This window comes from Miscanthus floridulus, chromosome 17, assembly GCF_019320115.1.
Source record: "Miscanthus floridulus cultivar M001 chromosome 17, ASM1932011v1, whole genome shotgun sequence".
Lineage (NCBI taxonomy): Eukaryota > Viridiplantae > Streptophyta > Magnoliopsida > Poales > Poaceae > Miscanthus > Miscanthus floridulus.
Genome location: NC_089596.1, coordinates 29,964,831 through 30,109,009, shown reverse-complemented (window position 1 = coordinate 30,109,009; position 144,179 = coordinate 29,964,831). Strand labels below are relative to the sequence as shown.

Below are 144,179 nucleotides of genomic sequence, written 5' to 3'. Positions count from 1 at the left end.
TTGGTCGTCCTTTGATCCGATCACGCTTTAAATCTTATAATTGATGGCTTAATTCCGCTAGATCGGCTGTTTTATCTCCATTTCAATCAAACATAGTATGCATCCAAAGACATGTTTTAATCTTGAATAAACTCACTAGTTAATGAGATCTAATCTAATGACCCTACCATAGCTGCATCGATCTGGTCGAACCTCACTAGTAAGACTTTAGATTAGAATTTATTGATTAGTGGTCTTGTTCATGACGTGGATTGATGATGTGGTGATTCCTTGCCCCCTACCCCACCTGTAGGCCGCTCGGTCCCATATGCCCACCTGTCAAACCCTCCTTCGAATGTCGGTTCTCCACCGCCACCTAGGTTGCATCTACGCCGTCCTTTAAGTCGGTTTGATCAAGGGCTCATGATGGACTCTTCGGCCTATATAAACAGCCCTGTACCCCCCTAATTCATATTCTCCTTGTCACGATCAGAGCCAGCTATCAAGAGAAGATTAATCCTCCATACGATCTAGTCTTATAAATAGAAATAGTGAGATAGAGAGTGAGGGAAGAGGTTGGAGGAGGTACTAGCCTATTGATGCTCTCTCTACGATGTATACCTTGGCAGATCCAAGTTCTATCTGAGCTTACCTCTGAGATTTCTCTAGTAATCAACTTCAGATTCAAGTACGCATCTTGTTTATATTGTTCATCAGGTTTGCGACTCTTTTGAGTGCTTTATTCTCTACATAAGGGGAGTAAAGTATTAATCATAAGTGTAAGCGTGATGCTTAGACTTAGGTTAATTGTGGATGCACCCTGCATTTCGGATCGGTGGTAGCTCGCGAGGGTGACTCTTATAGCCTCGTTGAATCCTTTGTAGTCCACCTCTCGTCTGTAGAATAAGTAGGACCTAGTTGCAAAGGAAAGCATCCTCTGCTGGTGTCTTTCCCTAGTAATGTCCCCAATTGAATAGTAGAAGACATAGCTTACCCAAGTTAGAATTAGAGAACCTTAGTTATCCTCTCTATGCTCCTATTCATCCTAACCTTGTTGCTACCATTAGTTAAGTTAGACCATAGTTAATCTCACACATTTTCCTGTGGATACGATACTTGGAATACTTCTGGGTGAAAGCTACAACGGTATCTATGTGCTTGCGGATTTATCTGTGTGGGTTAATTTGTACCAACACTAACACACTTGAAGAAGGGAATAGCATAAAGGAAAAGCTCTTTTTCTCGAGCGGGAAGCAAAGGATATAGGAATGCGCATAGCTCTCCGGACCCAGGGCGGGTCTTATATAGGCAATGCGGCATGCGCCCCTAGGAACTGACGCGACGGTTCGCTCAACCTTCGTGGCGGTTCATTTTTGGAGAAACAGTAGGCGAGGCACGGGAACCATAATAACGGAAAAGGCCTAAAAATAAGAATTAACATAGCAATAAATACAAAAGTCGATCAGCACAGGCACATCGCACGCCTAAGACCTCCACCGTTTGCCCGGGACAGCGTATGAGCCCCACGATGTGTTACCAGCAAAACAAAATGAGGCATCCACGAGAAGACTAGGGAGCCCTTCGCGGGATGCCGAGGGGCTAATGTTGGGGGCAAGCCCCACTTATGGGCACCCCGTGGGGTTCATTTCACTGATCCAGACGCGTAGGGCAAGTGTGAAAGGGATCTCACGGAGGCGAAACAAGGGACGCTAAAGTCTGGCAGTGCCGGCCCGCCATCGCGCCCGTCTTTTCACTTGAGGGAAATGTTAGGAACGGCGAGGCAGGAAGAGAAGGGGATCGTGTCTTCACTGACCATTTCGATGAGGCAAAATGAAGGGGGCGCCAGCCGCGGTCCGGTTAGCACCTTTTCGCTATTGCGAGGAGGGGCGCGCTAGGCCGACCTGGCGAGGCCAGGGGCGCATAGCTGGGAATAAACTATTTGTTTAGGCGAATAGGTGGTAATGTTTCATCAGTTCTTTGTTTCAGGTTCCGTCTCCGGCGAGCCAGTCATCTTCATGCGGCCGACAGCTCCTGCCTGCCTGGGACCCGCATGGTCGGTTGGGAGGGCGACAAGAGGCGAAGTTGGTCGACGCCCCTCAGGTCGGCAGTACCTGGGGAAGGCAGGGACTCCGGATGGCGAACCAGCCCACGGCAGTAGGAAATATTCCCCAAATACGGGGTGGTTGTAAGGGCATTCTCGTCCAGTGAAAAGCTTCCGAGCGTGTATAAATAGCCCGTCCGTAGAGGGTGTAAATGAAGGGAACAAGTTCAATAGAATCTCGATTCGTGTTTTCGCACGAGTCTTGTTTCCGCCACCTTTCGTGTTTGATTTCGCTTGAGCGGCAACCGGTGTCCGAAGGCTTAGTCCTGGAACAAACACATGTAATCCTCACGAGTGATCTTACAGTTAATCGTGCATGGAGCACCTCCCTTGTCTCCTGATGATGCTCCGAGCACAAACAAATATTGAACCATAAATAATTGACATATTTTAGTGTAGTATCTTAAAAAATTGGCTTGTACTCCCTCCATCTTAAAATAAATACACACATAAATTTTCTTAAGTTTAACTATAAAAATAGAAAATATTATTAACATTTATATCTCTAAATAAATTTATCAGAAAAACATATTCCTTACTTAATCTAATGATACTTATTATATATCATAAATAATAGCAAATTTTTTTATACGTTTGGTCAAACGTCGAATATTTTGACTTATCAAAAAACAAGATGATAGAGGGAGTAAGTTGATTTTTTGCAAATTTTTCTCATATATATATTGGTTGACTTTATCCGAACTTCTAGATGAACATCTAATGGCTTACAACGATTACCAAAGAAAAAGCTACTCTTTTTTATCGATTGATCGAAAATCTAGAGCGTTCTCCAGCACAGCTAAGAATCGAAAGTCGAAAACCTAAATAATAGCACATGGGTGTATATTCCAAAGAAAGCAATGAAGTTAACGAAGCTCGGAAGTTATAAAGACGGAATCAGCAGGGAACTAGAAGTCTGGTACTTTGGTGCGTGGTTTCCCGTGATTATGCATGTGCCAGTACATAGACTAAACAGCACGTAAACATAGGTTCAGTGGAATTAGCGGGTACATCAAAATTTATACTAGGTTACAAGTCCACATTGTCAAAAGCCAGCCATAGTGTTTTCATTTATTACGTGCTGCATTCCCATATCACAAAACGAAGCCACAAAATCAAAGCATGGCCTAGGTTCCTAAGTAGTAGCAACTACTAGCATTTTACGCAAGCTTACAAATTAAATAAAAAGCACTTCCTGCAAGCAAAAGGCTGCAGCTCTTTACATGTTTACTTGAAATGAAAACCCTTTACAATATTCCGATTGGGCATCAAATCTTGATAGATAGATGTTACACGCTCGGTACCAGAGAATAATTAGCTGGCAGATTTGATGGAGGACGTCCTGCAAATGAGCACACTAGAATAGTTAGTCTGATTTATGCCAAATTTTTCAAGGTTAAAAGAGAAATTGTACGCACGGCACAAGGATCTTCAAACCTGTTTATCTTATCAGAGTTAATCAGCATCTTTCAACAGCATGTCGATGGTGTCCTTGCCACAATTCCCAGATTCTATTGCCAGTTGCAATCCCTGAAATGTAAATTAGCATCCATTGTAACAACTTGCAGGCTAGTTAAACGGCATCTTTGTTGTTAACTTTCATCAATGTAAATAACTAAATATAAGATGGAGAGGTTCCAAAGATATTTGAAGCAAGCATTTTCAATGCCACCAATATTTGAAGCATGCTTTGCTACTTATAGGAAGGAGTGCAAATCAATCTAAAGGCTGCTGCTCCATAAAATAGGTTTTAACTAACCTGTATGAACCTTTGATCTGCAAAACGCTTTGTAGTCACTTTGTGGCCTTCCTGTACAGTTCAAAAAATAAAGTTAAGTGAAATGAACAGACAACCAACAAATCTGCAGGAAAAAAAACGCAAAACAGCAGCTTAGAGCCGTAGATGACCAAGAAAAAATAAAAGAACAGAGTAAGAAAGTGGGCTGGCCCAGCACAACAGGCAGCCCGTCCCTCCCCACTTCCCTCGATCACTGCTCTGCACCCTCAGATCCACAGCCGCCCACAACCCATCCAGATCGAGCGATTGGTGAGCAGGAGATGGCAGAAATAAAGCCAGTAGAAGCAAAATTCTAACAGGAGACGGAAGAGTTGGCCAGCAGCAGAATCGAGGGAGAGATGGCGGATCAACAATATTTAGGCATGATTAAGTACGAAACTCTAAAAAAGATATGCAGATGGGGGGGGGGGGGGGGGGGGGGATTTTTTTTTAACCTTTTTTAAAAACAAATTCCAAATCTAACACCGTTGCTTTTTTATTTTCAAATCAAACACTTTTGGCCGCGCGCAAAGTCTGTGACGCGGCCAAAACATACTGCCGCGCCGCATGCATCGGCGCGGCACGATCTGCCATGTCGGACAAGAATTTTTTTTATTTTTAACACTTTTTGTAAACTAATTTTAAATCTAACGGTGTTTAAATTTTTTTCCCAAAACTAACACTTTTGGCCACGCCTATTTCCCTGGTGCGGCGAAATGCCTGTGTCGCGCCATGCATGGTGGCGCGGCGAGAGGGATGACGTGGCGACGACCGGAGCGCTGACGTGGCAGGGTCTGCTACGCCACCGATCTTGGCGCGGCAGGAGAGGCCAGGAGAAGTCGACACCTAGGAGGCCAGAAGAGGACGACGCAACGTCTACACTCCAGAGACTGCACACGCTCCTCATGAGTGCCCCATGGCTGGGTCCACGTGTCAGATCCCGTGTACGTGTCGCCATAAAGAAAGACACAGCGTTCGGTCAGATTCCCTAGTGACCATAAATAAGGGGGTGTTTGGTTCCACGGACTAAATTTTAGTCCCTGTCACATCGGATGTTTGACACTAATTTAGAGTATTAAATATATACTAATTACAAAACTAACTGCACAGATTAAGACTAATTTCCGAGACGAATCTATTAAACCTAATTAGTCCATGATTTGACAATATGATGCTACAGTAAATATATGCTAATGATGGATTAATTAGGCTTAATAGATTCATCTTGTAAATTAGTCTCCATCTATATAATTAGTTTTATAATTAACTCATGTTTAGTCCTAATTAACATCTGATGTGACAGGGACTAAACTTTAGTCTTTGGAACCAAACACCCCCTCAAATAACATAGACCACGACGCCTGCTCAACCATGTGGCCATAGCTGCTAGCGCTTGTTGTAGCTCTGACGAGACGACGCCTCCCTCGTGAATCGTGATGGTGGTCATCCGTGTACACACAGAGACGCTCGCTCGTGATGCACATGACCTAACCATCTATGTCCATCTCGTATGTGAGCACGAACGATCACTACTCATATATAGTTGCTCCTCCTGTGATCCTGTCCTCAACTGTTCATAATATAATATAATATGTCCACTGCTCCTCCAACGAGGGCTCATCAGTGCTTGTGTATTGTTATATTATTGAGCTTCCTAGGGCAGAGTTGAGTCTAGTTCACCACCTGAAAGTTCGATAAGATATACAACTTTATAGTTTGATTTTTCTATTTGAGGTCATTAAGATGCTAAACAATCATATAAAGTTTTAGCAGTATATTAATTATGTACTTGAGCCTAACTCCTCATAAAAATCTTTTCTGATGCGTGTCACACATGCTTGACCATTAGTTAAAGAGAAAAGTACCCTTTTTTAGGTACAAGAAAATATGATAGAGAGAATACGGTTACACTAAGCGATAAAAGGAATATGTTAAGGTCATAGTTTAATTTCTAAATTTATTAGATCTCGCCAATTTTACAATTAACGATGTCTATTGTTGCGTAACTTTTTTTCATCATCTTTGCATAAAACTTTTATGTGAAGCGATGACGAAAGTGTACTGAGATAGTAATAGTGTGTGACTAAACTATCTACCATCAGCCTAACAAATCAATCATCTTCATCCGTTTTTTTGGTAGTACTTGAATTCCCGAGTCAACTTTCGATTAGTAATCAGTCACATCGCGCGCCGCGCGCCGAAGATAATGACCTCAAATGCAAAACTCAAAACTATAAATTTGTAGACCCCGTCGAGGGCTATAACTTTCATATAGAAAGTATCTCAATTTGACGTCAAATAAGAAAGATATGATTTTTCCAAGACAACAAACGCTTTACGCGATTAATACGATGCTAAAACTTTATAATATTATTTTTTAAGCATCTTAATGATCTCAAATACAAAAACCAAAAAACTATAAATTTGTACATCCCACCGAGAGCTATAATTTTCATATAGAAAATATCTCCATTTGACACCATATAAGAAAAATATGATTTTTCCAAGACGACAAGTGCATTTACGCGATTAATTTGATGCTGAAACTTTATATTATTTTTCTTGAGCATCTTAATGATCTCAAATGCAAAAACTCAAAACTACAAATTTGTAGATCCCATCTAGGGCTACAACTTTCATAGAGAAAGTATCTCCATTTGACACCATGTAAGAACGATATGATTTTTCCAAGACGACAAGTGCTTGTACGCGATTAATATACTACTGAAATTTTATTTAATTTTTTTGAGCATCTTAACGACCTCAAATGGAAAAAAAAAACTCAAAACTAGAAAGTTGTAGATCTCATCGAGAGCTATAAATTTCATATAAAGATCATCTTCATCCAAGATCGTATAAAAAAGATACAATTTTTCTAAGGATGCGCCTTGCCGCGCCAGTCTGGATGGCCTGGCGCTACAGTGCTGCCGCGCCAACGGCAGTGGTGCAGCAATGATTTCCACGTGGAAATCGTTATCCGACGTGGCAGATCACGCCACACCGATGCATGTGGCGCAACAGCGTGTTTTGGCCACGCACACGGACTTTGTCGTGGCCAAAAGTGTTAGATTTTAAAAATAAAAAGCAATGTGTTAGATTTAGAATTTGTTTTAGAAAAATGTTAAAAAACGGGGGGGGAGGGGGGGGGGTCATGGCCCTTTCGGCCAGAACTAAGCTCTGTGGACCCTATACCTCTCCGACACTGAAGCGACACTTTAATAATCATGCCATAGATGTACAAAGGAAATACTACCTAGCTACATGATAACACACTGCAATTACCATTGCACAGAAAATATCTCAGAATATCAACTCAAGTGCAAAAGTGAAGGACTACAAAAGTCATAAGTGGAAATGCTCATACCAGGCGATCCGGAAGCTTTCCACCATTTTGCTCAATGAATTGGCAAAGGTACATCACACCAGCACATGAAAAGTCCTGTTGATAACAAGTATTCAGCCAAAATAAGAAAGATCACTAAGGAACCATATATAAAATGATGAGGATGCATCTTGTGCACTACGTGACCCACTGTAATGGCTTATGAAAGCATGCATGGACGATGGACCATTTGGAAACTTCCCAATAGAAAAGCATGGACCATGTGCATGTATTACAGTAATATATTTACACATGTTAAATCATAGCATCAATCCGCTTACCCTCAAAACACATGTTTTTTTTAATGTAATATACTTATAGTAATATATTTACACATGCTAGATCTTAGCATCAATCTGCCTAACACATTATGTTTTTTTTAGAATGACATTTTGTTAACTTCACTTCATTTCAGCAAAACCTATCTTTTCTAAGTGAACGCTCACCTGTTTAGCTTCCATCGAATCAATTTTCCCATCCTGCAGGAGTATTAAGGGAATTGTGTAAATAACTTGGTGACAACAATTATATACAGTGACCTGCAAATAAAGTACACTTACCAGACCACAAACCAATTCTTTGATGTTCTTAATTTCTGAACCAATATTCTCAAGCTTCAGACGTGCATCAGTAACCTGAACAGGTAAGTAGATATTTCAAAACCATATGAACAATGCACTTTTCAATTGATGCCAATAGGTCGCCTCAGTATTACACAGCTAGAAGTAAACAGAACTGTCTCAAATGGTGTGTTTATGAAGAATGTAGAATAACACCGCACACCCTAATCAGGGGGGTGGCCTTCATTATATAGCCTAATAGGCTAGGGTTACAATGTACATAGGCCAATGGGCCATACGCCCAATATGGGCTGTTATAATTACATTCTAACACCCCCCCTCAGTCTAAGCGGGAGTGTCACGAACACAAAGACTGGACCTAAAGTCAGTGAACAACTGTACAGGTAACCCTTTGGTCATAATGTCCGCAAACTGATGAGATGATGGAACATGGAGCACCCAAACCTGTCCCAAAGCAACCTTCTCACGAACGAAGTGAATATCTATCTCAATATGCTTCGTGCGACGATGATGAACTGGATTGGCGGTCATGTAGACAGCACTAACATTGTCGCAGTAGACGATCGTCGCCGAAGAGATGGGTGTGTGGAGCTCCTGAAGTAACTGACGAAGCCAACAAGTCTCAGCCACAGCGTGTGCAACAGCATGATACTCAGCCTCCGCACTCGAACGAGAGACCGTAGTCTGTCGTTTAGAGGACCAAGAGACTAAATTGTCGCCGAGGAAGACACAGTACCCTGAAGTGGAGCGCCGAGAGTCGGGACAGCCAGCCCAATCAGCATCGGAGTAGGCAGTCAAGCTTGTGATGCTGCCTGTGCCGATGTGAAGCCCGGTGGACAGGGTGCCTTTGACATACCGCAGGACACGCTTGAGCATCGCAAGATGAGGCTCTCGCGGGTCATGCATGAAGAGGCAAACCTGCTGAACTGCATAGGCAAGGTCCGGACGAGTCAGCGTGAGGTACTGTAGAGCACCGGCGAGGCTGCGGTACTGAGTGACATCCGCCACCGGAGCGCCGTCCATAGCTGAGAGCTTGGCCTGAGTGTCAACAGGAGTCGCCGTAGAGTGACACTCAGCCATGCCGGCGTGCTGGAGCAGGTCCACAGCGTACTGGCGCTGAGACAGGAAGAGGCCATCAGCAGAACGCGTCACAGAGATCCCGAGGAAGTGATGAAGATCCCCGAGATCTGTCATGGCGAACTCGGAGTGAAGAAGCTCGGTGAGGCATCGAAGAAGCGAGGTCGACGAGGCTGTCAGGACGATGTCGTCGACGTAAAGTAGCAAGTAGGCGATGTCAGATCCCACTGTGTAAACAAAGAGGGACGTATCGGAGGCCGAAGCTGTGAAGCCGGACTGCCGGATGAAGCCGGAGAACCGCTGGTGCCACGCCCTGGGCGCCTGCTTGAGTCCGTACAAGGACTTTTGCAGGAGGCAAACATGGTCGGGAGCTGCCGGGTCGACAAAGCCGGGCGGCTGCTGACAGTAGACCGTCTCGTTCAAATGGCCGTGGAGGAAGGCGTTCTTCACGTCCAGCTGATGGATCGGCCAGGAACGAGAGGCAGCGATGCTGAGGACGACCCGGATGGTGGCCGGTTTAACAACTGGACTGAACGTCTCATCGTAGTCGATGCCGTACTGCTGCGAGAACCCACGAACGACCCATCTGGCTTTATGACGAGCCAGAGAGCCATCAGCATGATACTTGTGCTTGAAGACCCACTTGCCGGTGATGACGTTGGCTCGAGGCGGTCGAGGAACGAGACGCCAGGTGCCATTGTCCATGAGCGCCTTGTATTCTTCAGCCATCGCCGCACGCCAATTCGCATCGGCGAGCGCGGCGTGAGAGTTGCCTGGCAATGGAGAAGCCAGACTGGAGGCCGCTGCGGTGAAGCCGTACCGCTGCATGGGCGGCGGCAGGGAACCCGTCTGGGAACGAGTCGCCCGCGCAGGAGGCTCCTGCGGTGCTAGAGCCTGGGGCAGCACTGCCTGCTGCAGTGGGGCCGAAGGTGCCGCTGGCGGCGGATGTGGAGCCGGTGGCGGAGGCTGTGGAGCCGGCGGCGGAGCTGAACGACGACTGTAGTGGATGCCGAACCGCTGCCGGGCAGGGGCAGGGGCGACAACACCTGCTGGCGGAGGAGGTGCTGGAGCCGCGGCCTGCCGAGGAGCCGAGGACAGCCGGTGAGCAGCGCCATGCCACAGGATGGCAGGGTCGAGTCCGACGGGATCGCCGGCATCGCCAGCGTCATCTGAGCCAGACGAGGCAGGCGCCACCGAGGTCCGCGATCCGGAAGCTTTCCACCATTTTGCTCAATGAATTGGCAAAGGTACATCACACCAGCACATGAAAAGTCCTGTTGATAACAAGTATTCAGCCAAATAAGAAAGATCACTAAGGAACCATATATAAAATGATGAGGATGCATCTTGTGCACTACGTGACCCACTGTAATGGCTTATGAAAGCATGCATGGACGATGGACCATTTGGAAACTTCCCAATAGAAAAGCATGGACCATGTGCATGTATTACAGTAATATATTTACACATGTTAAATCATAGCATCAATCCGCTTACCCTCAAAACACATGTTTTTTTTAATGTAATATACTTATAGTAATATATTTACACATGCTAGATCTTAGCATCAATCTGCCTAACACATTATGTTTTTTTTAGAATGACATTTTGTTAACTTCACTTCATTTCAGCAAAACCTATCTTTTCTAAGTGAACGCTCACCTGTTTAGCTTCCATCGAATCAATTTTCCCATCCTGCAGGAGTATTAAGGGAATTGTGTAAATAACTTGGTGACAACAATTATATACAGTGACCTGCAAATAAAGTACACTTACCAGACCACAAACCAATTCTTTGATGTTCTTAATTTCTGAACCAATATTCTCAAGCTTCAGACGTGCATCAGTAACCTGAACAGGTAAGTAGATATTTCAAAACCATATGAACAATGCACTTTTCAATTGATGCCAATAGGTCGCCTCAGTATTACACAGCTAGAAGTAAACAGAACTGTCTCAAATGGTGTGTTTATGAAGAATGTAGAATAACACCGCACACCCTAATCAGGGGGGTGGCCTTCATTATATAGCCTAATAGGCTAGGGTTACAATGTACACAGGCCAATGGGCCATACGCCCAATATGGGCTGTTATAATTACATTCTAACACCCTCCCTCAGTCTAAGCGGGAGTGTCACGAACACAAAGACTAGACCTAAAGTCAGTGAACAACTGTACAGGTAACCCTTTGGTCATAATGTCCGCGAACTGATGAGATGATGGAACATGGAGCACCCGAACCTGTCCCAAAGCAACCTTCTCACGGACGAAGTGAATATCTATCTCAATATGCTTCGTGCGACGATGATGAACTGGATTGGCGGTCATGTAGACAGCACTAACATTGTCGCAGTAGACGATCGTCGCCGAAGAGATGGGTGCGTGGAGCTCCTGAAGTAACTGACGAAGCCAACAAGTCTCAGCCACAGCGTGTGCAACAGCACGATACTCAGCCTCCGCACTCGAACGAGAGACCGTAGTCTGTCGTTTAGAGGACCAAGAGACTAAATTGTCGCCGAGGAAGACACAGTACCCTGAAGTGGAGCGCCGAGAGTCGGGACAGCCAGCCCAATCAGCATCGGAGTAGGCAGTCAAGCTTGTGATGCTGCCTGTGCCGATGTGAAGCCCGGTGGACAGGGTGCCTTTGACATACCGCAGGACACGCTTGAGCATCGCAAGATGAGGCTCTCGCGGGTCGTGCATGAAGAGGCAAACCTGCTGAACTGCATAGGCAAGGTCCGGACGAGTCAGCGTGAGGTACTGTAGAGCACCAGCGAGGCTGCGGTACTGAGTGACATCCGCCACCGGAGCGCCGTCCATAGCTGAGAGCTTGGCCTGAGTGTCAACAGGAGTCGCCGTAGAGTGACACTCAGCCATGCCGGCGTGCTGGAGCAGGTCCACAGCGTACTGGCGCTGAGACTAGGAAGAGGCCATCAGCAGAACGCGTGACAGAGATCCCGAGGAAGTGATGAAGATCCCGAGATCTGTCATGGCGAACTCGGAGTGAAGAAGCTCGGTGAGGCGTCGAAGAAGCGAGGTCGACGAGGCTGTCAGGACGATGTCGTCGACGTAAAGTAGCAAGTAGGCGATGTCAGATCCCACTGTGTAAACAAAGAGGGACGTATCGGAGGCCGAAGCTGTGAAGCCAGGACCGCCGGATGAAGCCGGAGAACCGCTAGGTGCCACGCCCTGGGCGCCTGCTTGAGTCCGTACTAAGGACTTTTGCAGGAGGCAAACATGGTCGGGAGCTGTCGGGTCGACGAAGCCGGGCAGGCTGCTGACAGTAGACCGTCTCGTTCAAATGGCCGTGGAGGAAGGCGTTCTTCACTGTCCAGCTGATGGATCGGCCAGGAACGAGAGGCGGCGATGCTGAGGACGACCCGGATGGTGGCCGGTTTGACAACCGGACTGAACGTCTCGTCGTAGTCGATGCCGTACTGCTGCGAGAACCCACGAACGACCCATCTGGCTTTATGACGAGCCAGAGAGCCATCAGCATGATACTTGTGCTTGAAGACCCACTTGCCGGTGATGACGTTGGCTCGAGGCGGTCGAGGAACGAGACGCCAGGTGCCATTGTCCATGAGCGCCTTGTATTCTTCAGCCATCGCCGCACGCCAATTCGCATCGGCGAGCGCGGCGCGAGAGTTGCCTGGCAACGGAGAAGCCAGACTGGAGGCCGCTGCGGTGAAGCCGTACCGCTGCATGGGCGGCGGTAGGGAACCCGTCTGGGAACGAGTCGCCCAGCGCAGGAGGCTCCTGCGGTGCTGGAGCCTGGGGCAGCACTGCCTGCTGCAGTGGGGCCGAAGGTGCCGCCGGCGGCGGATGTGGAGCCGGTGGCGGAGGCTGTGGAGCCGGCGGCGGAGCTGAACGACGACTGTAGTGGATGCCGAACCGCTGCCGGGCAGGGGCAGGGGCGACAACACCTGCTGGCGGAGGAGGTGCTGGAGCCGCGGCCTGCCGAGGAGCCGAGGGCAGCCGGTGAGCAGCGCCATGCCACAGGATGGCAGGGTCGAGTCCGACGGGATCGCCGGCATCGCCAGCGTCGTCTGAGCCAGACGAGGCAGGCGCCACCGAGGTCCGCGAGTGCCGAACGTCTGAGGTAGACGGGGCAGGCGCGGGAAGTAAGTCCTGTAACAAAAAATCAAGAGAATCCGGTCGAGGCTTGGAGGCCGCAAACGGAAAGTGAGTCTCATCAAAAACGACGTGTCGCGAGATGATGATCTTGCGAGTGGAGAGGTCGAAGACACCGGTAACCCTTCTGTGATGGAGGGTAACCGAGGAAGACACATGCCGTGGAGCGAGGAGACAATTTGTGGCGAGTCGTGGCACTAAGGTTGGGGTAGCATAGGCAGCCAAAAACCCTGAGGATGGAGTAGTCTGGCATCTTGTGGTGGAGGAGATGATATGGTATACCGTTATTTTTGGACGAGGATGGCCGCCGGTTCGTGAGGAACACAGCGGTGGAGAGAGCTTCGATCCAATAGGATGGAGGCATGGCGGCATGAATCAGAAGCGTGCGAACACCATTGTTCAGAGTCCGGAGCATGCGCTCAGCCTTGCCATTCTGAGCGGATGTGTAGGGGCACGAGGTGCGAAGGAGAATGCCGCGGCCAGCCAAGAAGGTGGCGGTGGCATTGTTGAGGAACTCGGTGCCATTATCTGCCTGAAAACAGCGGACAGCAAAACTGAACTGTGTGTGAGCGTAAGCAACAAATTGAACAATGTGTTCATGAACTTCAGATTTATGACGAAGAGGGAACGCCCAGCAATAATGTGTATAAGCATCAACTAACACAAGATAAAATTTATAACCAGAAATACTCGCAACTGGAGAGGTCCAAACATCACAATGAACAAGTTCAAAAGGTGTTGATGTACTAGAGACCGAACTAGCAAAAGGCAGCCTAGCATGTTTACCGAGCTGGCAAGCATGACAAATGCGGCGAGCTGCTTTATTACACTGGATAGCTGATAGCTTATTTAGAGTAGCGACGACGACAGGGGCAGGATGACCAAGGCGGGAGTGCCACAGCTCCGGGGAGACGACAGCGACGTGACAGCGAGGTGGCATGCGATGTGGAATGGTGTAGAGGTCCCCATGGCTATTGCACCGAAGGAGGACTGTCTTGGTCTTGAGATCCTTAACAGAAAAACCAGAGGCGTCAAACTCAATTGAACAATTATTGTCGCGAGTAAGCTGTCGAACAGATAACAGGTTACGGGTGAGTTGCGGAGCGACAAGAACATTATCAAGATGAAAGGAACGATCAGCTATTTGTAAGGAAGATGTGCCACGACTAAAGACAGGAATAGATTGCCCGTTACCAACCGTAATGGAGGACGGTAGTGACGGGAGACGGGAAAGAAGTATACCGTCGTTGGAGGACATGTGGGATGTCGCTCCGCTGTCCATGACCCAGGGGGAAGACCCCTGAACCGCCATCTGATTGAGGGAGGCAATCAGGCTAGTCGCGTCCCAGGAGCCGTACCCGTACCCTGGCGACGCGGTGGAGTACTGGGCCGGCGCGAAGGCAGTGTGCGCCTGCGGAGGGGGCGGCGGCGGTGGAGGAGGCGCGGATGGCGCGCCCCACTGCTGCTGCTGAGGAGGCCACTGCTGGACGGCCCAAGGGTTATAGCAGACCCAAGGACCGGCCGGCTGAGGAGCCTGACGTCCGCCTGGAGCGCCCTGGTGGGCGCCATGCTGCTGGTTGCGCCCGCCACCTCCGTTGTTGCCGTTGCCGCCACGCCCTCCTTTGCCCTTGCCCTCCTTTCCCTTGCCACCACCACCACGGTTGGATGGCGCGGGAGTGGGCCGGCAGGATGGCGAAGTGCAAGAGGAGGTGGAGGCGATGAGTGCTGATGCCGAAGCCTCCTTGCCCTCGGAGCTGAGGCGAAGCTCCTTGACGCGGAGCATGTTGGTGGCAGCCTTGAAGTCCGGGAGCAACGACGTGTTGGCGATGATGTCGGCGGTGGTGGCGAAGCGAGGATTGATGCCGCGCAGGAGGTTGAGCACAAGCTGCGCGGGAGAGATGGTGTGACCAACCTCCCGCAGGGCGTCAGCAGTATGCTTCATCTGCTGGGCGTAGGCATCGACCGAGAGATCACCCTGTAGCATGCTGTGGAACTCCTGCCCGAGGACAACAGCGTGAGGCTCCTTGTTCGCCTAGAACAGGGCCTCGATGGAGACGTACAGGGCACGCGCGTCTTGATCAAGCTCCATGGCGAGGTCGAGGACGGTGTCGTCGCAGGAGCCGTACATCCAGCCACGGATGCAAGCGTCGGGCTGAGACCACGTGGGGTCAGCCGGGCGCGCAGCCTCCGTGCCATCGATGTGGCCGAGCAGCCCGTACTTGGCGCAGAGGGCGGTGAAGAACGCCTTCCACTTGGAGTAATTGGGGCGCTCGAGGCTGAGGGCGATCGAGACGTGCTGCTTGACGTTGACGGCAGCATAGGCGGCGTAGAAGGCAGGGGCGATGCCGTCCCCCATGGCGCCGGAGGTTCCGGAGCCGAGAACACCGGAGGTAGCAGAGGAAGTCGTCGAGGACGTCATGACGAAGTCGACGCGCGCGGCCTGTTCGCTAGAAGCAGGGGCGCGGGTGGGCAGCGGCCTATGCGGCGGCAGAGGTGGCGGCCTGTAGGTGCGTCGCGCGGCTGAAGGCAGCAGCGAGCGGCGCGGCCTGAGCGACGCGATGAATCGCGCGCGGAGGCGGCAGCGGCTGGAGCGGGCTAGCGCGGCAGCGGCTGGAGGGGCGCGCGGGGCAGAGGCGGCGGCAGCCCTGTGGTGCGGTGGCGCGTGCCCTCGAGGAAGGGCACACGGGCAGCGGAAAAGGAAAGGGGAAAGCCCGGGATCAGGCCCCCAGAACTCGTGATACCATGTAGAATAACACCGCACACCCTAATCAAGGGGGGTGGCCTTCATTATATAGCCTAATAGGCTAGGGTTACAATGTACACAGGCCAATGGGCCATACGCCCAATATGGGCTGTTATAATTACATTCTAACAAAGAAGCTAGTACAGATTAAAACTATTGAATTCATGAACTTTCAAGAAGTGAAAGCATGTTGATGCAACATGCAGATCCATATGAAGGTGTGTCATATTAAGGGAAAAGGTACATCATCTCTTATTTGTCCAGATAGAGCCTTTTGCTGATCCAATTTATCATCCAACTTTTCAATGCGCTGTGTCAAATGCCTTTTAGCAGCCTGTATAAACAAGAGCAATGATTAAGTATTTGAGAGCACATAGGTTGTATAACAAACTAATAAAGAGAAACAACATGGCATTCAGACCATATGGCAGAAATACACAATGAACAACTTCCAAGATAAATTCAAGAACATAGATTTCAATGATGTGATCAAATATCAGTTCAAACACATGGTAACAGATTTCCGGTGCAAATGGCCAAAGAAAAAAGAAAGACTAGCCAGGGCAAAGTTTACACAATTCTTACTCTTCTAATAACAAATACTTAAATAAAGTACATTCACCTGTTGTCTTCAACAGCTTACCTTCTGTTATAATACCTAATCAGTTAGATTAACTAAGCATAAGAATTTTATGCTAGAGACATGAGTACTGGCCTATTACAATCATTTAAAAGAATAGTTATTAAACTCAAAATTCTACCATAGTAGTATCAAATCAGAGAACGACAAACTAGCAGTCATAGTGGACACAGTATGGAGTTGAAAGCATAGTTCCTGTGATAAACTAGAAAAGAATAAGTACTTACAGCAAGAGAACTTTGGACTTGCTCCAAATGTTTAGTCATGCTTGAAACAGCATTTGCCATGTTGCGCTTGGTGACATACATTAGGTCGGCAAACGAGATCCCCTTGGCATGAACAGTAAAAATGAATTGTTTATTAAGAAATTTTATGCGCTTCTGGATATTAGATGATAGAAGACCAACTCAAGAATAACAAGTACAAGTTAATGCCTTTGATAATAAAACCTAAAAAATCACTAAATAATATCTGCCTTTTCAGAATAGTAAGAACCATACTTAAATTAGATTAAGTTCTTTGTAAAAATAATAGGTTATACAACAAAATGATCAGAATGTAGGAGAAAGCAGTCAGATCCTACAATTTCGGCAGTTAAACTGTCAAAGAAATTGCTAACAACCAAGAAAACATAGAAGCATTGATAAAAGGGAGAAAACATACTTTCCACCACATATAACCATAACCCAGTGCTCCTACAGTCGCTGCAGGTACTATCAGGCCTGATACTCCTGAAAAGAGATTAAATCAATGTTATGGTGTACATGGTGCATCACCAAGCATATAGGCTAATATGCTTCAACAACAACAACATAGCCTTTCAGTCCCAAGCAAGTTGGGGTAGGTTAGAGTTGAAACCCACCAAGAGCCCCAAGTCACGGTTCAGGCACTTCAATAGCTGCTTTCCAAGTACTCCTATTCAAACATAGATCTCTAGGTATATCCCAAGCTTTCAAATCTCTTTTTATTGCCTCCTCTACTTCTCATCATATTATTAGCTTGGCTTAGGACTCCACAATGCACTGGTGCCTCTGGAGGTCTCCTTTGGACATGGCCAAACCACCTCAACCGATGTTGGACAAGCTTTTCTTCAATTGGTGCTACCTCTAGGCGATCACGTATATAGGCTAATATGCTTAAAACAAAAATAATGATAGCATCAATCTATTCTTAGTCAAAATAAGAATACTCTGGAATTGTCATTTTCACTCCCATATTTCCAAATTCAAGGCAAGCAAGACAAACCTGATTGTCCAGAACCTCCATTGAGAACAGTTATTGGACGTGAAGAAGCAAGTTGCCTGACCTCCATGGTTAGGCGACGCACCTAAAGGGAATGCAGTTTCCATTTGACATGAGAAAACTGAATGAAGATGACGACTAAAGACAATGAACGATGACAAAGGAAATAAAAAAAGAAAACGACAATTGTAGTTGTTCAAGGAGTATATTTATAGTTAGATATATAATAACAATTGAACAGCACATGTAGAATACTGAAACAGCATATAATTGTAAGGAGTTGATCAACCTCATTAATCAGTATCATATACTGGTATCTTAGTGGATTATAGCCACATCATGTCAGGGCCTGTCATGCACTGCAACTGAGGCTTGTGAACAGTATCCGCATGGCGATAGGAGTGGGTCAACACCAAGGATTGAGTATGGTTCATCAATATCAAGCAAGTAGTCTATTTCTCTCAAGTCATCAACGGTCGTTTCTTTTTCCCCAGGGATCAGGCCAATGCTTAGATATTTGAGATCATATCAATCAGAAAGTTTAGTTACTTACTTAAGACTGATATTATATATACTAGGGATTTTAGGCCCCAGACATCAAGCAAGAAAATAGTATAACCAAGTCAACCCAGTCTACAGTCTAATCCCTCTTCTAGACTACTACCTCCTTATTAGGTCTCTGCCCAGCCCTATGTTGTGTAGTGTATACCCCTACTTCACAATGATCAGAGAATCAATGCAGAACTAATGCACACTTCCAGAGGTGATAAGGATTCTTATAATTACAAGTGTTTGCACTGCATCAGAACATGAAAACTAAACAACAATATTAATATCAGAAAAGCTATGAGCTAAGTTCCAACTATAACAAAACAGGCAAAATATGTACCTTTCAAATGTTATTTTGAATTGATCTTACTTCAGGATATTATACCTCCAGTAAAATACAACAAAGCCTTTTAGTTCTTGGCAAGCTGGGTTAGGCAACAATTCTGAACAGAATGCTGGGCTATAACTAACCACACCCTTCCTCCCACCTTCTAGAGTCAAAAAAAAATTTGCAGACGAGAGAGTTCACTGAATTTACGAAATGTGGAAGTAACAATCCCAATATTATAGCAGCACTGTACACTACTGGGACCCTCGATGAGTACAGATATAAGGATTTGTTTCTATGGTCATGGTACTTGTTCGAGACAAGCATGTACTTGCAAAAGAACAATATTAGAAGAGAAGTACACAAGTGCAGTGGTAGATTGATATAGAACTGTGGGGTCTCTTTTGATATTAGACAATAAATTAATGAGCACAAAGAACTTGGCAAACATTATATACATGATCAAAAGCCTCAACTTGACACTTTGCAATTGGCACTGCACCAAAATTGGATCAACCACTAGAATAACACAAAACAGTCTCAGCATAGCAAAGTATGTGGCCAGTTTTTTGATCTAGCATATTTGTTCTCCCTGATATTTTGCTCTCCCTTTTTTGTAAAGAAGAGGGTACCTCTAAGGATAACATTGCCATTGGACCATCGGAACACAGCATCAACAGCAAAACAATCAATATGAGCATAACATCCAATCACATACACCAATCCGCATGCATGATGTAATCTACTTTTGAAATTGAGTGTTGAAAGAAGCCAGTGCACTGAACAAATGGAAATACGGGAATATTACTCTATGTCCATGCTGAAACTGAATTATTCTTAGGCAGTAGTAGGCACTAAGGTATTTGCACAGCGAACTAGTCATGTGAAGAGCAGTGCAGGGACATCACACGCACCTGCGAGGTAAGCGCCTCGTTGAGATCGGCTTCCCCGTCTCCCCCTCCTCCGTCCTTCCCCTTGTTCCCCTTGTCTAGTATCTCCTGCAATCCCACACGTCATGGATCATCAGAACCAGAGCATGAGCATCTGGATCTCCACGCTCCCTCACTGGCAAGGAGCCGCGGGATCACAGGCGCAGGAGCGCAGCACGCGGCCAGGATACGCGACGCACCTGGAGCTCGCCGAGGATCTCGGCGAGGCGGCCGTTGCGGAGGACGACGGAGCCGGCGACGCCGGCTCCGACGAGGACCACGACCCGGGTGAGGCCCATGCCCGCCTGCACCAGCGCCATGGCTGCGCGCCGGCCGCGTAAAAGGGAGGTAGCGGCGGAGGAAACCCTAGCTCAAGGCCCGTCGAGGTGCGGCCGTGGAAGGCGTTGAGCTGGTCTGGTGGAGGGCGACGGGAGGAGGTAGAGAGAGAAAGAGAAGGGTAGGGTGGGGCCTAGATGGCGGCGGGACAAAAGTCGGTCGGCACGCCACGCGCGTGACCGCTGCACGCCTGCGCTATGCGAGTCTGCGGAGGGTAAGGAACACGACACCGTGCGTGTTTTGAGATGAGGTGTTGGCCTTCTTTGTCAGTGACAAATTGTCACTATATCAGTCACTCTTTTTAGGTTAAAGCTGGATTTCTTTCGCCCGTTTTTTATCCTAAATCAAATATTTGTATCTTTGTCCATCTATTTTTTAAAAAGTTATAAAATAATGATAAAATATTTATGTTTTTAGATTCACTACGAGAAATATTTTCATAATCTATAATTCATATGTTTGAAACTATAAGAATTTTTTGAAACAGATGGTCAAAGATACAAATGTTTGACTCAGGACAAAGATAATGTGACATCTAATAAAAAACGGAGGGAGTAGCTATTTAGCTCCATAAAAAACTTGAGGACAAAAAATCTTACTATTTGGAGACTACTTGGCCACACCTTGGTCTACAACGTCATAGGCGACGTATTGCTTGAGCGAGGTTGCATCCTACTTGGAGGTCATCACCACGCTCCTGTACCCCAAGGGTCGCATGCGGTTGCCCACCGCCACGTATGCTCCAATGCCATGTTGCAGGGAAGGGGCGCGCCGGAGGTGGCACGAAGGTAGAGTGCGGGGAGGAGACCAGCTGCAGTGCAAAGGAGGAAACTGGCGACGGTGAGCTGAGGAGTGCAAGGTAGTGCAAGGAAGATGAGCACTGTGCGGAGGATCGAGCTCAGCGACATTGTAGAGGAACGCGATGAGGAGGCACGGAGGATTGAGCTCGGCAGCGGCGCAGAGGAGTGGGAGGCAGACCAATGCCACAGAGGAGCTCAGTGTTGAGGAGGAGCACAAAGAGGAAGAATCGACACCATGATGACGAAAAGCTTGAGACGAACCATGATGGACAAAAGTCCCTTATACGTTGCATTCAAGAATCTCCGTGCGGTGATGGCAATCAACTCGAAAGCAGTGTGTTTAGGGACGGAAATTTGCTTTTTCACAAGAAATCAGGCATAGAAGCTACCCCAAACTGGGCCTTCGTATAGTATATGCTTTATTGTAATTAGTTTTTCTATAAGGGCTTCTCCATCGCTTCACCGTAGCGTACTGCCGCATACTTCAGCTTTGAAGTGAACATCCATGTCACAGGCATCAGTAGCCGTGCACGTTGTTAGAGAGGCCTACAGAGGACGCTATAGCTTCGTCTGACAAAAGCGGTAGACATAAAATGGAGAACAAGTTGTAGCGATGAAGCCCCTCCCTCCTTTGGGGCCACATTCATTCCCGTATTATTTCTATGAAGACCCTCATGGAATAATGCATTGATGCATGTTACCCTAAGTTAGACCTAGGAATCCGACGACTTGCAGCCTACGTTGGGAGTTTTGGAAATCCAAGCCCTTCATGCCTATATGGCATGTTGCTTTTGCCTCAAGCATACATTCATATTACCCTGCGTTTGTGAAGCCCTACGTTAAAGTATTGATAAGTTAGCTTTTATAAGAAGAGAAGCCTCTTTCACTATCAACTAAGGGTGCAAAAGGATCGGATACAGTCTAACACATACGAATACGAGTATGGATAGCTAAATTAAACCTTAGATTTAGATTCAGATATAGATATTTTGGATAAGATATGAATGGAGATTGTTGGGGTCATGACCCCAGGGTGTCTCAGGGCATCAATTAGTTCGCGGGCCGCATGGTCCGCAACACAGCAGCTAGCAAAGGCCCAAACGACCAAGGCCTAGCAAAAGCAGAGCGGAGTAGGCCAAGCGCTAAGGCCAAGGGCAATCATGATCCCTTCCTCCAAAATTAGGCCACGTGATGCTCAAATACACGACCTCTTCCCCGTCATGACCCCTGAGAGAGATAGGGAAAGGACGAGCCCCGTGCGACGTGCCCATTCTGATGAAGGCAAGCACACCGCACTGACCCCGCAAAGACTGATATGACAGCAGTCACCTCGGTCCGGTCAGACACCAACCCAGCGCCATACCGCACGAACAAGGCAATACCACATGATGGCGACAACGGGTATGAAACCCACCATCCGAATACGGACCGACAGGACGCGCATACAATCCCACCCACTACAGGATAAGATCTATGACAAGGGTCTTGACCTAGAGACCTCCCTGGCTAACAGAGTGCCCCAACCCCAACGATTGGGGTCGTGGCCCTCAACCCCAAGAAATGACCAGACGAACGACGACCCGAGGCAGCTACCTGCTATGGGTATGACACCCTGAGGAACCTAGAAGTGGCAACAAAGACCATGACGAACACCGCATTACACAGGATGGCTAACGAACCACCAATGTGCCTATAGTGCCCACCACGATCGGCATAGTAGCACCACGTCTCGCTCTGCCGCAATGTGGCCACAAGGCCATGACGATGGCCACACGCCAGATGGACACCAGAAGATGGCGTAGTTTGTAAGTCAAGTTAGTTAGGACCTCCCTCAGGCTCACGACCCTTCGGTCGAGGGAACCTCCTCTTTGTATCAAGCTCTGGCCCCAAACTCTATATAAGGGTAGCCAGGGCACCCACCTCAGGATATCTTCACATTCTTCATCCTCTACCATTCTATCCATAGCAGTAGGGATCCTGGAGCTTCTCTTTCGGGTTGCCCCTCGTCTAGCATAGGTTCTACCACCTCTTTCACCATTCTTGCACCCCCTATTATAAGAACTTCAGAGCATTCAAGCGAGGAACACACACTCGATCTTCTCTAAGACTAGACATAGGGCTCTGGCCTGAACCAATATAATGCCTCGTGTCTATTGGATGCTACCATCGTCTTCCTAGAGCAGCGTGGTAATCGTATAAATTTACTAGTCCGATTTACGAAACACCGATAGTTGGCGCGCTAGGTAGGGGACAGTCGCGCACTCTCGTTTGATTGAGAAAGGAAGCGATGGCTTCTCACACCATCGGTGGACTCGTTGGTGGAATGGCCCGTGGTGGTCACATCCACCGTGAAAACTACGGGTTCATCGGTGTCAAAGGGCCAGCGCACGTGTCCACCTTTAGCCATAGTCTAGACTTCCACCTTGGGAATCTAGGTCCCATGGCTCACGATGGACACACTCCTAGAACTGCCCTTGGGGGCTGCATCCTATAGTTCACCTACCCAGAGGAGCTAGTACCCTCGCTCGTCGCAAGTCATGGCCAAGTTTCCCGTCTGAGAAACCAAAGGACCATGGCTCACGATGAGTTCGCCTAAGGATTGACCTCGACCGACCACATCCTTCTAGAGAACCACGCAGTTAACCACACCAAAGGGCCGACACCCGCGTCCACCCTTGGCCATGGCCCAGACCCCCACCTTGGGAATCTGGGCCCCACGGCCTATGGTAGGTGCACTCTCGGAACTACCCATAGGGGCTGCATCCCAGAGTTCACCTACATAGGGGGCCTTGGGCCCTCTCTCGCCACTAGCCACTGCCAAGCCTTCCACCCTAAAAATCGAACGACCATGGCTCATGGCAATCTCACCCAAGGAATGGCCCATGGTGGCAACATCCTTCTCGGGAACCACGAGATCATCCGAACCAATGGGGCAATGCCGTCTTCTGCTCACACCCTGTCTAGACTCGCCGCATGGCAAAACTAGACCCTACGACGGAATCATGCCCCGGGCAGCATCACTACCAGTGAAATGCAATGAACCAGGGCACACACGAATGACGGAATTACCCACCACCACGCAGGATCGCCATTAGTAGTCAAGCGGTTAACCAGCATCGTGACACAAAAGTCAAGCTCATAACCAGGATTCCACCCCGCAAGATAGATACATTGCCCGTCGCTCCTTAGTAAGCAGTCAACTATCACCTAGAGGCACGTGCATCCAAGGAAGCGAGCTCCCTGAGCGCGCCACGCGCCACGATGAGTGGACCAAACCGCGCTGCGCTCAAAGCCAACTCCCATAGTAATAGGTCACGATAGCCCCCTATTAGGAGCGGCAACCACACATGAAGATGGAAACACGATGACCGTGGCATCGTCACGCTAGGAGGACTCAGGCATCAGTATGCACAAGCCCTCCCTGCTGAAAGCTACAACAAGCTAGACACGAAAAAGCCATCCTCGGGGGCTTGTGGGCCCATCGAGGATATCGAGCTGACAAGGAACAACCCAAGACTGCCCGAGGGGTCGACCCTCGCCAGCTACGACCGCTCAAAGCGGTGGAGAAGTGACCCCATCAGCTCATAGCCCATGGACTACAACAACTCTACCATAAGCAAACACTCAGGGGCTCAGCGCACCTCAAGCTCTGCAACCAAGTCATCGACGGCTTCCAACACATCGGTCAGTAATGTTATCTCTGGCTCTAGCCGCTCTACCCAAACACGTCCACATACACATGTAGGCTCACCCCTAGCTTTAGAAAACCATGACCAACTCGCAGAGCAAACCACAAAACAATGCGCTTGAGGACTCCATCCTACAGTCGCCTAGATCCCCGAGCAACCTGCTTTGGCTCACGCCAGCGACCGAACACGAGCCATCCATGGAGGACGCATGGGAGGACACATATATGTGTCCCACGATGTAGCATTGCTTGTCACCATTCAAGTGACCCCTTTCCTGAGCATCTTTTGATCGCTCCCCACGCCGTGACGAGCCAGTAACCTGCGTCCTGACCTCTCGCTCAGGACGCCCCGGCTAACCCAATGGACTAGCTCCTAGGCAAGGCTAGGCACCCATGCACAAGCCTAAGAGGAAATAGGAAACCTGCTCGCTTAGGACTAGGGGAGTGAAAGGAAGGGGGCTCATGTCGTTCTCTCACTTTCTTCTCGCATTGTTGAAAGCTCTAGTTTGGTTTTAGTGAATTGATGAAACCCTAAGTGCTAACCTAGTTTATCAAAGTAATTATGAGATAGGTAGCACTACTCCAAGTGATGAAGCAATGGTGAAGATCATGATGATGGTGATGGCATGGTGATGATCAAATGATTGGACTTGGAAAAGAAGAAAGAGAAACAAAAAGCTCAAGGTAAAGGTGAAACTTGATAAGAGCTTTTTTATTTTGGTGAACAAGACACTTAGTGAGTGTGATCATATTTAGGATCAATAGTCGTACTAATAAGAGGGGTAAAACTCGTATTGAAATGCAGTTATCAAAGTGCCACTAGATGCTCTAACTCATTGCATATGCATTTAAGATCTAGTGGAGTGCTAACACCCTTGAAAATGTTTGTGAAAATTTTCTAACACACATGCACAAAGTGTTACACTTGGTGGTTGGCACATTTGATAAAAGGGTGGTGAAGTTTGGGGTCAAAAGAAGCTATTTCATATTGATCGGACTCTGCCTTGGGCAATGACCGGACTTTGACCCTGCATCCGGTTAGTGGTACGTAGTGAAGGCTGCCCTCGGTCCGTTGACCGAATGCTAAGAAGAAATAGGACCAGACATGCTGGGGGTGCGTCCGGTCAGGCTATGACATACGCTGATGCAAGCATCAAAACAAGCTAGTGAGGACTGGACCTTGAGCCGCGTCCGGTCACCTATGATTGGACGTGTTCGGTCATGATTTTGCCTCTCTAAAACCTTACTAGAAATGACCGGACTCAGGCGTAGCAGCATCCGGTCATCCTCGTGGTGTGTCCGGTCGCAACTTAACTGTGGTGTGAAGTAGACTAGCCGTTAAGATCGAGCACTCAGCATTTGAGGCTGATGACACATGGCGAGCATCGGGTGACCAGACGCTGGGATCTTGCATCCAGTCAACCTGACCGGCGCGTTCGATCAGCCCATGTTTCACTAGACAGAGGAGCCAACGACTCTATTCATGGGAGCTCTCTATTTAAGCCCCATGGCTAGCTCAAGCTCACTCACTTGGCTATTTGCACTAACATAGCAACCTTGTGAGCTTAGTCAAAGCCCTCCCACTCATCTCTATCATTGATTCTTCATCTTTGTGAGATTGGGAGAGAATCCAAGTGCATTGCTTGAGTGATTGTATCTAGAGGCACTTGGTGTTCGTGTTTTATTGTAGGATTCGCTTGTTACTCTTGGTGGTTGCCACCACCTAGACGGCTTGGAGCAACGAGGATTATCGAGCGGAGGTTGGTGATTGTCTCCGGCTCCGATCGTGGTGATTGTGAGGGGTTCTTGACCTTTCTCGGGTGGAGAGCCAAAAGGTACTCTAGTGGATTGCTCGTGGCTTGTGTGATCCTCATCTTGTGTTGGTTGTGCGGCACCCTATTAAGGGTTTGGAATGTGATGCCAATTAGCGCGTGAACCTCCAAGTGAGTGAATCGCCACAATGAGGACTAGCTTCTAGTTTAAGACTGAGGACAACAAAGCCATCGCCAATGCCTAGAACATCGAACAGCTACGTTGCTTTTACCCTTAGTCTTCTAGTTCCAAAGCTTTCAATATGCTTATCAAACTAAGTGATGTTTCTACAAAAACCAAAAAATGTTACCTCCTATCGGGTTCACTTCCGATCTGATCGGATTGCAGTAATACCCAACCCTGGCAACTACCTGGGGTTAGGTTTCACTCAGGGGCTGATAGGAGTACATATACTCAGAAACATTTTCTCATATGACCCTCCTTTTTTATGACGAGACCTAGAAATAAGAATTGCCAAAAACTAACGATGAGTAAAACTGGTCGGAGTGCAAAAAGCCTACGCCCCAATGGCTACGGCGTCGCTTGCTCACCAGCGTGATCATTACTTAGTCGCTCGCAACCTGAGTTTCTATTGCCTTAACATAAAACAAGGGTCGGATCACAATGAACTTTATATATATAGAGAGGGGGGGCAAACAAAGTTTTCGGCAATAATAAAAGTCTTTACAGAAAGACTGACACCAGACTCGACTATCTAATTAAACATTCTTGGGTAGGATTTCTTCTTTGAACTTCTCCACCAGGTCTTGCACCGAGGGCTCCGCTTCCTGCTCAATTTTATCCAGCTCAACATTAGTGTAGCCAGGCGTGAAGCCCTCACTGATCATCGGCAGGTCGATGTCAATGTAGTGGGAGCAGGCGACGACAAACGCACGATGGATGCCGGTGTGCAGGGCCTCCATTGCGAGCGAGCATGCCCGATCTAGGATCTAGGTAACATGCACTGCGAGCGAGCGAGTCTCCATGGTTAGGGCAACCCCGAGGTCGTCGAAAACCAACCCGATGGCAGCACGTAAGGCATCGTGGTCGTCGCTCTCCGACTGGAGTTGACCCCGCACCTCGAAGAGTTGCCTCTAAAGGGCTACCCTAGCCAAACACCAAAGAGTGTCAGAAAATCAACTTTGAACGACAACCAAAAAGGTAACTAGAGCCTCACCATTCACTTGCTCCTCGACGACCATCTTCTCCCTCTGGAGCGCACCAACATCCCCGGTGAAAGCTCTAGTTTGGTTTTGGTGAATTGATGAAACCCTAAGTGCTAATCTAGTTTATCGAAGTGATTATGAGATAGGTGGCACTACTCCAAGTGATGAAGCAATTGTGAAGATTATGATGATGGTGATGCCATGGTGATGATCAAGCACTTGGACTTGAAAATAAGAAAGAGAAAAATAAAAGGCTCAAGGCAAAGGTATAAATGGTAGGAGCTATTTTATTTTGGTGATCAAGACACTTAGAGAGTGTGATCATATTTAGGTTCGATAGCCGTACTATTAAGAGGGGTGAAACTTGTATCGAAATGCGATTATCAAAGTGCCACTAGATGCTCTAACTCATTGCATATGCATTTAGGATCTAGTGGAGTGCTAACACCCTTAAAAATATTTGTGAAACTATGCTAAAACATGTGCACAAGGTGATACACTTGGTGGTTGGCACATTTGAGCAAGGGTTAGGAACAGTCTGACTATGCCATCGATGCTCTATATAGAAAAGACGGAGGTCACTGTAAGTGACCGGACGCTGGTCTTGGAAGGACCGGTGTGTTTGGTTAGTGGTAGCAGAGAGCATGCGGTTTTGGTCTCATGACCGGACGCTGGCGCAAGAGATGACTGGACGCTTAGGGGTTGAGTCTGGTCAGTATGATGTATGATGACGTTGAGTGACCGGACGCTGGGTGTGTCCGGTCGAGCATGACCGGCCGTGCCCAGTCATGATTTTTCGCTTCTAGATGCTTACTAGAAATGACCGGACGCTAAGGTCCTACGTTTGGTCACTTCAAAGCTGCGCGTCCAGTCACAACTTAAATATACTGATGACCATTGAAGATCGAACGGTCAGCGTTTGAAGTAGGGACATGTGGCACACATCGCGCGATCGGACACTGGGGTCCAGCGTCCGATCGATCTGACCTGCGCGTCCGGTCACCCCGTGTTCAGTGCAGTGAGGAGCCCAACGGCTATATTCATGGGGGCTCCTTATTTAAACCCCATGGCCGGCTCAAGCTCACCCTCTTGGCCATTTGCATTGACATAGCAACCTTGTGAGCTTAGCCAAAGCCCTCCCACTCATCTCCATCATTGATTCAACATCTTTATAAGATTGGGAGTGAATCCAAGTGCATTGCTTGAGTGTTTGCATCTAGAGACACTTGGTGTTCGTGTTTTGCTACAGAATTCGCTTGTTACTCTTGGTGGTTGCCGCCACCTAGATAGCTTGGAGCAGCGAGGATCGTCGAGCAGAGGTTGGTGATTGTCTCCGGCTCCGATCGTGGTGATTGTGAGGGGTTCTTGACATTTCCCCGGTGGAGAGCTAACAGGTACTCTAGTGAATTACTTGTATCTTATGTGATCCTCATCTTGTGTTGATTGTGTGGCACCCTATTGAGGATTTGGCGTGTGATGCCAATTAGCGAGTGAACCTCTAAGTGAGTGAATCACCACAACGAGGACTAGCTTACCGGCAAGCAAGTGAACCTTAGTAAAAAAATCATTGTGTCATCATTTGATTCCGAGATGATTGGTATTCATTGGTATTCATCCTTGTGATTGATTGGTTCACTCCTCGACACGGTAGTATAACTATCTTGCTCTCTCTCTTTATATTACCGCAAACTAGTTGTCAAGCTCTTTAGTGTAGCTAGTTGTGAGAGCTTGTTAGTTTGGTTAATGTGGCTCTTTAGTTAGCTTTTAAGAGCACACTAACTTAGTGTAGTGTCATAGCCATTGTGTGGATAGAAACTATAAAAACTAGAATTATAGTAGGTGGCTTGCATTTTTAGTAGGCTAGCGCAACACTTGCTTCGCCTCATAATTATCTAACCGGTTTGTTAAGTGTTGTTGTAGAAATTTTTAATAGTCTATTCACCCCCCCTCTAGCCATTATGACCTTTCAAGTGGTATCAGAGCCGAGGTCACCGTGATTTGAGGATTAACAACCTTCGGTGTAAAAATGGCTCAAATCAATAACACCAAGAAGCCACCCCAATTCAATGGCTCAAATTATCCCTATTGGAAAGCTAAGATGACAACTTATATCAATTCAATCAATAGGAAGGTTTGGAAGGCGATAGAGACAAAGATTGAGATTGAAGATGAAGAGGCTCCCACCACCGCCGAAGAAATGCTATTCTAAAGTAATGACATTGCTCTTAGTGTCATCCATGATGTTTTGGATTAGAGAACTTTTGAGCAAATCAAGAACATTAAGAGAGCTCATGAGGCATGGAAGAAATTGGAGGAATCATTTGAGGGCACTCAAGCCATAAAGGGTGCAAAGGCATACATTCTCAAAGAGAAGTTTACAAGCTTCAAGATGAAGGAGGATGAGAGTGTGCCGAAGATGTTCCATAGGCTTCAAGTGCTTGTCAATGATCTCAAAGCACTTGGAGAAGAGGTGAAGGACAAGGACTTCTCCCATAAGTTCTTGAGATGTTTGCCTTCAAGATTTGGCACATTAGTCACTATTCTAGTGAGAAGTGGTTTGGACACCATGACACCAAACCAAATATTAGGAGATATAATGACCGATGATACATATAGAGATAATGAGAAGGAAGAAAAGAAGGAAAAGAAAGATGAGAAGAAGGATGAGAAGAAGAAGAGTGTGGCATTTAAGGCCACATCATCCAAGGGTAAGGCAAAGCAAGATACATCAAGTGAAGATGATGGCTCATGGGATGATGATGATGATGAGAAGATGGCTCTCTTTGTCAAGAGATTTGGCAAGTTCATGATGAAGAAAGGCTATCATGCTAGAAGGAAGAAATCTTCATCCAAGAACAAGGAAGAGTCAAGAAGGTGATTCAATTGTGGAAGCAAAGATCATCTTGTTGCTCAATGTCCATACAATAGTGACAAAGATGATGACAAGAAGAACAAGAAGAAGGGCAAGAAAGAAAAGAAAGAGAAGAATGACAAGATGACCTTCAAGAAGAAGAAGGGTGGTTCATATATGGTCACTTGGGATAGTGATGCTTCCTCAAGTGATGATGATGATAGTGATGATGACAACACCACCAAGAAGGCACTTACAAGCATTGCTATCAATGAGAAGCCTTCTCTCTTCGACACTCCATCATGCTTCATGGCTAAGGCCACTAAGGTACAAATTTGTGATGATGGAAGTGTCGGTGTGGGACCCACGGGATACCCCACAAGGAAGGGAGAAGACCTAGTCTAATTAGGATTCTTTCCCTATAATCTTAGTAGCAGTATTACTCTGCAATCCTACTAGGAACTCTCATTATAAACCGACTAGGACTCTAGCCTCCTAACTATATAAAGGAGGGCAGGGATCCTTAGATAGGGAGTTAGAAGAACAATTGTACAAGCTCGACATAATCAATCCAACGCAAAGGCTAACACCGGCTGGACGTAGGGCTATTACTCGATCCACGATCGAGGGCCTGAACCAGGATAAATCGACTATCTCTTGCGTTAACCATCGAGTTCTGCATACGCTGAAGCCCAAACAATACTGCCTCAGGTACCCCCATGGTAGGCTATCGGTGGTCAAACATCGATAGCTAGCGCGCTAGGTAGGGGACTTCGGCGACTTTGCATTCGAGGGCTCAATGAACCTCGACAACATGATCTTCTCGAAGGGATCAATCTTCATCTTCGGTTCATGGATCTACAAGGCAGACAACGATGGCAAGCTCCAAGGCTGTCTCATCGAAGATTCAGATCATCATCAAGACTCTTTTAGTTCAATGACAAGGACAGATCAGCTTGCCGGAAGATTTGCACAGCTCGTAATGTCCAATCCGACTCAATTTTCACAAATTCACGCATCCGATTCAAACTCAAGTTCCACTTCCAAAACGAAGTCTTATCCGAGTTCTTTTGGAAAGCCGAGTTCTTTTCTGACAAAACTCTGGAACCTAACATCAACCTGTCAAGAATACTACTCGAAGTACACCCAGGATACTTCAAAGGAGTTGGGTCCTTTTCTGTTTGGACTCCACAACATGGCAACATCTTATCAAACATGTCACGAAGGATCCACTTATCCCATGCTTAGAATGCCGCTGAAGGGAGCCCAGGAAGGTCTCGTTTTAACCATAACATCTCAAGACTGCATCATTCACTGGCCAGGTACCGTTCCTGAGGATGATGACACCCAACTAGTCAACGACATGACAACAACAATTCTACCCTACCAAGAAGGAGATTCCATCTATGACTTTGAGACCTCTACTAAAGTTATCAACAGCTCTGGCAGTATAAAAATCAACGACGATGACAGAACAACTCACGCTAGAGAAGTACTCATGATTCGCCGTCCTCGATCACTATTGATCCCCCCAGAAGCACCCGGCATAAAGTCTTCAGATGAATCTGAGTCCAACATATCACTATTTATCTAGGGGCACGATGGTGAGACTGAGAGTCAGAGGCAAGCGAGAGAAAGAAAGAACAAATTGAAACAAGGACGACAACGCCGTGTGAAACAACGAAAAGACACTTGGATCAAATATGAATCAGATCTAGCCGAGTACAATAGAAGAAAATTAGAACGAGAGATTGAAGAAGGACGAGCAGCGAATACACCCTACGATAAGATTCGAGAAGCACTAGAAGAACTCAGGGCGACCTTACATCCCGATGAGAAACAAGAACAGCTCCGAGATTTCCTCTGATCAACAGTCCTTAGAACGAACGGTGGAAAGGCAACATCTCATGAACAGGAAGATCAAAATCAAAGGAAGTCTGCTTTCGAAAGACTAGGACCAAGTGGAAGTCACAACGGAGAGAGCCGAAGAAATCACAGTCAAAATAACCGAGTCGAGCAACCAAGAAAGACCAAAAGCAGAGCACCTACTTGGACAGCCACACAAAACTACTCTCACCAAGACGACAGTTGGCAAGAAGGGGGCATAGAATCAGAATATACAGAAGCAAGAACGCACGATAGATTCCCTTGTTTTGCAAATAGACTTGCTTCGATACGACTACCTTACAAGTTCAAGCCGTCTAACCACTCCAAGTATGATGGCAAGACCGAACCAAAGCAATGGCTCAGGATTTACTCATAATCGATTGAATTGGCCAATGGGGATGATGACATCAAAACCTTGTTCTTTCCCATGGCCCTAGAAACCATGCCACTTCAATGGTTCGACAAACTAAATCCAGGATCAATCAGAAATTAGGAAGACTTGCAAAGAGCTTTCTGTGAAAATTTTGCGGGAATTATTACACATCCAATCACCCACGCAGAGTTAAAAGGACTCAAACAGAAAGGAGGTGAAAGTCTCAGAAATTACTATCGAAGATTTGGCGAACTTCGAGCTCAAGTACATGACATCACACAACGAGAAGTAATCAAAGCTTTCTCTCATGGAATCGTGGCTAGGTGGCAATTTCAAGACTTCTGCAAAGAAAACCCAAGAAACAATGAAGAATTCAGAAGAACAGTAGAAAAGATGATTACTGCAAAGGAAAAAACAAGAGAAAGATTCCCAGATAGAAACAACAGAGACAATCTGGACAGGCAAAATCCTCGAAGCAACAGACATCAGGAGAGAAAGCGAGGTCCAGACAACACAGTGGCAATGGCTGACAAATCAAAGAAATTTACTAAGCCCAGAAGATATGATGACATTGAGAACATACGTTGCCCCTTGCACCCCAATGGAAAACACACTATCAGAAATTGCTACACCTTCAATGAAAGATACACTAGAAAAGATAGCAAGGGAACAATAAAGAAGACAATCAGAAAAAAGGAGACAACAATGAAGACAAGGGATTCCAAAAATCTAGAGGAACAGTGGCAGTGATCTTCGCCGGGGTTCTAGACTCCAGAAGCAAACATCAAGAAAAATTAGCATTAAGAACAATCATGGCAGCAGAACCTGTTACACCAAGATATCTCAACTGGTCAGAATATCCAATCCAATTTTTAAGAGAAGACCAATGGACTAGTGTAGGAAACACAGGCCATTACCCACTAGTTCTAGACCCAACCATTGCTGGTATGACCGTTACAAAGGTACTAATCGACGGGGGAGCCAAACTCAACATCATTTTTTCAGAAACTCTAAGGAAGATGGGACTACAACTCACCAAGATGATCACACCAACAAGCACACCTTTTTATGGCAGAGTACCCGGCAAGGCAGCAATGCCACTTGGATAGATCACTCTATCGGTTACCTTTGGAACTCCCTCAAACTACCATACAGAGTTCATCAAGTTTGAAGTTGCAGACTTCGATTCATCATATCACACAATCCTCGGACGCCCGGCACTAGCAAAATTTATGGCAATACTGCATTATCCGTACCTGTTGCTTAAGATGCCAGGGCCTAACGGTGTCCTTTCCCTTTGGAGTTATTTAAAGCGCGCATTTGACTATGACGTACAGGCAATTCAAATTGCAGCAAGAGCACAAGCAAACGAAGGAAGAAAAGAAATAGTCACTATTACCGTAGAAATGAGTCAAGAAGAACTAGAGATACCGGCTAAAAAACCAAGCATCCTAGCACCACCAAAAGAAGCCGATGTCAAGTAAATCAACCTAGGCACCGGTGATCCCTCAAAAACAACAACCATCAGTGCGCACCTATTAGCAAAATAGGAACTCGCGCTCACCAACTTTCTTCGAGACAACAAAGATATCTTCGCTTGGAAGCCGACCGACATGCCAGGGGTCCCAAGAGAGTTGGCTGAGCACAGAATTGATGTCAATGAAGGCTCCAAGCCTGTGAAGCAACGACTATGATGATTCTCTCCTGACAAGAAGACAGCAATAAAAAAGGAAATTACAAAACTAATGGCAGCTAGATTCATCAGGGAAATCCTCCATCCAGATTGGCTAGCAAATCTAGTTCTGGTACAGAAAAAGAACACGGATGAGTAGCGCATGTGTATTGACTACACAGATCTCAACAAACACTATCCAAAGGATCCATTTGGACTGCCATGCATTGATCAGATAGTTGATTCAACAGTAGGATCTGCCTTATTATCCTTTCTTGATTGCTATTCCGGATATCACCAGATCGCATTAAAAGAATAGGACCAGAGCAAGACATCTTTCATCACCCCGTTCGACGCCTACTGCTATAAGACAATGTCTTTTGGACTCAAGAATGCTGGAGCCACTTACCAAAGAACTATCCAACATGCCTTGGTGATTAGATTGGTGAAAACGTAGAAGCAAACGTGGATGATGTTGTTGTAAAAACAGAGAACCCGGATATACTGATTGAAGACTTAAAATAAACCTTTGAGAATCTGAAAAGGTGGAGATGGAAATTGAACCTAAACAAGTGTGTATTCGGAGTTCCTTCAGGACAACTACTCGGATTCTTAGTCAGTCATCACGGAATAGAAGCAAGCGCTAAGCAAATTCGAGCCATAACAAAGATGGGCCCTCCTTGAAGCATCAAAGATGTACAAAAACTAACAGGATGCATGGCGGCACTCAACCATTTCATATCAAGACTCGGCGAAAAAGGGCTGCCTTTCTTTAAACTGCTAAAGAAGACAGACAAGTTCGAATGGACAGAGGAAGCCAATGAAGCTTTCAAGAAACTTAAGACATACCTCACCTCCTCACCAGTCCTCACACCTCCAAAGAAAGACGAAGACATGATGCTATACATTACAGCAACTACTACTGTAGTCAGCACGGCGATAGTAGTGGAAAGGGAAGAAGAAGGGCGCGTGTATAAAGTACAACACCCAGTATACTACATCAGCGAAGTACTGTCAGAATAAAAAATCCGATACCCGCATATACAAAAACTACTCTATGCCCTACTGATCACTTCACGCAAGCTTCGTCACTATTTTGAAAGCCACAAGATTACCGTGGTGACAGATTTCCCACTGGGAGACATCTTACACAACAAAGATGCAACAAGACGCATATCCAAGTGGGCGGTTGAACTCGGTGCTCTCAACATCGATTTTACCCCACGGAAAGTAATTAAATCTCAAGCCCTTGCTGATTTTGTTACCGAATGGACAGAGATTCAACAACCCATGTCAAGCGCCATACTTGATCATTGGAAAATGTACTTTGATGGATCACTCAAGCTAGGCGGAGCCGGTGTAGGCATCCTCCTAATTTCTCTAGACGGAAGACAACTAAAGTATGTCCTTCAGATATTATGGCAAGCCACCAACAATGAAGCAGAATATGAAGCTCTCATACACGGGCTAAGAGTGGCTATTACCCTCGGAATCAAGCGATTACTCGTATACGGCGATTCGACAGTAGTCATCAACCAAGTCAACAAAGATTGTAATTGCACCAAAGAAAACATGAGTGCTTACTGTACTGAAATCCGAAAACTCGAAAAACATTTTCAAGAATTAGAAATTCTACATGTCCTACGAGATTCCAACATTGCAGCAGATGTTCTTGCCAAACTTGGATCTGACAGGGCAAAGGTCCCACCTGGTGTATTCATAGAGGAATTATCAGCTCCTTCTATCAAACAACCCGGTGAGACAACCACAGAACTCACAGCCAAAGGCAACCAGATTCTGGTGATCAACACTTCATGGACATAGGTTTTTATTGACTACATCAAAGAGAATAAGTTGCCAGCAGAAAAACAGGAAGCCACACAAGTCATCCGTAGAAGCAAGAATTACGTCCTAGTAGGAGACAAGCTATATAGAAGAGCCACATCATCAGGAGTACTCCTAAAATGCGTCTCATTTAAAGAAGGCAAACAAATCCTAGACGAAATATACTCAGGTTACTGTGGAAATCACGCCGCTTCAAGAACACTAGTCGGCAAAGCATTTCGCACGGGTTTCTACTGGCCAACCGCTTTGAAAGACATAGAAGAACTCGTCAGAAGATGCAAAAGTTGTCAGATGTTCGCAAGACAGACTCATGTACCAGCCCACAACCTCATCTGCATCCCACCCGCTTGGCCTTTCTCCTGCTGGGGGCTGGATCAAGTAGGACCTCTCAAGAAAGCAAAGGGCTGGTTTCGAGTACATCTTTGTAGCAATTGACAAGTTCACCAAGTGGATCGAATACAAACCACTAGCAAAATACAGCGCAGCCAAAGCAGTCGAGTTCATCCAAGACATCATGCACCGCTTTGGCATGCCCAATCGAATAATCACAGACTTGGGTTCTCCCTTCACAACTGCAGAATTCAAAAGTTAGGCACAGGATTGTGGCTTTATCATAGATTATGCATCAGTCACACATCTAGAAGCCAACGGACAGGTAGAAAGGGCTAATGGACTCATACTAGCTGGATTGAAACCAAGACTATACGAAGAACTAGTAGACTATGGATCAAAATGGATTGAAGAATTACCCAAGGTTGTATGGGGGTTGCAGACTCAAAAAAGCAGAGCCACCGGTTACTCATCCTTCTTCCTAGTGTACGGATCAGAAGCCATACTACCCGTAGACTTGATCTAGACGTCACCAAGGATAGAGCAATATGACGAAGGAGAAGCAGAGGACACCTAAAGATTAGAACTTGACAGTACAGAAGAAATCAGAGTAAACGCTACCCTGCAATCAGCAAGATACCTCCAAGGACTAAGACGCCACTACAACAAGAACACCTAGTCTCGAACATTACAAGTCGGAGACCTAGTACTAAGAAGAATACAAAAAACCAACGGACGCCACAAACAACTCAGTCCATGGGAAGGTCTTTTTATTGTCACAAAAGTCATTGGACCAGGCACATACAAGCTCATGGCTGAAGACGGGAAAGAAGTCAATAATACATGGCACATCAGTCAGCTACGAAGATTCTACGCATAAAAACAACTCAAGGAAAAATATGTATATAAGACACAAGAGATCAATATTCATGATCAACAAAAATAGCGCTATGTATCACTATAACACATCAATATTCATGATCAATAAAGATGATTATCTCTCGACAAGCATTTGTCTCATGGCTTTCTCCAAGTTGTCTCTAAAATGCAAAATGGCTGAAAATATGCCTGAGCATCCCGGCCGAGAGAAAAATAGCTGAAAAGACGCTTGAGCACGCCGATGAGGGTAGCTAACAAGCTAACACCCGAAATAAAACACAAAATGGCTGAAAATATGCCTGAGCGTCCCGGCCGAGAGCAAAATAGCTGAAAAGACGCTTGAGCCTGCCGATGAGGGTAGCTAACAAGCTAACACCCGAAATAAAACGTAAAATGGCTGAAAATATGCCTGAGCATCCCGACCAAGAGCAAAATAGCTGAAAAGATGCTTGAGCCCGCCGATGAGGGTAGCTAACAAGCTAACACCTGAAATAAAACGCAAAATGGCTGAAAATACGCCTAAGCATCCCGGCTGAGAGCAAAATAGCTGAAAAGACGCTTGAGCCCGCCGATGAGGGTAGCCAACAAGCTAAGACCTGAAATAAAATACAAAATAGCTAAAAATACGCCTGAGCATCCTGGCCAAGAGCAAAATAGCTGAAAAGACGCTTGAGCCTACCGATGAGGGTAGCTAAAACCCGAAATAAAAGCAATACGACTGAAACTAAGCATGGGCTTAGACTAGAGAAATTTTAAGACAAGACCCTCCAACTACTTGTTCCAAATAGCAAGAGGCTCGGGGGCTACACTGGAGATACCCAAGAACACAAAAACCTACACATTACGAGTTGTTTACATAGCACAGAAGAAGGCCAGACAAGCACTCGACAGAACAGCAAAGCGTCAGATCAGCAAAGACCTACATACATAACGAATTGTTTATATGAGATAGAAAAGTAATCAACAAATCAAGAAAGTTTGTCAAAATAGCGCGTAGAGTTGTTTACAAGGCTAAGACGAAAGCAAGACAAAGTACTCATCAAGTCATGTAACTTTAGCCAATTAGACAAATAATACAAGGAATAAACAAGGCATCCAGGCAGAGAAGACCCTCAACAAAAATATTCATTCAAAAGAAGCATAAATGTCATATTACAAGGCACGGGCCTAAAGGTCAAATACATCAAGCCTCATCATCAGGAGAAGAGAGGACAATGTTGAGATTATCTACTATTCTACTAGCTAAGTCTTCAACCTCAGGCTCCATCCTCTCAACAGCATCGATGTATTCTTGACTATCAGCTTCCTCTGCTATCTTGGACAAAGGAGCCACTGGAGAAAGAACCCGGACCTGGGCCAGGACATTCTTGGTACACAGTTGAGCGCACATCTTCACAAACTCTTGGAAATGAGTTGGAATTCGATGAATCAACTGAGCCCAAGATTGCCCATCATCCGCTGGAGTTCGAAGAACGTCGGCTACTGAACGAAAGGATTTCCACAAAGCCTTCCAGTTTTCAGTAGCCGTTGCCAACTTGCCAGACAAGTCTTCAATGGTTTTTTGGGCCTGCACAAGATCTCTATCAGCTCCACGCCTAATCAACTTAGCAAGCGCGAGTTCCTCCTCAGCATGAGTAATTACCTCCTTAGCCTTGTTGTGACTTGTACGAACAAGAGTCTTCATTTCTTCAACGCCCTCCGAGAGCTTCTACTTTTCAACCCGGAGAGCTGAACGAGATAGCAAACAACAAGTCAGCAGAAAGGAGAGTTTGAATGCAGAAAGAAACAAAAAGAACCCTCAATACCGTTGCACTCCTTCATGGCCTCCAAGTTCTTCACGGCCTCCGAGTTCTTTCAAGCCTCCTGAAGAGCGGCATCCCTCTGCTTCTTGATCTCAACAGCCCAAGCACGAAGAGATTTTTCTTCACCCTGATGCGTTTGACGCTCAGCCTCCATCTCGGCTCAGAGGAGGTCAAGATCAGCTTTTAGGGCGCTCACTTCTAAAGACAACTTTTTCTCGTTTTCAGACGAGAAAAAGAAGCCGGTATGATCATGCGAGAAGGACTAAGCAAAAAGATACAAAGAAAAACAAAGAATAAGGACCAAAGAAAAGCGAACATCCAAAGAAGGAATGGTGAAAAAACTTACCTGGAGCTTTTCTCCAAAAGAAGTCGCAAGAGACGACAAGCTCCCCCAGGCAGCAGTTAACTCCGATAGCCGATGTGTAGCATCAAACTATTGCACCACATCATCAGCAAAAGGCGGACCACTGGAGGTAAGAGAAGGAGAAGGAGAAGCCGGTCGAGGCAAAGAAGGAATGACCAGAGCAATCTCTCGGGAAGAAGAGGCCAACCCTTCAGAAGGACCCACCGCAATGGCCACGGTCACCTCCGGGGCAACCAAGTGAGCAGCAGCATCACCACCAGAAAGACTTGTCGCCCCCACGACCACTTCACTAGTGGTGTGCTGCAAGTCCTGAGGTTCAGTACTCGGTGGCACAATGGAGGGTTGAGAAGAAGCCGACGGAGGGACGGAAGATGACGAAGGCCTGAAAGTTAATAAAAGAACTCGCCGATGAGAACAAGAGAAAAGAAGAACAGAAGCAAAAAGGTGAAGCCAGAACCCACTCACCCAGCCACCTTCTTCTTTGCAAAATAGAAAGAGGACCTCGGAGGAGGGACCACGGCGACAAAGACGTCCCCACCACTTGGTGGCAGGGGTGGTGTAGCCGATACCGGAGCCCCTGAAGAAGCCAGAACTGGAGCCTCGGAAGAACTCGGCACCAGAGCTGTGGAAGAACCCGGTGCCAAAGCTACCAAAGAACTCAACACTGGAGCTTCAGAAGAAGCCGGCGTAGGAGCCTCAGAAGAACCCATAACCGATGTCCGGTTACTACAAAAAGATCAAGACTAAAAGTCAAGACAAAGAGGAGAAATTCAATGGCAGGGGAATATGAAAACAACTCACCGCCGCATGATAAGGGGTACTTCATCATCCTCTTCCCCCTCGGTCTCAACCAAGGTCACCAGGGCACTCGCTAAAAAGGAACAAAAGTACTCGGTTCAAGATAAAAACAAGAAAACAAAGGGACAGAGAGTATTAAATATGATCACCTAAGAGCATGATAGCTACAACTGGAGTACCTAGACGAGTACTTGGCTTGTGAGATTTCTTAGAAGCAGGCAGACTAGATGAAGACCCATCCATTCGCCCCCTCTTCGAAACACTATGAGGACCTCAAGGGACTAGACAAGGAACATATTCTTCATATACATCAACAAATCCAAAAGAAACCCTAGGAAACACTGTGGAGATTGGAAACTTACTGGTTGTAGAAGCCCCAGCAAGTTTCTCCCCAGTGTTCGCCATGGCAAGAAGAACATCAAGAGGGATCGGGTCAACAAAGTTGCGCCCAAATTCCTACAAAAAAGAATGAAACAATAAAACAAGGAAAAGTTAAGCAAAAAATGGATATAGTAGAAATACAGGAAGTACCCGAATAAAGAGAAAATGACTTACAGCTGGAGGCGGGTTGTTGGCAGAGAACTTGGAGACGGTTAGCGGGACAACGCTTGCTCCTTTCAGCATCTTTTGGAGACGCTCGAGTACCTCTTCATTGGTCAACTCAAGGGCTGGGACCATGCGTGAAGGATCCTTAGCCCCAGAGTACTCAAAGCCAAGGTGCTCTTGCTCCTTCAAAGGCTGAACTCGGCGGCGAAGGAAGCTCGAGACTATGCCGAAACTAGTCAAGCCCTGCTGTTTCAGCATACTAATCCTATCAAGGAATGGCTAGATTGCCTAAACCTCAGCAGACGTCACAGGGTTCTTATCCCATCTGTCATTGACTAAGGGTCCAGATTCAGTGTGGACAGCAAGAGAAGGGATCAGATTGACGGCATAAAACCAGTCGGCACGTCAATCTCTTATAGAATCAACCAGGTCATAGTCAAAGAACTTGCTCTTAAGACCCTGGTGAAATTGGATCCCACAACCACCAAGAACACTGGTTTCTTCACGACGGGGTTGGGGTTTTAGGCGAAAGAAGTAACGAAACAGAGAAAGAGAAGGGGGAATTCCAAGGAAAGCTTCACAAAGATAAACAAAGACAGAAAGCTGAAGAACTGCATTAGGAGCAAGATGATTCAGGCAAATCCCAAAATAGTTGAGAAATTGATGAAGAAAGGCAGAGGTAGAAAGACAAAGTCTAGCATGAATGAAAAAGACGAAAAGAACGATCTCACCAGAACCTAGGGCAGGGACCCGATGCTCGCCTAGAACTCTCCATTCAGCAAAGGCCTTGCTCTGAATCAAGCCATCGCCGACAAGCTCACGAAGCTGCTCTTCAGTTGTTGTCGGAGCCGGCCAAGACTTCTAAGCAGCCCTCATGGCCACGAACTCCTGATTCTCAATCACAAAGAGTGAGGACTCCTCGTCCACGAAGGTTGACTGGGACTTGCTTGCGGCTTTCTTCTTACCCATGTACTATCGGAGGCAGAAAAGGAACTAGGGGAAGAGAAAGCTTGGACGGCGACGCTAAGACAACGGCAGCAATGGCGACGGTGGATGTCTGAGAGCTAGGGTATTCAAGGCAAAAGAAGGGCAGTAAAGAAAAAGAAGATGAAGGATCTTTAAATAGATTTTTACAGCGATAAAAACGGCCCACCAGGCCCGTTAAAGCACCATATGAAAACGCAACGGTCCATTTACCAACACAGCTAAAATGATGGAGGGCACAAATCCACACAACGGTACAATTCAACGGGCAGATTTCAGACTTATCCATCCAGCACTACGGTAGAGTTATCAGATTACTGCAAAAAACAACCCGACAACCATGAAGAAAAGAAGAGCTGCCTCACAAAGAACATAAGAAGTCGGTAATTATGGAAAGAACTCGGTAATCTCATGTACGACAGGGATTACAACACAAATGTAAAGGACAACTCAGAAGACAAGATTCGTTCCATTACAAGTGACTTCAAAAATAGAAGATTACAAATCTTACAAGACCTAACAAACTCGGTACCACGAAAAGCAAAGTAGCAAAGAGGAACACGGACACGGCTAGGCTCTAGAACGACTACGTGTCCCAAATTGCTACTAAGAAGGACAAACCACCATCAGCTACACTGTTTTCTTCAAAGGACGGACGCAGTGCATCCAAGGTGGAAATCAGCAGCACAATAGGACAACATGGAGTAGAGAAGGCCGGCAGGCATCTGTCTATCCAAGACCGATGTGATGCTAGATATGGTGTTGATCTGCACCGGACAGTCTCAAGACAGGCGACGAGGATCAACCTAGAACTACCAGATGAAAGAACGAAGCCCACATCACAAGACTTCCTCCAACTACCACCACGTACATCCTGGTACAATGCTACTGTGGGATTAGCCTACCTCTAATCCCTATCACAAGACTTCCTCTAGCTATGACAAGACACACAGGAACTACAAAACACGCCTGGGGGCTGCTCTACTTCACAAACTACCATGTTCATGACCATGAAGGTTTCAACATAATGTTCAATGGATGAAAACAAGCACTCCGAGGGAGTATTTATAGATCAAAGGAGCAGTGCACATGAACCAAGAGCACCAGTGAAACAAGCCTAACAAAGAACATAGTGAAAAAGATAGAATTCAATGAAAGAGGACTCAGGCATGAAGGAACAGTAATTGAAGACGAGCATATGCCAAAGAATATACCAACATAGTACAACCCGTGATCAAAAGACATTTACACTCAACCACCACCATACAACTACATCTGACAACAGCAGACTAACAAAGAACATGCCAAGGCTCTACATCCGAGTTCATCCTGAACAAAACAACCCGAATATATGCTCGGGGGCTACAAAAGGAGAGGTATATAGTCTTTTCAAAAAATTCAGATTCAAGACCCTCCAACTTTTTGTTCCAAATAGCAAGAGGCTCGAGGGCTACACTCAGTGAGTGCACTTTTTTCAAAAAAGCACACGTCACTCAGAAGACTTCTTCAAGGTAGCAATTTTCAAACAACATAAGATTCAAGACCCTCCAACTCTTTGTTCCAAATAGCAAGAGGCTCGGGGGCTACACTAAGCTACTTCAAGGACTCCAGACAAAAAGAAGCCGGACCGAGCTATATCCGAGTTCTTTTCGACAAAGAACCCGGGTATATGCTCAGGAGCCTTTCAACAAAGAATGGGGATGATTTCAAGAAAAGACCCTCAAGCTCCTTGTACCAAATAGCCAGAGGCTTGGGGGCTACATCCAAATAGGAGTACTTTTTTCTTCAAAAAGATACACAACCACGCAAAGACCTCACGAAGCGCTGCACGGTTTCACTCAAGAAAACACTCGGACGATGCTTGTTCCTACTCAACGAGGCTTGAAGGAACAAGACGAGGCTTCCAGAACTCAACCATGAAGTGCTCAGGGGCTTGTTAGTGTGGGACCCATGGGATACCCCGCAAGGAAGGGAGAAGACCTAGTCTAATTAGGATTCTTCCCCTGTAATCTTAGTAGCAGTATTACTCTGCAATCCTACTAGGAACTCTCATTGTAAACCGACTAGGACTCTAGCCTCCTGACTATATAAAGGAGGGCAGGGCTCCTTAGATAGGGAGTTAGAAGAACAATTGTACAAGCTCGACACAATCAATCCAACGCAAAGGCTAACGCTGGCTGGACGTAGGGCTATTACTCGATCCACGATCGAGGGCCTGAACCAGGATAAATCGACTATCTCTTATGTTAACCATCGAGTTCTGCATACGCTGAAGCCCGAACAATACTGCCCCGGGTACCCCTGTGGTAGGCTATTGGTGGTCAAACATCGACAGAAAGTGATGAGGAACATGATAATGAAAATGAAAACAAAAATGATAGTGATAGTGATGATGATGAACCTACTAAGGATGAACTATTTGACATGCTAGAAGATGCTAAAGAACACTTTAACATTAAGAGAAGGGAATGCAAAAGCTTGTGTAAGGAACTAAAAGCCTTTAAGTAAGCCTTTGATGAGCTCAATGCATCTCATAAGAGGCTAGAGGAAGCCCATGAGAAGCTTGGCAAGGCTCACAAAAAGCTTGAAAAGGCTCGTTCCTCTTTGCTTGATGAGCAAAATAAAAAAAAAGCATGTTGAGACTTGCAATGTAGGCTTAACTTGTGATATAATTGATGAATCATTATCTATGCCTATCATTGTTGCTCCCGCTAACTCTTCTTGTAGTACTTCTACTTCCATCTCATCTAGTAGTGATGGTTTTACTTGTGATGCCTCACTAATGGCTGAGAATGAGAACCTCAAGAAGGAGGTCAATAAGCTCACTCACACCTTGGCTAAGGCCTATGGTGGTGAGGACTGCTTGCTAATGTGCTTGGATAGCCAAAGAGCTTCCCTCTACAAAGAGGGATTGGGCTATACCCCCAAGAAAGGCAAGGCGGCCTTTGCTCCTCATAAGACTAGTTTTGTAAAGAACAATGGTTGGTTTTGCACTAGTTGCAAGCAAGTTGGTCATGTAGAGCAAAAGTGCATGAACAAGAAGTCATAAGCTAATGTATCCTCCATTAATCTTGATTCTTTCTATGTGATTACCAAAGGTGCAAATGGTGTCAAGGCTAAGTTCATTGGTAAACCATAGATGGGCACAAAGAAGAAAGCCATTTGGGTGCTAAAAAGCTTGGTCACTAACCTTCAAGGACCCAAGCAAGTTTGGATACCTAAAAAGAATTGATCTTCTTTTGTCGATCAATTACAAAGCCGGAGGAAGGCATTGGGTTCTTGATAGTGGGTACACTCAACACATGACTGGTGATGCAAGAATGTTCAACTCAATCAACACCAATGGCAATGATGGTTATGATAGTATCACATTTAGTGACAATGGCAAAGGCAAGGTCAAGGGGCTTGGTAAGATTGCAATATCCAATGACATGGGTATTTCCAATGTGTTGCTAGTAGAGAGTTTGAACTTCAATTTGCTATCCGTGGCTCAATTATGTGATCTTGAATTCAAATGCATATTTGGGGTAGATGATGTAGAGATCATAAGTGTAGATGACTCTAACTTAATCTTCAAAGGCTTTAGATATGAGAATCTATACTTGGTTGATTTCAATGCTAGTGAAGCTAAATTATCTACATGCTTGTTCACTAAGTCTAGCATGGGTTAATTATGGCATAGAAGGCTTGGTCATATTGGAATGAAACAATTAAATAGATTGGTTAAGCATGACTTGGTTAGAGGCTTGAAAGATGTGTTTGAGAAGGATAAGCTTTGTAGCTCTTGTCAAGCCTGCAAACAAGTTGAAAACACCCATCTTAAGAAAAGCATGATGAGCACTAGTAAAGCATTTGAGTTATTGCACATGGATTTGTTTGGACCAACACAATACACTAGCATTGGTGGTAACAAATATGGCTTTGTGATAGTAGATGATTACACTAGATACACATGGGTATTCTTTCTAGTGGACAAAAGTGATATGTTTGCAACATTCAAATCATTTCTCAAAGGCATTCACAATGAGTTTCAAACAACCATCAAGAGAGTTAGAAGTGACAATGGTAGTGAGTTCAAGAACACTAGAATTGATGAGTTATGTGATGAATTTGGAATTAGACATCAATTCTTGGCCAAGTACACTCCATAATCAAATGGCCTTGTTGAGAAAAAGAATAGAACACTCATTGATATGGCAAGGTCTATGCTTAGTGAGTACAATGTGAGTCAATCTTTTTGGGCCGAAGCTATCAACATGGCTTGCTATTGTAGCAACTGCCTCTATTGTCATCCAATGAAACAGAAGACACCATATGAGCTCTTGAATGGTAAAAAGCCCAACATTGCATATTTTCGGATCTTTGGTTGTAAATGCTATATCTTGAAGAAAGACACTAGATTGAGCAAGTTTGACAAGAAATATGATGAAGGATTCATACTTGGTTATTCCACTACAAGCAAAGCATATAGAGTTTAGAATTTGGATAGTGGTACTCTTGAGAAAATTCATGATGTTGAATTTGATGAAACCAAGGGTTTACAAGAAGAGAATGAGAACTTGGAAGATGTTAGAGGCATTTAACTTTTAAATGACATGAAGAACATAGATATTGGTGAATTCAGGCCTAGGCAACTGAATGATAATGAAGATGATCAAGTGCAAGTGTTCTCTAACTCAAATATGCAAGATGATACAAATCAAGCTAGTACAAGTGGTTCTCATGACAATGAACAAGATCAAGTAGCTAGTACATCATCTCAACCTGATGATCAAGTAAACACAAGCAATCAAGTTCCAATGCTCCAACCAACAAATATTGCAAGAGATCATTCATTGGACACTATAATTGATGATATTTCTAGAGGTATACAAACAAGATCAAGATTAGCTTCATTTTGTGTGCATTTCTCATTTGTGTCATCCATTGAACCAAAAAAGACAGATGAAGCATTAAAGGATGTTGATTGGGTGAATGCTATGCATAAAGAATTGAATAATTTCACAAGAAATCAAGTATGGGAATTAGTAAAGAGACCAAAGGGACACAATATGATTGGAACCAAATGGGTCTTTAGAAACAAGCAAGATCAAGATGGGATAGTAGTAAGGAACAAAGCAAGATTAGTAGCACAAGGCTATACACAAGTTGAAGGTCTTGACTTTAGAGAAACATATGCCCCGGTTGCTAGATTGGAAGCAATTAAAATCTTGCTAGCCTATTCTTGTGCCCACAACATCAAGCTCTATCAAATGGATGTAAAGAGTGCATTTCTCAATGGTTACATCAACGAAGAAGTATATGTTGAGCAACCTACCGGTTTTGAAGATGATGAGAAGCCCGACCATGTGTACAAGTTGAAGAAGGCATTGTATGGCTTAAAACAAACACCTAGAGCATGATATGAGAGATTGAGGGACTTCCTACAAGATGATGAGAAGCCCGTAGAGTGCGGACAGTCCGACGGTGCCAACGACGCTCTATACAAAAAAGACGGAGGTCACTGTAAGTGACCGGATGCTAGTCTCGGAAGGACCAGCACGTCCGATCAGTGGCAGCAGAGAGCGCGTGGTTTTGGTCTCATGACCGGACGCTGGCACAAGAGATGACTGGACGCTCAGGGCCAGAGTCTGGTCAGTATGACGTATGATGACGTTGAGTGACCGGACACTAGGTGTGTCCGATCGGGCATGACTAGACACGTCCGGTCATGATTTTTCATTTCTAGATGCTTACTGGAAACGACCGGATGCTAAGGTCCTGCGCCCGATCACTTTGGAGCAGCGCGTCCAGTCACAACTTAAATATACTAATGACCGTTGAAGATCGGGCGATCAACGTTTGAAGCAGGGACACCTGGCACACATCGCGTGATCAGACGCTGGGGTCCAGCGTCCGGTCGATCTGACCTGCGCGTCTAGTCGACCCGTGTTTAGTGCAGTGAGGAGCCCAACAGCTCTATTCATGGGGGCTCCCTATTTAAGCCCCATGGTCGGCTCTAGCTCACCCTCTTGGCAATTTGCATTGACATAGTAACCTTGTGAGCTTAGTCAAAGCCCTCCCACTCATCTCCATCATTGATTTAACATCTTTGTGAGATTGGGAGTGAATCCAAGTGCATTGCTTGAGTGTTTGCATCTAGAGACACTTGGTGTTCGTGTTTCGCTATGGGATTTGCTTGTTACTCTTGGTGGTTGCCGCCACCTAGACAGCTTGGAGCAACGAGGATCGTCGAGTGGAGGTTGGTGATTGTCTCCGGCTCTGATCATGGTGATTGAGGGGTTCTTTACCTTTCTTGATGGAGAGCTAAAATGTACTCTAGTGAATTGCTCGTGTCTTGTGTGATCCTCATCTTGTGTTGATTGTGCGGCGCCCTATTGAAGGTTTGGCATGTGATGCCAATTAGCGCGTGAACCTCCAAGTGAGTGAATCACCACAATGAGGACTAGCTTGCCGGCAAGCAAGTGAACCTCGGTAAAAAATCATTGTGTCATCATTTGATTCCGAGGTAATTGGTATTCATCCTTGTGATTGATTGGTTCACTCCTCAACACGGCGGTATAACTATCTTGCTCTCTCCCTCTCTTTACATTACCGCAAACTAGTTGTCAAGCTCTTTAGTGTAGCTAGTTGTGAGAGCTTGTTAGTTTGGTTAGTGTGGCTCTTTAGTTAGCTTTTGAGAGCACACTAATTTAGTGTAGTGCCATAGCCATTGTGTGGATAGAAACTATAAAAACTAGAATTATAGTAGGTGGCTTGCATTTTTAGTAGGCTAGCGCAACACTTGCTTCACCTCATAATTGTCTAACTAGTTTGTTAAGTGTTGTTGTAGAAATTTTTAATATGCTATTCACCCCCCCCCCCCTCTAGCCATTTGGACCTTTCACCCGGCCAAGGCGGAAGCCAGACCCTTGGCTTCTTCCTTTGACTTCCGCTAGTTTTCGAGCACGCACCAAGCAAGGTCGAGGGCCAGGCGGAGTCGTCCAAGCTCCATGGCATCTTCCTCGGCCTTGGCAACCGCAGCCTTGAGCTTGTCCTTGGCCTCGTTGGTGTGTTGACGGGCTTCCCATTCCTTGGTCTAGAGGCTCGCCACTTCCTCCTATAGCCGCGGCACTTCGGCAGCAAGCCCCCAGACCTCCCTCTCACGACGGAGGAATAGGGACTTCTTCGGGCTGCTTGTCGCAAGGGACTACGAAAAAGTCAGGTTAGAATCATATAAACAAGGCTTGAAAGTAGAAAACGTGAAGACATGGCAAACCTAGCTGGCCGGGGCAATGTCATCCTTTAGCACCCCCAATGCGTCGGTTAGGGAGCGGAGTACGGACTCAAGTCCCGAGCGCATGCTCATCCAGTCTTTCTCCTCCGCCGGGTCATCGAGGGTGAACACCGAGTCGCTCGGGTCTAGCCGCCTAGCCCATCGGAGCCGGCCTACTCCCCATGTGAGCGGATCATCGCCCAGCTGGACAAGGGACCAGGAGGACCGAGCCCAACCAAGGGGTCGGCCGTGACAACCATCAGCGTCGGTTCGATAGCACCCCCTCCATCACCAGCACTCCCTCAAGAGTGGACCCTCCGATGACCGAGGAGGCTGGCAACTCAGGCTCCGAAGTCTAAGCCATCGCTGCTTCCATAGGGGATGCCACGGTCGTGCCTCCTCCCATCTACCCCACCTTGGGTGCATCGACCGGTGCGGGCGCCGATTCCACGAGCGCCTCCCCCAGCACAATCGGTGCCTCTACCTCCCCTGCTTCATCAGGTCGCACCGTGTCCGCCTCGGCGCCATCACGGCGTGCCCCGGCACCACACCAGCTGGCTCCCAGGGGGTTGGCCGATGTGCCAAGATCTTCTGTGGTGCCAACGTCAGGGGTCTGCGGAGGCCGGTCCTACGAAAAGTACTAACGTCACACAACAAAATCCGAGAACACAATGAAAGGACAAAGAAATCATTAACTCCACTCGACGCCATTACCCGATGTCATTTCGGGGGCTGGCCGCTCGACTCCGACTCTGCCGCATCGACGATTGGCCACTTCAATCCCCCAGTAGGGCCGGTCGAAGCAGGGCAGACTTGCTACACCAACCTCAGGGGCACGTCCTCCCTTGCCGATCTCGGAGGCTCATTGGGGTTGATCGGAGCAGGGTAGACTTGCTCCGCCAACCTCAGGGGCGTGTCCTCCCCACTGATCTTGGAGGCGCATCCTCCTCGGTTCGCGCCGAGGCGTGCTACGAAATCAGGGTCAAGTTGACCCACCCTGCATCGGCCTACTCGTCCTCGAGCGCCAGCACGCCTCACGGAATGTTGGGGTCATCCTCTTCTTCCTCCTCCTTGTCGTCGCCGCTCTCCTCTGAGCCTTGCCGACGCCTTCCACGCTGGAGCTTCGCTTGCTCCTTCTTCGCCTTCTTCCGATCCTTCTTCGCCTTCGCTGCCTCAGCCATGGCGCGGTTCGCCGCCCTCCACGCCGCATCCTCTGGCAGTGGCGGGTCAGAATCACGGGCGATGAGGCCGGGCTATAAATCCTGGCGGGTAGAATTTGAGAACAGAGGAGGGTCGGCCAAGAAAAGAAACTCAAAAAAGGCTTACCAGTTCGACGAAAACCGCATCTGGCCGCATCACTGACGTGGTATGCTCCTTGAGGCACGATCCGGCCGCATCGCTCACCAGTCCAAGACCGGGTACACCGGGGTGAGATCCACCGACGGATCCCTCGAGAACTCCATCGACTCCTTGAGGCGCTGTGCCATTTCGCTGATGCTAAGAGCCTCGCCGGCGACCATCACCGTCCCTTTGGGCATGGAATCCGACATCATCTTATACATTGGATGGGCGCGCGCCATCAGCGACGCCAGCCTCCTGACATGGTATGCTCCGATGACACTAGTCCCACGAAGGCCATAGCGCTTCAAAGTCATGATGGCCTTGAGCAGGTCACCGAGACTCTTCTGCTCCTTCTTGATGGGCCCATATCTCCACACCCCCAGCACCTCCTTGACCAGGCGGCCGATGAAGATCGACAGGGGGCAGCGTCGTCGTTCTTTAGGTAGAACTAGAGCTTATGCCACCCCTTGTTGGACTTCGACAAGGGGATGGACATATACTCAGATGCCTGGTTGCCCCGTAGACGGATGCTCGCGCACCCCATTAGCACCGCTAGGTCCGGCTTCTTCTCCTTCTACAGCTCAACGGCGAAGAAGTACTTCCATAGCTTGAAGTGGGGCTCAATCCCTAGATACCCTCGCACAACATGACAAAGGACGAGATGTGTTGAATCCCGTTGGGATTTAGATGCTACAGCTCTAGCCCATAGTAGTGCAGCAGCCCTCGGAGGAATCGATGGGGAAGAGACATGAACCCCCGCTAGTGGAAGGGGATGAAGGAGACGACGTAGCCATCAGGCGGCGATAGCACATCCTCACCACCAGGTACGATCCACTCATTTGTCGTGGTCCTTGCGTAGAGAAGGCCCTTCTTGACTAGACCATCCATGCACACGTGGAGAACGTCGGAGCGAGGCCATGGCTCCATCGAGGAACGAGGATGGCAATGCGGAAGATCTGGTGGCAGCGTAAGGTTGGTGAGCGAGAACTTCGTTGGCGGCGGAGTGGAAACAGGGAAACAAAGGTTGGGATTTGGGAGCGAAAGGCAGAAAGATTTGAAAGGCAAAGGATGCGGCTGCACGTACGGAGGCTGGGGAGAAACCGCTTTGTTTATAAGGTAAGGGCAGAATGGGCAAGGGCCGAACTATCTGCCTAAATTAACGCGCCACACCCCACTAGATCTATTTTCTTTGGGGCCTGAGCCCTCATTATTTCTCGCAGCATCAGTCGCCTCGCCGCCTTGTGAGACGAGCGCATGCCTAACCCAATCTTCCTCGCGAAGGATCCACTGAGCGATGGTTCGACTTCAAAGGCCATGGGCCACCATAGGTAAGAGGGATATGGAGCTAAAAATGCTCCTGCGACCCATTAACGCCTAGGAGTTCAAAGGCTGGCCCACTAGTGGGTTCACGGCCACTCTAGGGCACCTTAGAGTGAGGGGAGGTTAAGGACGGGCCCGCTAGCGGCCAGTACCTAAAGAGCGCGAAGCGCCGTGGGCGTCCCGACCCTCGTTCGAGTCTTGAATGATGCATGGCCCATGGTTTCTCCCCGAAGAAAGGCATCAAGCCCTTGGACCGACCGAGTGGATCTGAGAACTATATGGACCGGCCACCAAGAATCTGGAGTCAGTCACTAGTTGACCTCGAATCAGGCCCCCACGAAGGGGATGCCAGGGCTCCACTCGAACAAGCCCGTTAACAACTCACAGAGCACCGTGCTCCATCCAGCTAGGAAAGCACAGCCCGGCTCAGCCCCTTTGTTCTAGCGAATAAACGCATGAGGGATGACGATCACAAGATGAACCGACCCCTCGGGCGGCCCCTGCTACGCGCGGGGGCTTGGTATTGTAGGGAGACCGAACACGCGGTCGTAGACAAACAACGAGTATCATACGCAACTTGCCATCCTGCAAAACGACAATAACAAATAGTACTCCCATGCGCCCTCAAGCAACGGACCGCAAAAAGCCTTTGCAGGAGTGTCTCACTCCTCCAAAGGCTCGGGGGCTACACCCACCAGGTGCGCTCACACGTACCCAGTGGAAAACGGATTACCAGCGTGTGTCCTCCCCAGGGGCTGGGCGCCCGTGTCCACTTTTGCCAATCTCCCACATAGAGGCTTGGTATCTAAAGCCTACTCGTTTACCCTACGCGGATTAACAAAACGAGGGGAAAACACCGAAGTTCCAATAACGACCCGCCTCCATGGCATAAACGGCCACAGGAGCAACAAATAGCGAAAAAAGCCTTTGCAGGAGTGTCTCACTCCTCCGAAGGCTCGGGGGCTACTATCGGATATCTATACCCGGGTATCCAAGCCAAAGGATTAAAGAGCGTCACGTCGCCTCATCCGATGGTTAAAGGCGCAACTACGGCCTCGTCTGACTCCGAGGACGAGGTTTCCGCCTCGTCCGACCTCTAGGGGCTGGGCCCCACCTCGTTCGACGCCGACGCTGAGGATGAGGTTTCCGCATCATCCGACCCTAGGGGCCGGGCCCCGCCTCGTCCGACGCCGAGGACGAGGTTTCCGCATCGTCCGACCGCCAGGAGCTAGGCCCCGCCTTGTTTGACGCCGAGGATGAGGTTTCCGCATCGTTCGACCCCCAGGGGCCAGGACAAGCCTCGTCTGGTCCCACGGGGAGGGCCCCGCCTTGTCCGACCCCCGTGGGTCAGATTCCATCTCGCCCGGCTCCTAGGGAGAGATTTCCGCCTCGCCTGATCTTTGGGGATCGGATCTGCTACCGGACCAAAGCAATGGTCCCAGGGTAGGGCTCGAACAGCTTCAACCACTACAGCATGGAAGCGCACGCCCGGGAGCGCATCTCGGACGTGTCCTGATGCGACTGGCGGCCGCATCGGGCCATGCTGGGAAACTCACATCGCCCATCGCGTCAATAGGCTAACACTGTGCTGCCAACTCCCTGCCTGACCACCGTCCAACGTTAGTCAACTGGCGTCCGTTGACTGGCACTGTACCGCTAGCCCCCTGCATGGCTTCTGTCAGAGGACCCTCTGACCATTCCGTCCGCTCAGATGGAACGGAAGACAAGGATGGCGCATGACGCCCACACATAAGCTGCAGTGGCCAACAGGACCCCGGTACGACGTCGCTGCCACCACGATCTATAGAGTTAGCGGGACCCATGCGAAGAGGAGAACGACGCACCTCCAAGAGCCTTATTTCTCTTTCCTTTTTTCCTCTTCCCTTCAGCTGTAACCCCTGCTCTCCCTTGGCCTATAAAAGGGAAAGCAGGGCGTTTCACCAAAGAGAGGGCGATTCATCGAACAAACACACCACATCACACCAGGGACTTGGAAGCTACCTCCCTCTTTCGCCAGTTTGTAACCCCCTACTACAAACTCAGTGCTAGTAACACGAGCAGCTCGAAACTAGACGTAGGGACATTCAGCCTAAACCAATATAATTCTTGTGTCCTCTTAGCACACCATCCGAGTCAGATGCGCAATATACAAATTTACTAGCCGGTGCTTACTCGAAACACCGACACATAGCATCACCAGAAGTCCAAAAGCTGTTTGGTATGTGATTGTACCAATGATTGCATTGATCAATGACTAGAAACTGTTCCACAATACGGCCTTGTTTAGATTGCAAGTTTTTTCACTCTCTCTCCATCACATCAAATCTTTGGACACATGCATGGAGTATTAAATGTAGATAAAAAATAACTAATTACACAGTTTGATTGTAAATTACGAGACGAATCTTTTAAGCCTAGTTAGGCCATGATTGAACAATAATTGTCAAATACAAACGAAAATGCTATAGTGCCAAATACTGATTCTTAACCTCAATCTAAACAAGGCCTACATGGTTCTATTTGATGCTTGTTACAGTTCCCAACGCATTTGAGCTAACAAGAAAAGAAAAAAAGAATCAATCATCTTGCTTATATAAAAAAATAGGTCCATCAAACAGCCTCAGCTCATAAAATTTCCCCTTTGCTACTCATGGTTCTCGAAGGAACCCTAGCACATGTGTCAGGATCCTGCGAGGAACCGAGTATAACAGGGGTATCAGTAGGAATTTCAGAAGAAAATGAGTATAAAGGAGAGGTAAGGGTTCAGGTGAAGAGGAAGAGAAGAGAGGAAGTAAATATTTTTTTTATTAATCCATTCTCACTTTCATAACGGGCGTACTGGGTACTTATACTGTTTTAGGCCCTGGCCAAAGAACACTGGGTGGCAGAATAACACCCACATCCACCGGGTGTAGGGCCTACAGAAACAGCACCCACATCCACCGGTTGTAAAACCTATTAATCTAATTTTATCAAAGGATTAATCTAATGGGACTGTAATTTGAATAACAGTGCATTTATGACATCATGCTTTCAATAAAATGTTCAAGATAACTTTTATATATCAGCATGAGACTAATCTATGACCGTGTTTACTTGTAACCAATGGTTATGGAAAATAAGCGTATTTGAACATTCTTACCACTGCTCAGGAAGATGCCTTGGAGCTGTAAGAATGTTACTTAAAATGGATGAAGTGTGCGTACAACATGAATATTATGCTGGTAGTACAAAAAGAAGGGACGAAACATAAGCTTTACAATTTCTACATTTGTACAGCAACAACTCAATCCATCTGGTTGGCTACTACAGCTTTTTAACTTCAAGTAGAATTTGCTCTTCGCTATATTATATTTTACTGAGAAATGTCTACAGAGACTGAGGGAGAGGAAATGAGGAAAATTGGTGATAGCCTGGTAGGAGAAACCTCTTTTCACTATGCTTTACTGTGTTGTATTTCATTTATAAGACCGGTGTGTTTCAGTGCACATCACTATGCAACTATTTATCCTACCAGGAATATTTGGGCCTCATCAATTGAAATCTTAATGTATCATTTCTTCGTTTGAAACTCAGATTCAAATTCCTTTTGTAGCCGATCATGTGACTCCATTCTAGCCGCTAGTATAACATCACTGATAAAACTCTTATCTGGGAATTCATCCGGCACAAGGCTTCTGTATATATCAAACTGCTTATCTGCGTCTTCTTTTCTGTCTAAAAGTGCATACACAATGCCCTGCAGAACCAACACCACAGACAGACAAAATGCACATTCAAAGTCAAAACTAAGGTACTTCAGAACAAATCAAACTCAGCAAAATATCAGAGAGTACCTGGCAAAGATGAGACCGAAAATCTCGAGGATCCTCATTTATAAGATTTTGTAGTTTCTCAGATGCAACATCCAACTGACCCTGTGCCATCAAAACTTGCATTTAGACACCAAAAACTGTCATGGTCTCAGATTTCCATCCTATTTGAATAAATGCTACCATGACAACATGCATTTGTGCTATCAAAAGCTTTATGTTGCGCTCTTCCGGGACCCTTTTCTCAGAAGTTGCAAGCTGCAAAGCATTCTCAAGCATTTCAAAAACAGTAGGGCCTTCAAGTTTCTTCTGCATACATAGTGCAAGTCCCTGCAAGACAGCAAGAGTGCGAGTTGTTACCAGACATGAGGAATTACTAATTACTTAGAGAATGTCACGAGGATGGGATTCTAATAAAAAGCAAGTTTTAAAAGTCTAAGACAAGATTGGTGTTGAGAATTTGCTGCTCATGGCTGAACACAAAATGTCGAGCAGACACGTCAAGTAGTAAAGAACTTGCTCTGCTTCATTCCTCATGAAATCAAGAAGTATATTATGGTTGCAATCAATCAAGTAAAAATTGCAACACTTAGCATAATCAGTTTTTGTAAAAAGTTAATCTGTTAAATTTACGAAGCCTAACCTAATCGGTATATAACACTATATATCTACAATGTAATGCTGACAACAGCCCCCTTGCATAGTTAGTACTTCCTACCATCTTAATGAATATTCCATTATGTGACTATTAAGAGTTAGGCTGTGGCATGAACCTCCCCTGGATTCTTTTATATTAGAAATTGCTAGCAAGTGGAGCCAGCTGCCTAAGGTATGGAAAAATGCATATTCTTTTTCTTTTGGAGAACGTCAAGCATCAAGCCATCAAGACAACTTTCTGTGAACTTTTAGGGACAACTCTAGCATAGCTTAGAAACAACTTGCAGCAAAATGCAGAATTTTATATGCACTGCTTCTCATCCCCTCACCAGTAATGCCGTATTTCAATTGCTACTGGTACCATCTTTAATTCCCAGTGTCTGAAAGACTGAAACATATATGATCCAATAACTGACCATTGATCACCACATCAACTGCGACGCCAGCAGTAACCACACCAACATGAAGAATTGCAGGCAAATTGCAGCTACTGAATAGATTAGAAAGAGGATGTATGCTATACCCACATGGAGAGCCCGGACGAGGAGGGGCTCCTCTGCCAGGAGCTCCCTGAACTGACGCTCAGCCTTGGCGAGGTCCCCCTTGAGCTCGTGCAGCTGCGCCACCATCAGCCGCCACTCCACCTCGCTGGGCTCAGCGTCACGCAGCCGTCGCGCGTACCGCAGCGCCCCGCCCCAATCCGCGCGCCTCATCTTAGCGTACAGAGCGCACTTGAGCGCGTCCACGTCGCCAGGATTGCGGCTCAGAATTGCCGAATACATTCGCACCTCCTCATCTTGCTCTTCGATTTCTTGGAGTTGCTGGGTCGGCGCAGGAGCGCAGGCGAGGGCGGGGAGTGAGCGGACGCCGAAGAGGGAGAGGAGGCCTGCGACGAGCACGAAAAGGAGGGTCCTCGAGGTGGAGACGACAGAAGAGAGAACGCTCTCGGTCGGGGTCTTCAAGGAGGAGGTGGAGAGGGAGGGGATTCAGGAGGAGTGCAGAGGTTTGAGATGAACTTGGAAGCGGTGGGGCTCGAGGGGGAAGGACAGGGAGGGGCCGGTGGCGCGCTGGCGGTGGATGAGGAGGAGGGATGCGGAGGCTGAAGGGGTGGTGGTAGGCAAGAAGAAGCTCATCGCCATGCCCGAGGATTTGCCGAGTGAGTGGCGGGTGTGGTTTATAAAAAAAAGATCGAGTACCGGCGAAGTTCAGCGGACTTCAGCCGTCAGTGCTTAACTTTTTTTTTCCCCTCGTGCTGTCAGAATGGGCTATAACGGTGTTAAACTACAGGTGTAAAAAGTTAAAAATACATTTAAGTCTAAATATGTCATTAATTTTTTTAGCATCTTAACGACTTTAAATAAAAAAAAACTCAAAATTAGAAAGTTGTAGATCTCATCGAGATCTATAATTTTTATATAAAATTATCTTCTTTTAATACCGTAAAAAAATATGATTTTTCTAAGATATATTAATCATATCAAATCATATCTTTTTTTTGCGGAATTAAATGAAGATAATTTTTATATGAAAATTATAGATCTCGACGAGATCTACAACTTTCTAGTTTTGAGTTTTTTCATTTGAAGTCGTTAAGATGCTAAAAAAAATTAATGATATATTTAGACTTAATGGTATTTTCGACTTTTCACACCTGTAGTTTGACAGCGTTAGAGCCCAATCTGACGGCAGTGGCATGCAGAGCAAACAAAAAAAGTTGGAGCAGTGATGCTGAAATCCACTGAACTTTTTCAGTGGCTCACAGAGGATTGCGATCTTCTTTAAATGCATGGATTCAGAGAATCAGCCTGTTCGTTTCGGCTGAAACGATCGTGGATTATTACTGCTGACTGGTTTGGTATGAGAGAAAAATATTATTATGACTTATAATCCACGATCGTTTACGACCCAGCGAACGGGTTGAATATGAATATTTGTACGAAACAGTTTTGGTTTGTAGAGAATTGAAAAGTAACATCCATTTACAAATGTAAATGAAATGTTAGTCTAACGCATCACTGTAGCAGCAGTTCCTGCTCCAGCAGTTTAGCTATAGCAGATGAAGCCGAGTTGAAAGTTCATACCTGTGCTTATGTTAAGAAGGAATTTCAGGAGTTCCTGTTCCTAGATAAATTTCAATTTCAATGAATTTCGGAGGAGTTCCGGGGTACACTTCAATTTCAATTGTTCAGGAAAGGTTCACTTGGGATCCTGACCATGCCCAACACACATCCTTCTAAACAAATTCGTTATGTGAGTGAGTGACGAAGGCCAGGACTTAAAAATGTCGATAGTCACCTCAACTGATACCTTCAGTTTGACTGGTAGTATCCCTCCCAATCATCAGTTTGACTGGTAGTTTCACTCCCAATCTGAAGTAACCAGGCCAGTGATCCAGAAAAATATTTTGAACGTAGGCAAGCCAAGTTCAATGGAATAAGATAACCACAAAGGAATCTCTCAGATGTAACTTCAAGGACACATCTCACTACGAGATAAGCTGTTCAGCCTATAAACTGAAAATGTAACATGTTTACATGTCACATGCAACCACATTTTTCCCATCAGGGTTGCTGTTTGGTGACAAACAATAGCACATCTTGCTGTTATGCTACTGAAACTTGGAAAACTGCAGTTTTCCTGAACAGAAGAAAAGGGTAAACTAGCCGTCTTTCTGCATTTTCCTTTTACAAAGTTATTAAGAAAGACCAGATCACTGTACCATTTGTAACTGAGATCTTTGCATCATTTGTAACTTTGATCTCTTGCACGTGGTGCAAGTACAGCCTCCTCAGGTCTAATTGCTTGAATCCTTTTTGTACATCTCGGGCTTGAGAACTCCGACATAAGGCAGGTTACGGTAGAGCTCCGCATAATCCAAACCGTAGCCAACAACAAAGTAGTCTGGGCACTGAAAAAAAAAAAGGAATTTAGAACCTGGATGACACGGCACGCCTCCAAGCTTAGGACCATCCATGCATTTTACTCATAATATAAAAGGCGGCCGAGGATTGCTTTTCAGTTTTCAGTACTATAATTGTTTTCATTTTGAAGAAATTCAGTACTATAATTGTTACCAATGAAAGGTGCAAACTACATACTTATGTAACTTGCTACTTAACAATATAACATTTTGTGGAAATATTTTCAAGAAATGCATGCAATACAGAGACAGGTGGTATTCATACCTCAAAGCCTCGGTAGAATTTTCCATCCCCCACTAGCTGAACACTGACTTTCCTTCTTGCTGGTTTGTCAAGGAAAGTGCAAACCGATATGGATGATGCACCTTTCTTCTCCAAATGAGCAATGAGATGGGACAGAGTATTCCCTGTGTCCACAATATCTTCAACCTACCGAGATACGAAATCATTGTCAAATTCCATATACCAGCTCAAACAGACTCACCAAGATCTAGGAAGTCATCTCAGACGATTATAAGAAGTTAGGACTACAAAACAATAATAAGAAAGACTTATTAACATAATCATTTTTTTTTTTGAAAAATGCATTTCCCATAGTATCAATCTTACACAATGCAGAGCAAGTTTCTCAACGGAATACTATTTCTAGTAGACATATAAAGCATGAATGAAACGACACATTAATAATTCCCTTGGTGCCCATATTTTAGAGCAGTACCACAAGATTGCATATAAGGGCAAAATGTGAATGCTGTATTTAAGTTTAAAATTGGCAGATGTTCTACACAAAACTATTTCATTCAGAGCAGCTGTAAATGCCCCCACTTCAAACAGGCACTCTGTAGGCTGTACAAACTGTATATGCCCTATGATATATATGACCTTACCAGCTGATGTTTTTTCAATATTTACAAACAGCGCTCAAATAATCTTATACGCCTTAGTGTATATCCTCGCCTTTTCTACTAGCCCTTCCCGAAAATATTGTACACTAGATCAATTTGAGATTATTAGCACCTTGTTGGGTGGAGGATTTCTGTTCCTAGTCCAGACAAAAAATAATAATTATGCGTCATGTTAGGACAGCCATTCTAAATTTCTAGTACTCTCTGGGAACATGAAACACAGAAACAAGACTATCAACTGAATTACTGATTGAAGGTAAACAATCTAGACTGTAGAGGAGGTCACGTGAATTATCTTCCATCGAGTCCGTCCACAAGCAAATGGCGGGTACCAACCAAATGATCAAAGCCAACTAATTCTTGCTACAGGACACCACCACAGGATAAGTGCTAACCACACAAAAGCGATTCACGAGTAGGGGTCGAGCCGCTCACCACGACGACGTGCTTGCCGGCCACGTCGACCTTGAGGTCGGCCGTGATACGTGGCTTGCCGCTGGACTCTGTGCCCGCCCCGTAGGACTCGACGCGCACGAAGTCGACCGCGAGCCGCACGTCGACGCGGCGGACGAGGTCGGCGAGGAAGAGGAACGCGCCCGTGGCGACGCCGACGACGACGGCGGGCTCCGGCAGCGCGCGCAGGTCGGCCGCGAGCTCGGCGGCGACCTCGCCCACGCGGGCGGACACCTCGGCCTCCGTCCACAGCACGTAGTCGATGCCGACCTCGGCGCTCACCATGGCGGCGGCGGCGGAGGGGAGGGAGGCTAGGGTTGCGAGCCGGCGGGCGCGGAGCGCAGGGGATTTATTGGGGCGGCGTTGGTGCGCGGGCTGCGTGGTGGAGGTGGCGCGTCGCGCCGCGGGTGGGATGCGGCGGGGTTGGTATGGAACCGTGCCAGGATTCCGGAAATCCTGCGTCGTCAGCACGACCATGTTGGTGTCGGGCATGGGATATATAAACGATTAATATATTTATAACATAAATAGGTATATTATAAAAATATATATTGTATGTATTACAAATCTAATGTGCCATAAATAGTGATACATTATCGGTGCCCGGGCCTGCTCCGCCCCGTCCGCTTGGATTTCTGCGGCTGATCCGTTTTCTGCGCTCGCATTCGAACCGCCCGCTTCAGATCCGATGCCCATGTTGCTCAAATGACTCGCCCCGTCTCTTTCACACCGGCGCAGCATCCCATCTCTTTCCGGGCCGTCTGGAAGACTCGCCCCCCCCCCCTTCCACAACAGCATCACGCGGCCTGTGCCTCCTCCACGCGTCGGTGCCCACAGCTTGGCCCTTTCCGCCCTCATGGACATCAACGCCAGCAGTCTGCACTTGCAACATGAAACACTCGAACGCAACGTACATTTAAAATATTTAGAACATACGCTTGCAACATGTGTGTAAAACATATGCAACATTTAGATAAAACACTTGCCACACGAAAAATACTTACTACAACATAAAACTAAAACAGCTAAAACATTTGAAATATACTGTGAACATAAGACTAAAACAGCTGAAAAAACACTTACTGCAACATATAACATATGCAACATCTAGATAGAAAACGATTGTAACATACGTATGGAAACAGATGAAATATTTTGAACAAACACTTGCAACATGATTCTGAAACACTTGCAACATCTCCGATATACTTTTGCAACATCCATAAGAAACAACTGCAACATACATTTGTAATGAACACCTAAAACATACATTTGCAACATATGGAAGAGGAAACCTGGGTCGGTCGATTCCAGCTGTCGGGTCGGAGCAGACGGCGAGCGGCGGCGCACGAGCACCACCGCCACCAGCACCACCAGTACCTGGCTTGGCTCAACGACGACAGTGGGGGATAGGGCGCGAGGAGTGCCATGGCCACCAGGGTGGGGGAGCTCAGTCGCCGGGGGGTGAGAGATGGCGCGCGCCGGGGGTGTGGATCGAAGGGCGCCGCGCCGAGGTGGAGGAGAACCACCCACTCCCTTGCAACACCGCCGCACCACCGCCATAGATTTCGTTGGAGGTGAGTGGATTTGGTTCCTGCTCCATGGATCTCGCCGAGGTGGGAGAGAGGGCCGCGGGACCTGCGGACGTTAGGGGCTCCCGGTGGGAAAAGACGTCGTGCAATGGTGCGCTGCTGTAGGGGATAAAGAGCATGGAATGAGTAGGAATGAGAAGCCACGTTCGGACACGGGTCACAGGACGGACGCCAGTGCCATAGCATTATCGTTTATGACTTAATTAGCAAAGGTGCCCGTGCGTTGCAACGAGATGTACAACTTATTACGCGGTTAGCTTGACGATTTTGACTTAGATATTTTTTTAATGATCACACCATTTGGTCCACTACATCTTGGAATTAGACTTTGTACGTCTTCAGGATCGAACACTATACCATCTAGCAAATGTGCATGCATCGGAACGGGACATACACCTTCTCCCGATTACATGTATAATTTGCATCTCAGAAGATTTATTGAACGATTGTGATTTTATAAGAAAAAAACATGTACTATATAAAATAAATCTTAGAACTTCAATAATTTTGTTGGAGCCATGAAAAGTATGTACGGAAAAAAAGAGATGTGTTTGAAATTCAAGAATAGGTCTTTTCTTCTCTACTACACTCTTGATCTTGCATGTGGACCCATGGCCCATGGACTTAGCTCATCCACGAAGGGCAAAAGCCATCCTTATCTTCTATTATTACTCCGTGGTTCCATCGTCACTCATATTATCCCCTCATTCCACAAATCCACATCCACATTCTACCACAAAGACCTGCGGGTGGAGATGGAGACGGCGGAGAGGGTCATGGTCAACTTGCTAGCCCTGGTAGTTTCACCCAGCCGCGCCCCAGTTTCGCTGTCGTAGTTCGCCCGCTCCGGCAGCTCCACGCGGCCACGCCCAGCGTCCTCCCGATCTGGCAGCTGCTCGTGGCCGCGCCCCGACGTCCTTGGCTTGCGCCCGCTCGGGTAGCTTCGCGCCTCGCGCGGGTCATGGCCTCGACGACTCCCGTTGCTGCGCCTCGCCTCCTGTCTTGGAGTTGTTTTTCATATGGCGGTTCACAGTTCATTGGTTGGAAACATGGCTTGATTTCTTTTTATCTTGGATCCTTTCTCTCTGAATTTCTGCAGCCTTCCGAGTTATTATTGGTCCACTTTGCCTTTGATTATTGGAAACACGGATCTTCGATTCGATATTATTTGTTTTGCCTAGTTGACCGGAGAGGAGCCTTCGTCAGCCATCTGTGTTGTGCACGTATGGATTGTGTACGCCCGAGGTTGTTTCTGCTGTGGCCTCGATTCAATTCACTGTGCTCTTTTGATTTCGCCTCGATCTGGTACGTGGTCGGCTTGATTTGGTCCTCTTTATCCCTGATCTAATCTGTTGTGACTTTGATTTGATGAGTGACGGCGTGGATGCCTAGTATTTTATAGTCTGGTTGGTATACGACTTGGTTTATGCAAAGCGTAGGAGTCGCCCGTGTTCTATTCGATTTGGTACATCAACGCAAAGCGTAGGCTGTATAGATTAGAGAAACAAAGAGTTCAAACACCCATAATAGTATAAAACTATATTTATTATTATTTGTTCTTATAAGAAAAATGGGAAACAAAAAAGGAAAAAAAAAGTCTCGTTCGCTCGGAAGAATTTTGAAAAAATTTGAAGAAATCTGTAAAGATTTACGAGAGAAAAATATCATTTCAAATAAAAAAAGCTAAGTTTAAAGGCACACGAAGGGCCCAACTCACGTACAGAACTGCAGACGGGGAAGGAGAACAAAAAACGAAAAGGAACTGGAGAAGGACATACGGACGGCAACGTCCCGGAAAAACGGACGGTTCTATCTGACGGAGAAAAATAGATTTTTTCTAGAATTGACGATCGAGACAGAGCCGCTTTAGGCTAAGACTCAGCTCGCTTCTTTTATAATCTATTTTTTCAGCTTGATTTTCTAGCCAAAAAGGTCGTTTCTTTTATAATCTATTTTTTCAGCTTGATTTTCTAGCTGAAAAAGTGTTTTTTTTTCACAATAAATCAGCTGTTGTTTCGATTTTTTTTCAGCGAAGCGGACGAGGCCTAAGTTGAGCCTTAGGTTAAGTTAAGCCGTTTTAGGCGTATAGTATTATTATATTATATATTATTATTATATTATACTAGGTAGCGTGTTCGTACGTTGCTATGGGACAACTAAATCTTTTGTACTAAAAACATACGGATCGCACGATAAGATAACAATACTGTTAAATTAAATACCAACATCAAAGTGACATTTAATTCAAAAAGCAAAGTTCGTGAAATTAACATAGTCACGGAGAGCGCGACGTCGCAGGCTCATAAACTCTACTATATAGATTTTTTCGTGATACGGCTAAGATAATATTTTATATCGGCAAAAAGAATTCTACAATATCCATTTCTTTCGTGCGCCCATAAATTCATGAATAAGTTTCGCTGCATCACCATATAATCATGTACACATAGGTTCGAGTATATATGCAAATAGGTTCGTGCCCGTGCATTACTACGGGACAGCTAAACTTTTGTACTAAAAACATACAGATCGCACGATAAGATAACAACACTATAAAAGTATATGACCGACGTTAAAGTGATATTTAATAAAAAAAGCTAAGTTCGTGAAATTTACATAGTCGCAGAGAGCGTGGCGTCGCAGGCTCACAAACTCTACTGTGTAGATCTTTTTGTGACGTGGCTAAGATCATTTTTTATACCGGCAGGAACAAATTTTTTATATCCATTTCTTTGATGCGCCAACAAATTCACGAATAAGTTCCACCACATCTCCATATCATCCTGTACACGGCGCTGGCAAGCGAATTAGCCACAACTTATGTAATTAGCTCATGTTTAGTCCTCCTAATTGATATCTAAACATTCAATGTGACAGGAACTAAAGTTTAGTCTTGGGATCCAAACACCCTCTGACTCTCGACTTCTGCTGGCTGCTCACTTGCACCACCATGCCTATGTGCCTGCATGTATATACTCTAATGGCAGAACGTCTAAGATGGTCTTTATTGTCCACCTTTTGAAAATATCGTAACTTTAAGGTTGCCATTTGTGTATGCTGTAGGATTAGGATGTTTTGCGCTGATCTATGAGGGTGTCCATGAGAGTCGAAATCTTTGATGCCATTATGATGTCTAAGCTTATCAATCAGACAGAGACGAACTTGATTGTTAAAATATTTTCAACACTGCTTTCATATACTCCCTTTGTCCTAAAATAAAATTTATTCTCGCTTCTCGAGAAGTCAACTTTTTTTTAACTTCGACCAATTATATATAAAAGAATATTAATATTTATAATACATTATTAGTATCATTACATAGACCATTGAATATATTTTCATAATAAACTTATTTGGATATATAAATGTTGCACGTATTTTTTTACAAACCTAGTCAAAGTTGAGAAAGTTTGACCTGCACGTATCCCATAACGACTTATATTTTAGGGTAAAGTAAGTATATGCTAATGAGAGTAGTCAACTGAAAGTCGTGATGAACACAACAATACTTTCATATTATATGTTAATGGTGGGAATATTCGTTTAGGAAATTGCAGAAGGTTCACCAGTCTCACCATGTATAACCTGCATATCTTTTTTTGACACCACTGATGTTCTCAAGGAGCAACCACTTTTTAATTTTAGGTCTACATGTTGAAAACACTAAAATTAAGGGCCAACCTCATTGAGTCGTCTTGCTTGATCTTTGCCAATTGTCTTGCTTGAGCTTTGCGAACAAATTATACCATTGACAAAGACTAACACATAAAGAGGTAGAAGTTGCAAGAATAAAGCTAGGTGACCTACTATGCACCCAGCCTAAATTTAATACCCTCTAAATTATGGACAATACCATATGATCCGGTTTACGTGCAGATAAAAGATATCTAACCAAGCGAGAGAGGGACACCGCATGATTGTTTCCTTCCATGCATGTGGCCTCAAGTGATCGATTTGTTTCCTTCAAAGCAGGCGGGGATAGCAGGATGACAGTTTCTTTTTCTATCGCGCGGTGCATGATTATTGTTTCCTTCCATGCATGTAGCTTCAGGTGATCGATTTGTTTCCTTCAAAGCAGACAGGGATCGCAGGCGTGGGCAGACAGACGAACCAAAATAAATATCGCACTAAAAAATATCCACACTTTGTTCTTTTTAGTTGTAGGAGATTAGGAATATAGATATAGATAGGAGATTAGGGATATAGATATAGATTAGGGCAATGGCGGACCCAGAGGGTAGTTTAGGTAGGCCCGGGACTACCCTGGAATCTGGCCCAAAGTTTATTTAGTACTCAGCATTTTCAATCCTTTAGCGTATAGAAAGTATGACCCAATAAAAAACTGAAAGAAGCCCACGTTATCGTAGTCACGGAGTGTGCGCAGTCAAGGCTTGTTGTGCTCCTGTGTGGTGAAACTAGGGAGCAGGCGTGGCCTCCTGCCTGAGTCATGCGGCTTTACCAGAGTGGCTGGGCCGTTCGACGACTCTCTCCCACTGGAGAAGCAGATGGGGACGCACCTGGCTAGTATCGATGCCTAGTGCATGTGCTGCATGGCGCTGTGCTGTTGTGCTCTCCTAGAGTTTGCTAAGTGGACGTTGACTTCTCTTTTAAAATTAATATCTTTTGGATCCGAGCTCCCAATATAGCAAATAATATGCCTATTTCGATTGTCTCGACGAGCTCTTCGCAATGGTGTACTCCAAAACTTTGTTTGATACTATTTTTCTATAAAATAAATTTCGAATTTCTTTTATGTCCAATCTCCGCCAAGTTCATGCTTTCATGGCAATGAGAAAGCGCAAAGCAAAAGCCTTGAACTAGAACTTGTATTGTAATCTCTTATTTATGTAAGACCTTATATAAGTTTGGTTCATTTATATAAGTTTTGAGCCTTTCAATTGTATTATCTTAATTTGGTTAATTTATAGCCATTTTACCGAACTTTTTCTTTGAATTTTGTCATGTTGCATATGAATTTTTTTAATAGAACTACCCTGGTTTCAAATCCTAGGTCCGCCACTGGATTAGGGGGTACAGTTGAGTTGTACTGCCTACTAGGCCAGGCTCCAACTCCAAACCAAACGTGCCTGCCCTTGCCTCGCCGTCGCTGGTCGCCATCCGCGCTGGCGCCCTCCCGGCATGATGGTCTTGTTCCCGCGCGGACACGGTAGAGGCTATAGGGTCGCCTTGGCAAGTCATACGCCGGTGCTCCTCTACGGCCTTGGTGAGCTCCCCGTCCTCATCATCCCCAGGCGCTGTGCCGTCTCCCTAAGGTCCTACCTCTCCCCCATCCTTAGTGCGTTGCACAGCAGTCCGCCCGCTTCCTGTGCGGGATTGCCTTCAGCCCTATAACCCAAAGGAATTTAGGGACTATTTTTTTGTGTTGATTGGTATGTGTCGACGAAATATGGTCGACAGTCTACCTAGGGGTATGCCCATGGTAGTAGATTATCGGCAGACAGATGCGCAAGCTACAAACAAGATGGTGACGCAAGACAGACACGAGGTTTTATTTAGGTTCGGCCGTCGTGAAGGCGTAATACCTACGTCCTGCGTCTGATTGTATTGCTGTATGTCAATGAGAGATGTTTTTTAGAGGGGTCCCCTGCCCGCCTTATATAGTCTGGGGGCAGTGTTACAGATCTGGAAACTAATCCTAACCAGTTACAATTGTCATAGGTGGCCGGATAAGGATTCCTATTCTAACCGATCAGGATCTTGCTTGATCTCCAAGTCTGTCTTGATTCCTTGTGCGGGACTCTGAGCAGATTGGTCGGGCCGCGCGTCGTCTTCTAGTGGGCCAGACCCCCTGGTCCGGGCCGGCCCAAGCCTAGCCGTAAGGGTATAGTGGTTAATACCCCTACAGTATGGGAGAAAATAGGGAGAACGAGATTGGGATTGGAGTTTGTGTTGATTTGTGATGGAAGACAAGCGGAAACGAGATTGAGATGGGGATTAATGTCTATTTGTGGAGAAGTGCTTCTTTGTTCCGCCTTGGGGAAGAACTGTGCTACTGTACTGATGGGGTTGGTCTGCTCCTATAGAGGATGACTCCTATAGAGGATGGCCCATTCAGGAAGTGATTTTAGCACTGAAATGTCCATAATTGCAGCATTGAGTAACAATTTCAGCATAGAGAAAACGATCTTGTTGATGAATTTTCCTTCAAACCTGTATTTTGGTACACATACTACTAGATCTCAGTACTGTGTGTCAGTTCAACAAAAAAAAAAATCAATTATTACCGTGTGCTCAATTGTTTCAGGATGTCGCTGGTTGGTTTCTGGGCTGATAAGTCTGGCTGGTGCTGATTTGTTGTGAGAGAAAAATATACCATGGTTGAAACCAACAAGCGAACAGCTTGATTGTAGGCAGTTGTTCCAAAAAGTACAGTGTGCTCAGGTTATGTATTGCCTGAACATAGAGTAGATGATCCATTCTAGAGACAATTTCTCTATCATGCCAAAGGTGTTGATGAATACTTCTAATATTATGTTGTTGAATTTGATTCTACTAGGAGCTACGAATCAGTTTTACAAAGGTAACTAGATAGTTTACTGCTCCATCTTAAATTATTCGAGACAATTACAAAATTTTGAATATCAACACAATGCAGACAAATAAGATTTGAAGGATGAGAATTGACTAGTCCGTTGGGGGTGTTAATTGATATGGAGAAATATTTTAGAGTGCATAGCCGAATGAAGATATAGAAGGTGAAATTTGAAGTGTGTCCAGATGCTCTCACCAAATCTTAAAAGATTCGGACAGATGCCACGGGATATGGCCTGTGGAGTGACGAAGGGGCTGCTTGGTTCCTCTACTAGTCACCATGTAGCCTTACCAGGCAAAGATAGGGAGCAAGCGTGCTTGTTTGGAACTTGTGCGGTTGAGTTTTTCCTTGCCCGCCTGAGAGAGCCAAATTGGCTCCCCTGGCTAGGCAAGATTCTGTCACGAACCTTGACTACCAATCACTATTATAAGGGTAACTGATACAATATCTGGAGAATCAGAGGGAGTTTAGATAGGGAATAGCAAGGAATCGGGGTAGAGAAGCAAGAACAGCAGAAGGTTCTGGGACTTGGACAGAGGACGGGGGGTAGACAACGAAGTTCTATTCTTGTTCGATGCCATCTCCCGAAGCAGCCTTGGACTTTATCCTTTCGGCTCCTGTCCAGCGAAGGCCTTGGAGCCCATCCCGCAGCCCAGCTTGGAAGCTCATCCATCGGCCTAGTACATGACATTCCCGTCCGCTTAAAATGCGGCTTGCCCACCAGGATCCCATGGAGTTTGAGATTTTTCCGCACTACAAAGCAAGCTGCCCATGAACTTGATGATTGTAGCCGCATGCATCATCTGCAGTCTGTGGTGAGCATAATTCTGTTGCGTAGATAACCATGGAGGCTTCCACTGTACTTTCTCCATATCAGTCAACAAGTTCGTGCAACTATCTTCAGTTATGAACATCTGTCTGAATGTCAGAACTGAACAAGTGGTGATCTGAATCCTGTCACTGATTGTGTATTTATCCACCACAACAAGGCTTCTATGACAGTCAGCAAGTTCGTTCATCTTGCTTTTGCCTAGCAAAGGAGGTGCCCATTGTTTCTGCTCACCAGCTGGGAAACAACTGAAAGATATCCAAGGTTGTGACTGCATCTTTTGGAATATGTAGTGGTACTGAGTTTATTTTCAACAAAAATTGAGCTGTCATCAACAGAGATGTTGTAGATAGATCTTCCACTGCCTGAGGATAAAACTGAAGGACCCACATCTCTTTCATCTTGAAATCCACCATCCGGCTATTTGAATTTGCTGTGAGAATATCCGAGTTTGGGTAAATAACAGCTTGCATCCCCTTACTGAAATGTCCTAAATGGTGCTCAGTCATGCAACTAGTGAGCTGAAGAAACTTATCAAATGCACAGCACTGAACTGATCTGGCATAGCAAATTACCATCGTAGCAACACTCCCATTTCTGACATTTGAAATTAGCAAAATCAAGGGCAGTAACAACTCAACTTCTTTCTTGCACTCGTACATCGCAACAATCTCTATTGGCAAGCCTCCCAGATCATCATGAATACTACAGTTTGCTCCAGTCTTCTGCAGCCACTGAATGAAGCTGGTATACCCTGCAGAACCTGTAGCAAGCAAGCCTCCATCCAACACCACAGTGAGTAGATTGGATTGTATGAGCAGATATATCAGCACATATGATGTCCGCACATGCATTATTGACACTCCACGACTAGCTGATTTGCACCGACTCCCAAGATAGAATTTGTTGAACCGAGAGCTCCCAGCAGAGAACAGTCACATTTCCTAGACCTGGTAGTATCCATGTGCGTAACCTTGAGTTCTTTGATGGTAGCTTCTCATGCTTCCTTGAACTGAACCCACCTAACCGCCATGGTGTCAGCTGAAATTTTTGCACTTGGCAATTCTAATTGCAGATGTGGTGAACCAAGAGGCTCCAACTGATCATTCCAGTACGCCTGCTTCTGCTCACTAACATCCAAGTGATAGTAGCTGCACCTTCCCATAACTAGAAACATATCCAGTAGCTCAACAGCTAACCATGGATGCCCACCAGAGTATGCTCCAAACCGAACAATATGATCAAGCGGCTCAACCCTTTTCTCAAATTGCTTCAGGCCCTCATGAAAATTGGTGGTGCTACCCAACAGAAGAACCTCAATCAACTGAGATGGCTGTAGAGTGGCGATATACCTGCATGACATTCTGTCAAACACCTCCAAGGCCTTCATGGAGACAACAGCAGGTTTGCTCCAAGCTGATGCAACGACCGCCGAGGACTTGTACTGGAGTGGCATGGGGGTTGGTGGAGTCCTTGCCGTGGTAGGTGTCGCTGTGGAGGACGAACGTGCGGCATTATTGCAACGTCGTTCATCTCGCCGCCCTCGAGTGACGCTGGCACGGGTCTGCATGCAGGTGGCGTGCACACGGGGCTCCCAGCGACGATGACGAGGATGACGCCCTGGAGTCCCCTGTGGCAGCCCCTCTCGTAATGTATGGTGGTGGTGGTGCGCGCGAAGCCGAGGCAGACGATGAGGACGAGGGCGACGCAGGCGTCGGTGCGTGTGCCCGCAGCTGCGCCCGCCCCGCTCGTTCACGTCGCCGCTGCCATTCATGACGCGCCAGGACGCGCGCCTCGCAGTCGAGGCCGTGGTGCTGAGGCCCCGCTTCTCCGTCGTCGAGCATTGTGCTCGCACGCGCGGCGGGCGGCCTACGCAGGCGCGCGACGGCGTTGAGGCGCGCCCGCTCCTCCGGTGATGACGACGGCGCCGACGCGGCCGGTGATTCCCGTGACGCAGAGCGCGCCTTCGTGGCCGAGGCCGCATGCCCAGCCCCTAGACCCGAAGGCGTGGAGGCCGTCCCCGACGTGGAGGTCGTCTGTTGGGCCGAACGACCTTGCTCCGCGGCGTCGTCAGTGCCTTCTTCCTCTCGCTCCGACATTCGACCCTCCCAGCCTTGGTACGGATTGGGAACACGCTGGTGCGACGCAGCCGGGTGGAAAGCGACGCCTCCTGGCCGACGCCGAGGGAGATGCGCGCCCGAACCGACTTCTTGGCGATTTTCTTCTTCGCGGTGAGGGAATCCGGTGTTGGAAGCCGGAAGAAGATGGCTGCGGCGGCGCGTGGAGGCGACGACGCACCGAAACAGTCGGGGTTGCTCGCGGCCGTTGCGCTGAAGAGGGCCTGCGCGGACGCAACCGCTGAAGCTGCTGTGGTGTCGGGGCAGGAGATGTAGTGGAAGCTGTGGACGCGACCGAGGGTGCTGCAGGCGTGGGCGGCGCAGCTGGTGTCGTGGTCGTCGTCAGGGCGGAGCACATCGGCGAAGTGTTGAGATCCAAAAGATCATTTTGGTCAGGTCTAGGAGGAGAGAGACATAAATGAATAGAAGAAGATCCAAAAGATCATTTTGGTCAGGTCTAGGAGGAGAGAGACATAAATGAATAGAAGAAGAGCGTGTCAATCCTGACATCGCAGAGAGCTACTGTCTTGTTCGTCGGTGAAGTCTGAGGTCAATGAAGTCGTCGATGTCGGTGGAGCGCAGCGGCGTGGCTCGGGATTAGGGTTTAGGTTTCGGTGAGGAGCTCGGCTCATGGTAAAACCTCGTACTCAGAGCCACCGGTCCCCACCTCTATATATAGCGCAGTGTGACATGGGCCCTCCAGCCATATTGGGCTGGGCGTCCCCGATCAGGACGCGAATGAAAGGTCCAACTGAGCCGTTGGGCCCAGTTTGGAATTATAGATCAATCTAACAATCTCCCCTTTAATCTCCTACTATCTTTCAATTTTATATCATTTACTTTTGTTTATTCCATTATAGATTAGTGCATAGAGCATGTTTCATCGTCACGGTCAATTGCCGATAGATTTAACAACTACAACACATCACTCTGTTCTGAAATAGATACTTAATTTTGGGTCTTCTTTTGTCTAGGAATTATAGGCTTTCCTTTAAACCTACGCCGGCTACATATTCTCTGAACACGTTGAGTGGTAAGCCTTTTGTAAGCGGATCCACGAGCATCTTTGCAGTACTTATATGCTCAAGATTTATGACATGATCCCAGACTTTATTTTTTACAACATAATACTTTATGTCAATGTGTTTGACAATATCACTTGACTTATTGTTGTGAGCATAATGTACTGCCGGATTATTATTGCAGTATAACTTAAGTGGTCTATAGATGTCGTCAACCACCTTCAAACCGAGTATGAACTTCTTTAGCCAGTTCACCTACCCTGTGGCATCAAAATATGCTACAAACTCAACATACATTGTGGACGATGTAGTGACGGTTTGCTTTGAGCTTTTTCATGAAATAGCTCCCCCTGCGAGAGTGAATACATATCCAAACGTGGATTTTCTATCATCTCCCCGCATAATCAGAATCTGAATATCCCACTATATGGAGTGAATCTGATCTTCTATACGTCATCATGAGGCTTTTCGTTCCTTACAAATAACGCAAGACTTTCTTTACTAATTTGTAGTGTTTTGTTCCAGGATTGTTCTGGAATCTGTCAAGTAACCCGGTAACAAATATCAAGTCAGGGCGCGTACATACTTGAGTATATTGCAAGCTTCCGACAACTGAAGCATATGGAACCGTTTTCATTTGATCGATCTCATACTGATTCCTAGGCTATTGAAAATCTCCATATCTGTCGCCCTTGACTATAGAAGCAGGTGAGGGACTACATTTATGCATATTGAATTTCTTTAAGATCTTTTCTATGTATGTCTTTTGTGATAGTCCTAATATCCCTTTACTTCTATCTCGATGAATCTCGATCCCTAAAATGAACGAAGCTTCACCAAGATCTTTTATATCAAATTTTGAGGACAAAAACTTCTTTGTCTCCAGTAGTAGACTGACATCACTATTAGCAAGTAATATATCATCCACATAAAGGACAAGGAAGATAAACTTCACATTCTTAAACTTTGCATAGACACAATTATCCTCTACATTCTCTTTAAACCTAAAATTCCTTATTGTCTAATTAAACTTTAAGTACCACTGTCTTGAAGCTTATTTTAATCCATAAATAGATTTTTTTAGGCAGCATCCCATTCGTTCTTTTTCTTCCATGACAAAACCTTTCGGTTGTGTTATGTAAACATTTTCCTTCAAGTCTCCGTTGAGAAATGCCGTCTTTACATCCATCTGATGTAATTCTAAATCATAATGTGCCACTAATGCCATTATAATTATGAAGGAATCCTTACATGAGACTGGAGAAAATGTCTCATTGTAATCAATGTCTTCTCTTTGTATAAAGCCTTTTGCCACAAGTCACGTTTTATATCTCTCTATATTTTCTTGAGAGTTAAGTTTTATTTTGTAGACCCATTTATAGCCTACTGTTTTGGCTCCTTTAGAAATTATTTTTAAGTCCTAAACTTTATTGGTATTCATAGATTTCATTTCATCTTCCATGGCCTCAAGCTACTTTGATGAATGATCATTTCTCATGGCTTCTTCTTATGAGGTGGGATCATCCTCTATTTTAAATTCCTCAGTGTTGTATACTTCATAGTCAGCAGGAATAGCTAATTTTCTAACTCTTTAAGACCTTCTAGGGGCCTTCATATTTGGCACATCTTCTGTTTGAGGCTGTTGTTGCTCCTCCTCATGTGTGGCAATATGTTCTACAGGATTCTGAAGAATAGATTTCTCATCATCATTCATTGTTGCTACAGGCAGAATAACAACTGGTGCTGGCACCACAGTATCTTGCATTGTCGGTGTAGCGACAGCAGGTAGTGAGAAAATGGCTCATGAATCATCAGAGTGGGCGCATACACCTGCTTCTTTTTGTGGTAGAACCACCTAATTTAATACCTCACAGGAGCACTTATCTTCCATTAGACACTAAGCACTCGAGGGAGAACCCTAAATTACTCGATTTCATCGGGCACACCCTAGGAGAGAACCTAAAAATCCATATTTTTGCCATCAAGATCACAAATGAGAGAATAAAGCTTACATCATTCTTAACTAGTTCTTACATCACGTTACATGTACATCAGAGTATAATATTTATTATTATAATAACGGAATGTAATCATATTATCAGAGTTATAAACAATTTAATTGAACGGCGGAATAGAAACATGTGAATAGAGTTACAGCGGAAATTAACATCTATTAATGCCATGATGAAGTATTGCTATATATAGACTACGGCAATAGATTATGAAACTTTCATTTATAAAAGTATTTGGTGAGAGTTATAAATAGCAACTACGATCGCAGCGTAAAAGAATCCTCGCTGAGCCCACCAGGAGATATCCACACACAAAGATCAGCTCTAGCATCTGCCTGTCACCTGCAACAGGAGAAATAAAACCCTGAGTACTCAATTGTACTCAGCAAGACTTACCCGATAGGAGAAAGGAAAAGACTCTAAGGATATACAAGGCTATCTGGCTTGTGGGTTCATTACATTTGCAGGAAGCATTACTAAGCATGCGTCCTTATGTTCGATTTTTATTAATAGCCGCATTGGTTCATTTACTAACCATTCTATGTAAGCACCTGTGCTACTTTCAAGCAGGTGGTAAGCAATCATATTTCCTTTGTCCATCTTCCATCTTTCATCTTTAAGTTCTTACTACGATGCTAAACCGCAGACAAACCGTACCGGATAGCCCGATGATTTGCGAATCAATGCCCCCAGCTGGATACCCCGAAAACACACGCCCCGCTTGTACCCCAGGCACAAGCAAGACCAACCCATCACTCTCCTGTCCCGGGTGTCTAGGTCCCTGTCCAAACTAGGACTCCAAGCCCCCGCCCCTGAGTCCCGGACTCAGTGCGGTGCAAGGACCTCCTCCACCAAAACAAACCCTAATAGTCGGTCCGGAAAGAGCCGGATCCATGACAAGAGAGCAACAAGTCTTCCAAGCGCCCATACACAAGTATGTGCTCGGGATAATAAGTCTGTGACCTGCCTAGAGTCATATGCAACGATCGGTCCTTAACTGACCAGACAGGGAAAAATAGTGTAACCAAGCTATGCCCCGTGTCCACGGCGACACAACTCCTTACACTCACCAATACCCAAACCATATCCCTGCTCGGTCACCATTTTTCTTTCCACTGTTTTATATATTCCAAGTGATAATCATATAGTAACATATTTCCTATATCTCGCGAGTGACAGGCAATCACTCGACTTCTATTGGAGTCCTATAGCATAGCTGTCTACACGATCCTATCATACTAGTAAGACTCGTAGGATAAAGATATATATATACAAGTGGGTTTCATTCAACTCCTTAAAACTTAATGCACAACTATAATTTAAACTGCAGGAAAGTAGGGGTTATGCACTGGGGCTTGCCTGGGTAAGATATATTAAAAAGTTAGAATCTACATCTTCAGATCATCCACCAGCAGCTGGATAGAAAGCCCATTACATCATCTCCTAGAGAGAATACCAGTACACTATATTTGGATTCCCAATCATCCTTCGTTCGATCCGTTAATCCATCATCGTACCTATATGATATGCATACGATGTAATGCAAAGATGTGAATAATCGACGACAGCCAAAATGCTTCGAAATCCGATCCCGCCTCACAAGCTAAAGAGGTAATTCTAACGCTGGTCTACACATCCACGTTGCCAAATAAGGCATTATTTCCCAATAATTGTTTTAGCTATATAATTCGAAGTGATTTCGTTATTTCATTTTATCGATTTATTCGTTATTCGAACTAGAGCATCATTATCTACCTAGCAAACTAATTATTATTGCTATAAAAATTACAGTGAGTAGATAATAATATTAGTAGTTTACTGTTAAATTTTTAGAGTCAACCCTATTACCGATTTATCACGGAAGTTCCTACAAGTTTATATTTTTATAATATTAAGTATCTTAGAATAATTATATAGCTCCCAAGAATATTATCCAACTATATGAACAAATTATACTAGCAGGTAGATCATGATTTTAGAAACGCAACAAAACTAGTTTTATAATTTTTGGATTCCCATACCATTTTATATTGATTTTACAAGTTTACTTTATCAGCTAAATTGGAAATCGCTCTATAAATCGAAAAGGGCCGGTGCAACTAAATTGGCCCAGTAGCTAGGCAGCCCAGTCGGCACCAGCCCGACCCAGGCGGATGGCGCCAGCGCTGATGGCCCACGCAGAATGCGCGGCTCAGGCGAGGTGGCACGCGACCGGCCCAGCAGGGCGAGTAGCCAGCGGCCCAAACAACTGGCCCGGCGCGATGGCAGCGAAACGGCCCAGTGCGGCCTACCCAGGCGCGGTGCGAGTAAAGGCGCGGACAGCCCACGAGCGCAAGGCAGGCCAGCGGCAGGTGGCATGGCGCAAATGCGAAACAACCCCTGTACTTTTCTTAAATCACCCCGCTGAACAACGTACTATTTACTTGAGTCATGTATTTACGTAAAGAACCTTGTATAAATTTACGTCTTGGATTCACACCCTTCTCACCTTGTCTTCAATCTCAGAACATAGCACTAGGGGAGACATGGCCGCCGACGGACGCTGCAGCTATGGCCTAGCTCGGACCCACGGGCGGGGTTCCCGTCACGGCGGCTGCGGCAGCAGCGTAGGACCATGGGGCATGGCATGTGCGGCGCAGCGGATGGAACATCGAGGACAGGGGGCGCAGGCGCACGGACGGGGCACGTCAGCCCGACGCTCAGCTGCGGCAGCCGCGGGAGCTCGAGGCGGCAATGGCGCACACGGAGGTGGAGCAGCAACATTGGCTTCGAGCGTGGACGGCGCTCCAGGCGCAGCGTGGACCTCGCGTGGAGGTGGGGGTGGCGCAGACACCGGCGAGTAGACCAGGAGCCGGGCGCAGCAACACGGCATGGCCTTGCCTTCACGCGTGGTGTCCGGCACCCGAGCAGCGGCGAGTGGAGCAGGGAAAAGGGCGGCGGCGCTGCTGCTGTTGGGAGCGAGGAGATGTGCGGCCACGACGAAGCCGCCAGGCCACGGTGGAGTCATGCACACGAGGGGATTTGGGCGGCGGTGACGCTGCGTGGCCACGACGACGCTGCGGAGGAGGCGCAAGAGCAGAAGCTGCGCACGGGGAGGCGTTGGCGCCTGGGAGAGTGAGAAACCGGTCCGGCTGGACCTGGCCTTAACATGATGTGCCATGACTGCGATGAGGCGATGCACGGCCTGGCCTAACTGGGCGTACTCGTCACAGTGGCCGGCGCAGGAAACACACATGGCCAAATGACGACGGTGCAACAGACATGACGTGCTGGTGCTGTGAAAACACACTGGCTGCTGGTACTCCCACTAATAAAATACACTGGCTGATGGTGCAGACAAGACCACATGCTGTCACAGAGAGCGTACGAGCAGCCAGACAGCAACAGTATATATATATATACCTAATCGGCTTGCTAGTTGAACTCGACATTGTTATAGGCATGAGCAATATATATATATATATATATATATATATATATATATATGTGTGTGTGTGTGTGTGTGTGTGTGTGTGTGTGTGTGTGTGTGTGTGTGTGTGGAAAAGTGCTGACCGCAGGACACTGGACAGGGTCACTTGCCGCAAGTGCCCTCCTCCTGATGAGGCCACCCAGGCCAGACGAGCTGACAGCTCTGCAACTGCTGACACCCACCGGTACTGCCACTGTACGCCCGGTGGACCAGAGCAGAAACGCCTCCTCACGGCAGTAGAAAAAGGAGGAGAAAACAGCGTGAAGACCGGTCTGACACGACTAAGACTCTGGCCCGGTAAAACACGTAGGGACAGACATGACTTGACTGCTGCATGAAAACTTGTACACGTATTACTGCTGCTGCATTTAAGCTTGTAGTGGTTCTTGCTTCCTCAATAAACTAGTGCTTCAGAACGTGCCAGCGGCCGAGCAGGGGAAGAGCGGGGAAGGAAAAAGAGGACGCCGGTAGACACGGTCGTGATGGTGCTGTGACTATGTCTGGGAAGGAGGCAGAGAGGGGAAACGGCCGGATGAATGAAGACAACGCAGTGAAACAGGGACTTCGGCAAGCAACGGGGACAAGAAGGACGGCGCTGCAGCAAGTTCGGCCAACCTTCATTAAAACAAGAACAACGCGACGAGATTAACACGAGTCGACTCGGAAATAGGACCACGTGCCTCTGGCTCAGGCACTCTTATATATATATATCGCCGTAACAGCACTTTGCTTCAGAGTACGTTCATCCATCGTAACTTTTACAATGGTTTACTAATTTACACAAGCTTCGCTTATCGCTTCCCGTATATTTTTAAATCAAAAATTCGAGAAACTCATTTCGAAAGTTTTACTTAGACCTAAATCACGGCGCTAAAAAGGATCGTAACACCGGGGTGTTACAACCAACCCCCCTTAAAAAGAATCTCGTCCCGAGATTCAAAGCAAGAACCAGAAGGGGAAAACGCGATTACATTTCATAGATCAGAGATTACACGAAAGGTTACATGACTTCGAATACTAAACCACGCAGGGCTTTAGAGATATATGGCTAAGAGCAACCTGATACAACCGAGACCTACTCTAGAAGTCGAGATAGACGAGGGCAATGGAGAAACAGCAGGAAAATGATTATCCAAAACATGGCGTAGCACCAACAGATCTAGAAACAATCGACTGAGAAGTAAAACATCGTGAACCCTAAGATTGACTACCCAAAAAGGGAACTTGAACTTCTTCGATGAATTGGATCCTTCCTTCTTCTCAGATCACACTATCTGTTCATACAGACGAACCTAGCTTCCCAACGTCGCCTAGATTTCGTAGTTCTGCTGTGAAAGCGAGAGGGATGGGGATGAAGGGAAGAGCAAGGACCAAGGGTATCTTATATAGGCAGATGGAGGTGGGAAGCAACACACCGGAGCGGATGCGGCAGGGATGGGATACACAGACAGTGCATGTTGTGGAGATAAGATCAAAAACATGGTGCGCTTCCTATGCGAGCGGTGGAGGGAAATAAATGAGAGGAGAGGGGGGTCCACTCGACGAGGCAGGCGTGCGGGCGGTCGTGTCACCAAAAGAAGAAGGAAAAGAGGGGGAAGGGGGGTCCGGTACGAGGGACGAGGCGTGAGAGTCGAGAGCCGACTGGATGTTGGGAAAAGGAGAAGCGCACAGTGCACAAAGATGGTGAGCACTGCACGATGCCACGACCACATGAAAACGGAATGCAAAAGACCTGATACAGACAACATTCGTAGGACACGCAGCGAAATAACCCAGCATGCGTAGCACGGTCAACTAAGCATAGGGCTTGGGACAAGACGTCCACTCAGACTTTTACGACTATCCACGGCTCACCTTCCGTTACTACTCTTCTTTTGCTTTCCTTCCTTGACCACATCCGTCTTTTCTGTAAACCCAGATCATGTCATACTTTCTTTCTCCAAACCATCTCTTGTTTACCTTGAGAGAACACTTCTGCATCACTCCATTGTGGATTTCCCGCTTGAACACCAGAACATTTCCAAGGAGAAAATTTTAAAACAAATGGTATGGCGGCGTAACTCGGCAAGGTACTTGGTCAACAACCTCGATACCAGCGTGTGCCGAGCAGCATCACCATGTGGCAGCTGTTCCACAGGGAGCCCTCGGTTTTGTCATAGCACCATAAGCTATTAACCAGGCAACTACTACCAACTTACACGCCATGAAGGTAGTGGGGTCATAGACCACAGAGTAAGGGGTATCGCAAGGGAAAATTTCAACAATAAAGGTTTTCCTCCACAACAAGGGACAAGGAATTTAAATCCAACGACAGATTTGGTTTAAAAAGATTCAAGTGTTCTATTGGGACATCCACAATTAGTCGATACAGTGTCCAATAACATCCAATCACAGCTGATCTGCTGGCGTCTAAATGGCAACTTTTCTTGTAACCCACTTAATATCACCCTAGAAAACTTAAGCACATCTAACGAACTTAAGGTAGATAAACGCAATAAACACAGCGAAATAAATAAAATGCATATTCCAGTGATCTTACACGGGTACAATGTATAGGCATTCAGGCTCCATTCACAACACAGCATTCACCTACGATCAGACGATCTTAACAACTACGGACGACAACAACGGCAAGAGTACAAGACCGGGGACAGCAACGAAAAACACTACTACTACGGCACAACGTCCCAAGGCAACTAGTCTACATCCTCATGGGGCAACGGCTGAGTGAGAGGAATCAAGGGTTCTTCTGATACTTCCGAGGGTGGAGGTGCTGGCGGTGCTGCAACACCAGTTCTTCTTCTCTTAGGCGGGTGGATAGGGATCCCTTCCAAGATCGGGGCATCCTGCCTTTCAGCAGCCAATGTCCTTCGCTCAGTCCTGGTGACAAGATAGGCCACCCGCAGCTGATGGACATGCCGATCTTCAGCCTCCTTTAGAGTTTCCTCCATGGCAGCCTCTCGGCTCTCAGCAGCTACAGCGCTGGCATGCGCTTTGGCGAGCTGCACCTGAAGCATCCGGTTGAAGATCTCGGCTTCCTCGGTGTGCCGAAGGCACGCCCTCAGCCCCAAGGCTTGACGATCATACTGCTCATCTAGAGCGAGCAGGTACGTGGTCAAGTGCACCACGGTAGGACTGTCCTCTTGCACATCTCGTCCTTGCAAAGCCTCCATGCGGGCCCTCCATGCCCACCGATTCTTGTCCAAAGGAGGAAAGAACTGCATGGGGGTACGAGCAATGGGTTCTTCATAGATCTGGCAGAGGTACCACAAGGCTTTGTGGGCCACAACCTGGTAGGTGTCGATGAAGCAAAACCCGGTTGCGGTCACACTCCAGGCTTCAGTGATGTCGGGAAACTCCTCACTCTTCCTGATGTAGATGGTAACCTCACACCGCTTGGTGCCATGCTCCTCATACTCACGGCCCTCATACTCAGGGCGATCATTGACTCCGAGCTTTTGTAGGGTGGCATGCAGGATTCTGGGAAAACCCTCAATGTTCAGGCAGTAGGTACTAACCTAGGCTCCTGCCATCTTTGACGGTGGTTGCAAGGAAGGCTAAGCGAAAAGCTAGCTCAAAGGAAAAGCTAAGAGAGCTAAAGTGCGTCGAGTGGTGGTACCAATGGCTAAACCAGGCTCTACTTATAAAGGCAGAGCGTTCAGTGGTCCTGGCGCGGTTCACTAGGGTTCCCACGCGTTCGAGGCGAGCGACATGCGATGCCATTACTGACTAGTACAACTATAGGGCAAGGGTCTGACCAGAGCGCAGAAAGGGGTACAGAGAGACATGGGTCACGACTGGCGCGGACCACGGGCGAACGCGAAACACGAAGCCATAGTGCAGACCTAACTCTCGGATAGGAACGAGTCAGACGTGCACAATACGACACGCGTGACACCTATGGATGGTGTATCTGCAAGTAATATGAGTACTATAATGCACAGGCAGGATATGCATGAATGCACATCCTATATGTCCTTTCACTGTTGCCACATATAGGGCAACCGTTCTTAGAATTTTGGCACATCGTTCTCTCTCTATAACTAGTCGATACTATCGAACTATGCTCGAGTCAGTGTACCTACAGAAACTTGATTAATCCTATCTAAGTCAGCAAAGTGCCATCTATCCTTGATACATAACCATAGTAATAGGGCTACTTATATAACATCGCATATAAACATCCTAACTTTTTGCAACAATGGGTTGTCAAATTTTAGTTTAGAAAAGGTTTTCGAAACTTTATTTCCTCATTTATGCTCTAATACCATCTATGGCAGAACCGCCTAATTTAATACCTCACAGGAGCGCTTGTCTTCCATTAGACACTAAGCACTCGAGAGAGAACCCTAAATTACTCGATTCCGTCGGGCACACCCCAGGGGAGAACCTGAAAATCCACATTTTTGCCATCAGGATCATAAATGAGAGAATAAAGCTTACATCATTCTTAACCAGTTCTTACATCACGTTACATGTACATCAGAGTATAACATTTATTATTATAATAGCGGAATGTAATCATATTATCAGAGTTATAAACAATTTAATTGAACGGCGGAATAGAAACATGTGAATAGAGTTACAGCAGAAATAAACATCTATTAATGCCATGATGAAGTATTGCTATATATAGACTACGGCAACAGATTATGAAACTTTCATTTATAAAAGTATTTGGTGAGAGTTATAAATAGCAACTATGATCGTAGCGTAAAGGAATCCTCGCTGAGCCCACCAGGAGGTATCCACACACAAAGGTCAGCTCTAGCATCCGCCTGTCACCTGCAACAGGGGAAATAAAACCCTGAGTACTCAATTGTACTCAGCAAGACTTACCCGATAGAAGAAAGGAAAAGACTCCAAGGATATGCAAGGCTATCTGGCTTGTGGGTTCATTACATTTGGAGAAAGCATTACTAAGCATGCGTCCTAATGTTCGATTTTTATTAATAGCCGCATTGGTTCATTTACTAACCATTCTATGTAAGCACCTGTGCTACTTTCAAGCAGGTGGTAAGCAATAATATTTCCTTTGTCCATCTTCCATCTTTCATCTTTCAATTCTTACTACGATGCTAAACCATAGACAAGCCGTACCGGATAGCCCAACGATTCACGAATCAATGCCCCCAGCTGGGTACCCCGAAAACACACGTCCCGCTTGTACCCCAGGCATAAGTAGGACCAACCCATCACTCTCCTGTCTCGGGTGTCCAGGTCCCCGTTCAAACTGGGACTCCAAGCCCCCGCCCCTGAGTCCCGGACTCAGTGCGGTGCAAGGACCTCCTCCACCAAAACAAACCCTAACAGTCGGTCCAGAAAGAGCCGGATCCGCGACAAGAGAGCAACAAGTCTTCCAAGCGCCCATACACAAGTATGTGCTCGGGATAATAAGTCTGTGACCTGCCTAGATTCATATGCAACGATCGGTCCTTAACCGACTAGACAGGGAAAAATAGTGTAACCAAGCTATGCCCCGTGTCCACGGCGACACAACTCCTTACACTCACTAATACCCAAACCATATCCCTGCCCGGTCACCATTTTCCTTTCCACCATTTTATATATTCCAAGTGATAATCATATAGTAACATATTTCCTATATCTCGCGAGTGACAGGCAATCACTCGACTTCTACCGGAGTCCTGTAGCATAGCAGTCTACACAATCCTGTCATACTAGTAAGACTCGTAGGATAAAGATATATATATGCAAGTGGGTTTCATTCAACTCCTTAAAACTTAATGCACAACTATAATTTAAACTGCAGGAAAGTAGGGGTTATGCACCGGGGCTTGCCTGGGTAAGATATATTAAAAAGTTAGAATCTGCATCTTCAGATCATCCACCAGCAGCTGGATAGAAAGCCCATTACATCATCTCCTGGAGAGAATACCAGTACACTATATTCGGATTCCCAATCATCCTTCGTTCGATCCGTTGATCCATCATCGTACCTATACGATATGCATGCGATGCAATGCAAAGATGTGAATAATCGACGACAGCCAAAATGCTTCGAAATCCGATCCCGCCTCACAAGCTAACGAGGTAATTCTAACGCTGGTCTACGCATCCACGTCGCCGAATAAGGCATTATTTCCCAATAATTGTTTTAGCTATATAATTCGAAGTGATTTCGTTATTTCATTTTATCGATTTATTCGTTATTCGAACTAGAGCATCATTATCTACCTAGCAAACTAATTATTATTGCTATAAAAATTACAGTGAGTAGATAATAATATTAGTAGTTTACTGTCAAATTTTTAGAGTCATCCCTATTACCGATTTATCACGGAAGTTTCTACAAGTTTATATTTTTATAATATTAAGTATCTTAGAATAATTATATAGCTCCCAAGAATATTATCCAACTATATGAACAAATTATACTAGCAGGTAGATCATGATTTTAGAAATGCAACAAAACTAGTTTTACAATTTTTGGATTCCCATACCATTTTATATTGATTTTACAAGTTTACTTTATCAGCTAAATTGGAAATCGCTCTATAAATCGAAAAGGGCCGGTGCAACTAAATTGGCCTAGTAGCTAGGTAGCCCAGTCGACACTAGCCCAACCCAGGCAGATGGCGCCAGCGCTGATGGCCCACGCGGAATGCGCGGCCCAGGCGAGGAGGCACGCGACCGGCCCAGCGGGGCGAGTAGCCAGCGGCCCAAACAACTGGCCCAGCGCGATGGCAGCGAAACGGCCCAGTGCGGCCTGCCCGGGCGCGGCGCGAGTAAAGGCGCGGACAGCCCACGGGCGCAAGGCAGGCCAGCGGCAGGTGGCGTGGCGCAAATGCGAAACAACCCCTGTACTTTTCTTAAATCACCCCGCTGGACAACGTACTATTTACTTGAGTCATGTATTTACGTAAAGAACCTTGTATAAATTTACGTCTTGGATTCACACCCTTCTCACCTTGTCTTCAATCTCAGAACAGAGCACTAGGGGAGACATGGGGGCCGGCGGACGCTGCAGCTATGGCCTAGCTCGGACCCATGGGCGGGGTTCCCGTCACGGCGGGTGCGGCAGCAGCGCAGGACCATGGGGCATGGCAGCGCGGCCCAGTTGCGCGCTGCGGCAGTGGACCGGCGTGGGCCGAGGCAGGCACGATGATGGTGGCTGGCCATGGCGGTTGCATGGCATGTGTGGCGCAGCGGATGGAACGGCGAGGACAGGGGGCGCAGGCGCACGGACGGGACACGTCAGCCCGACGCTCAGCTGCGGCAGCCGTGGGAGCTCGAGGCGGCAATGGCGCACACGGAGGTGGAGCAGCAATGTTGGCTTCGAGCGCGGACGACGCTCCAGGCATAGCGTGGACCTCGCGTGGAGGTGGGGGTGGCGTGGACACCGGCGAGTAGACCAAGAGCCGGGCGCGGCAACACGGCACGGCCTTGCCTTCGCGCGCGGTGTCCGGCACCCGAGCAGCGGCGAGTGGAGCGGGGAAAAGGGTGGCGGCGCTGCTGCTATTGGGAGCGAGGAGATGCGCGGCCATGACGAAGCCGTCAGGCCACGGCGGAGTCGCGGGCACGAGGGGATTCGGGCTGCGGTGACGCTGCGTGGCCACGACGACGCTGCGGAGGAGGCGCAAGAGCAGGAGCTGTGCGCGGGGAGGCGTTGGCGCCTGGGAGAGTGAGAAACCGATCCGGCTGGACCTGGCCTTAACATGATGTGCCATGACTACGATGAGGCGATGCACGGCCTGGCCTAACTGGGTGTACTCGTCACAGTGGCCGGCGCAGGAAACACACACGGCCAAATGACGACGGTGCAGCAGACATGATGTGCTGGTGCTGTGAAAACGCACTAGCTGCTGGTACTCCCACTAATAAAATACACTGGCTGATGGTGCAGACAAGACCACACACTATCACAGAGAGCGTACGAGCAGCCAGACAGCAATAGTAGAAGTTCGGCAGATAGTGTGTGTATGTGCGTGTATATATATATAGTGCTCTATAATAAATCTCTGAACCTAATCGGCTTGCTAGTTGAACTCGACACACACACACACACACACACACACACACACACACACACATATATATATATATATATATATATATATATATATATATATATATATATATATATATATATATATATATATATGTGTGTGTGTGTGTGTGTGTGTGTGTGTGTGTGTGTGTGTGTGTGAGTGGAAAAGTGCTGACCGCAGGACACTGGACAGGGTCACTTGCCGCAAGTGCCCTCCTCCTGATGAGGCCACCCAGGCCAGACGAGCTGACAGCTCTGCAACTGCTGACACCCACCGGTACTGCCACTGTACGCCCGGTGGACCAGAGTAGAAACGCCTCCTCATGGCAGTAGAAAAAGGAGGAGAAAACAGCGTGAAGACCGGTCTGACACGACTAAGACTCTGGCCCGGTAAAACACGTAGGGACAGACATGACTTGACTGCTGCATGAAAACTTGTACACGTATTACTGCTGCTGCATTTAAGCTTGTAGTGGTTCTTGCTTCCTCAATAAACTAGTGCTTCAGAACGTGCCAGCGGCCGAGCAGGGGAAGAGCGGGGAAGGAAAAAGAGGACGCCGGTACACACGGTCGTGATGGTGCTATGACTATGTCTGGGAAGGAGGCAGAGAGGGGAAACGGCCGGATGAATGAAGACAACGCAGTGAAACAGGGACTTCGGCAAGCAACGGGGACAAGAAGGACGGCGCTACAGCAAGTTCGGCCAACCTTCATTAAAACAAGAATAGCGCGACGAGATTAACACGAGTCGACTCAGAAATAGGACCACGTGCCTCTGGCTCAGGCACTCTTATATATATATATATATCGCCGTAACAGCACTTTGCTTCAGAGTACGTTCATCCATCGTAACTTTTACAATGGTTTACTAATTTACACAAGCTTCGCTTATCGCTTCCCGTATATTTTTAAATCAAAAATTCGAGAAACTCATTTCGAAAGTTTTACTTAGACCTAAATCACGGCGCTAAAAAGGATCGTAACACCGGGGTGTTACACTTTTCAAGGTCAATTTCTTGAGTTACCATGCTCCCCTCATCATTTCATCCTCTAGGAAGACATCGTGTCTCGTTTCCATAACTTTGTATGTCTGTCTAGACAGAAGAAACGAAAACCTTTTGACTTTTTTAGGTAGCCAATGAAATGACAACTTACTGTTTTGGGATCTAGCTTTTTAATGTTTGGGTTAAATACTTTAGCCTCAGCAGGACTCCCCCCCACATGTAAGTGATTTAGTGAGGGTACTCTTCCTATCCACAACTCATACAGTGTTTTGGACACTGACTTACTTGGTACTCTATTGAGAATATGAATGGCGGTTTTCTCAACGGTAAGGTGGAGTAACTTATCATACTACGCACCATATCTATCAGGGTACGATTGCATCTTTTAGCTACTCTATTCTGCTGAGGTTCGCCTGGTGTAGAATACTGGGTTACTATGCCATTCTCCTATAAGAACCTTGCAAAAGGTCCAGGAACTTAGCCATATGGGGTATGCCGACCGTAGTACTCCCCCCATGGTCAGACCTGACTATCTTAATCTTTAAATTAGGTTGGTTTTCAACTTCTGCCTTAAGTATCTTAAATTTATCCAATACTTCTGTTCTTTCTTTGATTGGATAAATGTAGCCATAACGGGAGTAATCATCTATGAATGTTATGAATAAATCATAACCATCCATACTCTTTATAGGAAACAGACCACATATGTCTGTGTGAATAATCTATAAAATTCCTGCATTTCGTTTAGCATCTTTCTTAATTTTCTTTACATACTTTCCTTTTATGCATTCTTTTGATTGTTCTAAATCTGAGAACTCTAATGGAGGAAGAATGTTATTCTTAACTAGTCTTTCTATTCTCCCCCTTGAAATATGGACTAAACGACAGTGCCATAATTTCGACGACGCATCATGAGCCCTCTTTCGTTTTCTGCTTACATTCCCAGACGAGGATACATTCTCATTGTCGCACGTAACGTTCCCATCATCGCATACAACATTCACATCATCACGTAGTGATAACAAATAAAGCTCATTTTGTAAGATAGCAAGACCAACACAAGTATTATTAAATGTTATCTTACATTTGCCATTTCTAAAATGGCAATCATATCCATCATTGTCCAAGCATAAAACACTAATCAAGTTTCTCTATAAAGAGGGAACATAAAGTACATCTCTAAGTAAAAGTGTGAAGCCATCAGCAAGCTCTAGAGAAAGATCATCAATGGCTTCAACATCTGCTCGGACTACATTTGCAACTTTAACGTGTCTTTCTCTTCTTTGCGTAGTCCTCGTCGAACGGAATTCCTATAAGGAATTAGCAACATAAATAGTTGCACCTGAGTCAATCCACCAAGTAGATTTTGAATACTATACATACAGGGATTCATTTATGAACATAATAATATTCTCATCTTTCTTTGTCATGATCATCTTTAAGTAATTGGACAATCTTTCTTATAATATCCCGTCTTCTTGCAATAGAGACACTGGTCTTTCTCTACTATGAACTTGTTCTACTGAGGCTAATGCAGCATGAGACCCTTTCCCTTTGACTTTGAGAAGGAGTTATCATTATTATTCTTTTTCTTGTTGTCTTTCATATAATTGATAGTGCCACCATTGACAACTTTCATTCTCTCCTCCTCTTGCACACGCATAGCCATGAGCCTCTCTAAGTCCCACTTCTCGGGTTGTATGTTGTAGTTGACAACAAAAGTGTTAAATTCCTTTGGCAAGAAAGCATAAATTAGATGGATAAGGAACTCTTCCTTGAGAGCCAGATCCATTGGTTTTAGCTTGGATGCCAAATTGCTCATCCTTAGTATGTGCTCTCTTATGCCACCATTTCTAGAGTACCTCTCTATCACCAGTTGCTTTATCAGCTGGGTAGCATATGTTTTTGAAAAGCCAGTGAACTGACTCTTTATTCTATCGAGGTACTCGATGACCATGTCACACTCTGGGATTGAGTCCACAATTGCAGGCTCAATCGTGTTCTTTATCACAGCTAAATATTTCTTGTTGGTAGTGACCCACTTCCTATGCTCAAGGTCATATGACATCTTTTAGGATTCAAAATCCCCTTCTCTAGTTGCTCAAGCGGCATCAACCTCGTTTGTCTCCCTTACCGGTGCCACAAGCTCAGTGGGATACGGTGAGGTGACTACCCAGTCCACCTCAGCCAATATGAAGGTCAGGTCAATCTTTTTCTTCCACTCTATGTAGTTGTCACCTTTCAGAGTGGGGATCTATTTGATACAACCCATCAAGTTGTATCCGCCTAAAAACACAATTCATATAGAGTGAGAATATAAATAATAACAACAATTGCATGCCTTGATTCCAACGTTGATAAAAATTAAAACATACAACTGTTTATACATTAAATCTACATCACCATTGGCAGAAATAAAAAATAAAGCATAAAATCATTGAAATTATGATATTGTTATTAACAACGTTGGTCAGAAAATAACAACATCATAATCATGTCAAAATCTCTTTTTCTCCAATTAAATATCACGTTGGTTCAAAATAACTAGAGAATAAACTATTTCTTTAGCAGTGGAAAACGTAAAAAAATTTATCTATTTTTCAGAAGCATTTTCTTGTTCATATCTACTTTCTGAAAAAATAACACGTTGGTGTAATTTTACTAGAAATTTGAACTTTCAAAATTCATTCAAATATGCTTCTGAAAATTAAATAAACTTCAAATCTTTTCATGCTATTCATTCTGGCCTGGCCTACAGCAGCAGTAAAATGGCCCAGCAAGCCTCAGTAGCACGCGGCCCAGCGACATGGCCCAGCGGCGAGCGCCGCTCTCCTTCCCCTGTGCCCAGGCCACAACCTGGGCCTGGGTCGGGATTCTGCAATCTCGTCTGGGCTCATTTTGGCTCGAGACGCTCCAGTCATCGGATCGGATCCGATGGCCGTCCGCACGCATCGCTCGATCAAAAAGGCGCGCGTCCCCTAAAACCCTAACACCATTCGGTTCTCTTCTCTCTCTCTTTGCCGTGCTCCATTCTCTCCTTAGCGTAGCAGCCAAGCGAAAGCAAGCGTGAAGATGGGGCCATCACCGGTCCCCTCGTTGGCGTGCGTGCTCCCCAGCGGGTGAGCACGCCACCGTCGAGCGGTCTGGGCGGCGGTGCCCTGATCCTCTCTAAAACCCTAGATCTGACCCAACCACTTCTCCTCCTTCTCTGTCTCAGTCCCACGATAGCACAGAGTGAGACCATGACGGCGCCGTTGCCGACCCTCTCATCGGCGTGCGTGCTCCCCAGTGGGTGAGCGCGCCACCGTCGAGCGGCCTAGCCGCGGCGCCCTTGGCCAGAGCGCCTGCTCACACGCTGATGAGGCGGCAGCATGGTGCGGCGACGAGGTAGGCCTCTTCCCCTTTCCCTTTTCTTCTCTGATTTGATTTTCCTTTCTTTTCTTCTCAGATCTATCCGATTTAGGGTTGGGGATGGGGTTAGGATCGAAATTAGGGTTTGGTTAGGGTTAGGGTTTCGTTCACTGTTCTTCTTCCCCAAGTTTGATTCTCGGGTTAAGGTTCGGCTTCGCGTGCCAAGACCCCTTTCTCTTCTCTATTCTTCACCCGATTTGGGTTAAGGTTTGATGACCCTCTTCTCTTCTCAGATCCGAACGGATCTAATCTATTTCTTACCCCTGACATGATCTACATCTAGATAGAGGATTCTGATAGGCTAGATCTATACCTAGTGAGGGCTCTGATACCATTGTTGAGATCAAAAAGATCATCTAGGGTTAGGTCTAACGGGTTTTCTTTACTATGAATGCGATATCGAGAGTAGAGAGACATAGAGGAATAAAATAAGAACGTGTTAAACCTAACACCATAGAGGCAGATGGTCCAGAAGCCATCATCTCGTTCGTTGGTGAAGTCTGCGTACGAGCATCGACATTCGGGGAAGAGGTCAATGAAGTCATCGACGTCGGTGGAGCGGGGCGGTGCGGTTGGTGGCTTCCCGTCACTGGTTGTGCCCTTCTCTTATTAGGATTAGGGTTTAGGTTTCGGTGGGGAGCTCGGCTCACGGTAAAACCTCATAATCAGAGCCGCTAGCCCCCACATCTATATATAGCACAGTATGACCGAGGCCCTCCTGTCATAGTGGGCTGGACATCTCCGATCAGAACAAGGATCAAAGGCCCAACTAGGCCGTTGGGCCCAGTTTAGGGCTAGAGATCAATTAACATGAAGTAGTCAAAAATGACAACGGCGTCAGAGTTGCAGCGACCGCAGGGACACGGGCTAATCTAGGGATGCGACCCGAGGGCGCTGCAGGCATGGGTGGCATAGCTGGTGGTGGTGTTGGAACACCCGAAGACGCGGTCTTGGTGGCCTGCACCCCGCTGCTGTAGGTGGAAGGCCGCGACATAGTTTGGACATCCATCCAACAGCAGTTATCATAGATGCAACGTCCATGGAGTGCCCTCTGAGCTTCAAATGCATCACAGTCTAGGTTGAAGAAGATGTACGCCACCATACAACTTGTCCTCTCTAGAATAAACACCTTGTTGCCACCGTATGGTCCAAAGACCTAGAGCAGAACCTCATCTGGCAAGGACCAAGGCATGTGGCTCACGGTGACACGAAGAACACCTCCCATGGAAGCCACTGGGCTCAATCGATTTAGGGAAAAATTTGGGGCTCAAGAATCAAAGGCTCTGATAACCAATTGTCATGAACCTTGACTACCAATCACTATTATAAGGGTAACTGATACAATATCTGGAGAATCAAAGGGAGTTTAGATAGGGAATAACAAGGAATTGGGGTAGAGAAGCAAGAACAGCAGAAGGTTCTAGGACTTGGACAGAGGATGGGAGGTAGACGATGAAGTTCTATTCTTGTTCGATGCCTTCTCCCAAAGCAGCCTTGGACTTTATCCTTTCGGCTCCTGTCCAGCGAAGGCCTTGGAGCCCATCCCGTAGCCTAGCTTGGAAGCCCATCCATCGGTCCCAGCCTAGCTTAGAAGCCCATCCATCAGCCTAGTACATGACAGATTCTTTGCTAGTGCCAGCCTGGTCAGGCCAGGTGTCACACCGGCTGGTGTGGCCACGACCAGTGAAGAACATTGAAGGAAGAAGCCTTTAGGAGAAGATGTATTCTATGTGGCTTAGCATATTTATGTATTACATTTTCCTTCATGAACTGTCATGTGGGACCATGTGGTCATAGACTATATCAAGCACATAAGTGCTGAACCCTGTACCGGGGGAGAGGACATCATGAACTCTAATATCAGAAAGCTAAGGCAGAGGGGTTAACCCTACCCGCTTCTTCGTATCTGTGTATCCATCTCGATCGCTCATGTCAATGGCGACTTGCCGGTGGCCAGGGGTGTGATAGTTGGTACCAGAGCTATCATATCCTCGACGTGGGTAGGGAGTGCTTCAACTCTCTACCGGCGCTAGTTATCTTCCCCTTCACCGATGATCGGTGGCGGATCCAACGCTCGACACCACCACCATCACCAAGGAGCTCACCTCATCATGGTACGCCCTATTCCGCTCGCTTTGATCTACAACTTGTAATTCTGGTGGGCAGGTGATTTCGGTTAACGCCCTTGAGGTGTTTGACCTGAGACCCCAGAGGTCCTTCCTTAGGTTGAGCTGGGTCAGTGACGGCATAGGTGGTACCATTCTTGACTCCTTGATCATGTCGCCACTCCTACCCGCATCCACCACATAAACCCATAACCAGACCCCAATCACCCACCCTTCTTCCCCAACTATGGCTCCATTGTTCGGCTGGGGACTCCACCAACACTCATCAGTTTGGAGGCGACAACCACTATGAGTTCATACCATTCTAGCACGATTGATCGCTTGACAAGGGTTGCCGGGTGCCTGTCCCTACGTAAAATTCCGTATCAAGGCTATCAAGTCGGTGCGGTGGCATTAGAGGCGTAGTGTCCACGAGCTTGGGTTGCAAGACTCTTGTTCTTGTGTAAAATCCCTAGGCTCTGCCTCACTCCCAGGTGGCGGTGGTAGTACTAAGCACGCAGAAGGGGAGGCATCGTCCAAACCTATTGCTTGTACTACACTATTCTCTATTCTTCGTCCACTTGTCATCACGGCTCCACCAAAACCTTCGAAGCAAACACAGATTCTGCTGGACAACATGTCCAAGAGTATAGAGGAGGAGAAGACTCGCTGGGATCAAGTGATGGAGAACTTCGACTTGCTCTTCTCTCAAGTCAATGAAATTGGAGTAGTCCAGCAACAAATGAAATCCCAGATGGATATTCATGGTGCTGCCATGGACCAATATTCAGCAGAACAACACATGATAGCCCAGCAGGTTAAGGCAAATGGGGTAGCAGTAGCTCAACTCACCATGCAATAGTTTGAGAGGGAACCCAAATTTGAGGATGATAGCCCATGATCTACTGTTGATGAAGAGGCTGAGCCCTTTAACAATGTGTTTGCCAAGTACAAGGGAACCCACAAGCCTGAACCTTCTAGGAAAAGAAAGCCTACATCCAAGTTTGATAGGACCACTTCTCTACCTACCCAATCCATGCCAAAAATGCAATTTCCCAAGTTTGATAGTGTCAACCCAAAGGTCTGGAGGGATAATTATGAGAGTTATTTTGAACTATATCAATTACCTAAAGGTATGTGGATAACTGCAGCTCATCTCCATTTTGAGGGTAATGCAGCTAAATGGTACCAGGCATACAAACAGACTCACTGTTTCAGCAGTTGGGATCACTTTTGCTCAGTGGTAGAAGAGGAGTTTGGCTCAGATGATTTCAGAAGTGCCATGAATGACTTGCTCGAACTAAAACAGACAGGAACTGTTGAGGAATATACTACTTAGTTCCACAATCTCCAATTTGACATTACCATGCACAATCCACACTATGATGAGATGTTCTTTACACCACAATATGTGAGGGGATTGAAGGATGAAATTCGAAGCATGGTAGAGCCCCAGATGCCCACTACAGTGCAGAAAGCATCTATACTAGCTAAGATTTAGCAGAAACTAGTAGAGAGAAACAAAGGCAAATACAATAGAGTTCCACAACAATTCAGACCATATACACCAGTCAAGATTGACACCAAGCCCCAAGCTCAATCTAGTACCCTATGGAAAGACAGACAACTTAGGGACTACAGAAAAGCAAATGGTTTATGCTTTAACTGTGGTGAGAAATTTATTCCTGGACATTTGGAGGTATGCCCCAAAAGAAACAAACCTCAGGCACATGCTCTTGCTCTCAATGACTTGGATAGGGAACTTTCTAATGAAGTTCTCACTAACTTGGCAATAGAGGATCAGTTACATGAAGAATTTGGTCAATTGTCACTCAATGCACTTTCTAGTCAAGATCATACTAATTGTACCAAACTCAAAACAAGAGTCAAAGATAAAGTGATGTTGATCCTGGTGGACAGTGGCAATACCCACAATTTCATCAGTTCTCAGTTTGTATAGTTAGCAAACCTCAACACTATGCCTATAACACCAAAGAAAGTCAAGATAGCAAATGGCAACTGGATTGTTGCTGATAGGGTAGTACCTAAACTACAGTGTTACTGTCAAGGCCAAACATTTGCAGTTGATATGGTGGTATTAGACATGGACCCATATGATGCCATCCTAGGATTTGATTGGCTACAGGCTCACAGTCCTATGGAATGTGACTGGAAAAACAAAACAATCAGATTTTCAGAGAAAGGGAGAATCATCCAACTTCAAGGGTTGCAAGATCCACCTTTGCAACTGTCTGCTATATCAGCACAGAAGACCTACAATGCTACCAAAGGCAATGATGTCTGGGCATTTGTGTTGTTAGATCATGCACCACCACCATCTCTATCACTAACAGCAGTCACCACTCTACCAACAGAGATCACAAAGCTGCTACACTCCTACAATGATGTCTTTCATGATCCTAAGGTCTTACCACCTTAGCGTACTTATGATCATGCAATTCCCCTGTTACCAGGGGCAGTCCCAATCAACTCTAGACCATACCATTATTCACCTATGCATAAGACTAAAATAGAAAATCAAGTTCAGCAGTTACTACAAGCATGACTCATTACTCATAGTCACAGTCCTTTTGCTTCACTAGTTCTCTTAGTGAAAAAAATGGCTCTTGGAGATTCTGTGTGGATTATAGAAAGTTGAATGACATCACTATTAAGAATAGATTTCCAATGCCTGTGATTGAAGAAATTTTGGATGAGTTGGCAGGTGCCCAATATTTCACCAAGTTGGATCTAAGATCAGGTTATCATCAAGTGAGGATGCTACCTGAAGATGAGTACAAAACAACTTTTTAAACTCATCATGGGCATTATCAATTCAAAGTCATGCCCTTTGATTTGACTAATGCTCTAGCCACTTTTCAATGTGTAATGAATCAGATTCTCCAACCTTATCTCAAAAAATTTGTTCTAGTATTTCTAGATGACATACTCATCTATAGCAAAACATTGGAGGACCATCAGCAACATCTACAGCAAGTCTTGGAAACTTTAAGGCAACACCAGCTGTATCTCAAGGAATCTAAATGCACTTTTGCCCAGTCCAGCCTAGAGTACTTAGGCCATGTCATATCTGCACAGGGTGTGTCCACTGCCCCAGACAAGATCAAGGCAATGCTTCATTGGCCAGTGCCTGCTACAATGACTGACTTGAGGGCCTTTTTGGGGTTGACTGGCTATTATAGAAAATTTGTGAAACATTATGGTCAAATCACTAAACCCTTGACATATATCTTAAGACTGAAACATTTCTTGTGGACTCCTTCAGCTCAAGTTGCTTTTGACAACTTAAAGATAGGCATGACAACAACTCCAGTTCTTGCCCTGCTAGACTTCTAGGAAACCTTCACTGTCGAGACTGATGCATGTCAAGATGGCATAGGTGTAGTGTTGATGCAAAAAGGTCAGCCCATTGCCTTTCTCAGCAAAGCTCTTGGGGAGAAACACAACACACTGTCCATCTATGAAAAGGAATTCTTAGCATTGATCATGGCAGTTGAAAGATGGAGGCATTATCTACAAAGAAATGAATTTATCATCCAAACTGACCATAAGTCTCTAGCATATCTCAATGAACATAATTTGCATTCAGACATGCAGAGAAAGGCAATGGCCAGACTTATGGGGTTGCACTTTAAAATCATATATAGGAAGGGGAAAGAGAATGTAGCAGCTGATGCTTTATCGAGGATAGGTCACATGATGGTTGTCCAGGCAGTTTCTTGTGTTCAACCTACCTGGATACAAGAGGTACTCAACTCTTACACAACGGACTCTCAAGCATAGCAAATCTTGCAGAGGTTGTCTATTGTCAGTCCAGATCAACAAGGATACAGTCTCCACCAAGGTCTTATATGGCACCACGGCAAGATTTGGATTGGGCAGAATTCTGCTTTGCAAACCAAAATCATTGCTGCCTGCCACTCTAGTGCTCTGGGAGGTCATTCTAGCATTGCAACCACCTATTCCAGAATGAAGAAACACTTTGCCTAGAAAGGGATGAAAATGGATGTGGAAAATTTTGTTAAACAGTGCAATATCTGTCAGCATGCCAAACATTCTCTTCAACACCCAATGGGTCTTCTGCAGCCACTGCCAATACCAGCAGGAGTATGGCAAGATCTCACTATGGATTTCATTGAGGGCCTTCCCAAGTTCGAAGGATACAGTGTGATTTTGGTAGTGGTGGACAGGTTGACTAAATATGCTCACTTCTTACCCATCAGACATCCTTATACTGCTCTAATGGTTGCTCAAACCTTCCTAGATACTGTGGTTAAGCTACATGGACTGCCAGCTTCTATTGTCACAGATCTAGATCCTATTTTTGTCAGTCATTTCTGGAAGGAACTGTTCAAGTTGTATAGAGTGAATCTGCAGTTAAGCACAACTTACCATCCTCAAACCGATGGACAGTCAGAGAGAGTGAATCAGTGCTTGGAGATGTATCTCTGATGTGCTGTCCACAATTCACCTAAGTCTTGGAAATCATGGTTACCATTAGCTGAACTATGGTATAATTCTTCTACACACACTGCTCTCGGTTGCTCTCCATTCAAGGCATTATATGGTTATGAGCCTAACTTGGGTGCCATACCATCAGAAACATCTCCTTCAGTAGCAGAAGTCATTGAGCACCAAGAACAACACCTGCAATCCCTAAAGCACAATATGGCAAGAGCACAAAACCGAATGAAGCTCTTAGCCGACAAGAAACGTAAGGATTTCACTTTCTCTATGGGAGATCAAGTATTGCTCAAACTTCAACCTTATACTCAATCCACTGTGGCCAGCAGGCCTTACCCCAAGTTGGCTTTCAAGTACTTTGGCCCTTACACAGTACTCGAAAGAGTGGGATCAGTGGCTTATCGTTTGCAGCTACCTGAAGACTCTCTGATTCACCCCGTCTTTCACATTTCCCAGTTAAAACCCTTCTCTGCAGATTATACTCCGACGTATGATTCGTTACCAGTCATCACTGATCTGGAGGCCGCTGACACGGTGCTGGAAGCAATCATTGACCGTCGCCTTGTCAAGAAGGGCAACACTGCTATACCGCAGGTGAAACTGACATGGGTGGGATTACCAGCCAGTGCAACAACATGGGAAGACTACAAATGTTGTTAAGCAACGTTTACCTAATGCACCAGCTTGGGGGCAAGCTGGAACTCAGGCGGAGGGAGGTGTCACACCGGCTGGTGTGGCCACGACCAGTGAAGAACGCTGAAGGAAGAAGCCTTTAGGAGAAGATGTATTCCGTGTGGCTTAGCGTATTTATGTATTACGTTTTCCTTCATGAACTGTCGTGTGGGACCATGTGGTCATAGACTGTATCAAGCACATAAGTGCTGAACCCTGTACCGGGGGAGAGGACATCGTGAACTCTAATATCAGAAAGCTAAGGCAGAGAGGTTAACCCTGCCCACTTCTTCATATCTATGTATCCGTCTCGATCGCTCACGTCGACGGCGACTCACCGGCGGCCAGGGGTGTGACACCAGGTCAAGCAGCCCCGAAAGTATCCTACCCTTGCTGGCTGTATGTGTGTCCATTTTGGCCCTGCCAAGGTATTCAGTTCTAGTAATAATTAAGTGCTACTGCTCATTTCTATTTTTTATTAAAATAATAAATAAATATGTTCCAAACTTCACATGGCCATCTGATATAAAAAAAATCAATATTAAAAATCTCCGGGCCCTTGTCCTGTAGTTGTTCTTCTCCCCATTCTGCCTTTGTCTTGTCACACAAATCACATTGCCGGCAACCTGGTGTTCACTAGCTCCTTGGCTCATCCTCGCTGGCCTTCTCGTGTCTCTGTCATACCCCGTATAGATCCGTCTGGGCTTGTACTGATTTCCTCTTTTCCTGGTAAGGAAACCCCTAGCTCACCAGGATTGATTGTTTCTAAGGATTAGTTTTTTTTTTTTAAATTTTCTTTTCCTGCCTTTCTTTTCTGTCAATCAAATCCAAATCTTTATTCCAAGCGCCGCTTAATTCATATGCCCCATTAAGTCAGCCCTCTGAACATTTGGCTTTCACATCTGTAAAAAAGCCAGCAAGAACCTGTTTCAAAAATGTGCTGTATGACTCTAGAAAACTAGAAAGTGCATCTTGCCAAGCCTTTCGTAGCTTAACCGACACTGAAGCTGACTTTTGTTGCTCATTTGATTGCCTGTTTCTTGAACAAAGAACTCCTCGTTTGTACGCACGGATTTGTTTGGTTCTACCATTTTTCAATAGTACTCATTGGTTGTTACTGCAAACTTCTTAATTTTTTTTTCAATCTCAAACTTGAGTAATGGTCGATAGCAATAGTGCCATGGAGTAGTTTGTGCACTTTTAATGATATGCAAGGCGTTCTTCAGATAAAAAGACTTATGTGTTACATGTGGCATGCACTTGTATATTTTATAGCGCAGTGTACCATGAAGGATCTGCTTACTGAACTCGGTAGCATCTTTTAGCTGATTTGGAATGATTGTCTGATGGATATTTTGCAGGAAGGAGTATCCAGGTCTTGATGATAATGGAACCAAAACATTCAGCTGAAATGTCCAAGTAAAATTTCTTGACTACCCTTTTGAGTAAAAGGGATTGTAACTTTAGCTCATTATATAAGATAAAAGAGATATGCAGGCATCTGGAGAAGCAAAATCAAGCACTAATGGGAACATACCGAGCAATGTCTCACGAGTTGCATAAACTTCAGGTTTATCCCTAGATTGTATGAGCTTTTAAATACATCTAGAAGATTGATATGTGTGCATACTAATTTGTGTCTGCCATGTTATACAGGTAGAAGAAGAAGCAATCATGCACAAACTGTATGAACTTATGTCTGCAGAAGGTCTCCTTCCAAAGATACAACTCCTTTTTTAAGATTTCATCATATATGTATTACTCATAAAAAAATGATAATTGATTCCAAAGGCCGCTCTATCATCACCCAAACTGCTGGAATCTCATTCTGTACTGAAAAATATCATGGAAAAGACAGAAGATAAGGTGAAATTAACATGTCATACTGCCAAAAAAAAGAAGAAAAAATCTCCCATGTTCTGGCCATATGCCAGTCTGCGGTTCTTACCAAATTCTCTTCTGCTTAGTTCAGTCCTTCACTTCATGTTCAACTGCTAAATGAGTACAGCATAAAAAAGGAAATGCATATTCCCCCCCAAAAAAATGAAATGCTGACATGTTTCGTCGATTAATTCTCTGGACTAAGCTGAAGTACCATGTTCCTAACAATCATTTTACAGGCCTATATATATGAACATATGTTGCTGACATTCCCATAAAGAATCACTGATTCATAAAATGACTCATGTAAAAAAAACTATGGTACTTCCAGTATCGCCCCTACATGCTTCTTTTTTCTATGGCACATTTTTTTGTCGGACTACATGCTTGGTTTCGATTAAATTGCTTCTTAGGTGCTAAATGAACAGCTATTCCAGGATTTCTGGCAGCTTTGCCTCATTTTTCTATGTCACTCCATTTCAACACTGCTCTGCCTCATTTAACCAGCTTATACTATTAAAAAATGCAGCACAAGAAAGAAAAGCATTTGGAGAGAGATGTCAAGCAATCAACTGTGGCAGGAAAACAAAGGACGGAACTAGAAAGCAAACTTCAAATTGCAATATGATCTGACTTTGAGTTCAGCTGAAGACTAGATGGTGCCTATCTTCTCCAATGCCATACTCTGCCACCGCAGCTCAAGTTTCCTCTATGATTTAGAAATTTGGTGGAGACTTGAGATGTTTGTACGATCTAGTATTTTCCGAACTGCACGATGGAAACTTGAATCTGATCATTTGTTTTGTGAGGAATCATTTTATCGTTTATCTGTTGCGACCAGATTCACGATTTCCTTTCCACGCTTGTCATGAAAACTTTCTGAGTGTGATATATTTTTATGGATCTGTCAAGTTTGTATCTGTATAGTGCTATCAGAATCTTTAGATGCCAAATCCGAAATCAAGTGTTCAACTATGCTTTGACTACGCCGAAGCATTTTGAGCATTGTTCTAATATTCTCTTGCCTTTACTTTGTCCATGCTAATTACGTAAAGATCAGTATTCAGCAGGCAGTCAGAGAACTTGAGGTTTCAGAACCAAAGAGGACACAATATAACAATAGATGTTACATTTAGTTACCTTTACTTTGTCCTCGCTAACGTAAGATCAGTATTCAGCAGTGAGAGCACTTGGTTTCAGAACCAAAGAAAAATCAATATATAAACATATAATTTGCTCCTGAACAACAACATCAAAAGTCCATATATAAATGTACGATTAGCTCATGAACAGCATCATCAGAGTGGCGCAGCGGAAGCGTGGTGGGCCCATAACCCACAGGTCCCAGGATCGAAACCTGGCTCTGATAAATTTCAGTGGGCTTCCTGATTTTTGCCTTTTTTCCCTGAAATTTTCACTTTGCTGTTCGGTTCAGTGGGCTCACTTTGCTGTTTTAATTCAGTGGGCTTCCTGATTTTTACCTTTTTCTGAGATTTTCACTTTGCTGTTCAGCAATACCATAAAAATGCAGGTGCTTATGATCATAAAGAGATGAAAAATTCACTTTGCTGTTCTAGTTCAGTGGGCTTCCTGATTTTTACCTTTTTTTTTGCTGAAATTTTCACTTTGCTGTTCTAGAAATACCATAAAAATGCTGTTGTCCTGAATGCTCAGAAAGAGCAAGAATATTAATATTTGCGTTGCACTTGCGTAGTTCACGTATAGCTGAATTATCAGTGAGTACCTTTTTGGAGAATCGCATCACATTTAAAAATGAGCAATGACCGCTTTGTTATTCCAAATAACTTTTCTATTGGATATTCTTTCTGCAACACGATTTTTATGGAACCAAGCTGCCAATTTGGGTCCCAACATATCAACTGCCTTGTATCAATAAAGGAAACAAACTGCCAAGTGTGGTATTGTATTTTTTTCAAGAAAATATTTAAAAGGGGAACAATTTTGAGTCACCCTTAACTTTCAACCATTATGGCAGATACATTGCTACATTCAGGAGTTTTAAACGCCAGTCTCGTGTAATGCCACATTAGAATTCTTGATGATGTGGAGTGGGGGGAGGAAGGTGAGAGAAAGAAACAAGTTGTTCATGAAGCAACGATCTCATGAGAAAAATTATAAGACTATGAGACAACTATTTTGCATTATATAATTTAATATTGTCATACAAGTTACAAACTCTCCTTCGTTCATTGCACAAATTATGAATAATCAAATTACTATAAGACAATTCAAAAGACAACATATTATATGCGTTGATTGTTTAATCATCTCATAGTTACTTGGCACTGCATGAGGCTATGTATAAGACAACACCAATGTACCAACACATGACAATTTTTCTTTGGGTTTTTTTATTGATGCCATTACAATTCTCTCAGATTGAAGAACTGACATTGCTATTTGCCTATTCTAAACTACACCATTATATTTCTTCTGAACTATGAAATATGCCACGCTCTAGGACAACCGAGGCCTTGGGATCACTTGCAAGCGTACGTGGCATACGGTGAAAACCGTATGGACCGTAATGCCCTCGTCCAAACAGGACAAATGGCACGGTCAGCTCGTCGTCTTCACTCGTCTCTCACTCTCAATCTGCTTCTCGCACGCTCCTCCAGCAAGAACCATAAGTGGCGACAACAATTGGGACGACAATGATTCTTGACGGCGGCACACCAAACCAAGACGACGGGGACAATGCTTGAGTTGGAGGAATTGAAGCCCGTTGAAGGGAGGAGCTATGAGCTTGAGCTCGATGGCGGGGCAGTACCCCCTACAAGACTGCCTCCATTGCCATGTGCCTCTGATCCATATCAAGAGCAAGCAACCGAGCTCCCCGAATTAGTGATTCATCAAGTGCCCCAACAACGTCAAAAAGTGAAAGATTGGCAATGTTGACTTCATCTTTGTGATTTGGTTTGAATTAGACAAATTTATGTTTGAACCTAGGGTGATCTCAACATGTGTGGATGGATCCATTTTGAGGAGGAGTACGGGGCCTATGTGTGTTCATTGGAACCACGTCAAGGGTAGCTGATGCAGTACCACTTTGACTCAGTAGGTGGAGAGGGTAGTGGCGATTTGAAGCAAGAACTGAATGAGGTCAAGCAGACACTGGACAATGTTGTAAGTGAAGTTTGAAAATTGTAACACCCTAAAATTTGCATCATTTAAAAATAGGTTAATTTGATTTATCTATGTATTTATGTGAGCATTAAAACTTAGAGAAATAATAACTTTTGTTAAATTAAAATCAACTATAAGGTCTAGCTACATGTTTGTGCATACATGCTGCTGCATATTATTATGTATTTGAGTGGTTTGATTCAAAACTCATTTGAAAATTGCTTTGGAAATTTAGAAAAGAAAAAGAAAAAAAGAAGTTTTTTACTCCCCTCTCCCTCCGTGGATTTTGGCCCGCTCGGCCTTGCCTTCCCCGTAGGCCCAGCTTCCCTCCGGAGCCGCCTCCTTTCTCTCCCGTGCTAACTCGCTGCCCAGCTCCCTTCCCCTCTCTTGAGGCCCATTCCAGCGAGCCGGCCTAGCAGTCGAGCCATGCAGCTCGCACCCCCTTTCTCCCTCTACTGGTTGACGAGTAGGCCCCGCACTCCATGCCGCTGTCACCCCAGGCCCGTGTGTCATCGCGTCTCCCACCTTCCACTCGTGCCCGAGCCGGGCTCTGCTCCGAGTCGGAGTCCGTCGCCGCACCGATTTCCATGGAGGTTGGCGTGACCCGCACGCCACCTGCCCCTTAAATAGCAGCCCCGTGTCCGCCACCTCCCTACCGAGCCCTAACGCAAGCCCCCACGCCGCCTTGAGCCCTAGCGCCACCGCCGTGCTCACCTTGCCGCTTCGCCGGCGACTAGAGCACCCTCCTGAGCTTCGCAAGACGGTAATTGGGCCGCTGGTACCGGCCACACCCTCCTTCTCGCTCTCTGTCTCTCGCTTCATGTCGCAGTGGTTCCACCGACGAACCCGAGCCACCAAATCATGCCTAGCGTCGCCTCCATCCATCCGCTAGCTTCACCGATGCCCTAGATGGATCCGCTGTGCTCCGCTCTCCCTTCCTGTGCACTCCCCTTGGCCAGTGACTGCTTGGAACACCGCATCGGGGAGATTCCAGCGAGGTTGGGCCGTCTCCGGCCATGGCGCCACCGTCTACGACACTGTGCCGACGACATCAAGTCCTGGAACCCGCCAGAGCCGTCCATCTCTTAACCAACGACCTAGATTAGAAGAAGCCCTTCGTTGGAGTTTTTGTTAAAGAGACCCTTGGCTCTTGAATATTTGAACCCGTAGTCCATAGCATATTTCTAGAATACGTCTTTTTCTTTGGAAAGCGTAGTTTCCTTTTATTAGATTCAAAATACATTTTCATCTATTTACAGTTTTGCCACTAGCCTTGTTTAGGTCATAACTTCTTCGTTTTAACTCCGTTTTGACCAGTTCAAATTGCATTAGATTCATAACAATGTAATCTAAGTTATAGTAGCATTGTTTAACATGCTCTATGCTTTCAAATAAAATGTTAATTTGATCAATCTATATGCAATTAGTTTTCCAATTAAAAGCACCTTAGATTTTCTACTTAGATCTTTTCTAAGTAAAATAAGATTAGATCTATCTTGGTTTTTCAAATCAAATATAATTTGGTTTAATTCAATTTAGATATTCTCTAAAATATATTATACATGCTTTTATGTTGCTAAAATAAATTAAGCTTAAAGCTTTCTTTTTTTATGAAGTAAATCTTTCTGTAGTTGTTTCTTTTGCATCACAGCTCCGATTAGAGTGTTTTTTTCGCGTCTGTGTGCTCGTAGCAATGCATAGATTAGTTTTCAAACCTTTTTATTGTCTGGTGTACTGTTCTAATTTAGTTTTATTGTTTGTTTCGTGTATGATTGCATGGATGCTTGTGTGGTGTTCTATGATCATGTGTAGTCGGTGAGCTATACGTGGTGAATCTAAAAGCAATTCATTGAGGGTTTGGACTTGAAGAAGATCTGAGTTTAAGACAAGTATAGCATGGGATCTTCCTTGTTATCCTATTCATCTTAATCAGTCTGTTTGCTTGTTGGTTTCAGCCAGCCCAAACCAGCCAGCCAACAGTGTTTTTCTCTCACAATAAACCAGCACCAACCAGCCCAAACTAGCCCAGAAATCAACCAGCGAACAGGCCGAATATCATTTAATTATATACATGTGTCTACCTTAGCAACTGTAGTAATTTTCCTAGCTATTTAATATCATGGATTCCTTGTTACCTATGGGGTATTGCATTGGGTAGTATGATGCTAGTGCTCAACCAAAGCCATGATCTTGTAACTTGACTAATGGTATATGCAATAAATACTAAAAGACATTTTTAGCAACATGGAATAAGGGGCTAGAGCATTGGGCTATTTTATGGTGCTCTAGATTCCTCTCTCTAAGGACTTATCTGTAAGTGATCATCTAGGACTTACAGTACAACTGTGAGGGTCATATGGCTCTGGCTTTAGTCAAATATGAGAACTTTTTCTAGCTCGTTAGTGGTTACCTTTATGGCGCAAGAGGGGCTCCGACAGGTATGACCTTTGCCTGCCAGGTTGAGTGCATTTTGGTTTCTTGACCTTTTGTCAGTCACTTCTTGGAGTGGAGTTCATGCTTATTGATGGGGAAACCTAGTGGTCCTAACTTGTTAGACGAACCTTTGAAAGGCTTCATAATGAACCATGCCGACCTTCCTAGATAGTGGGTTAAGAGGCTGATCACCTCGGGCAAAAGGGTAAATCACGACTCACAGTGAAAGTGTACAACCTCTGAAGAGTGTAAAACTGTTATAACAGCCGTGCTCACGATCACGAGTGGCCTTGGAACCCTTACGGAATAGGTGATGAACATTAATGATACTGATGATACATATGCTCACTAATGATTACTGTTTATGCTATTCATTATTCATGTTTACCTGATCATGTGTTTATGTGAGCTTGTGAATAAACTTGTTGCTACTCAATTGCTAAAATTATGACTCACTAAAAGTTAACCGCAGTAAACCAGTGTCAACCTTTTGAGCCTCATAAACCCCATATTATATTTGTTTAGTACGACATGTACTTACGCTTGTTTTACTTTTCAAATATTTAGATAAAAATTCCGGATGGGTACCAGATTACTAGAGTTTAGGAGGAATTAGGCTTGTGATCAACCAGTCAGTTGTCCCTGTGAAATTGAAGTCTTCACCCGAAGATCGTTGTTGTCTTTCCTGATATTTGCTGTTTAAGGTTATATCCTTTATACTAAGTAAGTTATATATTAAGCATTGTCTTTTCGATATTACCCTTATTTGTAGTTATATGTGAGATTTGACTTCTGGACTCACATATGATGTGTATCTGGTTTTGTTCTTAAAACCGGATGCTACAGAAATTGAAGAAACAAATTGGTGACATGCAATTTGGTGATCCTATTCAGGATTTGGGCATTAAGAAGATGCAACTTGTGTTGGATGTCTCTGCTGTAGCAGGTGTAGTTGTTGGGTGTAGTATTAGGTGTATTTGTTGCGCAAATGTGGAAGTGAATGTAATGGGGACTCAATGTAATCCTAGGTGTCTTAAGGACTCAACGTAATGGGATGTGTTCTATATTTGCATGAAGGCTAACCCTTGAATGAATGAATGAAATATTCAAATATCTGAGCTATTTTGTCAATCAATAAGAGCATCGGTTTCTCTAATTTTGTGCTTCACTGAATAAGAGCTGCATTTTGGCAGAAACTTAGCTGCATTTTGTCTAGATCTTAGCAACATTTTTGACACAAGTTGACACACTTGAGCAGCATGTTCACTGAATATGAGCACAAGTTTGACAGAACCTAAGAATCTAAGCAGTAGTCTATTCACCAAATATGAGCAATGACCATAATAAACAAGTAGAAGTAGCAATTTGTTCCTCATTTTTTGCTCCACCTACCATTACACACAGAAAGAATCACGTGTCAACGGAGCAGGAGCAGACGGTACTCCGTTGATCCTCTGATCTCCACCGTTGCTCTACACCTCCGAGACCGAAATTGTTGGACGGGGAAGGAACGCGAAACAAGCCACGCTACGCAAGATGCACCGGAACCCTCGCGCCGTCATCCGCGCCGCCGTCTCGCTCACCCGCCCGGCCGCCGCCGCCGCCCTCCAAACCCTGCCTAAAGCGACGCCCTCGCCCGCGCTTGGAGCGTGGCGGCCACTCTCGGAGGCGCCGCCGTTGGGCAGCGTCAGCCGCCGCCGCGCCTTCTCCTCCTCCGCGGCGGACTACGGCAAGGACGTGGACGACGTGAACCGCAAGTTCGCGGAGGCGCGGGAGGAGATCGAGGCGGCCATGGAGAGCAAGGAGACGGTCTACTTCAACGAGGAGGCCTCCATCGCGCGCGACGCCGCCAACGAGACGCTCGCCGCCTTCGACGCGCTCCTGGCGCGCCTCCCGCCCGCCGACGCCGACGCTCTCCGCCGCTCCATGGGGCTCAAGATGGAGCAGCTCAAGGCCGAGCTCAAGCAGCTTGAGGACTAGACTGCCGAAAGGTTTGAGTTTTGGGAGGAAATTTGGGCGGAATGTTTGGTTACAGTACACATGTTCTTTTGAGATTGAGGGTCCTAGGTGTTCTGATTGGTGAATAAATTTAGCCCAACAATCTGTTGCATTGCCAGTTTTTTCTTGGTGAGAGATCCGGAGCTAATTTGTCTGCCCTGATTGACCACTGTTGTAGGGCTTACATTGATCATGATAGAAGCTAAACCAATGCGTTCCTGTGTTCGGATTAAGCTTCATTTGCATTTATTCTTGCCTAATTAATGTTTAGTGCAACATGGATACTTCATTGCTCAGTAAAAGTTGCCCATGGTATTGGCAAAATTTTGAGCTACTTTGTCTTGTGTTCCTGAAATCAGGTTCCTCCAAACCTTACACCGATACACATTTTACTGAAAAAATAGGAAAAGCTAGACCATTGATGTTTCTCCTGTGCAAACACTGAACTGCATTTGCATGATTGCTTGCTCTTAATGCTTCATGCTCTTTTCAGAACTTGAGGTATTTTTCTTCAAGTCTTAAGTGAAGGAATGAAGCCATGTGAGATGATTTAAAGCTATAATCACTTAAGTATCATGTCTTTAAGTGATATATTGTTTGAAAAAACTGCTGATGAATCAGTGATTAACTTCTAATCAGCATTATAGATTTTATGCTATCAGCTCTAACTATCGTGGCTTCTTGGGCTATTGTTTGGACAAATTGGTATATGCATGAGTCATGATGCCTTTTGGTATCAATTTTTCAACTCTGGTTTTCAAGGACATGTACAACAATGCTGCGACTAGTGTTCGAAATAAATGATGTTAACACAGCTTACATCCCGATTAAAATAGGACTTCATCGAGGGTCAGCCTTGAGCCCGTACCTCTTTGCTTTGGTAATGGATGAGGTTATCAGGAACATTCAAGGCGATATCCCTGGTGTATGTTGTTCGCTGATGATGTAGTGTTAGTGGACGAAAGCCAGGCGGAAGTAAATAGAAAACTAGAGTTGTGGCGGCAGACTCTTGAGTCTAAAGGTTTAAGATTAAGCAGAACTAAAACCGAATACATGAGATGTGACTTTGGTGGAGCTGCACAGGAGGAGGGAGATGTGAGTTTGGAAGGTCAGTAGTGCCTAAGAAGGATATCTTTCGTTATTTAGGATCGATGCTACAGAGGGATGGAGATATTGATGCAGACGTTGGCCATAGAATCAAAGCAGGGTGGTTCAAGTGGCGATGAGCTTTTGGCATTCTTTGTGACAAGAAGTTGCCACAAAAACTATAAGGTAAGTTTTATAGAACGACGATTAGACCGGCTATGTTGTATGGAGCAGAATGTTGGCTTACAAAGTTTCGACATGTTCAACAACTGAGTGTTGCAGAAATGCGTATGTTGCGATGGATTTGTGGTCACACAAGAATGGACCGAGTTAGGAACGATGATATACGTGACCGCCTAGGGTAGCACCAATTGAAGAAAAGCTTGTCTAACATCGGTTGAGGTGGTTTGGCCATGTCCAAAGGAGACCTTTTGAGGCACCAGTGCATTGTGGAGTTCAAAGCCAAGCTAATAATGTGAGGATAGGTAGTGGTAGACCGAAATTGACATGGGGGAGGCAATAAAAAGAGATTTGAAAGCTTGGGATATACCCAGAGATCTATGTTTCAATAGGAGTGCTTGGAAAGCAGCTATTGAAGTGCCTGAACCGTGACTAGGTGTTCTTGGTGGGTTTCAACTCTAGCCTACCCCAACTTACTTGAAACTGACAAACTTTTGTTGTTGTTGTTGTTGGGCTACCCTTGGAATGAAGGAACCATTTTTTATATGCTGCTTCAGAACATTTGGATGACAAAATTACCAATTTAAAAATGGAAATTTGTTACAACACTGGACCGAAATGGTTTGCACATAAACTACTCTAATCCTCAAATGGGATATTGCCTCTAGACTCTCTCTTCTCTGATTCTCTCTAATGCCAGCTATGCACATCCTCCGCTGGTAAAGCAGATCATCTAATCCCTGCACCCTCACCAGAAGGTGCGAGCAATTTCTTTCTGGTTGAGGCTACACAGAGGTATGTGGTTTGTGCAGCCAGGAGGGCGGATAGAACCATGGAGGTGTGACCAAAGAGCATGGAGGTCATAGTGAAGGTGAAGATGTAGGGAAGAAGTAGAGGTGTAGACCTTAGAGATTAGATCAGCATGATTATGAAGAAATCCCTTTTATAGCACCATTAAGTGAATCACATGCGTTCAAGTGGCATGTATTTTGTCTTGGCATGGAATGAAGGAGCTGAAGGTGGACTGTCTGAATTTCTGGATGCTACCTTTACTTCTGAATTTCTGATTTCGCAATTGGTTAGCCTGTTGTCAAGTTTTAGAACACGTGAATTCGACTGCAACCTGTCCTTCAAGATGGCTGCAGATCTATACTTCCTGAACTCTATGGTTCTAAAGATGGCACTTATTGAACTGAGCCTTCTAGTACATGACTCATATAGTTTAACTTCACTCAGGAAAAGATACAGCGATATGGTTTTGTATTTTCCTTCGTCACAAAACGCCATGTGAAACTGCCTTGCTACAAAAACTTGTGTAAATCCGTTTTCCTTCATCACAAAATGCCATGTGAAACTGCCTTGCTACAAAAACTTTTGTAAATCCGTGTACAATTCAGTTGGCAGATTGGCTCATAGGGATTAGTGAACGCTCTCTTTGACTAATGACTATTGATACTCTTGAGGTCCATCGATTGTTGATTAACAGAACTTGTGGCTCGGATGCTAGATGCTGCTCCGTCTCAGCATTTGGAGGGATGTCAAGGAATCAACTCCTCTAGGAAAACCGAGGAAAGAACCATAGAAAGCAAGTTTCAATCTGCGATATGATCTGACATTTATAGTTCAGCTGAAGAACTGGATGCTTCCTATTTTGTCCAGTGCGGTTATCTGCCACCACGCCTCAAGTTTCTACTATGATTTGAGTAGAAATTTGGTGGCAACTCCAGGTGCTGGCATGATATAGTATTTTGCTATTTTCCGATGCATACATTGGAATCTCGAATCTGAGCGTTTTTTCTGTGAGAATCATTTATCGTTTACCTGTAGCGACTGGATTCATGATTCCAATGTACGCTTGTCATGAGATTGCTGTACTTATAATATACGTTTGTTGTAGTGCTAGTTGTTACCTGACGCTTTGGATTTGTGAAGTTTTCCATCGTATGGTGCAATCAGAAACTTTGGATGAGAAATGCCGAAATCAAGAGTTCAACTATGCTTTAAGTACACCAAAGCATTTCAACTAATCTTCTTTTATCTTTACTTTGTGCTTGTGAACTACATGATAATAATCTTATCAGTACCCAGCAGGCAGTCCAAATATCTGAAATCCTTCAAAAGGTCATGTGGATTAAAGACATAAGAGCACTTTGGATATGTGAAGTTTTCCATTATTTGTTGCAATCAGCAATTTTGGATGAGAAATGCCGAAATCATGAGTTCAACTATGCTTTAAGTACACCAAAGCATTTCAACTAATCTTCTAATATTCTCTTATCTTTACTTTGTGCATGTGAACTACATAATATTCTCTTATTACCAGTACCCAGCAGGCCAAATATCTGAAATCCTTCAAAAGGTCATGTGGATTCCAGACATAACAGTGTCTATTAGCACCTGAAGTGGTGCAGCCGAAGCGTGGTGGGCCCATAACCCACAAGTCCTAGGATTGAAACCTGGCTTTGATAGAATTTTTTGGGCTTCCATTTATTTTTTTCATATGCTGACCAACATGTGCTGAAAGTGGCACATGTTTTGTTTTGCATGGAATGCAGGAGCTGGAGGTGGACTCTCTGAAGTTATGAATTATGAGTGCTACTTTTTCTTCTGAATTTCTGATTTCATAATTTGTTAGTCTTTAGTCAAGTATGAGAACACGTGAATTCGACTTCAACTTGTCCTCCAAACTGGTTGGTACAGTGTTGCTGATACTTCCTGAATTCTATTGCTTGTAGAGTTTGTCTTTACTCATGCGAAGGCAGTGCCGATATGGTTCTGTATATTTTCTTGAGAATGCCATGTTTTTTTTTGTCTTTACCTTGGTACCTCCCTATGTTCCAAATTATAAAACATTTTGACTTTTCTAGATATATTGTTTTTATTATGTACGTAGATATAGTATATATCTAAGTACACAACAAAAACTATATAGGTTGTTGCAAGTGTGTTTATCTGGATGTTGCATATGTTTAACATATATGTTGCAAGTGTTTATCAGAATTTTATGTATGTGTACAATGGCTTCAAGTGTTTTTTTCATGTGTTTTTGCAAATGTTTCATACACATGTTTCAAGTGTTTCATCTGTCTTCAGATGTATGATGCAAGTGTTGCATCTGGATGTTTTAAAAATAAATCGGGTGTTGCACATGTTGCAATGAGCGTGAGAAGCGGAGGGGGCATGAGTGGTCCCCGCACGTGGTTTGGTGGTGCAGACGGCATCTGGGCCCCGCGGGCCCCACACTGGCATGTGAAACGTAGGCATAGGTGGGGGCGTGCTGGTGCGAGCGTGGGCGTGGAGTACAGGCACGCGGAAAACGGAGTGCAGCATGAGTGTTCGGACGCGGGTGTCCATGTGGATGTCCGGACACAAGCGCTACCGTAACGAAATTATTGCTTGTGTTGCCCATGCCCGGAGAGGCCATCGGGCATCCCTGCTTTGAACTCTTGCTCTTTTTATCTCAAAAAGTCTATTTTAGACCTTAACTCAAGACTGAGTCTAGCTAGTTCAATCTCAACTATAAAACCGTTTGACTTTTAACCCTCCGTTACTTAAACTGTCTGCTTTTAAACGTTGACATCAATTTAAAATGATTTAAGAGGGAATGTTGTTTACGTGGCGGTGTGCTAAATTGAACTTTGCATTTGAAAGTCGTTACGTAATTACAAAATTAAAGGCGCAAAAGAATTCTCATTGTATTAATAAGGAACATTGTATTAATAAGTGTAAAAAATAATAATAGAACAATACGTTACAGTGTTTAAATCTCACTTCCATATATATTTGAGAAGGCTCGTAGTACGTAGAATGTGGGAAAAAACTCAGTCTACTATTTGCATTTGAATAATAGAGCGTGAACAATTAATTTTGGCGCTGTTTGATACCGATTTGTATCCAGCGTTTGCTTCAAAATAAGTGGCTGCTTCTCCCAGAAGACCCAAACGTTGCGCGTCCAATGCGTCCTAATTTTCAAAGCTTATACCGATTCAAGTCCCACAGCATATATAGCCAAATAAAGAGGTAGGGGAGCCACTTCGGCTAGCTACGGGGTCGCTTCTCCCTCCGCCGTTGGCGACCACCATCCTACCTGCCACGAGCTCTCTATCATCATGATTGCTTCCCCGCTCAGTTTTTCTTGCCCCTCACTAGCTTCCATTCAGGCTCCACTTCTTCTTATCGATGACCTCAGCCTGTTCGTTTGCTCGTATACGATCGTGGATTATAAGTTAGAACAGTATTTTTCTCTCACACCAAACCAGCCAGCAGTAAATAATCCACGATCGTTTACGGCCTGCCGAACAGACTGCTTGTTCAAGCACCTCTCCCTGGCTTACCTCAACGTTTCTAGGGATAGTTTGATACCCACCTCCAAAAATTGATTTCTAATGATAATAGTTAGATGTGGCCACAACAACATCCTTTATAATTGACGGCTTTTACAAACCACTTCTGATCCGTAGTACCAAAGAAACAGATAGCACCAATTGCCTAGTCCTGCAAGATTGAGTGCATAGCTAGGCCGAGGGCATCCAGGGCACGTTTGTTTCCCTGCAGCCCACGGGCCACTACACCATGCGGGCTAAATTTTGCTATTTGTTTATCTAGATCGAGAGATGGACCAGCCTGCATGTTCTCTAAAGCATCCAAAAAGCTGCCTCTAGGGAAACACAATTTCTCCTTAGCAAGCCTTGGCCCATGTGAGGGAGTCGTTGTGAGAGTAAATAGGCTAGGGCCCACCTTTAGCACAGACAAACAAACAAAGGTTTATCGGTTAGCCAACACCCTCTCTAGGTAAACAAACAAGAAATGTTACACCTATTGGGCCTATCTCTGTCTAACCATATCCATTTCAGGTGAATGGGCCACACTTGTGCAGGGAAATAAACACATCCTTATGGAGATGGAGCTATCTAGCTAGCTCTCCACTAGGGGTGAAGGTGAATAGCAAAAAAATCCAAATTATTTAAACCCACGCTAGTTTCTAAGATGGATACATGGATGTATCGGATTCATATTTCATATTTCATATTTTTTGTCTATTTGATTCAGATCTTCAAAATAGGCGGATATCAATAACATCTGGATGCATGGAGAATATGCAACTATCTAATAGTTACGACTATGATTAATTATGTTAATTTCAAAATAATGACTAATGATATTAATTTTATAAGTACAAATGATATATAAATGTAAATTAATTACATCAATTTTAATGTGGCTACATTTGAATTATCATGACCAATGTAATAATATTGTTTTTAAATAGTTGTCATTCAATTCTTAAAAAGTTATGTCTTCCGTAGTTAACATGATTAATAACATATAGTTAATCTGATTAACAATGGACTTTCATTGTATTTTATATCTATAGAGCGTAATATACTTATATTTTTATGACTCAATATGACTTGTTTGTTAAATATTACCGGTAATGATGATGGGTACTTGTAAACACAACTAGATTGAATATATCTATATCTGTATCAGTATCAGTATCAGTATCTATATCTATATTATATCTGTATCTATATCTATATCTATATGTATATATCTTATAATCTTAAACCCAGTAGAATTCTATCTCCATATAATCTTAAACCCAGTAGAATTCTATCTCCACATGCAAGCTAACCATATCAGCAGCCTAATATCTCATGCAATTATGGCACACATATACCTATTCATACCAGCTATCCAAATCAACATGGCCACATCATTCATTAATATGCATTTTTTTGTCCACGTCAACCTATCCACCATCCATTATAATTTATTCGCGATCCCTGCAGCCTATACTTCTAGCATTTAATAAACATGAATCCAAACTATCTTTTTCCACTCCTACTCCATGCTGGTCGCCACCAATCCCACTTGAGGAGAGGAGATGCTGTGGTGGATCTCCGCATGCACATGCTTCATCAGCCACGTGCCCTCAACACTCACTGCCACATGATGGCGGTGGATCTAGTAGCTCCATCGCACACTTCATGATGGGGAGAGGTGGATACTTTCTTCCTCTGTAACCTATGGGTTCCGTGGGCATTGCAACAACAAGAAGTAGGAGGAAAAGCTAAATTGTCAATAACTAGATTTTTATTGTTTTATCTTATCCACAATCTGCAAAAAGGCTTCATCCGTAAGGAAAGATTGTCTAGAAAGAATTTAAGTTGTGCCTCATGAGGGTTGAAAAACAAACCTACTATGTATCTAAGGCTTGTAACTGAATTCTTTGTTAAGTGGAAGGTGATGCTACTATATACCCTAACCACCCAAAAGAATGCCATGGTTTCTTTTTAGAGGGTAAAACATGATTCAACATGAATAGCTTAGTCGGCACCTAAGAGAATCTCATATTTCCTATCCAATCTCTTATATCCAAAAACTTGTATTTTAGGAGATGAAGATAACGTAGCTGATCTTTTAAAAATAGTCCTGTTGACGTCGAAAGTGATCCGAATCATACACCAGTAGGGCCCTGGACGTCCGGCCGCTACGGACTAAAGAACACAGCAAGATGTCACACTTTCGTGGTGAAGAACAGAGAGGTTTACAAACAAACCACCAAAGGATAACCAACGTGTTTACGTGATGAAGAACCAACTAGTTTTTAAGCAAACTAGCAAAGAAACCGTCGAAGCTCTCGCCCGGGAGGGACCCCGTCAGGGCAAGGACGTCGTCGGGTTGCTCTAGGTCGGCTGGCAAGCCTAGGGCGCCATCCTTGGTCGTTGGATCAAGGGATGAACAACAAGGGGGTTGGAAGAGAGGGTTAAAGGGTTGGAGTAGAGGTAGTAGATTGATTTATTTGACGATTGGATAGATGGGGACTCAATCGGCCATGATCCTCTCATATATATAGACGAGAGTGGGCTTACAGCAGTAGGAAACCTCTCCAAGACTTATTTTCCAAGTTTCCCACGAGTTTGGAATAGTTCAGATCGAAATCCAAAAGACCAGATCCGAATAGGATTTTTTATTAGGTCTACTGGAAGTTCTGACCTCTGTTGGAACTTCCGGGCGGCGGAACTCCCGACGTGGGGATAACTCCGAGCACCTAAGCAGGTTTCTTCAGGCTTCCCGGAAGTTTTGACAACTGTCAGAACTTCCGACTTGGGTCGAAACTTCCATCAACGGAGCATCTTTTCGGGGGCATAACTCCTTCATCCAGATTCCAAATTGGACGTTCCATATATGTTTCTTGACCATTCTTGATGAGAGGAACGTAATGATGTAGTCCATTTTATATTTTGACAACTTCACAAAATGGACAATTTTGGTTGTCAGCATATGCCCCTCTGTTTTCAGGTGAATGATGCATGAACCTAAAAACACTTAATCAAACAAAACCGAATAGCGACGATACCCATCTCATCGGCTACTCAGCAACTAATGGTGATGTGCACATCAGCCATTTTTGTTGTAAGGGCAATACATGTATTGGCCATTGCTTGGAGAGCACTTAGGCTTCTTTGCCAAACACTTGCAAAGTACTTTTTCAAATACCTCTCATTGATTGCTCTTGTGAGACGTTCACCTTGCAATGCCTCTAGCAGGTAGGAATTACCAAATATGACTTTCATCACTTTGTAAGGATCTTCCTAATTTGGTGACCACTTACCAAACTGATTGCTCTTCGATCCAATTGGAAGTATGATTTTCCACACTAATTCTCCCACTTGAAAGAATTTTCTCTTGACTTTCTTGTTGTATGCCTTGTCAACTCGAGCCTTGTCTTTCTCTATTTCCTTGAGAGCTTTTAATCTTACATCAGTCACCTTATCGATATTATCCATCATCAAATCATGATACACAACAAAAGATAAATTATTTTGCTTAACAAGACTGTATGCATCCAAATTTACTTCGACAGACAACACGACCTCTTGACCATATACCAACTCAAAAGGAGTAACTTTTGTAGCACCATGTCTTGAAATGCGATGTGTCCATAGAGCTTCAGACAAAACTTCATGCTAGCTCCTTGGATTTTCCTCGATCTTCTTCTTGATAAGCTTGATCAAAGTCTTATTACTAGACTTAGCCTGGCAATTAGCTTGAGCATAGTATGGAGATGAATATAGCAACTTAATCTTATATAATTCGACAAATTCCCTCACCTCCTTAGACATAAATGATATCCCTTGATATGTAGTTAATGTTTGAGGGATGCCGAATCTATGAATAATATGCTCAGTGATGAACTCAATTACCTCCTTATGTGTCATATTCTTCAAAGGAATTGCCTCGGTTCACTTTGTAAATTAATCCGTAGCAACCAATACAAAACAGTGTCCCTTTGAAGATGGAGGATGTATCTGGCCAATGAAATCTAGACCCAACCACAAAAAGACCAAGGTTTGATGATAGGATAAAGCATAGCAGCAGGCACAAGCTGAATATTGCCAAACTTCTAGCACTCTTCGCAACCTTTGTAGTAGCAAAAGCAATCGGTCATCATAGTAGGCCAATAAAAACCGGCTCTACACAATAACCACTTCATCTTCGGGGCCAATTGATGCATACCACAAATACCCTCATGGACTTCTCCCATAGCCACTCTTGCTTGATTAGATCTTAAGTACTAAACAACAAGTCTTTGGTGGTTCTCCTATAAAGCTCATCATTATGCAATTGTTGACGGTAGTTAACAACCATTATAAACCGTCAAAGAAACATGAATAAGGGCATAAATATGATCACCAACAAAGGTCTAGGGGTTTAAACTAATAATTTTTATGAGTTTTGGTGAATCTGTATTTTCTACAGGGTTTAACTAGAAAACCGTCAAGGTGGACCTACATGTTAGATTTAATTGCGCTTATCCACCACTAAACGGACACTAGAAGGTTCTAGAGGACACCACGCCAAGGTAGAGAGGAAGAGGTTGCTAGGTGGGGCCAGCTCCACCTGTAGTCCGCCTGGCCCCTAGGCCCACCTGTCGGTCTCCATGTTGCAATGTCGGTTCTCCATCGCCTTCTAGGTTGCATCTACGTCGTTCCTTAAGTCAGTTTGATCCAAGAGCTCACGTTAAATGCTCTGGCCTATATATATCAGCCCCTGCCACCCCCAGGCACAACCCCAGGCATCAAGTCATTTGAGAAGACAGAAACCCTAATCATCCTCAGAGCTCCATCAATTCTAGGGCATAGCTAATTAGGTTAGATCTAGAGGGAGGCAAGCAGGCTTCACTTGGATTCCCGATCGTGTCAAGAGCATAGTTTGGTATAATCCTTGTACCCCCTCTCTTTTATATCTCTATTATTTTTATATACTTGCTACAATTGTTATGACAATATTAGTATTCATCTTATTCATGTTCTTTGTTATAATATTCTTTGCCTACTTTGATTATATACTTAGTATAGCTAGTTTATCATTATGTTTATGCATAAGTTCGTATAGCGCTGCTCCAAAGTACACGGGATGAGTGGTCGACATTGTGTAAGTGTGGTGCTTATACGTTATTTACCTACAGATACACCCTATATTCTGGGCCATGTGGTAGATCGTGGATGTGACACTCCTATTGAGTCCTTTGTAGTCCACTCCCCGAATATAGGTATACAAGTAGGATCTAGTTACGAAGGAAGACAAGCTCTATTTTTAATCTTCCTTAGTAATATCCCTTATGTGTAGATATAAGGATGATCTTAGCCATGATTGCTAGGTGTAATTGCACTAATCAATGTATGCTTTGACTTGTAATTAAGAATAACTTAGGAATTATTCCTCTAATATTCTACCTGACCATGCTAATGCCATAGAAAGGAGTACTCTGAGTGATTTATCATTATTGATGATCAATACTTATCATATATATATCTTATCCTATGACTTACCCCTGTTATGAGTAGAATATTAGTTATAGTTTACTTCTCCATCAATAGTATAAGTTATCAATACATGTCCATGCTAGACCTTTCCTATGGCAAAAATATAAATAACAATACCTGGAATACTCCTAGGCGAAGTGCTATAATGGTATAATTATCTGTGCACTTGCAGATTCCTTTTCATTCATATATCTTTATATTCTTTTTAGTCACATAAAATGATAAAGAACTACTTAGTATCATTCTAGTAGTGATGCTAGGTAGTACCAACAAGCATCTCTGGCACCATCACTAGGGATGACAGCCTAGGAAAATAATGTTTGGAGATGTAGGTAATTAATGGGTGGCTACTAAAATATGTGACAAGTTAATAAATACCAACAAGCATTTCAACGCTGTTGCTAGGGAAGGTTGCTAGACAAAGGAAGTATTGATAAACTTATGCTTATTGATGTGATTGAGATAAACCACTGACCTCTGCTCAAACAAGCTTACCCTTGTTTTGTCTACTTGTGTATCTTATGCAGGGTAATGTATAATCGGTTTTAACCTTCCGACAAACTACGTTGAAGATCTCAAAGCATTAATCAGGAGAACTAGAGCCAAACTCAAGAAAGTTTTAGCTTTAGAGTCGAAAGACAACCGGATAAGGCGAAGCTTAACACCTAAATTTGAAGCCATGACTGACAAGACTCTTTGTGAATTCTCTGCTCCAACCACTACCAACATCCATACTGGACCTAATGTCAATGTTGGAGATGATGGATTCGAGCTCAAGCCAGCTCTCATCAACATGGTGCAAGCTTGCCAGTTTTTTGGAAAGGCACATGAAGATGCGAGTGCACATCTCCAACATTTTCTAGAGATCTATAGCACTTTCACCATCAAAGGAGTAACCAAGGATGCCATACTACTTTGCCTCTTCCCATTCTCACTTTTGGGGAAGACAAAGCAGTTGTTCTATGTCAACAAAGATAGAAATACTACATGGGATAAATGCTCCACTACCTTCCACTGCCTTCGTAGCCAAGTTCTTTCCCACGGGCAAGACCAATGCTCTGCGTGGGAGAATCTTAAGTTTTCAGCAACAACATGATGAATCTGTCCCTGAGGCATGGGAATGCTTTCAAGATTACATATCAGAATGTCCTCATCATGGGATGGAAAATTGACTACTCATGTAGACCTTCTACCATGGGTTAACCTATAGTACTCATGAAACTATGGATGCTGCTGCCAGAGGTGCATTTCTGTCACTCACGCTTCCAGCTGCAACAGCTCTTATAGAGAAGATGGCCTCCAACCAAGGTTGGAATGAAGAACGAGTTCATACCCACAAGAGGGGTGGAGGTATGCATCAACTCAAGGAGGTAGACATGCTATCTGCCAAGATAGACCTACTGATGAAGAAGCTCAAAGACCGAGCTAATGAGAAGAAAGAAGTTATGCACATTCATGATTTCCACATGACATGTGAAGAGTGTGGAAACACTAGGCATTCAGGGAACAACTGCCCTAAAATTCATGAGGATGTGAACTTTGTTAACAACAACTACTATCGTCCTCAACAAAATCAAGGATGGAACCAGCAATAAAGGCTGAACTACCAAAATAACTACCAAGGTAACCCTCAAGGTAACAATTATAATAACTTCAATCATCCACCCTTGAGAGAATTAATTGCTAGCCAATCTAGATTCATAGAAGGATTATCTAAGAAGGTAGTTACCAATGATAAAATTCTAGAAAATATAAGTAATAGAATGGATAGCTTTGCTCCTGCCATTAAGAACCAGCATAACTTCAATAAAATGATAGAATCACAAATAGCTCAGCTAGCGGCTGTTGTTTCTCCGTACGACAAAGGTAAGATTCTGGGACAACCGGAAGATCTAGAAACTGCAAATCTTGTCGATATTTACAATGCAGCTTACTACTACATGGAGCCATCGATGGGAAGATGGATAGATTATACCTTGCCAGAAAAGAAGAGCGAACCAGGGAGACCTGTCATCCCCATCACCATTGGACCTCATATCTTCCAAGAAGCTGTCTGTGACTTTGGAGCAAGTGTCAACAGCATGCCTAAGATAATTTATGAGAAAATCCTAGGAGATCCTTTGTTGTACACAAATATGCTTTTGCAGCTTGCAGATTAGTCACTCTGCTACCCCAAGGGAGTTCTTGAAGACGCCATTATTCGAGTGGGACAATCATATGTTCCCACAGACTTTGTGGTTTTAGAAATAGGTGAAGATGAAAGGGCACCCATCATCTTGGGCTAACCTTTCCTAAGCACTGCAAAGGCCATCATCTACGCGGATAGTGCCAAGATCTCTTTTACAATCAAGGATAAAAAGGAGAAGTTTTCTTTCAAGAATCATATCCTACAATCTCTTGGACATCCACAGATGCTGTACCTGTCCAAAGAGACAATAGTGACAAAGAAGAAGAACAACAGAAGAAGAAGGAAGAACAAGGTCAGGCAACCACAATAAGAATTAATCAACATGATCAACACACTCAGATCAGAGTATGACCACCTCCTCGCTTCACCATTCCTTACCAAGAAGGATGATCCTGGTGTACCGACGATCGAGTGTACCATTGGATAAAGAATTTTCCACAAGACCCTCTTCGACATTGGATCAGGTGTCAACATAATGTCTAAGGTAACATATGAATATTTATTTGGTAATGAATCCTTGTACCCTACATATATGTAGTTGCAGATAGTGGACCAATCAATCTGATGCCCAAAAGAAATAGCAAAGGATGTTATGATAAGAATACACGACCGCTTTGCCCCTGCCGACTTCATGGTTTTGAACATGGGAGAAGAATAAGACGATACACCCATCATCCTAGGAAGACCGTTTCTCAACACCACCAACACGATCATCTACGTCGGATCTAGACAAGTCCACTTCCAATTCCCTAGAGAAAAGATACATTGTTATTTCAATAGTTATACTATTTATGAGTAGCCAAAGAAGAACCGCTCCAGGAGGAGACGTCGATCATCCTGATGTTAAGGGAACCAACCCCTATGGAATGAAAGGGAGGAAGATGAACAACCTGAAGAATTTGTGAAAAGGAACCTACACCGCCTAAGTCAAGCCCACCGGCCAAGCAGGTGTGGAAGGAGAAGGTGACATCCTCAGAATCACAAGAGGTGCAACCATCAGGATCTCCATCACCGAGATTGGATGATGCACCCGAAGAATGAATAAGACTAGAGTAAAGTCCTATCCAGAGGACATAAAAATCTAAACCCTCGCCGTGAGGTAATATCGGTAGTTATCTATATTTATTTTTAGTATTGCATAATATTTTTTTAAATGGTAAACGGTCTTTACACGGTCGCCCTTCGTTTAGCGTTTAAGCTGTTTACACGGTGTTTAAACGAAGTTAAATGGTCTAAACGGTTTTGTACTTTTAAAAAAAAATATATAATTATAAATGTGCATGTAAAAAATCAAGTATTCTAGCATTTATACATATTTATCCAAGTAAAAAACAATTATTTTGGTATGTATATATATTTATGCATGTGAAAAGAACCAAATATAGATATTTATGCATGTAACATATCAAGTGTACACATTTATAAATATAATAAACTTAAGTATATAAATTTATCCATACAAAACTAAACAAGATTTACCGCATGTTTGTCTAAACGGCCATTTAAATAGTTGTTTAGCCCGTTTAATGATGTTTATCTCCGTTCTGTTTAGGCCGTTTAGGTCGTTTTTTTTCTGTTTTTGACCGTTTAAACGGTCAACCGTTTAATTTCTGTTTACCCCCTAAATAAAACAGTTTACCACTGTTTACCGTTTACTGGCCGTTTAAACGACCGTTTAATCCGTTTAGGCGAACACTGGTATTGCATGAATTGCTCTTACTTTAGCATATGTACTTTTCTACATTAGCATTGCATTAGTCAAACATATATGCATACATCTAGTTATATTTCATTTTCTGCATATAAAGAAAATATAAAAAAGTTTTATTACTACAGATCATCATCACATAAGAAAAGAAAATAAAAATATTATTGCATCCTTAAGCCCCATGTGAATAATTTTCATGGTGTAACAAGCCTAAGGAATATTCATCGTGGTGGCATAAAAATAAAATATATATACTATGCCTACATATTTTTTCTTGCATATAAAAGAATAAAAAATCCAAAAATATTAGATAGACATCCTGTTCAAATTCTTTCATTAGAAAATCTATCTAAACCCATAAGAACAAATCTTTGAATGGCTGACCGCTAGCCCCTTATCTTAATCGAGTCAAGAGTTTGTTCTTGTTGGAGTATTTTGTCGGATGATTCACATGATCAAGAGCAAGTTCACTCGGTTATCTTCATCTCACTCCACTCGTGGATGAGAAGGACATACGCCGACAAACCCGCTCTGAGAAAGATCAATCAACATCCAACAATAGACCACGACAACATCCAGCTTGGGGGAGGAGTATCCCCGTGTATCTAGCTAAGTATTTCCTTCTTTTAGTTTTACTATTAGTAAATTTGCTTTATATTAGCTAAAGAAATAAAAAGATGCATAACAAAATAAAAATTTATCTTAGCTAGTTATATATATATATATATATATATATATATATATATATATATATATATATATATATATATTATAAGGTATGATCTTAAATCCTGAAAATAAAATAAAAATGTGTGTTTAGTTTGATTTTTAAGAGTTGAATAAAATAAATAAAAGGACTCTAAAGATAATCTCTTACAATGGAAATAATGAATAGTTGCTCTGTCGTAATTCCTTTTAAGTACCTAGTTTTCAGCCTTGAATTCTCCCGAGTTTTGGATAAGACTATTTTGATATAAGAATTTACTCTGAACTTGAAACTCGTGGGTAACATATGCTTGATCTAAGTCTAGGTAATTGACGAATATGATATGAGAAGGTCTAAGCTGTTGTTTATCTTAGTCAAGTGATACTAGAGTTTCGAAGATTTATCTTTTGAAAAATATAAAAATACTTCATGATGAGTTCTTTGTATGACAAAGCTTGAATTTCTACTAGAGCCATAAATGATATTTAGACTAGAAAAACTTTCACTCATATATGCTGTTTGCTTTTGCATTGAGTTTACTCAAGCTTTGTTGACCCTTATGAGAGATTTGTCATGCTCTTAAAATCAAGATCACATACACACCACCCACATATGCACTACTCCTACACTGGGGGTAGACGCAAAAACATGCCATTCTGTTTAGATCCACTCAAAAATATTTTACTCCTACACTAGGAGTAAACACAAAAATATACCCTATAGAATATCCCCAAAATAAATACACCAAAGTTTTTGTTGCTATCTCTCAAAAGTTTTATTGCAGAAAACAAGCATTGGGATATGCAAAAGTTATTCATAAAAAAAAGAAAAAAAAGAAAGAAAGAGTATTGAAAAAATGGACAAGTGTCCGAGATATCTAAAACAATGGGTACTTAGATGGCCGCCTAAAAAAAAGAGAAAAAAGAGAGATGAATAAGATAGCCCATGTTTTCTTGCAAAGTTATTTCTAAGTTTTAAAAGAGAGATATATTTTCAAGGAGCATAGTAGAATTAGGTTAGCCACCATATATATACCATACATTCACACACATGCACATTTTGATTTGATTGTATAACTCAACTCTCTTTGGATCTGAGGTTTGACTTTATAATATATGTATTGCAAGTATGCTCTTTCATGCTTTTTCTACTCCTAGGAGCTCCATATAAGCCTTAGTTATAGGAAGAGAAAGGCATAACATCACAATTGCCTTTGGTAAGGATCCAGAAATACCACATATATTGAGAGACTTAAGAGTGTCATACAATGGAAGCTCTGAGTTTTATTTTGAAAACTTACAAAAACTCCAGAATGCTGGTTGAACAAAAAACTTGAGACATAGTGCTTGACTTGATCCTTCTGTCTTTTGATTGCTCAAGACCTAAGTGAAGGCTAAGAATCCTCATGGTTGAAGGTAATATGGGTGAGTTTTAAAGTCAGATCGATTTATTCTAATCTGGAGGATAATTCTTTTTTGAACGCATATGTACTTTTGAGGAGTGAAAGCATTGAAGCAACTCCTGATCCAATTTTTGCTAAGTTTAATTTTGCTAAGGGACTAACAAAGGTTAAGCTTGTGGGAGCTTATTGACGGTAGTTAACCACCATTATAAACCGTCAAAGAAACATGAATAAGGGCATAAATATGATCACCAACAAAGGTCCAGGGGTTTAAACTAATAAATTCCACAAGTTTTGGTGAATCTATATTTTCTATAGGGTTTAACCAGAAAACCGTCAAGGTGGACCTACATGTCAGATTTAATTGCGCTTATCCGCCATGAAATGGACACTAGAAGGTTCTAGAGGACACAACACCGGGGCAGAGAGGCAGAGGCTACTAGGTGGGGCCGGCCCCACCTGTAGGCCACCGGCCCCTGGGCCCATCTGTCGGTCTCCATGTTGCAATGTCGGTTCTCCACCGCCTCCTAGATTGCATCTACGCCATTCCTTAAGTTGGTTTGATCCAAGGGCTCACGTTAGACGCTCCGGCCTATATATATCAGCCCATGCCACCCCCAAGCATAACCCCAGACACCAAGTCATTTGAGAAGACATAAATCCTAATCATCCTCAGAGCTCCATCAATTCTAGGGCATATATAGTTACGTTAGATCTAGAGGAAGGCAAGCAGGCTTCGCTTGGATTTCCGATCGTGTCAAGAGCGTGGTTTGGTATAATCCTTGTACCCCCTCTCTTTTGTATCTCCATTATTTTTATATGCTTGCTACAATTATTATGATAATATTAGTATTCATCTTATTCATGTTCTTTGTTATAATGTTCTTTGTCTACTTTGATTACATACTTAGTATAGCTAGTTTATCATTATGTTTATACATAAGTTCGTATAGCGCTTGCTCCAAAGTACACGGGGTGAGTGGTTGACATTATTAAGCGTGGTGCTTATACGTTGTTTACCTGTGGATACACCCTATATTCCGGACCATATGGTAGATCGTGGATGTGACACTCCTGTTGAGTCCTTTGTAGTCCACTCCCCGAATATATGTATATAAGTAGGATCTAGTTACGAAGAAAGACAAGCTCTGTTCTTAATCTTCCTCAGTAATATCGCTTATGTGTAGATATAAAGATGATCTTAGCCATGATTACTAGGTGTAATTGCACTAATCAATGTATACTTTGACTTGTAATTAAGAATGACTTAGGAATTATTCCTCTAATATTCTACCCGACCATGCTAATGCCATAGAAAGGAGTACTCTGAGTGATTTATCATTATTGATGATCAATACTTATCATATATATATATATATATCTTATCCTATGACTTACCCCTGTTATGAGTAGAATATTGGTTATGGTTTACTTCTCCATCAATAGTATAAGTTATCAATACATGTCCATGCTAGACCTTCCCTGTGGTAAAAATATAAATAACGATATCTGGAATACTTTCGGGTGAAGTGCTACAATGATATAATTATCTATGTGCTTGCATATTCCTTTTCATTCATATATCTTTATATTCTTTTTAGTCACATAAAATGATAAAGAACTACTTAGTATCATTTTAGTAGTGATGCTAGGCAGTACCAACAAGCAATCCTCTCATATATATAGAGGGGGTGGTTTTATTCCAGTAGGAAACCTCTTCGAGACTTATTTTTCAAGTTTTCCATGAGTTTGGAATAGTTCGTATCGGAATCTAAAAGGCCAGATCCGAATAGGGTTTTTTATTAGGTCTGCCGGAAGTTCTGACCTCCGTCGAAACTTCCGAGAGGCAGAACTTCTAACTTTGTCAGAACTCCTGACGTGGGGATAACCCCGGGCACCCGCACAGGTTTCTTCAGGCTTCCAAAACTTCCGACTGTCGGAACTTCCGACAACGGAGCATCTTCCCGGGGGCATAACTCCTTCATCTGGACTCCGAATTAGACATTCCATATATATTTTTTTGACCATCTTGATGAGAGGAACACAATGATGTAGTCCGTTTCACATTTTGACAACTTTACAGAATGGACAATTTTGGTTGTCAACAAGTCCTCTCTCTCCCCTAAGGAATATATACATGATACAATATTATATTAGGTGACCTGATGCACCAATGTTGTCATGTATCCTCAAATGGTTTAATTAGGGTACAATTCAAATTAAAACAACTTATATGAAGCACATAGGAACTATGCCAGAACTTTTATATCACATATTCTATAAGTTGTTTTAAAAGGTATCTAGATCCATCATTTCAAGAGCTCGGAGTCGGAGGCCGGTTGAGAAACCGAAACAAATTCATTCATCCGCTCGGACTCGGAAATGCATCCACAATCCGAGGAGAATTTCCTTTGCCTCTGCCTGCCTCTCTATGATATATACTCTTTGTTTTAACGACTTTATCCTTTTATAGTTTGTCATCTAGTGTGCATCGAGAGGCTCGATCATATCGACTCTAGTCAAGGAACTCTTTCAATTCTATGGAGAAAGTGCACAGTCCGGAAGACCAACATATACCTGCTGGCTCCAACGAGGAGGGACGTCGGAGATCCAGGTCGAAGTTGTATTACACGCCGGATGAAATCCACGGCTTGCTCCCCGAAAACATCTTCGATGAAGCGCCCAGCAACTTGAGGGTCATGGCGGGCTTGCCTAACTGGAGCGAGGTGTACGCCGACATGAAGGCCAGGCGGGACGCCATTGTCGCCCGAGAGAAGGAGGAGAAGAAGATGAGGCGGTAGGACGTGAAGGCGATGCGCGCTCTCCGGCGGTGGTGCTTCAAGCTCGGCTGCACGTCCGTTCCTCCGCCGGCAAAGGCCCAGCCGACCCTAACCCACGCCACGGGCAAGCGTGATTGCAGCTGCAACGTATGCCGATACGACACCTCGAAACCATTATCGGCGGTGTCGCAGCCGCAAGGTATACGTTTTATCAACTATGTGATAGAGCCTGGCTGTAGCCTAGAAAAGTAGAGCCCATATTTGACTGTGACGGGACAGTAATCATCTATGTATAGGCACGTAACATATTCTATTCAAGTTACCTGTTATTATAAGTTGCGATTGGTGTCTGACGTACACTGCTGCCTTATTAGTCTATGTTAGGCTTTATGCAACACAATTCGAGACAATGTAAATATATACAATGTGTTGGTTTTTTTTTATTGTCATGCATATACATGAGTTTAGTAAGATTATATGTGTTTAGTAACTTTATGCTTGGTTGTTTATATTTTGTTGCATACAGTCAGTCCTTGGTTCTAGATTTTAGCAGATGGTGTCGATCGGGGTGAGGAGATTCTGGACACATCAGCTCATGTAAGCCTGGATTGAGTATCAAATCTGTATACATGGGATAAATCTTGTTATTTGACTAATTCATGAAACCAAACATATCAATAAAAAAATAATTCAGCCAAATATAATCCTTGGGAGTTTAAGGGCCCATTTGCTGTGGGCCTGTGGCTCCCGCATTGGCTCCTCCACAAGCTCTAGTACCGGAGCTGGCGAAGCCACACCAAACGCAGCAGCAACAAGAAGCATTTCTGGTGCCGAATGGGAGGAGCTGGAGCCAAAAAAAAGTGGTTTCGCCTCAGGGGCTCCGGCTTTGGCACCAGAGCCACACAGGCAAAGCCCTCCCAACCGGACCCTAATTCATCTCGAGCTTACTTGAGTCACTACAAAAGGGGCATGGTTGACACTGTGATGAACAACAAAGGCCCATTTTATTCATGCACAATGCCATTGGTAACCTATATAATTCATCTATTTAGGTAAATTTGTTGCTTTAAAAATTGTTGAGATAGCTGTCAATTGTTCTAACTATATATAGCAATAGTAAACTTAACGAATTATTTGCTTCACTTATTTCATCACCAAAATAGACTCCATAGATTTTCATGAATACAACAAAATCATAAGTTCCTTGCTCTAATTTGGTGCACAGTTCAAAATGTTAATAAAATATTAGGACTTTTGTGAAAAATATAGTACCATCCAAAATGTATGTGATTCATGTTTAGGGCACTATACAATCCAGTCTTTCTGGATACAATATGGAGTACTATCAAGAGAGGTATGCTTTGGCGAACTAAGTGGATCTCAGTTGGTTATCTTTCTTGTAGTGGAACTTGTGCTTGTATTTTTCTGAATTTATTCTAGAATTTGATGGCGCTATTCTTTGGTAGGTGACGTGCTCATTAATAATGAGGTGCCTATGGTGACTTTATCGATCTTGAGATTTGTCGGTCTAGTGAAGTCCTTCGAAGGTGCTCATAGAGGTAGGGTATGTATGATTGCATTCATAGGGGTGAGTGTACCCTTGTGTACATGAGCATCTACACCTATAGTGCTTTAGAACTGGAAGATCAATGCACCGGAATAGTCCAGTGACTCACCGAAGAAGTCACAAGAGAAAAGGACCTCCAACGGTCAAATTCCATTGGCTAGTCTATCAGAGAACACTGCATGTCCCGATGCCATCACCGAACCATTCCGGTGCTTGCATAGAAAGCTGCAGGCTTTGACATCGGCTAGTTTTGGATGTTGGGGCAATATATATTACCCGCAACTGGCCATTTGAAGGAGTAAAGAGCTAAAGGAATGTATAAAGGGAGTTGAGACTCCACTCTAGTGCTCTTGTCACCATATGAGCTTAAAAAATTGTTAGGTGATTAGCATAGGTGATTTGCGAAGTGCTTAGTGATAAGAGTCTAACATAGGGGTATGCTAAGTCCTCGGGTGAAGGATGTGATAGTCCGAGTGACCCCTTGGACAACTCTTTGAATCGGTCATGGGCTAAAACCGTCGAGTACGCTCGCGCATACCTTCTAGCTAAAGGGAATGGCTCGATAGCTTGCAAATGGCCCTCCCCCATGGGGACTCTCGGTATCAGAAGGGCAAGCCTAAGAAGGCAAGAGCCACCGTTGCTTGAGCCTTGGGGGCTTGGCAAGGACACAGGGATTCCCAACCGAAGGGGAGCCCCGGTCTAGCCCCGGCCCAAGTGATCGTCCTAGCCTTGGCTCGTGCCCCACAAGCACCCTGGGCCAAGACCAAAAGCCAACTTCGGAATCTGTCAGGTGCCCAGAGCCTGACAGGAGCAAAAGCACTACACCGCGCAATTCCGTTCCACAACCATGAGGCATTGTCGGTCGCTCCTCCAGCAGGGTCACGCCTAGGGCATGATGCATCAAGACAAAGGACTTCCCTAGGCCTGTGGGCCTGCTCATCAACTCCTTAGGGCAGAGAGAGGATCCTTGAATATCAAGTAAGTCTAAAGAAGGCTCACCTAGGGAAGGCCCTGTCACAATAGACATCACTTGACGGTTAAGCGCCACACTGCAACAGAGACGTCAGGCAATGGTTGCGACGTTGTTGGCCCCCTCCTACATGACAAAGAAGCCCAAGGCGATAAGCCCTAGGTTAGGAACCACCCATTTTGTACCCCATGTCCTTCTCGGTATATAAGGGGAGGCATAGGCTCCTATAGAAGGGGACAGATCAATCAGATCAACAGGAACCAGTTCATGGAAACTAAGCACGAATCAACCGATGACTCTAGGATAGCACCGTACAGTCCCCTACCAATCTCTCTCTCTCTCTATTGCCACCATTGTAAGAACCCTTGATTAGGCATTCCTAACACGAAGAACACCATACTGCTAGACGCAAGGCTCAGAAGCCCAAACCAGGATAAATTGCCTATGTCACTAAGTGTTTTGAGTGTCCGAGCCACTGCCGATCTCTGACGAACAAAATGCTTGCCATGGTTTCGAACCCACGATACTTAGTCTAGTTAGACACCGCTCATGTGCTTGCTCTAGGTTTAGGCTAGTGTTTAGTGAGCTTTGCACATCTCCCTCTCGGTGCTTGCGCACACCATTGTTATACATCAGAAGGGCTTGTAGTCTTGTGAGACCACACCAACCGCGTTTATGGTGTGGCCGCTATTGTGTACCAGAGGGAATAAGGCCCACAGTGATTTGGCTAGAAACTCGATAGTGAAGACGGCGGGGAGCAGTTTGGGAGGCTATCTTGGAGACCCACTTGCGTGTGGAGAAGGCCCGACGCTATCCATGAAGTTACCTAACTGGGAGCTTGGCCCTTGCGAGAGACTCCAAAGAGGATTCAGGGGAAGCATGAGCTTCTCGATAAAAATATCAGAGTTGTCGACGGGAGTTTGCATCTCTATCTCAATTAAGTTTCCTCACTTTACATTGCGTACCTAGGTTGTGTGCTGACATTCTACTTTTGTAGTAGAGATAGCAACACACTTAGCAAAACCTTAGTTACACATCTAGATAGATTATATTCTTGCAAAAGTTTTGACTATGTGCAAATTAGAGGCCAAGCTTAGAGTAGAAGTTTTAAGTTGCCTAATTCACCCTCTCCCCTCTTAGGTGTCATGGTCCCTACACCTAGGACTGCTAGGCTGGGTATGACCCAAAGCAGAGAAATGGAGGAACAAAGAGAGAGAAAAGGAAGGATGGCATATCAAAAGACCAAAAGCCAAAGAAAGTCGGTAGGAGAGGCTAAAAATATAGAATACCATGAATGTCATACAAAGCAAATATCCTTCGTTCCACTATACACAATAGGAACTCAGGGTAACCACCTTATCTCCTAAGCTTGGGGCTGGACTAGGCAGCTTGGGTGCTTAAGAAAAGGTCCTTGTCTAATCTAGGCCTATATTTTGATCCAAGCCATGTCAGTTCAAGATCTACTGTGGTTCATTTTTATGATACAGATCTGGAGGGTATGGCAACTAACAAGGCTTAGGTACCACTCTATTGATCCAATCTAGAAACTATGACCACTTTGCAGGCTCCTCGAGGGCCAACTGCTCACATGATCGATGCATGATAGTGGATTGCTCGCTAGGCGCCATGTGGGCTAAATGTTTTTTCCACATCTACACTTCATGAAGGACGAACACCAATCACCGAACCACTCAGGATACACTACCTCTCAGAGCAAAACTGGCTTGTATACAATTCCCTCGCACTTTCAATGCTATATGCTACTTGGAAGTCATGTTAAGACACTCCACTCAATTCTGCCTAAATGTACCGAGAGGACCAACATGCCCCTAGGGTACAAGTACGAGTAGAGGTCGGAGGCTAAACCTATCAGGTGTGCTATCCGTGCACCCATGGTAGAAGACTCGAAGCACATGGACTCGGAGGCTAAACTCAAGTATAGTGGGCTAGAGGGCTGGTGGACGATATAGTGAACCCCAGGTAATTTCATTGAAGACATATTTGGTTAAACCTTGGAAAGGGGTGGGTCGGGCTGACTACTGGGAGTACTACATCTACATGGGGTACCTCATCTAGTTGACATGCAAGGCATAAAAAAATATACATGGAAACCAACTAGATCGGGACTCTATTGTACCGACTAGAAAACTATTGTATAAGCCAATCAGGATAAGATTCTATGTATCCTGACCCCAGAGCATATAAAGCGGGGTAGGGAATTAACCCATCATGGGCATCATGGCGCACAAGCAACCGTACCACATATATAGCATACGACGCACAAACAATACAAGCCATCATACGCCAGACGTAGAGCACCTTCTGGCTTTTGCATGAACCAGTAAAACTCTGTGTTTCATGTGCTGCCATTTTGATCAGCTATGATAACACACCCCACTCTGGTGATAAAAACACCTATATAGAGATAAATATTTTGGATTGCTGCTAAATGAATATACATTGTCTCTAAAGTTTTGCACGAAATAAGTTTTAGAAATATCTGATGGGAAAACCAATATGAAGAAAAGGTGGGAAGCATTCAGATTTGAAAACCATATCTGGAGACGGTGAAGCATATGCCGCCTCTTGAAATGAGAAAAGGTTGGGAATATTCAATTTAAAAACCATTTTCCAAAGGCACTTGTTTAAGAGGCTTGTCTCTAAAAATGCATTTATGATGCAGTGCCGTCTCTAGAAATTGGATATTTCTAGAGGCCATTATTAGGTGGAGGTGGTTGGCCCAGCCAACTACGCAAATCAAATATACCTGTATTTGAAAATTGATTCTACACCTGGAAATTGTTATTGCCTTTTTTGGATCTTAGGGGGGGGGGGGGGGGGGGGGGTAAAACTCTGATGGCCAATCCATCATTGGACTGGAGTACGTACATTTTTATTTTTATATCCTACATAAATAATAATTTCCTTCTAAAAAGCAGTCGTTGTGTCTTTTTTTAAATCGGTCTTGTGTACACAGGAAAGATAGAGTGGATTCTCGCGAAGAATATATTAAAGATTTGCTCGGAATCCTTTTTTTTATAGTCATGGGTATACAAGCACTAATAATCAAGCTAGAGATATGGGCGCCAACTTTAGTCGGTCTTAATGACAACAGATAGGCACATATTGAATACTACCAACTTTTGGACTAAGGTCTTGTTTAGATTTAGGGTGTAAAGTTTTTAGGTGTCACATCGGATGTTACATGAGGTGCTATATGGGGTGTTCGGATACTAATAAAAAATAAATTACAGAATGCATCAGTAAACCGCGAGACGAATTTATTAAGCATAATTAACCCGTCATTAGCACATGTGTTACTGTAGCACCACATTATCAAATCATGGACTAATTAGGCTTAAAAGATTCGTCTCGCAAAGTAATCGCAATCTGTGCAATTAGTTATTTTTTTAGTCTATGTTTAATACTCCATGCATGTGTCCAAACATTCGATGTGATAGGGTGTACAGTTTTAGGAGAGAAACTAATCAAGGCCTAAGAATGTAAACAAGAATACAAGATATCTAAGTTGGGCAGAAATAAATGATTGCTATCATAGTTCAATCTGCTTGCAATTGAACAGTTATCCGGGTGGCTTGTTATATGCATTAGCAATGAAGGAACACGATACACTGATGATAGCTGAAGTATCATGATTTGAATTGATTTCAAGAGATTATTACACCACAAATGTATATAGGAAAATGCTAGTAAAATACATTAAACTAACTGTTATAGTTTAGGGCTACTGGATTAGTTATATAATAGAAATTCATCACAAAAAAATTAGAAATAAAAGAAATAACTTGGTAAACGAATCATTTATTTGTGAACAATATAGACAATTTGTTACAAATAATAGCAAACATATCCACATCCATGGAGCATCTCTTTAATATTTTTTTTATTAGGGAAAAGCAGAGGCTCCTACTACAGTTCATCACTTTGGAAAACATGGATTCGTTACACTAAATGGGATATGAATTTTATTGAGCCCTAAAAATCATATCCTTGTTGAAATTTTTTGTCTACCCTACCCCTCTAGCACGCAACAAAGTAATTATATATTCCCTAATAAAATACATACGTAGGGACTGAAAGATGAATAAGTTTTTTTTTACTCGAATTCACATGTATATATTAAGAGTGAAAATACGGAATAGTCATTATTATTGGTAGAAAGTTAATGCGCCTGACTGTCACAGGAAATGTCATGCAGGTCACGCGCCCTCTAGTCCGTTACAAAACATAAACTTTTATTTTTCCACAATATATATGCTCAGTTCCTCTTTCAATTCATATTACGCCATAAACTTTTCTTTTTATCATACTTTCCTCAGAAGAACTTTTCGTCATACTGAGCAGACGAAGTCATTCGCCATCGACAGCATGCTCCCATCGCTCAGGTGATTCCTCTTCCTACTCTAGTTTCTTCTGCGATTTGGTCACAGTTTTTTAGTACTATTTCCTCACAAATCACACCAGTGGACCGAGATTCCCCATATTTTTTCCCCTTGTGTGTAGATACAATGAGGTGAAGTTGCGTCAACATACTTCTCTATTGCATGGATAGCTCAAATTGTTTCTCCAAATCTTTGTAGGAAATTACTTAAAACAGAAACAACAGTTTGCTTTGGTATAATCTTCTTATTTTCTTTTCTTTTTTTTCAGATCTTGGTGAAGGCAACTTGTTGGAACAGGACTTCTTGGCTTCAGATCCGTCATATCTCGTGATGGTCATTACGAAATAGTAAGTCCTGTTCATGTTCTTTAGTTCTTATTCTTTATCATAGTCCAGAGATATGCCTCCTCCTGACTTGACAGCAGTGTTTATTTTTTATTTTTCTATTGATGATGTGGGTAATGGTTTCTTGAGCTCTCCTTTTCGTCCTTTTAACTTTTAAGTCGTTTGCCTTGAAAGTAGTAGATATGCCTTCCTCCTGACTTCACAGTTTTCTTTTCGTCCTACTGCACTACTGCGGCTCCCAGTATTCTATTCCCTCCTTACCTATAAAAAAAGTTTCTATTCCTTCCCTCATCATTTCATTTGTCTCCTCCCGATATTCTACAAATATTTCCCCCATCATTCTTTCCCTTCCCCACTCTTCTCAATACAGTATATTTGTCCTACTAACCAGAAAAAAAAATCGTTTACTATTTTCTTTTCGTAGAGTGTAGTAGTAGTATAGTGCAGTAGTAGTAGATATGCCTTCCTCCTGACTTCACAGTTTTTTTTTCTGGTTTCTTGATGCACCATATGTTGAAGTCGTTTGCCTTTATCCTCTATTTCAACCTTTTCTAGTGCTATATCATTTATTGTATATCTTTTGATAACCATTAGGAAATCATAGAAAAGAAAAGGATGATTGTATTGGCTACCTCTTGTACCTCTTTGTAGTAGCGGCCAAGTATTCTTGTGTAAATCATTTTTTTGCCACGCACGAATTGGTATACATAGAAGTGACCATATTGTATTGTTCTGATGCGGCATATTGTAACTTTTTTTCAAACCAAATATATTGCTTCAGTGTATATGTCTATATGTTATAGGAGAACTTCATATTGCTTCTTTAGATATACAATAACCATCTAAGTGAGTCTCTGTGCTTCCATTGTATTTCAGGAAAAATGATGGATGCTTTCATTTGAGGCGTTTGTTGCATTGATTTCAATCTTCTTCCCTGCGGCGTACTAGTGTAAGGAGAAGATTTTCTTGGTGCTATTGATAAGGACACAGCCATTAATTAAAAGGTTGCAGAAGGTGAAAAGAATATCTGCACTCCTGTACACAACACAGCTGCCTGAGGTCATATTTGCATCATAGAAAAGGTCGTTCACCCAATATGGACCAAAGAATGGATTTAAGTGAGAAGATGTCCATGGAAAATAATGCTGCAAATCAAGAATCCAACGGAGAAATGTTTGTAAGTAGGGTTGCAAGTTCTGGCTTGGTTCTCAAGTTCAAGGTGGATAAGTATGGGATACTTCCATCTAAACATACTATTTCATCGCAGGAGGTGATGATGTCTGGTGTAAAACAAAATGTCAGGGAACTATTGGACAATTTTGAAGTTAACTGTTCTCCAAATGCAATTCCTTTGTTGGTGCACACATGCGATGAGTGTGGTAAGTGCTTTAAGGAGATTAGTTCACTGCATGGGCACAAGGGTGTTCACCGCCGAGAGGAGAAGAAGCGCATGCGCATGATGATGGTGGATCAACAGCCCATCGCAGTGGAGGCCGCATATGTAGTGTCTTCACCAAAACCACGGCACACAAAGAAGGATGAGATGAAGACTAGGTTTGCAGCACAAGCTCTAGAAATGTTGTCGATGGAATTCAAGCGGCACTGGCCGGATTTCTTATCAGCCAGCATGACCTGCTCAAATAAACATATCAGTGCAGATGAAGAAACAGATGAGATGAGAGAAGTCGCTGAGATTTTGGTAACACTAGCACAAAGTTTTTGCAAGGACATTACTGTGCATGTGTCATCGCCAGCATCAATTGCTAAATGTTTTGTGTGCACAACATGCAAGAAGATGTTCTCTTCATACCATGCCCTAGGAGGCCACATGTCCATTCATAACAAGCCCACCAAGAACAGCTTGCTTGAGGATGGCGGCGCTGGCAGCTCTGGTGGTGGCAGGGAGCGTTGCACATGGAAGCACGTGTGCGACAAGTGCAATAAGAAGTTCCCAACTGGGCAGATCCTCGGTGGACATAAGCGTAGGCACTGGTGGGAGGAACACTACTACAAGATGGCACTACTGGAAGATCGGAATGTGAAGCCACGATTGCCAATATTACCTCATCATGAGTCAGAAAGGTCTGGGCTAGTGGTTGTGCCAACTGATGAGAAGACACAGCCTGCAGGGACAGAGTTGGTTGTGGCAGCTCACACGGTGCCACTGGCTTGTGATGACGTCCAGCCGCCACAGCAGGCTATGAGTCTGGGTAATGAGATTGAGCTGCCAGTGCCATCAGGTATTTCTGATGAGGATGTCGCTTGAGACAGCAGCAACTGATCTGCCAGCAGGACGTATCACCTATGCGGATGACCACTGGTCAGAAGTGTCTTTGATCTCAATAAGGGCACGCTGCCTCAAGTTAGGGGACTTCTTCGCCTCACTGGAATTTCTTTAATTTCTCAATAGAACTTCATATTATATGGTGTTTGCGTATGTTTGATGTGTATTCCCTGTGTTGTTTTACATTGGTAATTCTCATATAGCTGACAGCATCGTAAGAATATTGGTGGATGTTAAACATGCATGATATGATTTTCCCTTGAAATTTGTATCGAATTTATTGGTGATAATATTATAATACAGTGTTGGTGTTACAATACCTATATATTTAGCTATAACAAACCGATATACTCATCGTACTATGGATCTTTGTTAACTTCTTTTGTTTACAATATATCAGAATTTTATTATTTCTCTAGGTGAATGAACACCCCGGCCGAGCAATCATGCGGGATATAGAAATAAGCTATATGACACGCAGCCTAGTAGCTGGAGGTAGGAATGTGCATTCTAAGGATGCATTAAAAAAACCCTCCATACTGCAGTACTTGTAGTGATGAAGTCATGACTATATTGCTCCTTACATAATAGATGTATTAGGAACAAACATCGTTAATCTTGCTTACTGAAAAATGAAATATGCACCTGCCATTCTAAATATTTCATTTTGAGAAATATTATTTAAAATTAGAAATGTTTTCGAGTTGTTCTTCCTATCTGCATTTTGAGTCATAAATCATCAATCAGGAGACTAAAAAGAGTTTATAGGCCTCATTGTTGGCGCTAGAGATCATTCTGTCACACTAGCATATGTCATAAGCAACTCACAAAAAATACATTTTGCTGCCTGCAAAAATGGAATATTCCAGTTTTAGAAACCGGGTACTATAATATTGTCATGATTCACCGGAGCACAAACGAATACTAACTCGGGAGAGGGCCCTATCTGGACAAGCGGCCTTAGGTTGCACTAGTCTTGTCAGGCCACATCAATGACGCCTTAGGTTATTGTTGAGATGTAGAAAGAAAGACTATTAGGTTTAGGAAAAGTATGGCAATGCAAAGGGAAGGCAAAAGTGATAAAATTAAATTATATTTGGTTTTCATCAATTGGATGTCCACAAATGACCTTGCATTGGCTCTTATCATATTTATAGGATGGGGCGGAGGTCCTGCCTCCTGTAGAATAGGGACACATAAAAGAAGCTTGTTTAAACTGATTGGGAACAGTCCACAAATGCATTTTGAAGTATTAAGAGTAGCTCCTGTTTTTCAACCTGTGAAAACCTTCCAGTCCTGATACTTTAACATTCGGACTTCAAGTTGTATAAACGATATTCATGTTCCATTCGTCTTGACAAGGACTTTGTTTTGGTGGACTCTAATTTATCATTTGACTCAATCTTGTAGTCGGTTCAGTAGGTTATTTATATCTCCAATAAAATCAAACCGTAATGACCCGATCTTCTTGTTGGTTCAAGTAGCTTCTTTTTCAAAGTCAACTTAGAAAAGAGCTTATCCATCAAAACTATAAACTGAATTTTATTTTCCTGTTACTTTGAATTTTATGTTCCTCATACTTTTCAAGTTAACCTTGCAGTATTATTCCAGTACATCTTACTAGCTAATTTTCACATGCATATATGCTTAACAAGTGCACATAAACCAAGAATTTGAACTTATTATAGGTTCAGAACTAAAATCCAAGACGGTAGCTAAAAAACCATTCCTCGGATGTGAAGAACTGCATGGCTCTTGATTCTAATAGCCTACATGCCTCAAGAATCTTTTCTTTGTCATCATCCAAGCACCGTAATAAATTGAAACCAATTTGTCCCCCCCTCCCCCTAAAAGCAGAACCTGTAAAAATGTTTTTAGTTGGTCTTTATCAAACACCATAACGTTCCTTGTGATCCAAACTTCCCAACAAAAAGTTGCTGCCCTAGACAGTAATAGTTGAATATGTTGGTGATCACTTCATTTTGACCAACTACCAAATAGATCATTGGATTCAAGGTGATCCAATACCAAAGAAAACAAACATAACGCACCATAGGAACCGGCCAGACAAAATGATAATAAAACAACAAATGTTGGATAGTTCTAGGCTTACTGCAGAAACAACAAGTCTTACTACTATTCCAATTCTCTTAGCTTGGTTGTGTTTTGTAAGAATCACCCTATTTTTTTAAGAACCAAATTATAGAAAATTCTTCATTTTCAGGGGTACTTTCATATTCCAGCTAGATGACCTGTGTAACCATTATTCCATTATTGACTAAGTGCTTATTATACATGGATCTAACAGCGAATAATCCATTTTCATTTGGATTTGAGATGAATATATTCCAATCCTTAACTGAATTATAAATCCAACTCTGACAGACTAGGCTTTGACATTCTACTAACTTATTCCCATCTAATGATTGCCCTCCTAAAAGACACATTTAGAGGCATGGAATTAAACACTTTCGCCACAGTTGCTTGTTTCTTGTTGAATAGATTGAGATATTTGTATTTCAAGGCTTGGGTTAATTCCCAACCATTTATCCTCCCAAAATTGAATTTGGGTTCCATTGTCTAGTTTAAAGTTATTCAAACTTAGTAATTGTCCTTTGCTCCCCACGCCCCCCCCCCCCCACCCACACACGCACACGCACACACACACCCCAACCACCCCCGATAAACCATTCCAGAGTAATGAAACCTTGCTTGGCTTAAAGTCTTGTTTTTCATATACTTGTTCCTGTGGAGCTCTTGCTATAATACCTTGAATTTTATAAAATCAATATTTGACCAGGTAGATGAAAGAGAGGAGGAAATTTTAAATTTTCAACCGTAAGTCGTATGGATGAGCGAAAACCGCGGTTGTGTAGACCTCATCGAAATGAATTCGTTTGACTACTAATATGTCCCCTTAAGATACTGGATGAGTACGTTCGTATCAAACTAAATAGTTTTCGATTGTTGGATTTCTGCTAGGTCTTCCTTTTTACTCACGTATCCAATCCCAGTCCGACTCCTTTTCAGCGCCACCGCCTCCCTCCTACTCTTGTCCGTTTCCTTTTTCCTTTTTTTTCCCGATCTAGATCCTCGCCGCCCTATATGGTTCGGCCCACACCTGCTGCTGTGTTTGTGTGCTGGGCCAGCAGTTAATGTTTAGAGGCATAGGTGTGTTGATCTGTTGCAGCACACAACTTGCAAGAGAGGCTACGCAAAGGGAAAAAAAGGAAAGAAGACAGATTGACAGTCTGTGTGCTTGCTTTGTCCGGCTATTGTAAAAGTCATAAATATTCCCTCCATTCTAAATTATAAGTGTTTTTAGCTTTTTTAGGTAAATAGCTTTTATTATGCATTTAGATATATGCTATGTCTAGATACATAACAAAAACTATAAATCTAAAAAAATCCAAAATGACCTATAATTTAGAATGGATGGAGTACTCTTTTATATATTTACTAGATAGGCTTAGATTACTATAGAGTTTAGATACTAGGCAAATTTGTGGATTGGAGACGTTTCGAACCCTTATTAGCACAAGTCACGTGTGTGTTTGAACAGTGAATTGGTCCGGTCCTTTTTCTGCGAACAATAATTCACCAGAGACAGCAAATCTTGCCATGATAGTTCCCAATGTATGAACAGCTTTGGTAAGGCTTACTGACGCTATAGGAAAATGTTGTTAATGGAATAAAAAAGGTTTGGCTGATTGATTTTGGTATGAATTATTTATGCAGAGTTAATCAATGATTTTCCTGGAATAACAGGTAACGAATTTTGATGTGTTTTCCTGAAACAAAAGTCGTAGCCCTTGTTTTTATCTTTCCAACAGAGCCTTTATTTTGTTCAAATCGGATTAATGCTTAGGATTTATGCCCGAAATAGTGCTGCTGTCCTAGGTATATTCTCTTTGTAGAAATCATTTCATCTATTTTTGACAAAATTATAGCCTGATTTGGCCCTAGACGACGTCTAAATAAAAGTTGTAGGAAATTTTCTATAGATATTTGAGATGTATTTATTTTCTCCAATTGGTTAAGTGGATCTAGAGTTAGGATCAAAACAGCAGGAACTTGGAAACCTAATCGAATTTTTTGAAAATACAAGAATAGAGTTTGACTGGTAGGTTTATTTGAGTATTCATAAAATAGGTTTATGTGGACAAGTTTCTAAGGTAGTTTGCTCCATAGGTTTGAGAAGTGTCAGTGCCTAGGGTGTGATGCTAGGTTTTCACCAAGGTTAAGGCAAGTGCATGACAAACCTATGTGTGGGATTGTTCCTATTGTTTGAGTTTTCCCGTGATTCAATTGTTTAGTGTGCTATGTTCCTGTTCCATGTGGTTAAAATTCCAAGTGTTCCTTACATTCAGTTCAGTCTCCGTGGATCCGGATGTGCAACTTGGTGTTTATATTCAAATTTAAGTTTTAAGATTTTCTTTACATTTAACTTGTGCCCATGGGAGCGAATTTTCAGGCTAGGGTTAAAAATTCCCTCGTCTGTCCCATGCCAAAGCACAGGTCTAAGGCCTAGCCCTGGTCGTGGTCGTTCTCACATGGGCTATGGTGCCGCTGTGTATGGGTGGGGCAGGGTTTCAGGGTCTTCTCGACCCGACTGAGAAGGTCTTCTTCTTGATGCAATGCCCGGGGGCTGTCTTACACCCCGCAGGTCGAGTTTTTTTTATTCCTGTTCTGGTGGATCCGAATGTGCAATTTGGTTCTTATGTTCAGGGTTCTTTGAGTAAGTGTTGGTCCTATTTGCTTGGTTTTACCAACCAGTAAATTCTAAGGATTAAAGTTTCTTCATTTATTACGAAAACTACTATTTCATGAATCATGATGTTCAATTTCTTTGTTCATGGATCACCATTCGTGATATTTGATTTTTGAGTTCTAATTATGCTTGCTGATTATTTTTACTCACCTTATTTTTATTTGGTTTTTAGATACCAGATGATCACGGCATGCATTGGGACTAGTAGTCGCACCTTCATGACACAAACATCTGGTTTACATAAGCTTATCTACTTAATTGAAGTTAATGTAATTGTAATAGCTTACTCAAAGGTCCCTTATAGGATGGTTTGAGACCATCTAATTTGCTGTTGGGATCGCCCTTTTGTTCTATTATTGGGTTGGGCTGTGATACTTATATCATTGCATATGATATTATATCATCCATGTTATGTGATTTTATTTGCTAGTTTACTAGGAGACTCTACCGATTTTTTTAATAATTTTCAAACTTAGTAGAATTTTGGTGTTGACCGTATTTTTAGCCAGGATGTTACACCTGCTACATATTGTCTTCATTACGAACTTTGAGAAGTCATTTGATCAAAATGCATTTATTCTGAAAATCTAGCTTTTGGATTCCTAGACCACCTTTGCTTTCCGTTGACACAAATGTTCCACCTTGCTAGCTTATATTTCTTTTTGTGCTAATCATTCAGCCAAAAGATGAGATCTAAAATATTTAATCTTTTTTAAGAACACTTCTTGGGACCTATAAAAATGAAATCATGAACATAGTAAACTGGTCAGACATAATTAATTAGCACAAGTCTACCCCAATAGGATAAGTGTTTTCCTTTCCATTGCAACCACCTATCTTTTTTCATTCTATCTTCAATTGATTTCCAATCTTTGTGAGAGGAGGTTTGCATAAAACAACTGCGACTTATGAAGATAAAGCAAACCAAATTATATTTGTCGACTTGTTAAAGCACTTTATGGATTTAAGCAAGCCTCTCGAGTTTGGTATTCACAGCTAAGCAGTATAAAACTACAGTAGCTCGGTTTTCTAGCCTCCAAACCAAATACATCTTTGTTTATTTTTAGTAAGAATAAAGTTATAATATTTCTTCTAATCTATATATGTTGTGGCATTATTGCTGTAACCTCATCATGTGATGAGTTGAGGCCTTACTACAAGATCTGAGAAATGATTTTTGCCTTCAAAGATCTTGGGAATGACCATTACTTCATGGGATTTGAGGTACAAACAAGTTCAAGGTGGCATTTTTATTTGTCAAGGAAAATATGCATCTGATTGTTAAGAGTGACATGAATGAATCTTTGTAAACAATCAAATACTCTTTCAGTATCTCAAAAATTTTCTTTGCTCCAAGGAAAAGTTTAACCATAAAAGAAGCTACAAAACATAGTAATTTGGTTGGTGGTTTAAACTACTGAACATTGAGCCATTTTGATTTATCCATCTCCATTAATAAAGTATACCAATTCCTTTTTTGCAAGAACTAGCTTGCACTTAACTTTGGTGAAAAGAACACTACAATTTGTTAAAGGCACATTGGATATGGGACTTATAGGAAGCCAAGGGTCTTTTCTTGTAAGTGCAATCTTTGATGTGAGTTGGGTTGGATGCACTAATGGTAAACGTTATACTAGAGGTGTTATTCTCCATTCAGGATCAATTCTTGTGTCCTAGAGTGCTTGTAAACAAGCAACTATTTCTCGATTAAACATTGAATCATAATACAAGCCTCTTGCCAATGCAACAATAGAAACAATTTGGATACAAACTATTCTCAATGAGCTTGGTATTTCTCAACCTCAAGCTCCTTGTCTTAGGTTTGGTAACCTTGGGGCAAAGATGTTAAACTATTTTAATGTAAAAGTGGCCCATGTGAATTATAGAAATTAATTATTCTCATTATTAAGGGTCTATGTGTGATGGTTGCTATAATAAAGGAATAAGAACTATGGGTTGAAATACACTATCATATATCTACCTTTAAATTATAAACTAAAGCATTGTCCGTACCATTAAAATTTTACATTATTTATGCATTGAAGAGTCATGCATATGTGTGCTTCCATGCTGATGGTTAAGGCATGTGAATCCAATACTAATGGTTACTCAAGTTACTAGCGCTTGAACATTAATACATGCAATTATGTTTCTTGACTTCAATGGTCATGTGACTGTTCGGCTAATAGAACTAGTAACTGAGTACTTCATCCATCTGTATATGTAGGTGTGTTAGCATTTTACATGGGCATAGCAAAATAATAAACAGGCTTAGTGCTTGATTACATGCTTGTGTTATTATCTCTCTCTCACTAAAAGATACACAACATAAATAACAAGTGTACATGAGGAAAAGCATATGACACTAGGGAATACACACATAACAATTCATTGAACCATTCCCTCATCACCATCATGGGAACAACAAAAGTAGAGGGGAAAGGGAGAGAAATAGTTCCAAGATACAATGACCTAGGAAGGTAAGAGGGGGTAGGTTTATGCATGTGTTGTGGAACATGAATGGTTGAACTATACATTGCGCCCTTGCGCACATAAAGTTGTTTATCTGGTTGAATAAATTTGCGCATATGGTATTGTAAAGCTTCCACTATTTCTTTATTTTTGCTGACATTTGGCACCAGAGCAGGTTTTAGCACATTTGATTTACCATGATAGTTATTGTTGATTCTTATGTCTTGTACATGCCACGTAATTAATGACGCTCAACATGAAAGTTTGTTTTTCTGCATAGAATGGTATGACTAATGAGCATGCTTATTTTAATGTTAACCTTATGGTTTGGGCTAGCAACACTTGTTTTCTACCCTCAAAATTTTTGCTTCTTATGACATTGCATTGTTTGGCATAAGGATGATCCAATTTTTGTTAGAGGAAAATGTTGCATTCATCCGATGAGCAAAAGTTCTTGAATCAACATTATGTATGGTGGTATGGAT

The 144,179-nt window shown here is 44.2% G+C and overlaps 4 protein-coding genes, 2 non-coding genes and 1 pseudogene across 7 annotated transcripts; 3 read left to right on the top strand and 4 right to left on the bottom strand.

Annotated features, from left to right (window-relative positions):
• Positions 1–3,122: 3,122 nt before the first annotated feature.
• Positions 3,123–19,969, bottom strand: LOC136519016 (uncharacterized). The gene is made up of 12 exons (XM_066512687.1): positions 19,663–19,969; positions 19,448–19,531; positions 17,660–17,741; positions 17,078–17,145; positions 16,642–16,743; positions 16,019–16,108; positions 10,674–10,748; positions 10,560–10,592; positions 7,222–7,296; positions 3,840–3,890; positions 3,518–3,610; positions 3,123–3,422 (listed from the first exon to the last, which is right to left on the bottom strand). The coding sequence occupies exons 1-11, from the start codon at positions 19,780–19,782 to the stop codon at positions 3,536–3,538; spliced, it is 855 nt and encodes a 284-aa protein (XP_066368784.1). The 5' UTR covers positions 19,783–19,969; the 3' UTR covers positions 3,123–3,422; positions 3,518–3,535.
• Positions 19,970–54,537: 34,568 nt separating this feature from the next.
• LOC136518938 (protein SLOW GREEN 1, chloroplastic-like) lies at positions 54,538–57,123 on the bottom strand. The gene is made up of 4 exons (XM_066512621.1): positions 56,508–57,123; positions 55,507–55,653; positions 55,348–55,428; positions 54,538–55,250 (listed from the first exon to the last, which is right to left on the bottom strand). Exons 1-4 carry the CDS (start codon positions 56,760–56,762, stop codon positions 55,065–55,067), a joined length of 669 nt encoding a protein of 222 aa, XP_066368718.1. The 5' UTR covers positions 56,763–57,123; the 3' UTR covers positions 54,538–55,064.
• Positions 57,124–58,404: 1,281 nt separating this feature from the next.
• Positions 58,405–60,751, bottom strand: LOC136517449 (uncharacterized; annotated as a pseudogene).
• A 6,185-nt stretch (positions 60,752–66,936) lies between these two features.
• Positions 66,937–100,128, top strand: LOC136519122 (uncharacterized). 2 transcript variants are annotated; one of them, XM_066512776.1, is made up of 5 exons: positions 66,943–67,075; positions 98,903–98,960; positions 99,039–99,111; positions 99,198–99,263; positions 99,952–100,128. In XM_066512776.1, the coding sequence occupies exons 1-5, from the start codon at positions 66,991–66,993 to the stop codon at positions 100,048–100,050; spliced, it is 381 nt and encodes a 126-aa protein (XP_066368873.1). In that variant the 5' UTR covers positions 66,943–66,990; the 3' UTR covers positions 100,051–100,128. The 2 variants fall into 2 exon arrangements, 1 of the variants encoding a protein (XP_066368873.1); XR_010774693.1 differs by lacking the exon at positions 99,952–100,128 and having other exon boundaries at positions 66,937–67,075; positions 99,029–99,111.
• A 591-nt stretch (positions 100,129–100,719) lies between these two features.
• Positions 100,720–100,791, top strand: TRNAM-CAU (transfer RNA methionine (anticodon CAU)). Its single transcript has one exon. It is a non-coding gene; the product is annotated as a tRNA-Met (tRNA).
• A 5,657-nt stretch (positions 100,792–106,448) lies between these two features.
• LOC136518664 (embryogenesis-like protein) lies at positions 106,449–107,297 on the top strand. Its single transcript, XM_066512336.1, has one exon. The coding sequence runs from the start codon at positions 106,539–106,541 to the stop codon at positions 106,980–106,982; it is 444 nt and encodes a 147-aa protein (XP_066368433.1). The 5' UTR covers positions 106,449–106,538; the 3' UTR covers positions 106,983–107,297.
• Positions 107,298–119,152: 11,855 nt separating this feature from the next.
• Positions 119,153–119,261, bottom strand: LOC136519168 (small nucleolar RNA R71). Its single transcript, XR_010774729.1, has one exon. It is a non-coding gene; the product is annotated as a small nucleolar RNA R71 (small nucleolar RNA).
• Between the last annotated feature and the right edge of the window lie 24,918 nt (positions 119,262–144,179).

Bases quoted from the DNA above. Each gene is read 5' to 3' on its own strand.
- LOC136519016 (XM_066512687.1), bottom strand. From the start codon at position 19,782: ATGGCGCTGGTGCAGGCGGGCATGGGCCTCACCCGGGTCGTGGTCCTC. The intron at 16,744-17,077 runs GTATGTTTTCTC...GTTCATGCCAAG, and splicing joins ATGGTTATATGTGGTGGAAA to GGGATCTCGTTTGCCGACCT. The intron at 10,593-10,673 runs GTAAGTGTACTT...ATACTCCTGCAG, and splicing joins AAGAATTGGTTTGTGGTCTG to GATGGGAAAATTGATTCGAT.
- LOC136518938 (XM_066512621.1), bottom strand. From the start codon at position 56,762: ATGTATTCGGCAATTCTGAGCCGCAATCCTGGCGACGTGGACGCGCTC. The intron at 55,429-55,506 runs GTAGCATTTATT...TTGATGGCACAG, and splicing joins CACAAATGCATGTTGTCATG to GGTCAGTTGGATGTTGCATC. The intron at 55,251-55,347 runs GTACTCTCTGAT...TTGGTTCTGCAG, and splicing joins TTCGGTCTCATCTTTGCCAG to GGCATTGTGTATGCACTTTT.
- LOC136519122 (XM_066512776.1), top strand. From the start codon at position 66,991: ATGATGGTCTTGTTCCCGCGCGGACACGGTAGAGGCTATAGGGTCGCC. The intron at 98,961-99,038 runs GTAAAATTTCTT...AGAGATATGCAG, and splicing joins CATTCAGCTGAAATGTCCAA to GCATCTGGAGAAGCAAAATC. The intron at 99,112-99,197 runs GTTTATCCCTAG...CATGTTATACAG, and splicing joins ACGAGTTGCATAAACTTCAG to GTAGAAGAAGAAGCAATCAT.
- LOC136518664 (XM_066512336.1), top strand. From the start codon at position 106,539: ATGCACCGGAACCCTCGCGCCGTCATCCGCGCCGCCGTCTCGCTCACC.